Genomic DNA, 144,179 nt, shown 5'->3' on the forward strand with positions numbered 1-144,179 from the left:
GCAACAGGGGAGAAACCGAGAATAAGGAGCATATTACAAGAGGGAAAAAATGTAAGGACCACATACAGCTCCTCACATGATTCATTCTACATAATGTTAAACCCCAAAAATAAGCATGATCATATTTTGCAGAGAGATTTAGAAGATGAAATGAAATTGCCTTATCACAATATATTTTATTATATACAGTATAAAAGGGCTTTGAGATTGGACTCAAGATGGGAATACTACTGTACACAGCTGCACAAATATGGGTTACTGAACAAGTTCCTGCACACTCACATCACTATGAATCACATTACAACAGATCGAAAGAGTGCCTTGCCACATGCTCACACTCATGTAACCAATCCAATCAGTAGGTGACCTATTTGTTACAATCCAATTTGTCAAATCACAGATTGCTGTGGACATCCAGAGAAATAGCAGGCAATGTAGCGACCTCCAAATACAACAGAAAAATGTTCAAAAACTAAATTGACCATTCTTGCCTTTGCATTAATGCAACACATTTTAAACTTTTAAATTTCACTGGTTAAGAAGCATAATCGAGGATATTATACTGCCAAGTGCAAATACTGACACCAGCATATAGGGCATAGGATATGCAAGTTTCTTGAGCATTTTTTTACAACACAACTTGAGCGCCATCATGTGGTCATAAGACAGATCATCCATCTCAAAATGCTGAGATGCAACATGAAGAAAACACTTTCTGAAACCACATATGAAAGAACTTGCAGAAAAGTTACAATGAATCATCAGTGAAAAAATGTCTTGTGAATTTGTGGCACACATTTGACAATTATACAAATTAATAATCTGCAAATTGACCATTTAAAAAACATGTGAATTTGAACACATTTAATTGTATGATTGAAAGGAAAATGGCGCTGAATACACATTCCATGAATACATCAAAGGCCGGCAGCAAAAATAATACATTTCAAACTTGATCTTTGAATTTACTTCAAGGAAAAGAAAGAAAGAAAAAAAACATCTAAAGTATATAATTTTCTAATGGGGCAATTGCTCATTATCTTACAGCTGGCTAAGCCGGCGATAAAGCTGTATGGTCATTAACTGAATTTCAGGATCTCCACTTCTGATATCAATAGCCTTGAGAAATAAATCCAAAGCCTCTTCGAGTTTCCCTGCAGAATAGAATTCTTTCCCGGTTCTCAAAAGACTTTCGTACTCATCCTCTGGAAGATGTGCGGATTTGCTAACAATGCTGGAGGCTGCATTGTTGTTCTGTGTTTGTCCCTGGGTGCACTGTTCCATTGATTCACCTGAGGCTAGTTCACAATCACCGGTTGATTCTTCCAAAAGGCTTCCTCCATCTGTTGGTTCAGCTTCACCGGTTTGATTAAACATACTCTGGCTTCCCGTTTCCTCACTCTCTGTGTTCAAAGTTTCACCACTGGGCTCTTCTTCCTCCATGACAGACTCACTGTAAGAACCTGTGCTTTCCGGAACAGTACCAGACTGCTCGGCTTCTTCGGCATCCATATCCTCAAGGAGGTCTTCTACATCTTCAATCATGGATTCCACTAAAGACCTCCTGGATGCCACAGATACATTTAGGCCAATGCTCTTTCTGTGTGGCGTGGAAGACAACAGGAAACTTGCCGTCTTGACAGGCTTTGGAGTGGAGCACTCCACCCCCTTTAAGGGTTCATTGAAAGACCTTTTTAAATGGAAATCCCCATTATCATGATTGGAGTTTTCTTCCTCTTCTTCACTGTCATAAATTACTTGTGTGGGCTTTTTTTTCAATGAAAACAATAAGGAAGGGTCTTCTGTGGGGTCTTCTTCACTAATGCAATTGGCACTTCTACTCTCTGTTGCAGACACATTGACGCTGGCCTCCATCTGCAACTGGAGACCTGGGTTCTCCTCCACAAGGGCACCATTTTCCTTATCGGGAAACATTTCCTCACCACTATCTTCCAACTGCAAATTGAAATTACCTTGGAAGGACTCAGAATTTGACTTCCAGGATTGCTCTGGATCACCTTCATTGTCAATGTCTGACTCTTGAAGGACAGACCATTTAGAATTAATTTGACAATGAACTGCAGGGTCACATTCAACAACATTGGTATCAAAATTAACTGATGGAGAATGTTGGATTGTAGGAAGCACTTCAGCCTTTTCAAGATTGTCAGATCTGCAGGACTGCTCTCCATGGTCAGAATGCGCAAGTCCTTCCACATTTATACTATCGTGCACTGACAAAACACTGTCATTATCCCCATGGATTGAAGTCATCCTTTCATCATCTCCATGAACTGAAGGGTCTGCTACTTCATTCTCTGAATATGAGTGCACTTCTATGAGGGAATGGATTACAGAAGGTGAATTTCTTGAATACATTTCATCCTCTATTTTGACTTGTTCAGGTGACTTCTTGTATTCAGTGCTACAATCAAGAACAAATTCACCTAGTTTGTTACTTAGATTGTGCACATGCTCGTCTGAGTCCAGCGAAGATTGAGTGAGGTCCACCACTGCAGGGGAAACTTCATTGGAGACATGGATCCTCACAGGACTGATGGCTGGTTGTACTTTGACTGGCTTGCTTTCAGTAGACCTCTTTCCCGGACCTGGATTTCGAAGGTATGCAGGTTCTGTGCGGGAGGCAATGTTTTCCACGAATTGCTTCTGCATTTCTGACTCTGCTTTCATCAGCTCATGTGCTTTCAGCACACGGTTCTCAATGTAGCATTGAGATTCTTGATCCTCCGGGTAGTCTTCATGTGCTGCTGCATCATGGGAGAACAAAAGGTCATGGTCCGAAATACCAAACATGTCCATAGAGTGCAGGTAAGCGATATGTTCGTCGAGCTCAGCATCAGTACGTCGCTGATTGGAATGCATCGACTGCAGCTGCTGTTGAGTCGAGGATGACCGGGTTTCTTCAAGTTTGAAGAGTTCCCGCAACTGCTGTTGACTGAAATACCGGAATGGATTCTTTTTATCTCCTGTGGTCTGTCTGATCAAGGAATCCTTGAAGACCTGACGTCTGTAAATCTTCTCCTCCACAGTCCCACAGGTGATTAGCCGGTAAATCACAACATTTTCTGTTTGACCAATCCGGTATGCCCTGTCTACGGCCTGAGCATCTGTTGCTGGATTCCAGCTTGGGTCAAAGATGACCACTCTGTTGGCTGCGGTCAGTGTTATGCCCACACCTCCTACTTGGGTAGTTAGAAGAAACACAGTGTACTGTTTGTTTTTCTGGAAAACTGCAATACGTCGCTCTCTCTCATGCAGATGAATTACAGTGCCATCAACTCTCATGAGCTTGAATCCTTTGTTGGTCAAGACTCGCTCGATTATGTCCAACATCTTCCTTGAATGAGAGAACACAAGTGTGCGATGGCCTTCCTCCCGCAACCTTTCCAGGAGCGCTACAAGAAAAGTCAACTTGCCAGATTCAGACACCAGGGTCTCATCGGGTATGTGATCAATTTGGCAGGCAGCAGACTCATTTTCATCATGAGGCTCCCTGGGGTTGATACCCTCTTCAAGACCCAACTGAGCAACCGCCCTGGCTGACAACAGCCTTGGGTGGTCACAGAGCTTTTTCAGGACGGTTAATTCTGCCAGTGGTGAGCGACAGGTCGTGAGCAGTTCTTTAATGTGGTCTAATGAAATGAACTGTCTGTAGATGTCTTCCTGGATTGTACTCAAGTAAGTCCATACAATCAGGTCATTCTTTCTTGTGAGAGTTGGCATATCTGCTCCTCCAGCCCTGGGATTTTCGTTCTCCTTGTTATCAACATCCATTGTGCTTTGCCTGCCATCAGTGTCATTTTTCTTTTTCATCTGAACTTCCTGCTTTGTTCTCCTCATGAAGTAAGGGTTTATAATTGCCATCAAATTTTCAGAAATCTTCAGCCCAAGAGCCTTCTCCCCTGGGGTTGCATCCCTCTCCCTGGCACGGGTGATTGGGTTTTCATACTCAGTCTTGAATGTTCTCGCTGTACCAAGAAGAGCACCTTGAAATGCAAAGTTGAACAGTGCCCACAGTTCGCTTAGGTTGTTTTGCACAGGTGTACCAGTGAGAAGGATGCGATGTTTAGCTGGTATGGCATGAGCACTTTTGGCAGTTTTGGTCGAGGATGATTTAATCTTGTGCGCTTCATCCAAGATGACATAATCCCACCGAAACTCACGGCCATTACAGGAGGACAGGAGCTCCCAGTTGGTAAGCAACATGTTGTATGTGGTAATGACGACGCCACCTTTTCTTTGGATTCTCACCAAATTTCGGTTACGTTCCGCTTTGCTTCCATGAAACTCTTTGACGCGCATGCCTGGTGCCCACTTGGCAAACTCCTTTGTCCAGTTGGCGAGTAGTGAGGTTGGCATAACAAGAAGAGTATAATTAACCAATTCATGATCATACATTCCAGAAAGGAATGCAATGATTTGAATGGTCTTCCCCAATCCCATGTCATCAGCCAAAATGCCCCCCTTTTTACCATCTCTATGCAAACCATAGAGAAAGGCAACACCTTCTTTCTGATAATCATACAGTTTGTTATACAGTTCTTTAAAGAGCATAAAGCCAGAGTCGTTCACATTAACAAAGTCATCGTCCTCATCAAATCCTTGACTTGCAATTTCCTGCAAAGTCTCCTCAATCTTCTTCATTCTGCTTTTAAGTTTCTCAGAGGAATGTATCTTGTAGGCTGACTTGAACATCTCTAGGGCTTGTGACAAATTTCCTTCCCTGGCTGCATCCTTGCCATCGTTAATGTACCTGTACAAAAAATAAATAGTTCAGTCACAATTACAGTAACTCTGAAATGTGAATGCATAGAGGGTGCTTGGGATTTTTAAACATGTGAAACATTTGCAACTGAACATAATGTCACCTTCGAACATAAGTTGCAGGACCTTTATTGTTGGGAATTTTGTACGTGGGTCAGTGACATGACATGCATATTTTTGTGTCCGAGTTCATTATTTCCTTTTAAAATAATTTATTCAATTCATGACATGCATCACTTTATTCTACAAGCCTATTTAGTTTGAATATATTTTCAGTACATTCAAATAATATATATTCTTTTATATATTCTCAAACCCCCAAAATGTCAGGCGGCACAACTGTCCGTGTAAATAAACAGACCAAAAAAAAAAAAAAAAAACTATTAAACAATGGTCTATTAATGATAATAAATTTAAAATGTGTTCAATGACAATCCATTACAGTGTATCTAATCAATCTATTGCACTGTAGCCTATTCCAGTTGCTATGTACCGAATGTGATCTCATGTGATGCATCCTGTTTATCAATTTACTACTTTTACTTCAATAGAGACTGTTGACTAAAACACCTTTTTGTATTTGAAATAAAAATGCAGTTATTCAGCATATTTCCTGTCATTATCAATGTTGTCAGTTAAAACATTGTTACAAAACCACTGTAAATCCCTTCCCATCGTTGAAAAAAACTCACTGACATGGTGACTCACCTTCTATGTGGGTATATAGTCCTTAAATTCTGGTTTCAAAATATACAGTTAACAGGCCGTCACTCTGTACCAAAACATTGTACAGCTATACAATAATTCAAGCTCATTGGTTATGACTAATAGCGAGCTCATTTGCTTGTTGTGAAATTACCTATTGTACAGCTAAGTAAAATGTTAAACCCCAGAAACCCTTAAAAGAATGGACTAATAGTTTGGTACTTTCCAAATTATTGGTTTCATATTCATGATTCCCGGTCCACCTTAAATTTGTTACACTGGTGTCAGAACTGCAATTTCACAGGAAAGTTTTTAAATGCCTAAAACATCTTGGGTCACACATGACAAGCATTAGACACCTAAATCATAGCATATAAATTTATAGCAATGAATTAGGTAGACCTGTACACCAGCTTGTTAAGGCAAATATTTAATCAGCCAATCATCAGCAACTAAATGCATAAAAGCATGCTAATGTGGTCAAGAAGTTCAGCCGTTTCAAAATTCTGCTGAGTGCCACAAAATATTTTGGAATCTACCTGACCAGATAAACAATTCATTTAAATCACTAGTATGTGTGCGTGAGTGAGTCTGACCTTTGTCGTCACAGAGATGATACCCTGTGGAGCCAAGTTTTGTGCTGGGGCCAATAATAGCAAAAAATAAATAAAAATAAATAAATAAATAAAAAACGACACTAAAGGCACCAAACTAAAAACTTTGTCTCGAGCCCTGCATCATAACTGCAACTTTATTATAATTGGAAATGGTAGCAGTTGTTTCTAAAGTTCAATTAAACTATTAGAAGCAATCACTGAGACAAATACATACATGCGATAGGTCTCCATGTCCTCCTCATCAATGGAAAATGACCTGAAAAGCCAAAGGGAAAGAGAAAGATATTAGCACTTCTACTATCTCATGTCACAGCTTTCATAAAAGACCAGCCAGCATCAATGTAGTCTCCATATCCAGCTGGCCAATCTAGCGGAGCATCTGGAAAGCACATTTAACATTTATGGCATCAGCTTGCTGTAATCAGATAGGTGGAGGCAGATATCAGTGGTTGATTTACTCGGCTGAGAAATTTTACTATTTCAACACCACCACAGACCCTGAGACTTTGGTTGTGTCCAAAATCAAACACTACACACTATACATGTATACCGTCATTTGGAGTGCATAAAGCGGCCTTAGCTATACAATTATATGCAAGTAAAAAATAAGATGGATTTTCAGACATACTACGTCATCATAGAATGCCGCCACTTTAAACACAGTGAGCGTTGATGACGGCAGCTAACCGTTTACATTGTTCAACCGTTTCGTAGCTTTGGTTTCAACACTGCCCTCCTGTTTGCTTGGGTCGTGATTTATGTGATACTCGTGCCAGCATAGCGTCCAGTGTTCACGCACACTATGATATTTCAACAAATGTAGTGTTGCATATGGGTAGCACCCCCACCCCCCATAGTCCTACTTGAAATAGACTTCTTGATCCAGACTTCCACATTACATTTAAAATAATAATAATTAGGGCTGGTTCAAGTCAGCACTTCGTTGCTAACACAATCATACTTCAGAAGAACCAATTGTGTTTATTTTATAGTGTACAATAAAGTGTAAAAGTAAAAGAATATTTCAAGATCTGTATGATTTAGCCTTTGACTATAATCAATGTCTAATATAATGTTGCTTCTGTTTTATGTGTCATTCTTAGTTTTACTTTAATGTACTCTCACCAATATTCAAAACACAGATGTCAACCTTTGTTAGGAAATCAAAGCCAAAACATACGTACGCCAAAATGTATGCGACTTCTACTATTTATAGATGTATTACTTGATAACAATGTATTAAATGTATTAACTACTTGACATTTATTTTAACTCCATTTTGATTTAAATGACAATCAATTAGACCAGAGGTGGACGACCAGAGCTGGATACATTGGATACATTTCTAGCTTTCATGCCAACTTCTGGCCTTATTTACATTACACCTTACATCTTACATTCTAGCTACATTTCGTGATATGAGCACGGACGACAGCCGTGGAAGACTGTTCTTGCGTCCCCAATATAGCTTATTATACTAGGGCCTTGGTTTTACAATTTCACCGGGTTAAACTAATTTGAATGCACAGTAAATACACTTACTCCCGAAATGCAATGTGTCTCTTGTCGCTTTTAACTTGCTACAGATGGTACCAGGGGAGCCAAAGGAAGGCTCGTTTGTTGAGATGAATCGGGTCAATTCGGAAACATAAAAAAGAGCCCAGAACGATCTCTAGGCTTTTCCATTATAATACTGAGCCTAACATGTCTGAACTTGAATTGATAGGGCCTAACGTTAGCAAATTTACTTCTAATTTCGCTCGCCTGTAATCCAAATATCGTCAGTTGAGCCAACTTCTGGCACACAATGAAACGAATCGTATAGCTAACATTATCTTGTCAACTATGTTAGTTCGCTAAGCAACAACGTTAACGTTACTAAATTATCTACATACTATACAACTAGCCAGAAGAACAACTGCCTTCCTAGTTAGCTAGTGACAAGCAGATGACAAGCGAGTTTATACGTTAGCTTGATAAACACGAGAAATTCAACTTACTTCTGCATCTTCTCAGTAATCTCCTCAACAGGAGCCTCACATTTTTCTATATTTGGGAAATCCATCATGAACTGTCGATAGCACAATTATCAGCAACACGTTCGCTGAAAAGAAAACTAGAAACAAAATCCCGCCACAGTTTCATCCACTGAAAACAAAGTTAATGCACATGCGCATAGTGCATTATTCTGCCACAACCAATCATAACTCACTATTTTAATCAAAGATGGTGGAGGATTTAGCAAGATACACGCATGATTGTAATGGACGTCAACGGAGAAAGATAATAGCTGAATCAGCTAATAGCTGACCGTGAAAATACCTCTCACAGGTGAATATTTAAGAGCTGATCGAAATGTTTCTGTATTGTTTCATATTAATCTACTCTCCAGAAATCTGAATGGTAAAGTGAGCCACCATTTAAGATGAACATGAGAATCTTAGTGCTTTTAAAGAAAGCCTCTCATGTTTCAGAAATTGAGCACCCCTCCTGAGTTCTGGTTCTGTACATCCCAGAGTGTCTACTAAATTTGGAACTTTTTATCCACCACATTTTTATTTTCCCCTAATTAGAAATACGTCAACAGCAGCGGATACAAGCAGAGAACCAGGGATTGACATTCAATCGAACGGTTACCGGAGGTATTAAGCAAGGTGAAGTCTCTGGTGGCAAAAAGCAAATTTCCCCTTTTAAGTCCATTCAAAACTATGAATTTACCCTGGCGAAATTATACTATTTTAGACACACGGAGAGAACCGCTGGACAGAGAATGCGGAATCCATTCACGTATTTAAAACGAGGTTTGATATGTTGCCGAATATCCAGTGGCAAGAGAACATTGTTGGTTATCTTCTTTCTCCAAATTCGCTACCGCAAATATGAAACATTAAGTGTATTGAAAACGAAGCCTATGTGAGTACCGTGTAAAGCTATTTAAACAGTTGCTTTAAAAATACATTTTATGGTTTATGAACACTGACCTCTCTAGCCTGTTAATCCAAGAATCCAAACAAAATTAATATGATCTGCAGTGTTGCAGAGATTTTTAGTCCAAGGCTTATGGGTAACGGGGGTGATCAGAGGAAATGTATTAAATCAATTATTTTTCCCCTGAGGCAAACTGATTGCAATATGACCCATCGTTGAGAAATATACAGTCGCTCTACCTAATCAAATGCACCTCAATGTCCACAGGGATTGCTCAAGTTCCCCAAGCCTTGTCAAGCAATGACTGAGGATACTGTTTCAAAACTAACCATGATTACGCAATCACTAGTTTAAACCTTAATTAATTTCAGTTGATCTTTTAAAATATCACGTGTGCTGTTCAAATAGTCAGATGAAAAGTCTCTCTCTCTCTCTCTCTCTCTCTCTCTCTCTCTCTCTCTCTCTCTCTCTCTCTCTCTCTCTCTCTCTCTCTCTCTCTCTCTCTCTCTCTCTCTCTCCCTTCATCTCTCTCTCTCTTTCCCTTCATTTTTGTCTAGGAGTTTAAACTGAGCTCTCTTCTCTCTTGCATTCCTTTCAACGATCACATATGTATAGGCAAATGTGTGATGTTTGCATAGAAACACAATTCCAGGTGATGTTTTACATTTGGTTTTCTTCAGAACAGTGCTGGAACATACGCCCCCTCTAGTGGGAAATGAAGTGGTGTTACTCACTGTGATCATTAGAGCACAGTAGCCTTTTAGTTTCTATATTTAGTTTAGGCATTCACTGGCTCACCAGGGTAGGTTGGGATGCGTTTGGGGGGCATGATTGTTTACACATGGTGCCAAAGTCATATAAGCAATATTCAATTTGATGAAATGTAACTCCGTACTGTGGTTCTGTGGCAGGGAGCGATGTGCTAATATCCATATAATCGTCACACGATTCACGCAGCTGCTGAAGGTCACCTGTAAAGGAAGTGGTGGGAGGGGGATGTGGAATTGAAATACAGAAGAAGAGAGAGCTCTCTTCTCACACAATTCACATTCAGCACCACTGCACTAGAATGCACGTCCTCTGGTATCTAGCAGTGGCCCCAGGCTATGTCTATGCCCCAGCAGCACTGCCTCTTACCTCCTCTTCAGCATATTAACACTCGGCCGAGCATAAGAACACAGTGTGATCAGCCCATCCCAAGACAATGCATGAAGCCAGAACATCATGGACGCGTGTAAAAAGGGTACATGCTGTTGATGGTTTTCCCCAATGTGCTCCCAGTAGGGGAATGACTCAAAAAGCATGTGCAATATTTGGTAAATGGTAAATGGCAGGCATTTATATAGCGCCTTTATCCAAAGCGCTGTACAATTGATGCTTCTCCATTCACCCATTCATACACACACTCACACACCAACACACCGACAGCGATTGGCTGCCATGCAAGGCCCTGACCAGCTCGTCAGGAGCATTTGGGGGTTAGGTGTCTTGCTCAGGGACACTTCGACACAGCCTCGGCGGGGGATCAAACCGGCAACCCTCCGACTGCCAGACGACTGCTCTTACTGCCTGAGCCATGTCGCCACCGTATGCACCACCATATTTTTTCCCATTAGCAGGATTGTTCACAAGCTAGGTGGTTTGCTAGCCCATTGACAACTGGAGTGGAAAGTAATTATTGAATGTATACAGTAGCTCCCTTCAAACTGCAGTTATCACTTAGCATTTTTGCAGCAAGCAGCAATATGAATCTATTGCCTGAAATGGTAATTGTGCAATACCTGAAATGGTAATTGTGAAAAAAGTAATATACCATTTCCAAATTAAAGACAGTAGTTTAAATGTAATTATATTCAGAATTTTTTCAAATGTATACTTCAGTTGCTTGTTTCTTAGACTGCACCATCCTGTACCTTCTTGTTGCATAGCAGAAATGATGTTTCAGCTGACCTGCTTAGTAAATTAAGTCCTTATCTTGTTTATAGCTCATAATCTTAACTTCATTTATCAGCCTCAAAGAAAACATGGTGATTTATAGCACCAGTGAAGCAGGCCGGGAACCAGGCTACCTCCAGGGTACACGAACATTCATCAGCAGAAAAAGGTCCAATGGTGGCCTGGCTTTTTACAGACAGATGAGGACCACTGCCCACTTTATGTTATTTGACAGCGGTTCTTAAATTGACACTGGGGATTCCAAAAAAATATTGAAATGAATATTTATTTATATTTATGGTATACATGACATATTTTAGATTGCTGTGACATCATGATTTATATATGGTTCCATATTAAAGCTGTGTGACAGCCTGTATTTATTAACGATGGGCATACGTTATGTGATTTCCTCACAGGTTATGACATCTAGAGCTCGGATGCCTTCTCACACTTTGTGACTGTGACAACCAATCAGATGACAGCATGAATGGGCTACCAACCAGATCAGAGAAAATGCCAGAAACGGAACCACCTCCTGATCACCAGGAATCGAAACTCAGAATCCGCTCCCAAGACCACTCACCCTCGACGAATTCAAACTGATTGTGCCAAATTTGTTTTAAAATGTCAAAAAACAATCCTGGCCCTTAAACCAGTCAAATTGGGTCAGAAAGGGTTCTTATTTCTTAGAGTCTCACCACCCTTTGGGGCCAAGACAGTGATGGGTGATCCTGAATACTTCTCACTGTAGTCCCAAGACTGGTAGATGTATTCTACAGCTGAGTACACATTATGTAACCTTCAAAGGCACCGCTTGCATAAGCCATTATCCTATGTGTCCCAATCCCTCGAGCATGCAGTGAAAGTGGTATCATTTTAGCACTTGTGTCCTCCATTGATGGTCAATCTATGGCTTGGCAGCTTATATCCTGATGTGAACAGTATAAAATATTAGTTTGTTTAGAATGGGAATAACATGGCAGAAAAGATGTACAATATCATCAAATGTGTCATATACGTAACTACATGCCGTCCTAGGAATGAAATGTCTTCCATTGTTTTGTTCAAAACCTATTGTTTATTAAAGGTATCATTGCAGTTATTGTACAATTTTCTTTATGAATATTCAGTGAAACTGGTTTGCATAATGATCTTGCAAGTGGAAGAGTTCTTCAATGGGCACATTGATCTGGACACAGAGAACAAATGATTTTTTGTATTTCTTTTCATGTGTGTGCCATTCCTTTGAAGATGACTGATGGCACTATGTCCAGTGTTGTTACCTGGCCACAAGTGGACAAAAGTCCAACACTGCAGCCATCACTGTTAGGGAATATCCAGTAAGGGAATATCCAGGATACAAACTGTGCCCTCATTTTTTATGAGTATTCTATACCTGTATTCCTTGGGAAGTACACACTCTTAACCATAGTACCCTGCAGTAAGCATCGACAGCTCCCACAGAAAACACTCTGGTGAAGAGGGGAAGACTAGGGGTGGCCTTCTCATTTCAAACCTTGTTCTTGTCATTTCAAATATTCAAATAGATTTTTGCCTTGGTTACTAGAGACTTGTAGCGAGTAGCAACCTCCTGTATCCCCCTGTTGCCATGCATGTGTCAGTTGATCAGCTGCCATGGAAACAGCCTCTTCTGCCTTCTCAGAATGTGTCAATGCATCATGGCTGGAGGGCTCACTAAAAGTTTATCTTGAGCAAAAGCTAGGTGGCAATAGTCAAGCTCGCTAGCTACTGATCCAGCTATCTACTGCTGCAGCTGTTTTACTGTCCTTGTCCAAAGGAAAACAAAATTCAAAGACATTGTAATATGCATTTCTGCTTCATATATTTGGAAATGTATTTTCAATGTATGTGAAATGTATGTATTTCCAATGCTTTTATCAAACACATATCTAAATATTATTCCAAATGTATATCAAAATGCAAATTCATGAATGAAGTACATTGAAAAAGCATTTCATCTGGAGTTCTATTAAGTCTGGAGTACTATTACATTAATCAAACACACACATGAAATTAAATGTATTTAATTAATTAATATTGCATTGCATTCAAAAAGAAAATTGGACTTTTAGTGTAACGAATTTCTGCACCTCCCGCAGTACAGTAGCTGTGCTGAGAAGAGCCAAGGCTCGAATTGGGCACACTGCCAACTGTATTTATTGACGGTGATTATTGCTCAGGGGCCCAACAGTTGCACTGAACTTACTGTGGCTACACTGCAAAATGTAATTTGCAAAATGTGTGTCCTCGGAATAATTGGGGAATGGTTTTTCCAAATGTGAAAAAAATATATAACACATTGTATCTGAATGATGGTGAACAAAGTAATATGAAGTGATATCCTAGAATTAGTTTGCTTGTCCACACTCTTCAGGGTGCATGCTGCATGGTTCAAATTTGCCAGGAGTGCTGCTGCCAAATGCTTTTGCTGAGTTGCATTAAAATACATGCTTACACTACACAAGATTTGACTCAATTTTGAGCGCTGCAACATATTTAATTTTTACCCCGAGGGAAAGGAATGATCTAAGCAAATACATTGGGAATCTTGTCAAAAGTACAGTATACAGTACTGTAACTGAACACTCATATAAAATGTTTCCTTGAGGCAGAACAACCCCTAATTATACCTCTTGCTCTCTACCACTCATTTTGTGGTGACTTTGGAAGGAAAGTTAGACTAATGCTGAGAAAGGCTGTGATTTTATTTTTGCATTGTTATTGTTTTAGCTGATGTATCGCAGACCCTTACATAAGCTAATTGCCCAGTTTTGGACCTTGTGAAAAATAGCTCACTCTAAATATACCTGGGAAGATTTCTGTGACCCATTAAGACATCTTTGGTAATATGTTCGCTAACAATTTGACTTGAGGAAAATGTAGTGGTTCTGTAAAGAATAACAAGTTCTCCAATGACGTTTTAAACTGGCTGCACCACAAATGCTTTTTCGGACTCTGCTCTTGTTGTGTCTGTGTCACATTAACCAACACGATAGGCACATCCAAGTTCCAGCATGCCAAACTTTGATTAGTTTACAATCTCAGTTTGCCTCCTGTGGTCAAAGTTGGGTCTTGGCACAGGAGCTGGGCTTGCTGTCCTCAGTCTTGGACCTTGACAGCTGCAGTGTTCCATCAAACAAGAACTCGCTGTTCTTGATGGAGAAAAACAAACCGGTGCACACCAGAAAATTGAACACATTTCCAAGTGTGCCTTTTCTCCAAAAATGACAATATTACCAGTTTCAACCAGTAGGCGGCAGTGTTAATTTAATTTTATATTGATATGCACGATTATGTATATGATATACATTTTTCAATGCTAGAAAGCACAGGAAGTACAAACCTGAGCACCTTTGAAAAGATATCTGGTGTTTGGTGTTCTCTTGCTCTGGAATGTGGGTACTGTTCTCTGTCCTACTCTTTGTGAATCATTATAAACTCTGGTGTAAAATCCAGCTATGACCATCTTGAAATGACCAGCTACCATTTCAACCATGATGTGTACAGAGCCGGTCTGAAGCTATTTCAAAACCTAACTTGAGCTGTTTTTTTCCACAGGGAAAACTACTAGTTGTACAATTACACAGAAACAAAAGCTAATGCATCCAGAATTATCTCACGGGGACAGGTGTTTGTGTTCAAGACTTTGGTAACAGAACAGGTCTTCAGTTACATACTTTCCTTTAAACACTGACAGTCCTGCAATCAAGGCATTATTGCACATCAGAGAAGAATATATTGTCTCACAGGCAATTAGCGAAGTGCAATGCAGTGCAGATACACCAAGCATTTTCCTCCCCTGTTATTTTGACTGAAAGTAGTTATTTGGCTGTGGCAACTGGGTCATGTTGCTGTCGGTGACCATACATTTCTAAATCTTTCCACTGCTTTAGCAATGGGTTTTATCTTGTAGCGTACCTCACAAAACCCTTCAGTATTTTTCCAGCATCTAAAATGGGGGGGGGGGGAAAGCAAAGCTCCTTGGACCATGTTCTTACATAATCACCACAAGGGAGTTCAATATAAAAGCATAGTTAGCACAATATAGAGGTCAGCCTGATGTGATCAGATTAAAATATTTACTCAAGCTATCTTTAGCTGAGGGATAAGTAATGGACTTTTATCTGACTGTGTAAACAACAGTCCTTTAAGGACACATGCAACTGCAATGCATGGCTGTAGAGCTGGTGTACATACAGTGACCTCCGTAATGTTTGGGACAAAGACCCATCATTTGTTCCTTTTCCTCTGTACTCTGCAATTTGAGATTTGTTACAAACAAAATAGCAAGTGGTTAAAGTGTGCATTTTCAGATTTTAAAAAAGGTCATTTTTATACATTTTGATTTCACCATGTACTATGTATAAACACCGCTGTCATTTCCACATGGTGAATACAAAGTGTACACAAATATCTTTAATAAAATCTGAGAATGTGCACCACATAATTGTGTGATTCCAAATCTAAAATTGTGGTAAAGCAAGACACAATGGGCCTTTGTCCCAAACATTATGGAGGGCACTGTAGATTTACAAAATGTTCTTCTTAGGAATGCCCTCGACATAATTTATTTTGCTATTGTAATACTTTAATTTCATCAGCAAGACCGAAAGAAATAGGAGTGGTGTCCATAAAAGAGAGCTAAGGCTGCAGCAAATCGCCCGCGGAGAGAAACACTTTCTGAGCACGCAGCGGATTTGCTGGGAGAGAGATGCTGGCCGTGAGCGTGCGTTTGCATGTGTGTTTGTGGGCGTGTGAGTTTGATTCTCTCACTGTTGTTCCCATTGGCTGGCCCTGACAGGAGTGGCAGCCACACTGCGCGGCACATGTCGGCTGCATGCTCCGAGTTGTTTCTCCCTCTCTCTTTGTATCTCTCGTCCCTCCCCTCGGCGTGAGGTAGAGCCACGGAGAACAGGGATAGAGGACAGAAAAGGAGGGACCGCCCTGTCCACTGGGCTGAACCGCTTACCAATCACAGGGGTTTCCCCACCTCCTCTCTCTCTCCCTCCCTCCCTCTCTCTCTCCCTCCCTCCCTCTCTCTCCCTCCCTCTCTCTCTCTCTCTCTGCATACACACACGGACTGTGGAAAAAAAGGGCTGGGCTAAAAAAAATTGATAAGCTGCTTCCGACTTCCCCGTCAAACGGCTTCCCGCTGTACAGGAGTCCGCACGCTGCTGCTGCTCCCGCACACTAGACAGGGTGGCAGAGACAAAGACGCTCACACAATCTCACGAGAGAGAGAGAGAAAGAGAGAGAGAGAGAAAGGGACAGTGAGGGAGAGGGAGAGAGAAAGAGAGGGAGAGAGAGGGAGTCAGAGAGAGAGAGAGAAAGGGAGAGAGAGAGAGAGAGAGAGAGTGGATGGCCTGAAGGTGAGCTTCACTGAGTGTGCAGGACGCTGGTGTTTCCTCCCAAGCACGGAGAACCACCTGGACAGAGGCCACACGCAGACACGCGCGTGCTCTCACACACTCACACACTCGCACATTCACACACAGGCAAGCGCAAGAGGACGGGCCAGGAGCGAGCGCTGGAACGTACTTAGAGGACTCAGAGGCTTAGAGGAGCCAGAATCTCGCCGTTCCATAAAGCCCACCGCCCCACGCCACCTGTTTCTCCAGACCGCGGGCTCGGAGCGGACCCCCCATGTCGGACGAGGAGTGCCGCTCGCCCATCGGCCTGGACTGCTGCAGCTGCTGCTTGGACCTGGCTAACGGTTGCGACGCCGTAGCCGGTCGGCCGGGCCTCACGGCCATGGGCAGCCCCACCGTCACGCACTTCCGCCAGCTCCGTGACCAGCTCATGTTCCAGAACCTCAACACGGACAAGCTCAACAACATCATGCGCCAGGACTCCCTGGAGTCGGTGGTGAGGGACCCCTGCTTCCTCCTGAACGAGGGCATCTGCAACAGCAACATCGACCAGACCATGCTGTCCATCCTGCTCTTCTTCCACAGGTAAATGCTCACCTGCAACAAGGGCAGAGCCTCCAGTTCCTTGCTTATATTAGAAGAATCCCCTGTGCAGCCTTTGTCTTTAGCACTGAGGTATTCCTTTCCTGTTCTTTTCTGTAGGGTTAGGTCAGGTATCTATGTCTTAAATACAATGGCAACTCTCTCTTGTATGATGAAAGGAACGACCTACTATACTTTACTGAATATGACAGAATCCCTCATAAAATGCTCAAAAGCAAAAATGTTGTGTGTCACCTCAAGTCAGTGAATTTCAAATCCATTTCCGACTAGTGTAAACTATTTTACAGCGTGTAAAGTTTCTGTTTACTGTTCTCCCTTGTTTTTCATGAATCTTTCAAAAGACTTGAATTGTCAGGATATTTCTGTTCCAATTTAAAGTTGAACCAAATACAGTATGACTAAAACTACTTAAAAAGTGTATTGTTTTGATAATGTGAATCAATGCTTCATTTCATGTTTAATGCTACACATGTTTACAATGAGACCAGTTAAAAAACTTGTGAACAAAAAGGTGTGTTATAGGGATTAAAAGAACTCCAACATAGCAAATTATAAGCACTCTCCATTTTCATCATAGCATTGCTCCATCCTGATTTGAAATCTGATTTGATTCTAGATAATCTTAGGTGGACTCAAGTAACAGTTACTTTCAGACTTTGAAATATAAGGTGTGAAATAGATATTGATTATGTAATATCAATCAATAGTCTCATTGTGAAAAGGTCAAGTAATATGACGAGCTGAGAATGTCTCTTATGAAACTGGTGTAATCACTATAGCAACACTACAGCAGCCTGTGGTATAGTGATGACCACTTTTTCTAGAATCTCAGCAGCTTGGAACTAGCCATACCTGAAAATGGATTGTTGCTCTGTTACCCTTGCATAGATGTAGATTATGACACAATGACATGTGGTGACACACAACACGTAACAGTTTACATCAAAGGTCCTTTTTAGCCTCATTCCCACAGCTGTGACTGATCACTGGTTACTTATAACCAACCCCCCACCCCCCCAACCCCCACCCACCACCGCACACCACCACGTCATCTCACATTCAACATATATAATAGAGTTAAACTTTGAGACCAAGCCCTGGAGTACAGATACATTTGTTTAGTCTATAAACAATATTTGTATTATTTTTATATTCTATTACTGTTGCTGTTCTTCTCCCTCTAACTTCATTGTATTTAGATTTTGTTTGTACTGGATTCTCTTTTGACTTTGCAATTATGGAACTTACAATTACAGTACACTGTAGTTTCACTTTTCATGTCCCAAAAATAAAAAAATGACAAAAGGTAGATTATAGGCCCAGTGAAAATGTTTACCCCAAACAGCATCCTAGACAAAAGTAATTTGACCCGTCAATTCAGCTTATTCTCTGGTGAGCTGTTTTTATGACTGAATGTTCTGTTTATATCGATAAGGTGAAAAGGAAAAACTTTCGATTGTGTTGCAGTTATCAGTAGCTGCAGTTTTTTTTTCTTTATGGCTGCGTAGGATGCTCCATCTTGTCCTACAGGGAGAAAATCTCCAGCTACTTGAGTTCAAATGTAATCCTGCGTATGGCATTGTGCGCACTTCTACACACGGTCTTATTATACGTGTCATAATTCGGATCCCTTGTTTCTTGTAAAAGACGTCTCTGACAGAAAGAGAAAATTAGTGACCTTGCCTACAATGTGTATATGCCATATATAAATTAAGTTCAGTTATCATATGACAGCTTTTTTTCATCTAGGAATCAACTGAGTTTATACATCTTGTTATCGCGTAATATTATTTTTCTATAATTGAGGTGAAAAGAGATAAATATTATCTAAGTGGTTTGATCATATTAGATACCGTTTACAGAGGGGAATCTGTTCGAAATTTTTAAATCGATGATGAGCAGATGTTAAACTCTTTATGACGTTGTCAGCTTAGTGCAACAAGGGAACAGTTTGTAATAGCTATCAAAATCAATGGCGCAGTTTAAGGATGCCTACCCTGAGAATAAAAGAGAAAACAATCACCAATGTATTCTCTCACCACAGTTACTCAATAAAGAATATCTGGTGTAAATATTATTTACTGGGAAAAAACAGTGCTCACTAGAGAATATCAGATGTGGGTATTCTTTACTGAGCAGAACAGTGCTGTGGAATGTATTCTGGCTGTGGAGTGGATCTCCATGGTAAAGTGCTGAATCATGCCTGTGGCAGTGCAGATTGTGGCAGCTCCGCAGGGTGACGTCACAGGGAGGGAGGGTGGTAGTCGGTAGGACTGTCTTCATTTCAACACAAATCTGAGTGCACCTGCAGCCGTCAATGCAAGTATACTCTAATGCAGCGTCTGCGGAATTGGCAGCAGGTGCTTCAGAGGAACTTGTTTTGCTTGTCTGTGCTCTTCTTCATTGAAAGATGTCACAGTGCTTGGACGGTGCTTTCCAAATTGGGGGGAAAACAGGAATTAAACTACTTCCACAAAAAAACCACCCAGGATCTGGTAAAGCATAAAGAAGTTTATATTTCTTTGGAAATATGAAGCATAGAAAAGTATATATTTTTTAGTTCATATTTCCCTTTGGGTTCCCTCAGACACTAGCAAAATGTCAATATCCACTCATTCAATTCAGTGTTTGATATATTCAGTATAAGAGAACAAGGAAGTGTAGCAAATGGTGGTTTGTGTTAACCAGTGTTAACACAGGAGTGACACTGACCTCAGGCATTTGGCTGTGAGATGGCATTTCGTGACTGTGCCCACATTATGTAACATATCACATTTTGTTTAGCATTCCCCCGCTGTGGCCGCCAGACCCCTCCCCCGTGCCTTCTCCGTGCTTCGTGTCACAGACGACACTCTGTCCGCTCCAGGTTCGCCACCTCTGTTCTTGCAATGGGAACACTGCATATTTGTTTTTCTTTGTGACAAAGTGGGTGTGCCACGCTGGCGGTATTAAATGTGGAGCAGGGAGTTATAGAGCTGCTGGCTCCATTTCGCCTCTGTTGTCGTCTCAGCTCTTTAACACCCCATAAGAACTCAGTGACTTCTGGCACAAATCAGGCCTGCGCTTCAGTGTGATGAAATATATTGCAGCTGTTCTGTTTTGAGGGGCTAATCGTGGCGCTAATGACCTCAACACCTTATTCTATCCTTTTGTTTGTTGCCGGACAGATAACCAGGCAGTATCTTGAGAGTGTTGACTGTTTGGCAGTTGCCCGGCCAAATTTCCTCCCTTCATCTCTGGCCGACGATTTGTGTACACTGCCAGTCCACAATATTTTTTTTTAGGTCTGTCTGAGAAGGCAATAAAGCACAACCTATTTACGTTCGCTCAGGCGAGGATGTTAAGCTCCAGTGTGAGGATCTATTTTGATGTGATAACCTCCCCCCACCCAATAAAAGCAGTAGTAGATTAAATTAGCGAATTTATCAGAAAAATAACAGATTGAAGATTTTTTTAATACAGTGCTGAACTTTTCCTTACTTTTAAAAGCACATTTCTTTTCAGTTCAGTGTGGAACAATGCAATAATTGCCTCAGGTGGTGAGGCTAACAGCCGCACAGATGGAATGCTAATAGCATTCGCACAAAAACCTACAGGGGAGAACCCAACCTCGGTACTAGTAACCTAGGGTACTTACTACATACAGTATGTGTACTGCAACAACATGAATGGTTTTGCTTAAGGACACACTCAATCACATATGAAATGTGAGCTACTTGATTTTGCAAAGCAAAGCAGAAGCGGAGAATTTTGTTCAAACCTTACAACAGATGGTTGTACAGTATATCAGGCACAGTAACAGTATTGTAGTACTGACATGGCAGGTCGTTTATCTTTTTGCCATATATCACATGCTAATTACTAATTGCGTTGTTAGTTTTTATTCCCTTCTGGTTATACATACCTTTGTGTAGTTATTTACTCACTGTTGTGTCATGCACTGCAGTGATTGATGGCTTGTGGGATGTATACTCGTGGCTGCACTGTAGAATGTAACATAGGCATATCTTAAACATCAGATTCTTCTTGACTTTGAAATGAACAAATTGATTTTTCAAAGGTGTTTTAACTGTCGATGGATTTGTATTGTTTCTCCATATGAACTGATACATGGGCAGTGAATCTCCATTGTGAGGGGGAACGGTCACGTAGGCATTCTGAAGGACCGTTTCCTTCATCTGCACTAATCTCGTGTTATGAAATCAAATTTCCTCCACGTCACCACATCAAAAGACACATGTTTTCATTAGAAATTTGCTTTTCCTCCATGCTGATCAAAACACTGACCCTTTTAAAATCGTAATGGGAAACGTATGCAAGTCATCCTCAAGACTTTGAGCACTGAACAGCAGAGGATCTTTCTGAATTATGCTAATCTGTATACCACATGTTATTTTTTTCCAACAGTGATATTCACTGTCATATTGTCGCAAATTAAACCCTAATAATATATCTGTAAGGGGGAGTGTGACCCGTGTCTTGTTAAAGCTATTGTGTGAAGTTATGGGAAGCTAAGGATAAAAAACATGAGCAGATTTTAATACAGTGCACATTCTCACCTGCAGATCTGATATCTGATCAGTTCTCTGCACTTGCAGGCTTTCTGCTTGTTTCATAGACAAATGCCAAAACTGAAACTATATGTCCTCACCTCTGTCTTGTGAATTGTGCATCACTATTCTGTTAAATATTGGTTTCGAGTCCAGACATGGCATGGGTGTGTGACCCCATGCAAACACACCCTAAACGCAGGTACCCAGTATGTGTGACAAGAAGGCCCCCCCGGCAACCCTCTGTGCAAAGGGTTGCAGATAAGCAAGTGCGACTAAGGGAACTGATTCTTCCAGTAAGGAGGGTTTTTTGGTGCTGGGACACACCTATTTTCAGCCATTTTGAAACTGCACTGCCTGTCTAGGTGAAGAATGCAGGCAGAGGGTTTCCCCTTTTGGGTGCCAGAGACCGTCTGTTTACAAAAATCCAACAGCAGCCTGTGTGCTCACTCATTATCCTTCCAAAACACCCCGGAGTTCATGCCTTTGGGCTGTTTTTCAGAAGTCTCGAATATGTTGGGTTTTTTTTGCAATGAAATCCACTCGATTGGTTGCACAATTCCTCTGAGGTCAACGAAGGCAGCTGGGAGTTTGGCTGCAGCCGCTTCTCTTTGAAATCCGCCCTTGAATAGAGGTCACTGGTCGACTGGATGAATGTAAGGATATGGCCAGCATTTAGGAGATCAGGATCTGAATCCCGACTCTGGCAGCCACGAGAATCCCTTTTTTCCACATGATGTCCGGCAGTTCCAGCAGTTAATTTGCAGCCACTTTATCCCTGCCTCCACTTGGAGGGGTATCCACTGGTGCTCAGCTTAACCCTGCGTGTGGTCTCACACCAGTCCGCTATGTCCTTAACGTTTCTGGGATTTGGGCAACATCTCCCAGGCCTTGAGAGTTACAGTGCAAGATCATTGGGCGAGGTGAACAGCTGCCGAAGCAAGACTTTTCTTGTTAAAATAGAGCACTGAACTACGGTGTACAGACTTGCTCAAGCCCAACATGGAAGGGACACAAGTCCAGCAGGTTTACAAGCTCCATTATAAACAGAAAAGAATTCAATAAAATTGAAATGCGAGATGACCTGAAGATTACCTTTTTGGCTGTCTGTTTTTATACAATTTACAAAACATTTGAATGTTATTTAAGATAGAAAGATGTGTTTTGACAAAGACTCCAGTCAAAACATGTCTATACTGACACTGTTTTCATTAAAATACAATCTTGATTCAAAGATTGTTCTTGTTTTGTGGTCTGTATGGATTCTGATGCCCAATACCTTCTTCATTTATTGGAAATGACTTTCTTGGTTGTGGCAGCACATGTGCTAATAAAAAATGTGTTTTAAATTTAGTACTTTTGTGAAGCCAGTTATGTAATAGTAGTTTATGTGTGTACATAAAATATATTTACAGTCAGGTCCATAAATATTGGGACATCGACACAATTCTCATCTTTTTGGCTCTATACACCGCTACAATGGATTTGAAATGAAAGGAACAAGATATGCTTTAACTGCAGACTTTCAGCTTTAATTTGAGGGTATCCAAATCCGGTGAATGGTGTTGGAATTACAACAGTTTCTATATGTGCCTCCCACTTTTTAAGGGACCAAAAGTAATGGGACAATTGGCTGCTCAGCTGTTCCATGGCCAGGTGTGTGTTGTTCCCTCATTATCTCATTTACAAGGAGCAAATAAAAGGTCTAGAGTTCATTTCAAGTGTGCTATTTGCATTTGGAATCTGTTGCTGTCAACTCTCAATATGAGATCCAAAGAGCTGTCACTATCAGTGAAGCAAGCCATCATTAGGCTGAAAAATCAAAACAAACCCATCAGAGAGATAGCACAAACATTAGGTGTGGCCAAATCAACTGTTTGGAACATTCTTAAAAAGAAAGAACGCCCCGGTGAGCTCAGCAACACCAAAAGACCCGGAAGACCACAGAAAACAACTGTAGTGGATGACAGAAGAATTCTTTCCCTGGTGAAGAAAACCCCCTTCACAACAGTTGGCCAGATCAAGAACACTCTCCAGGAGGTAGGTGTATGTGTGTCAAAGTCAACAATCAAGAGAAGACTTCACCAGAGTGAATACAGAGGGTTCACCACAAGATGTAAACCATTGGTGAGCCTCAAAAACAGGAAGACCAGACTAGAGTTTGGCAAACAACATCTAAAAAAGCCTTTACAGTTCTGGAACAACATCCTATGGACAGATGACACAAAGATCAACTTGTACCAGAATGATGGGAAGAGAAGAGTATGGAGAAGGAAAAGAACTGCTCATGATCCAAAACATACCACCTCATCCGTGAAGCATGGTGGTGGTAGTGTCATGGCGTGGGCATGTATGGCTGCCAATGGAACTGGTTCCCTTGTATTTATTGATGATGTGACTGCTGACAAAAGCAGCAGGATGACCAAATGCTTTAGAACTCATTGGACGGCGCTTCACATTGCAGATGGACAATGACCCGAAGCATACTGCGAAAGCAACCAAAGAGTTTTTTAAGGCAAAGAAATGGAATGTTATGCAATGGCAAAGTCAATCACCTGACCTGAATCCGATTGAACATGCATTTCACTTGCTGAAGACAAAACTGAAGGGAAAATGCCCCAAGAACTGAAGGAACTGAAGACAGTTGCAGTAGAGGTCTGGCAGAGCATCACCAGGGATGAAACCCAGCGTCTGGTGATGTCTATGCGTTCCAGACTTCAGGCTGTAATTGACTGCAAAGGATTTGCAACCAAGTATTAAAAAGTGAAAGTTTGATTTATGATTGTGTGTCCCATTAATTTGGTCCCTTAAAAAGTGGGAGGCACATACACAAACTGTTGGAAGTTGACCGCAACAGATTTCAAATGCAAAGAGCACACTTGAAATGAACTCTAGACCTTTTATCTTCTCCTTGTAAATGAGATAATGAGGGAATAACACACACCTGGCCATGGAACAGCTGAGCAGCCAATTGTCCCATTACTTTTGGTCCCTTAAAAAGTGGGAGGCACATATAGAAATTGTTGTAATTCCAACACCGTTCACCTGATTTGGATGTAAATACCCTCAAATTAAAGCTGAAAGTCTGCAGTTAAAGCACATTTTGTTTGTTTCATTTCAAATCCATTGAAAGCCAAAAAAATGAGAATTGTGTCGATGTCCCAATATTTATGGACCTGACTGTATATTCCTTTTCTGATATTTGAGCTCAGCAATAAGAAGCTACATATGGCCACATTGCAATATGGGGGCTTGTCATTTGGTTCCTCTGCCATTTTAAAATGGTGTTATAAAATAGGCTTCCTATGATGCAGGGCAAATATCAAGGGTTTAGTCCATTATGCCAATTCAAATAAACTCCCCAGCACACTAGAGAAAAAATTAATGTGTTCTGCCAAAAAATAATCTAGGACTCTTACAGTAGCTTTTTAATATAACATGCCTAAATAATCATTCAGGTCAAGATTAAACTTGAAAGATTCTTTAGTGACTTTTTGGCATCATGACTCCTCCACCATTGATATCCAGAATATGCCCCTTCTACCCAGTGCTGCAGCGATTATGCATATCTTGATGGTTATGCATATATTAAAATAGATGGAAACATCAACCTTTAGTGGCTAGAATTATCTTACAAAGTTCCACCTTTGAACTACAGAATCATATTTTTCACCAATCAAGCCAGCACTATTTTTATTACTTTACAATTGTGTACAGAGGATCAGATTTAATCTAACGGCAGTATTTATACCACATTAAGTCATTAAAAGATGCTCTTATACTGAGTAATTAACTTCAGTATACTGCCTATAAAACATTTAGGCAACACAAAACTGATGTCAATGCATTATGTTCACCAGCTTCGCCCAGTAACGGATCTCAGTAAGAATTCTGAGAAAGTTATGCATATTTGAGTAACCTTGAGGGGATATCACATGTGTATTTATATATCATTGGTTAATGTTTATTTTCATTGTCAACACAATAAAAAAAAACTCTTTCACTCTGTACTTTTATGGTTGGCACTGACTGTGTTACATAACTGCCTGCTGTGGGCAAGAGGTGAAGGCAGGATATCTTGTTGCCCGCAGTATTATCTGATCTAACTCAGGCAATAACTTATATTAAGATGACTCTGGGAGACCAAATAGTTCCTATATATGTTATTACATTCCACTCTATGCTTAAGTATTAACTTTGTTGCTGGACCGACCAATTAGAGGTAGGATAATCTATGTATTAGCACCACACTTGTTGATTATAAAATAGCAGCGACTGCCTCTGTCTCTTCAGTTCATGCTTGTCCACCATGTGTGAGTGTAAGTAAAATAAATCATTTCCTTCTCGGATATGCCTGCTCATGCCTGGTCATTATAAGGAGAGAAATTCCTCAGTTCAACAATAGTAAAGCCTGCACTTGTTTGGTTTTTTCTTTTTGGAATGGAGCTATTGTTGAAGCAATACACGTTCTTTACTTTATTATCAATGTAATTTATCATGGTACAGCGATTATCTGAATACAAAATGTGATCAGGTACACTTCTTTCCAATTGAAATCTTGATCAAGCTGATCTGCTGAACCTTCTTTCGGTGATGTAGTCTACATTAACTAGCAGGTCCTGAAACAAATGGGAGCACGGTGGCCCCAAGCCTTCTCCCAGCTCCTGTCGCAGCCCCTCTAGGGCCGACCTCTCTAAGGGGAGACCGTAGTTCAGCATCTCCTGCCATGATTCTGCTCCTTCGAGGCTGGGCAGGACCTCTCCTCTCTGTCAGAGCTGAGCTCCAGCATAGTCTGGGGTGAATTTGCCCTTCCGTCTTGGTTGCGCTTAGTGCTGTACATGCCATTGACAGGCCCACAGGAAGGACAGGCTTGTGTGGGCTTATCTCTGTCTTGCTGAGAGCCTTGCAGGAACATGGTGACCTCAGCACACCCTTGCTGGGAGTCCTTTTATTCACTTGCCGAACGCTGTTAGCTGCAACTTGCATTAATCCCGCTATTGTGTTTCACAGCAGGGCGGGGATCTTACCTGCTGGCTTCTGTGTCTTCCAAGACTTAATTGCCATAGCACCCTTGAATGTACATTAAAAGAAATAAAAAAAACCCAGAAGTGGCTTTTTGAGTTAATTACAGGGTATTATTTGTATAGTTTAGTATAGTTTTGCTCTGTTCTCAGGTGCTTCACACCCATTTTAGAAAGTCTCACCCATTTTAGGTTGAGCAATGTAATCCACAGTAATCCAGTGTAATGCAATGTCCTCTTTATCGGTCATAGCGCATCATACCACTTTGCTGTTTAAAATCTTTTTTTGCTTGTATGTGTGTGGAAGAGGTTCCAGCAGAAGATATTTAGATTAATTTACAGATCACGCACAAGGAATTTTCCCTTAAAGTGAACATTTACATATTGATCGAGAGAAGAGCTATATGCAGTTGGATTCTATATGCAGCTGCAGCTGCATTCACAAGCAGGGTGGACATACTGTACCATCACATCGTATATGGTGGTTCAACTGTCCTTCAGTTGTTCCGTAAAGTCATGAATGCAGCAGGGGTTTTCAGTAATGTAAAGAGTGAGAAGAATTTGATCATGGCTGTGTGGAAAAACAATAATATAAACTGCCTCACTCCTCTTTGTTTTCTGCATATTCTATGCAATTTTCATTGCCATAAAATCTTTCTTGAGAAATAAAATTACATATGACTTTGATGCTACTCATTTAATTTTTTTTAAACCAGGGCATGTATATGGGATATGCTCCTTTGTATGTTTGTACCTTGGCTATACAGCGTACTGTAAAAGCCTAGATAGAAGGCTTTCCCATTGAAAAACCTTTAATGCACAAACACTCTAAAACGTTTTTATATAACACAACTTTTAAAAATAAGAGAAATTTCTAGAGTACACAACCACCAACGCATTTGAAAACATTAGGAAACATCCAGCTCAAATAGGCCTTTGGCGTCCAGGATGTTTAATTTATGTACCGCAGTCTTCAAAATGCCATTTTCTTTCCACCACTTGAAAGCAACAAGCTGAGATTTAAAAAAAGGCTTTAACTCCTTCAAAGATTTATTCGCATTAAGGCCAGGGGTTGCCTCCAGATGTGCAGGCACATGTCCGTTCTGGAGTTCCAGGCACTCAAAGCTTTCATGAGTGAAAGCTCTCTGTACTCTTTCTGTATTCTTTACCCACATGAGACTACTGAAAGCTATAACGATAATCATAATAAACCATGGCAAAATGTATATTTAATGACATATGTTTAAATAATACTTTTTAAATGTATTCGGGCTAATATACTATAATGTATAAGTGTATGCACTGTCGCAGACACACACACACACACAGAAACACACACACACGCAAACACATATATATACTGTGCATATACAGTCTGTAGATATACACACACATACATGTTAACATACATAGCTTTGAACAATGTGTGTAAAATGAAGAATTTAAAATGGTGTTGGCATCACAATACACAATAAAATGTTCAGGGTCAGCTCTAGCAGAGTACATATGGTCTCAATTGGACGTATTTAGTCTGTTAGAGTTGAATTAACACTGGAGATTTTACTGTCTCAGGAGGCAATGAGAAGTCAGTTTAACTCAGAGGACAGATGACAGACTGAGAGGGTCCATGTGGGACACTTCAGCAGCCTGAAGCCGAGTTGAAGAGGCTGAGCTTGGGCAACATGCATTCACAATCAGGCGTTGCTTAAGAGCTGTCAACACCCTCCTAAGCCGTACCACTATCTGCCACTGTCCACACCTCGCTGTAAAACGGCAACACAGGGAGAGAAAACTTTCACTTTCGCCCCTCGTCTGTGAACAGATTTTCTACAGCATTCTGCTTCTGTGCGGTTTGGACTAAAAATTTGCTGGAAGGAAATGTGTATGAGAAATGCCCAGAAAATCTTTTCCTGTTACATAAACAACAGCTGAAACCTAAAAAAGCAATATCACTTGCAGTTTTAGATGTATTAAATTTACCCTGATGAGACCTAAAAGCTCTGCAAGTCAAGCTCTGCTCACTGGGAGTCCACTATTCTCATCTGTCACCACACCCTTCAGAAGTATAAGCCAGAGTGCATTGCCAAGCCTGTGAACTTATGGGAGGGACACTGTAGGCGTGCCTTTCTCGGGGCAGCAGGGAACTTCAGGCGATATCCTAAGGAAAGCCTCCCAGAGCTTTTCATGACCTCCACCATAATGGAGGTCCATGTTGTCTCCCTATAGTGAGCCAATATTACGTGCCACAGCATTAGAAGTTAGAGGCAGCATTCTGATTTGGCCTCTGAAAACGCAACTCTGAGAGACAAAATGTTAATTTTTTCTGCTTGCTGTAGCCATTTTGTGCTTTTGGGCGAGGTTCTCCCGTTCATTTGCGATTTTTCTGGCCTGTGTCCAGCCTAAAACTGGCAGAGCGGACAAGTGAAAATAGCTAACAAGATGCATCCTGTCTGAGTCTCCACTGCCCATTGTATAACAGGGGTGTGGCAATAAGGGTTAACTGAGGAAACACAGGAACCAGGGCCAGTGCTGACGTTGGCTGAGTGTTTTTTTTGTGTGTGTGATACTGGTGAACGGTAATGGTGTTTCAGCTAGAAATCATGGAGACTGACATCTTGCATTTAAACTCGCCACTGCTCTCAATCTTTTGTTGTTTCACTTCATTAAAAATCAGGCTATTAATTAGCTGGATGGCTCTGTATCAGCTTTTATTTTGTGGAAGCTTGTTTTCTTTAGTAATGCTGTGAAGATTTGCCAGCATTGTATATATCAATAGATGCTGTTACCTTCTGGATAGACCTACAACCTACCAACAACCTGTGTACATTGTGTAAATATCAGTTAGTCAGTACATTATAAACATCCATGAAAATATTCTTCTTCGCGGCACGCAAGATTTAAGGCGTGCCGTGTGGTTGTGTGGCACACTCACTCGGTTCCTCAGTTCGATACTGTGGCACTTACCGCGGCGCTACATACTTTCCACACAGACGTCAGGGAATGACTCATCACAGAGACGGCCATTTGCTTATGTGCAATGGAATGTAAATAGCAGGAGACAACCAGTGGAACACTGAGGCTTACCCAGCTCAAAATGCACTCGGACTGGGCAGAGGAACAGCTCTGAGAAATCAACAAAAGCAGGGCTGGGATTGTGAAAAGCGTCCATTCTCCCTTTGCACATAGTGCCAGGCTTGTCCTGCACCCTGCCTCTCCAGGGTGGCATCCCCCCTGTTCCGAGTGGCTTCCTGCCAGGCGCGATGTGCCACGGCCCTGCCCTTTGCGTGCCGACTCTTGAGTCACGCCTCGTTGACCACCCAGGGGCCCTCTGAGAGGAGACTATCTAGCCAGGGATCCAGCAGCAGGATGGGGCGGGACATTTTTTAGGGTTGGCTGAGGTTGCGCTCTGGACTGTAATTCTGATTGTAAGACGGTTTCCACACAGTACATCAACAACACTGCCCTTAGCGTTGCAGGTGAGGTTTTCCTTCATGACTGCTTAGTGTAAGCACACACCTCATTTAGTTGCATTGCTCATGCGGGCCTTCCCGATACTGGGTCAGTGTATAAAACACCATAGTTACGTCCCAGATGTAGTACTTTGCAGTACTTTGCATTTCCCATCATTGACGAGCACTTTGCATTTCTGCAAATCAGCATTTTAAAACAGGTCCTTAAGCTCCTCTGACCCAGCAAACATTTGGAGACGCCCTCAGGCTCAGGCGGCACCACCAGTCCTACGGTAACTGGCACAAGATCTGTGAATCTCCGTGAGATATTATTCTCCAGGAAAACAATGTTGTGGGACGCATACAAAAACATGCGTGTGTCGTGGCAGACAGGAGGCACGCCACCACGCTACTGGAGCACAGCCCGTGCCCTGCGTGTGAACCCGTCTCGTTGTCTAGACCCAAACACATCTGGGCTCTGCATCTGCGTTCTGACCCACGGTCCTCATGCCTCTGGGATTGTTTTCCATGTCGCACTGTATGTTTTATCAAGACTCCATTTCTGCTTTCCCAGGCTAAAATGAAATAGTAATTTCGCTGCGATTCACAGCTAGCAAGCATTATACACAAGCGTGTACCCTAATGCCAGTGTCGAACATGAGCAATTCTTATGTAACTATCTGGTTACTGCAATGAAAGCTATCATTATGTGCGGCACTCTACTTGAAGATATCAGTGACAAAGCATTGCATTTCTGACCTGTGGCAGGTGTAATATCAGTTTGATACAAATGGTGGTCTCCTGCGAACATTCATGGCAGTTACAAGTTGCCTCTATCCAGTTCCCCAAACTGAACATTTTAAGGGCATAGAGTTTCTCCTTAAGCTTTGTAGATACATAGATGTCTGCTAGACTTTGTGTACTTAGCAGTGATGTTTTTATTTGGTCCCTATTATTTGTTATCAACTTTCAGCCACCAATATATTGGAAATGTCGGAAACATGGAGCCTACTTCAAGAGGTACATGACAACATTAATCCTAGTAAACCAAGCAGTGAGAAGGAGTGTTGGTACCAAGAGCCAAACTGCAGATGATAGCGATCTGTGGCTTGATTTATACTTGAACATTGTTTTTCTTCTCTTGAACTTCCATCTTGTGCAGTTACTCCTTCGAGTTAACCTTGGGTGAAATTAAATTGGATGAAGAGTGCTTTCACTCGTCATAGAAAAAGAACAAATTAGTTTTGCTTTGCGAAAAAGCGGTGCTTATCCACTGAAAGAAAATGTAGCAAAAAAGGTTCAGGCAGCAGGACTGAAATTAGTCTTTTAATTCTTTAGCATTGCTCAACATTCAAATCCTATTATAATTCACTCAAGGCCTTGCAACCCCTTCCCCAATGTGGCCCTTCTCACGGTGGTTATTTCACCCCACTTGCACACTCCTGCCATTGATCTATCGTGGATCTAATCCCATGTGGGAAGTGTCAATTCATATGTCATAGCCAAACCAGAGGGGCAATTTCCCCAGAGCGGCAACATATGCGTTCTGTGTATTACCCAACGAAGGAATAATTCTATTTGTTTATTTTAATCTCTCCTGCTTTCCGTACCTGTGCTGCTTCATTTCACTCCCAAGCTAGATAAATAATGGCCATGCAAATGAGTCCTGGAGAGCATGCAAGGACGCTGCATTCTGCCCTCCGTGCCCTCTGTGTTTGCACTCTCAGGTACAGTACACAGGGCTTGGATCGCATTTCTATTGACTGGGTGACGGGCAGTGAGCAGTAATTACTGCCAATCTTCGATCAGGTGTCACTCACACACAGTCCTATTTACATACATCCTTCCAGGTCCTTTATCGTTATTGGCTGAGGGTTTGAGAGTGACCCTCACCCTACCTAGCTTTTAATGCAACGTCTGCGGCAACTGGCCTGCCTCTATCCTGACAAATACATTAAAGTTTATGGACAGATGGCTGAAATGAGGTTTCTTATACCTGTTATCCTATCTCTAGTTTGAAGAGAACATGGATGAAGTGGTAACAATACAGTAAAAATGTATGAAATCTTTATTCAAACATTTACCCACATTTATATATTTGCTGGATGAAATCTATTGGTACAGTTGTTGTGTCTATTTGGAAGTGTGTAGGAGTTCAGTAGATTGATTCAACTGGAGGAAATAAGAAGTGTTTACTTGTTCCCTCTGCAACGTTTAATGCACTTGCACTTGTTGTGTTGTGTTGTGTTCCATGGAGACGGATTAATTTAATGTTGTTTCCTACCTTCCTCCAGGAGCAGTAATGAAACTCATCATTCATTGTCTTTCAGTCCGCATGCAATTATCCATTACCCACAAGGAATTGCATGCGTTTAATTTATTTGATGCATATGCATGAGTCCGGTAAAGGAACAACGCTGGGTCATGAAAGGCTCAGGGCCTATACCTACGGCTTAAGACACATTCTCAGAACATCACAGAGGGCTCATTTTAATTCAGCCGGACAATACCTTTCAAGTTTACCACCGTTTCCATGGTGACCTTGCCAAGAGGTGGCAGAGTCCCCACGCAGGCTCTTTGTGTTCTCAGATTAGTATTCAGCAGATGAAACCTTACTGTCTCAATGACGCTGAGGGAAATGTTACAGTTCCTACATACCTGCGATATTGCTGGGCCAAGCTCGCAAAGTTAAAGCCAGCACAATAAGCTGATCCCATGATAAGAGGCTAAAGAGTTCTCTAGACGTCAGCATATTTCTCTCATACCAGAGCTTGTGATACATAAGTGGGGGGGGGTTATATTTTCCCCTTGGCTTCCACATTGGCTTAGTATCCTGTCCTGTGTGATTACTGACGCCTAATGCTCATATTTCCTCAGTTATGACTCCAAAAAACCTTTTGAAGATGGTTTTGTAAAGGGCATCTGCTCATTAATGCTTTCTGCATAATGCCTGAAAAGGCATGTTAGCATTGTGAATAGGAAGATAAGGAAGAAGACTACAACCTCTTGCATTAAGCATTTTGCATTTACACTTGATGTACTTTCTCCTTTCAACTGAGTGAACGTTGGCATCCGTTTTGTCAAGATGCTTTAAACCCATAATACGTAACAAATTACAAATCAGAAACTAAGAAGCAAAACTAAAATTCTATTCCATGTCATCGCATGTGTGGTCATTAGCCCCATTTTCATGCACTGGAAAAAATAAAACGGATATCCCAGAGGAATTGTTTTCTGCCGTTTACCTAAAGAACTGGGAGTACAGCCAAGTCCACTATCAGGGGAAGTGCAGCAGAATAACAGCTGTGAGAGCACTCCCCCCTCGCCGCCTCCCTCCATTTTCTTCTGTTTCTCTTCCTCCTTTCCCTGCGATTCTGTCGCTTCAGCTGCTTCACCGTCGGTTCCACACTGCCGGGCGGTTTCATAACGCATCAGTCCATAGCAGCCGCAACTATGGGACTTCTTAAGCGCTGTTCAAAAAACACTATTTGTTCTGAAGGTATCCACAGGCTACACCATCCTGTTTAAACATAGGACTTTAAACCTGTTAATGATGTGGCTTGTTGTGGCTGAGTGCCCTCTCAAGCAGTCCATGCCGTGGTTAGTTATTTAGCCCGCTGAAAATGCCAGCACCCCTTTTTTGCATTTCCCATGACTGAAGACTAGGTTTTAGTAATTTCTGCAGGCGGGTGTCTTATAGTTTAAAACAACTGAAAAAACAGGCTGGGTTCCCAATATCTGAGCCTCATGATGTGGGCACAGGATATCGACATCCTTGTCAGATTTTTAATCATAGAAAAGATTGTGAAAGCACAATTTGAAGATGGAGTGCCATTTGTGTTTTACTTAGTGACATAACCACTAAGCACCCCCCCCCTTATGTAGGCTAATATAGATTAATACTAGAGAGTTCAGCTATGTGAACTGCGCACATGCCTCTAGGATCGTCTTACCGTGTTTTGAGCAGAGCAAGGCTTTTACGGAAGGGGTCAGCAATATCTTGAAAAGAGGGGAATCTGTGCCAATCAGGATGGACCTAATAATAGAACCTTCCTGTGTCAGCTTCCGTCTTGTTCTTAGGGTGGGTGGAGGGCAGGGTAGATGTGCAAAGGGTCAGACAGAGTTTCATCCTGCTCTGTATCCATTCCAGATCGATGGTTTCTAGGTAGTTCTCTGTCCCCGGTTTTATTTTACACATGACTTTTTCAACTCTGTTTGGCAGAACACTGCATATTTGTCTGACTCCACATTGGCTGGTTGCGTCTGTGGCACTGGCTGTTGTTCAAATGTGACAGAGGGTGTAGTCCCTGCTGTTCTAGCTGTGTATGAGCTGGTCAACCAGCATGGCTAAGCTGGTCATGAAGCTGGGCCAAGCTGTGTATGAGCTGGTCAACCAACATGGCTAAGCTGGTCAAGAAGCTGGGCCTAGCTGTGTATGAACTGGTCAACCAGCTACCAGCTGTTTCAAAACCTAGCTTGAGCTGTTTCTATATTGCGACAAATCAGTATTATCTTAACCGGCAGGTTGACAACTGTTCATTTTATTAGGAAATTAACTGTCGAAAAGTAAGCTAGTAGCCAAAATTGTACTATTTTCATGTTTCCTTTAAAGTGTCTTTGTCACCCATTTGGGATTGTAGGGCATAGCATGACAGTCACAGAGTAAACAGTTGTGATACAGACAATGGTTCCAGAAGCAAGCTCACCTTGGCTTACCTCCACAGATAATTTCTCATGGTGACGCCTGGCTCCGTCAATCCTCACCTCAGACACGATTAGAGCCAGACAGACAGGCACAAAAGGCATGCAGACGGCCACCGCCATTTAGACTGACTTATTAGACAGGTGTGTTACAGAACAACTGGCCTGTCTGGCTGCAAGGATCTGGTAACTGCATTCACAGGTGTCAGGCACTGGATGCGGGAGGGGCCGGCGTATGAGTTTTGGCACGCCGCCTTGTTATATAACTTTTCCTCAAGTCCTTCCTAGCTGCTAGCGACTGCGCGAGAGGATCTGTTTTCTGGCTCACACTGCCAGGCTTTCTAATCTCTTGGGGGTGGGGGGGGGATGGGGGGGGTGGGGGTTCTGATTGCTTGGTGCTCCATGTCGTCTCATGCTATCTGCCTGCCACTTCTGCCAGACTCTGTTTTTTAGCCTCGTAAGTGAGCTGTAATTAAAGTGTTGACATGAAGATTATCTACCCCGCACAGCTTATTTACTGGTTTAATAGGATCTGAGCTGAAATGGAGACCCAAAAAAGATATCTTGCTATTCCTGCTGTATACTGCTGGAATAGCTTCTATGCTGGCCCAAGTATGACACAGGGTATGTAAATTGTTAAACTTTGCAAATGTTTGCCTTTTCAAACGATAGCACCTGTGCAGCCTTCTGGTTGGGAATGTGGTTATTTCGGTGACTTTCCTCATTCTGCGTTCGGTTCTGAGAATGTCTTACTGTGCAAAAAAGTTAAGGACTGCGCTGGATGCAAATGCTCAGCCGAGCAGGTCTGGCTCCCGGTTATGTAAACGTCTCTGCATTTCATTTGAATTATTGAGCCAGTATCTCTCCAGTCATGCTGGGGAAGAGCATCGTCGTGGCAGTTCCACTGGCAGGCTCTCTCCCCACCTCACTGCACTCAAAACACAGCTTTTTAAATGTATTTATGTAACCACGCGCTTAGCGCCCGCTATTTTAAGCGCTGGCTTCACGACCGATGTCAAAAGGCGATTTACCGTGTATCCTCTGAGAGTATTGCCGATCCGCGATTGGCTGAGGAAACGGCACCCTCCGGACGGATCCGTGCAGCCTGTGGGTTTGGGCCCCTGCACCGTGGCCATCGTGTTCATTTCTACCGACGCAGAGCAGAGAAAACAAACACGGGGCAGGGGCTCGCAGTTCAGCCGGCCTCAGAAGTGGTCACACGGGGGCCATCTGTCACCGATGAAACGCTGGGTCGCCATTGACTTCTCGCCGGGGCGAAGGTGGGATTCATGGGGCTTCAGGATTTATCGGATAACAGCAGGTTTTGATAATGAGATTTAGTTTAAGCTGCTAACATCTGCCCCATGCTCTTAATCTCACTTAATTGACAGTAAAAATGCAGATATTGGGAAAAGTAGCCAAAACCGATGATAGAGAGGCTTCAGTCAGATCTGCTGGAGCCAGAACCTTTCTCTTCATTGGATACACCAAACATACATAAATGCTCAGGTCCAATTATGACGGCACTTAATTTACTTTATAAAACAAGCTCTATAGCCTTTTATGACTTGCCCTAGATGTATGCAAAGCAATGTAAGGAAAGACGTGCATTTAGATTTACATGTCATTTTTAAGTATTTGTGAGCTTTTCGACTGAATTGTGGTTTTTAGTCTGTGTCTAATTTAGTGTGGGGCGCATGTATAAGATACGCATTCCGATCTGTTAAAAAAAGGAAGAAATTCCAGTGGTGTTATTCTTTGCCAAAAAAATCATTTGTTACACAATCTTCAAATGGTGCAAATTCCTTAGAAGGGAAAAATGCTTCAGTTATGATTTGTGTTCAGCATCAGGTCAGCTAACTGTGAAAGCAGCAATTTACTGATGGATAATTAGGAGATGAAAAGTCCATTCATTTATGAGTGTTGAGCAATCAGTGTTTTGCCACCAACCAACAATATCTACTGTAGGCTAACCTTTTTCTACAGGATATTTGCAATATAGTGCAGATGGGGAAACATATTTCTCAACCAAACCACATATCAGCGGATAATAACAAGCCACTTGCTTGATAACGCTAAACGATTTCAATGCTCTTGCCAGTTCTCTTTTTACTTGCAGTTACTGTATTCAAAACATCATTATATCTGAATTTGTTTGACAAAAGGTAATGGTTTCAAATGTTGATTATTCAAGAGCTACTTTCTGTCAACTGCTCAAGTTTTTTGTTAATAATATGATCTATAATATCCAATAATCCCCCCATATTCAACAAACTATTTGTTTTCATGAATGTCTCAATTAGAAACTCGATTGTACAATTAGTCGCATGACTGTGCTGTTGTAGTGCCTATGGGGACCCCTCGAGGATCACCAGGTTTGAATCCCTGCAGGTCACATGACGGAAACAAACTGCAAAAACACAGACAGCTAGCTCCCAATGCCAAACAGTCCTAAAACACAAGCACAAACAGTCCTTGAGCGAAAAGGGTGTTCTGGGGAACTCCTTAAATCCTTGATGCCTTTTAATCTGCATCCCAAACAGCAGGATGGCTGAATCCCCACCCCGCTTAGTCAGAAACAATGACTTTGTTTATGTCTACTTTCAGATTTTACCAGGATTTCCTCCAGGAATTAAACAAATAAGCCAAGGTTGGTTACATAATTATTGAGAGGTATTTCCTTGCACAGAAAATAATAAATAATGTAACAGACACCCCCGCCTAATATAAATACACTGTTTTGTATGGTTTCCCTGCTGAAAAACACTTAGATTTTGAAACAGCAGGTAGCTGGTTGACCAGTTAGACCCGCTCTATACTCAACATGGTTTGACCAGCTCAAGCTATGATTTTAAACAGCTGGTAGCTGGTATTTCAGGCTGGTCATAGCTGGATTTTATACCACTGTTCACCAAAGTCTCAGCACTGCAGCCTCTCTGTGCTGCCTTGGTTGTCAGGCCCTGAACTTTTGGTTACCTTGCCTTGTTACTCCATCAACATCCTGTTGTTGATGTTGATACTATAATGAGATGTTGATACTGTGACGAGATCGCAATTAGAGCAGTGTGCACACGTGGTAGTAAAATTGGCTGTGCCCTAAAGGTATTTGCCACTCACTGCATATAGTATGCAAGCTCAAAGAAATGTCATATCAACATGCTTTTATGCACGTGTGTATGTGCGTTTGCATGTATGTGTGTCAGTGTGTATGTAGCCATGTGCATTTTGCAGTGTATGTGTGTGTGTGTAAATTTTTTGCATATATTCTGCTCTGTCATGTACTGACTCTAACCCAGCCTTGACCTGAGAGCAATACTGAGTACTCACTAACTTTGATTGATTTTTTGATTAAACACCTCTTCTCGGTATCTGAGGCTTTGGGGAAAAAATTGTTTATAAAAGAACACATTTGTCTGACCTACACACCATACACACGACCTGCACAAACATGCAGATAGCATCAATTAAATATTAGTAGAATGCTGGCACATCCAAAATACATAGCAGAGGACAGGGTGGAATGCAGGTTCCTTACCTTAGCCAACCCCTTCAAAGTCATGTGTCCTCTCTATTGTGCCACCTGGAATTTGGCCAACCTCTTTAGAGCTGTTTGAATGTACGGGTGAAGCCACTGTGTCTGATGGTACATCTGATATTGTGATGAGGCTGATCTCAGCCCTACCTCGGTGGATAAGGAGCATGTCTTCAATGTGAACTGTAATGATGAAAATGGGTCACACTTTACAATAAGGGCATTGTAGGAATTGGCATTAACTAATGTAGTTTCTTTAGAAATTAACTTTTCATTTGTTAATGTATTTGTTAATAAGCTGGTGTGCAGGTCTACCTAATAAAGTGATTACTAATGTATTAGTTGCATGAGTATTCATATATTAGCAAACCACAGGATAGGCTAATAATTATTATAACCATTAAAAAAAATACATGAACTGTTTTTTCATTCCAATATGAATTGGCATGAACTAATATAGTTGTTAACATGAATTAATGATGTATTTATACAAATGCTTGAATAAAGCTGTACAGATTAACTTCTGAGTAGTTAGTTAACAACTACATTAGTTCATGCCAATTCCTGTAAAAATTTAGTTCAAGCATTACCTGAACTTATTGTATTTGGTTAGTCCTTAGCCTTTGCAAGTTGTTGAAAGTTGGAATTTGAGTGGGCAATGATACCAACATTCACGTCCCCAGTGGGGCTCATCTGTACACTTAAACAATGTATGAAGCCTGGAGCTTATACTGCATAATGATTGCAGAAAAATTGTATTAGATAAAAGTGTCTGGTAAGCAAGTAGTAATATTCAGTATTAATTTTTAGATTTACAGTTAACCTGCTTTGAAACCACAATAATATGTCTGACTCAACCCTAGCATGACTTCATGATACCTTCATGAATTTGTCTTTGCTGAAATACATTTACCATAACATAGTCAGGAGTGACACGAAATGAGTTGGCAGTCTTTTAGAGCAATTATCTTTTTATTGCGATGAACATCTTTCTTCATTGGCTATACGCACACAATTAAAAGGCATTAAAAAAACCAGTGGATTGAAATACAATCTGGTCACATTGCAGCTGAGCCATGGGTGTGGTTCGCTCTGCCAAATTAGGGTCGAAACGAAAACCTAAAAGCTGGAAAATCTCCAGGAACAGGGTTGGGCAGCGGTGCACTAGGTCCAACACTGTCACATTCAGATACGCTGCAGTCAGAACATATCCCCTGCTGAGCTCATACATAATGATGCCCACTTATCACATCTCTCTCTTAGGAACGTTGTGTGCTTTTCAGTGAAACGCTGCTGGGATTTCACGGTATTATTTGGTCCGTCTTGCATTCACACGCACACACACACACACGCACACTCGCGAGTGGCTTCGCTCAACCAGATTCCGTAGATTTTTGGTGACCGGATTGTCACTCAATCATTTTACTGCTTCCAGACTCAGTTTCAATAAGCAGCTTGACTCGAGCAACAGGAAGCACATCTCTGCTGTGTTATTATCTGTGTTCACTGCACAGCTGTAGGAGCAGGTGCAGTAAATCAAGGGGAAGTGACTTCCATTGGGGTCCGTATGCTGCAAAGTGCCCCTTGACTTTTTTATTGCCTAGTTCATCTTGGGTTTAAATTAAAGTGATACCGTGAGCCTGACAAGGCCTCTGTATATCAGGGCAGACTCTTTGAAAGAAATATGAGTGATAATGGTCTGGGACTTGAGACACTACGGACTTTAGTCCTGTCATTGTTTACCTATTGTTTTATGCTGCAACCCTCAGTGGCAATGGTCAGTTTGCTGTCTCCATATTTTCCATCTGATCTTGTGATGCCCTCGTTTTTACACAGAGCTGGACATTTATCCTATATCTAATACTAATAGTGTAGTACCTTTACATACTCACATTGAATAACATGCTCAAAAGTACATTCATTTTCATAATTTTGTTCTCATGGTGGATTCAATCCCTCAAATGTTCTGGTCCCTTATAGGCTTAGGGCCAGATGTATTAGTCGTTGATACATTGTTGTGTCCATTGTAATCTATTAATCATTTGTATGACTCAGATGCTTGGTATCATATTGGAAACTGTGCTAATATCATACTCATGTGAATGTTAGCTGCCCTGAATTAGTGTCAGCTCATTTCAGTACATAATGAAATATGCATACGCCCTTTGGGAACATTACATAAATTTGAGTGGTGCAAGTAAATCAGGAGCCTCAGAAAAGGCATATCCAACAATAAATGACGGTCAATTCTGTTAATGTTTGTCAATCAATATTGAATTTAACTTGAAGGTTGAACTTAAAACTTCCTTGAACTCAAATGGTTCATGGAAATTGGCTTGCTCTGACCATTTATGTAACACTTGGTTTTAAAGTGTACTGGAAGTATTTACAGCGTACTGAGGGTTGTGCCTCAGGGGTTTTTAAATATACAGGTAATTACACAGGTAATATATTACAGTATGTTACTGCACTGTGCCAAGGTGTGGGCGCTAATTATTTTTGCTTTGGAGACATTTTTAATGGGTGACAGGCTGATTTTACCATGAAGATTTATACTTTTGGAGGACATTTCTGTGGATAAAATTATTGATGCTATTGATGTGATGTAAGTGATATAGACTACTATCCAAAAAGAGAATTACTGCAGTTGCATGCATAGTTTTGTTAAGGATTGTTCATTTGTTCAGATGCATGTGCTACCAGAAGTGAAAGCAGCTATTTTGTGTTAAATATATATTTACATTTTCCAGTAAAATGCTCAGTTTTATCACATTTTTGTGATTATAAACATTTGATAAATGACGCCTGGACTCATTTACCATATAGCTCATTTACGACTTAGCACAAAGTCCACAGTACATTGGTACAATTCTGTGGTGCACTGGAACGTCTTCAAAGAAAATTTTATTTTCATCGTGAAATTGATTGATTGCAGTGGACCAGTAGGGAGCCAGCATTTTTAGAATGGGCGTGACTTTCATATGCTGGACTGTTTTCAGGTACAGTAAACAAGGCTATGACGCAAATCGTCAAGGAACACTACCACTGAATGTTCAGTTGGACAATCAAAGAAAACAGGCATGCTGATCTGTACCACCGATAAATGTATTTTGCAGATCACAATTTCTTTATATGGATGCTGTTTACCTCTGGTGCGAGATGAAGTGTGTTGCGCAAGGAGGAATACGTTTCTGAACTGCACCGACTTGCAAAGCTGTGATAATTTCTCACAGGTTATGAATAATCTGTTCATTAAAAGAGACTTTCATCAAAGGGAAACAGGTTTAATCCAACTCGGCATTCTTTTACGAAAAACATTGATCCGGGGCCTGTAATTCAGCAGTCATTGTTTGAAAGGAATTAAGGAAGAGACGAAAGTACAGTTATCACTCACTGACATGCGTTTAGGAAACAATGGCTGGCATTGGGCCTGGGTGGCGATGAAGGTGCCTCCATGGCAACAGAAGAAGAACACGGCACAAACTGTGGGTGGAGCATTCGGCAGTTCTGCTGCTCCTCCGTCTGGTCTTTCAGACAGACTTTCGCTTCCCCCTAGACCTCCGTCAGCACTATTCCTGGGGCATCTACACACAGCGAGAAGGGCCACTGTTCCCCAAACAAGTTGAACAAAACCAGTCATGTGGTTAACTAATCATGGGCCACAATTAGTCATGAGAGAAATGACTACTGGTGCCTTCCGCCAGAAACTGGCACCTTCCACCAGAAACTGGCAACTTCTTGAGCACCAACATCTGAGTACATGCCTGATGGTGACCTTGAACCCAGATTTCCCCCAGAACATGGCACTGTTGGAAAGATTCAAGGAAAGAGAAAGGTGATGTGCATCATTTTTTTTTAAATGATCTCCCTCTCTGTGTGGTGTAATTGTGTGCATTAGTCCCCTGAAATTCATGTTAGTTTGACAGGAACAATACAAATTATTAACATTCCTGGCACCTGGAGGAAACATGGGGAGAACATGGGAAGAGCATGCTAATTGGCGTGCCATTCTTAGCGCTTCACAGTGACATGAACCCGCAGATGCCTTTGGACTGAGCTTCACCATGTGATCTGCTCAGGCTGGGACTGATCAGAACCCTGTGGCTCGGAGACCCAGCTCTGGTTCTCAGAAGTAAGGAAGGAGGGCAGGATAATCTCCAAACAAGCCTCCCTGCTGTTCTCCTCAAACAGCCTTATTAAATGAAATCTCTGTTCTCCTTCCAGATTGCTTCGTTTGCAACATTTTGTCGAGGGCAACAATAAAAGTGTAAACCGCAGAACAAATCTAATGTTAATTGGTTGTTTGTGGGGCACTGTTCTCTCTCTGCACACCCTGTTTGGTGTGTACTTGGCTATGAGGCTAACAGAAGGTCTCCTCTCCGTGGTGTCTGGTGAGGATTAGAGTCAGTACCGTAACATGAAGCACAGATACACTCTGTCCTTATATAAAGGCAATATATCATTCATAATCCTGGAACGGAAGAAGGTGAAAGAGCAATGTGAACCCCAGAAGAGCGCCCCTCCCACACCCCAAACCCCAGACCGACCACCAACCCCCCGCCGCATACCCCACTGCAGATGGAGTCCGTTACATAACCCTGTCGTGACAGCGGGGAGTCCGTTTCTTCAGGAAGGCTGTGCTCCCCCACGCTCGCACCCACAGGAGGCCATTGTGTAATGGGACGCATCGATTAAAGCGGCCCCGGACTGGCCGCTTGTGGGTAATCTGCCTCGACACTTCCTGGTGGCCGGGAGGCAAAGACAATGCATTATTAACTAGCCCTGTGTGCGGAAACCGCAGGCTGGCCCGCTGCTATAGAGATACGGCCACATCTGGACCTACCCGTCGACACGCCGGCCATCAGATAGCGTGCCGCCGCTATAGGTACACGCTGTACCGTAGGTACTCCAGCTGGGTCCTGAAAAGTCCGCTACATATGCAGTTTTTCCTGTACGTGCAGCTCCGGTTGTGTTTGTGTTCCTTAGAGGGGAGCCACTGCAAAATACATTTAGAAAGACAGGGAGGCAGGGCTTACCTTATAGGTGCTTGCTGAAGGCTATAGACATCGGTGACTGCACTCACTTTGTGGAAAGCAGTTCATGCCTTTGTGGCATGTTGTGGGCTACGATGATTTCAGTGTTGCCCATGTCCTGGACGTAACACGAACGTGATGGGGTCTTGTGTGGATGATTCCGACATGGACAGACTGACAAACAAAGCACAGGGGAATGAAAGGCGGAACTTACATTGAAATGCCATTGCAAATTCCTTCCACTGCTGCTCAGATACAATAAATAGGATGCTGGGAAAGGATAAAAAATAAATAGATAGTCTGTAAATTGGGCTAAACTACACACAGCAAGCTATGTGGGCCATCATCACTGACCATAAGCAATTCCTAATTAGTCAGAACACAACCACGTTGAATTGTGCCCATAATTGAATTGTGGGTCAGTGCAATAACTGCATTTCTGCAGCCAGAGAGGGTAATGAGATTTCAACAATTGGTTGTGGTGATTTCAAACTGGACTCCTTTACTGGCTTCTGAATTGACGGGGAAACCGTGCTGGGTGGCTGCCTTTGAGAAAAGTACATTTCACTTAAGCAATGGTCAAACGGCCTTCTGCTGTTATTGTTTTTCCAACAGAAGCCGGGCTGAGTGTTACATCACTTGTACCTTCCCCGCTGAGCTGTCGTTTCTGAACAGCAGCTCAACATGGGTGCTCGCATGCGGGAGCTGTGTGCATGCCTGTCATTCTTGCGCGTCGTTGGAGAGTTCTAAGACCGATGATCGATGTCAGCTTGATCCAGCTGACACCGGAGCTGTCACCGGTCTCTATCCTGTTACCCCGCAGGCCATGGTTTAAGGCCGCGTGCCCCGCCCAGTGAACGCTAGGGAATGCCCGTCCCCTGAGGTAGACCTCGACTTTCCACGAGAGCCTCTCCTCTCGCAAGGGCAGGAACAGCAGCATGTCAGTATTCCCTGGCGATAAGCACGTGGGAGAACGGCTTATGTAAGACCGCGAACAACGCGGTTTTTGGGACTTTGTAAAAGGGGGAGAAATGGTCCACTGTGTGCAGTTCCCGTCGCTAAACAAGTTCAGATCCTGGCATGTGACTTGTCAGCGAGCTTTGTTCCCACAGCCCACCTCATGAACATGGCTATTGAGCCAGGCGGCCGCACAGAGGTGAACCGAATGAGCTCAGAGAGGCGCGAATGTATGGCTCTGACCCCCGCGACCTTTTGTTCTCGCGCCCTGCCGCTTTCCACAAGCGGTCTTGTTTAGTGCCCCGCGAAGCTGCCTCCTCAGGAGAGAGCCGGCCTCGCGTAAGGCCCTTTCAGACCGAACGTTTGCGGAACGGAAACCCCGCGAAAAAAAAGTGGCGGCTCAATCCGCCTTCATTTCGGTCTCGGAAGAAAAGGTAACCAGAGGATGCGCTGCAATTTTTTCACTCTCGCCTGACTGTCTGTGTCCATGGGAACGGGCAAGCAACAGGGACGAATGACTGGCAGGTTCTGAGTCTCGTTCATGCTGCAAATGGAGGGCCCTTCTGCTGGAGGACTCCAAGTAGCGTTTTGTTGCCTACTCAGCCGCCTGTCTCCGCTGCAGCTTAACTGCTGCGTGAAGGAGGACTCTTTCCCAGTGATGCACTTGCTGCACACACCCCCCCACCTTACCATTGGCTCGGCACTCCCTGTGTGCGCCTGGTCAGCTTATGTAAGTGCATGGAATCGGCGCTCTACTTGTGCGGTGGAGCGTGAAACACGGTACTTGAACATGCCAGTCTGGAACATGGATTATGCATGTGCACAATGGCCAGTGGTGGAGAAGAGCTGTGCTATGCTGTGCTCCTCTAGCCTATAATAATCCCACTACAATGTGACCATGAGGACCTACCTCGCCAATCACAGTTACATTTACAGTACCTACATTTAATTACTGTATTTGGACTCAAGCTTTAGGATAATTTGAAATAACTTGAATCATTTACTATAAAGATATAAACAGTTGGTAAGCAGACAGGCAGACTAGCACCAGCAGCAGGAAAAAAAACTGCATCCTCGGATCATTTCAGTGTGTTGTGTAAATTGTGTCAGGCTAACAGATTGACTCAGATAAATGCTTTAAATAATATATTATATCTTCTGAAATAATATATAATATTTCAGATATATTTTAAATAAGTATATTTTGAGGGATATATTATTGCCAAAATTACTAATTTGCCGATGATTTTTGTTAAACAACGATTAATTCATGAAATATTTGGCATGTGCTAATGGCATGTGTTATATGTGGATTTACCAACTAGCAATCCTCTTACTTTGCAATGCTCAATGTACAGCTGGCTGAGTTTGCATTAAGGCACTGCTGTGCTGTCAACCATGACAAATACAATGAAACCACTGATTTTTGTTCAAGGACACAAAATAGCATAGGACACATATTTACATTTAACCCCAGGTAATTTCCATCTCTGAGAAGAAAGCAGGTCAGTCACAGAAAAGTTCTTTCACTCAGCTGTACTTATCTGTACCATAATAAAATGACACTTTATTAGGAGGACCTGTACACTAGCTTGTTGATGCAAATATTTAATTCACCGATAATGTGGCAGCAATTAAATGCATAAAAGCATGCAGGCGTGGTCAAGAGGTTCACCTGTTTTCAGATCAAAGGTCAGAATGGGGAAGAAAATTTACTTTGACCGTGGGATGATTGTTGGTGCCAGAAAGGATCGATTGAGTATCTCAGAAACTGCTGATCTCCTGGGATTTTCACTTAGAACAGTCTCTAGAGTTTAGAGAGAATGGTTAAAAAAACAAAAAAACATTCATTAAGCAGCAGTTCTGCAGGCAAAAAACTTTGAGAGAGGTCAGTGTAGAAGGGCCAGACAGGTCGAAGCTGACAGGAAGGTGACGCAAATAAGCACACATTACAACAGTGGTATGCAGAAGAGCATCTCTGAACACACAAACCCACCAAAGTGGATAGGCTACAGCAGCAGAAGACCAATAAGTCTAAAATATAAGTGTAATAATCTAGTATAAGGTGTAGGGGAAAAACCTATGGCCCCGAATAAGGCTTCCTAATACTAGTGAGTGAAATAGCCATACATTACGATACACATTACAGCCTGTAGCTTGCATTGGATAAATGTGTAAAACATTGACCGTTTTTACCAGGGTGCGGTCTCGAGGTAGGGCACAAGGGCAGACATGTGGACACTTGAATCCCTGGATTTTGAGCGTCTCTGAATTAGGCCCAACCCTGCCTCACATCCCCACATCCTGAACTGTCTGGCACCCTGTCCTAAGCTGTCTGTGAGGAGACTGGCAGACAAAAAGGTTGGGCAATGTTGGGACGCATCTTTACCCAAGGGCGGGGCTCTCGCTGTGGAAATCCGTCAGGGAACACACAACACCTGGCAACACGATTAAGCACTGCTTTAGCCTGGTAAGTATTTGTATAGTGCATTATATAACAGTCTCTTTGCCCTTGTGTTGTAACATAGCAGGAACGTTGACTTGGCTGAGTGCATAGAATTGCTCTGGCAACCTGCAATTGTATGGGCACCTTTGCATAAAAATAGATAGTCATGCGCTTTGTTTCACCTCACAGAGCCAGTAATATATAGATGTAATTAATAACACAAATAGAATGGGCCCTCTCGCACATTAGCGAACACGCCCTTGATTGTGCAGGCTTAATGGAGCTCTTGGGTTTCAGCCACCCTGCATTATAATCTCTGATTATTCCCTGGTTATCAACAGATATTAGTTCAGAATAGGTGTGCTTCGCAGAATGTCAGCAAACAACTAACCTTGTTGCCACGACAAACCAGGGCTGAACAGATATTCTAGCCGGTTTTAGTGTATTGATGTTTTATGTTGAATTACAATAGCTGTAGTAATGCATTGGAACCTTTAATTGTTCTCCGTGTGCTTCAGAGTTGTGGGGGGTTGGGGTGGGGTTGCTCACCACAAGTTACCACCAATGTGTTGTTCTGAGCTGGGTGAGTCATGGCAGACATTTTGTTTTGAATGCTCACTAGACATCACCTGAGGTAGAATGGGGGGAGGATTTGAGGAATTAAGCTTGGGGCTTGGGGGTGATTAGATAAGTGTCAAGAAACATTTGGAATTTGACAAGGTCACTCTTCCACTACGACAAGCTGTTCATAGGATTCCCTTGAGTATGTTGTGAATGTAATGGAACAGTCTGTGCTTTCACAGTGATTTCACTCCAAATCAAGCAGCATGCATAATAGCTCAGGATCACTCACAGGGGATGAGTGGTGACTGCATTGCATTTTCTGCAAGCACCAGGAGAAGACAGGGAATCATCATTTCCTTTCTAGATCTGCCATCGATCTGTCTACACACCCACCATTACAGCCATCAATAAGACATCCACAAATCGGTTTGTAAAAAGGCGGCTAATTTAAGATGACAGCCTTATCAACCAAGAACAGACTAATGGTTTGTGGAGCTCCATTATGCTCTCCAATCTTAAATGTCATTAAGAGAATAATTATATTATTGAGATATACATAGCGAAACTAAGCTGAGCTACCACAGGCTCAAATTAGCTCAACAAGGCAAAATACCATCTCAAAGAATATATTTTTATCTTTTCAGGTTGAGAGTGTACAGAACACATCTTTCTCTGAATAACATGCTCTATATTGCCTCCACTACCTAAAAGTTAAATGTCTCTTGCTCTGTGTTAAATGTTTCTTGCTCTTCTTGCTTTTCTTGGCAGCTGGCAATTCTAGAACAGGACGCTCTGTCACAATGATCTCCAACTAATATGTAGGCCTCCTTCATAACTCGGTGTCTCTCTGCATATACACTCAGTGAGCACTTTATAAGGTATATTCAATATATTTTTTACACTTATTGGCCTTCTGCTGCTGTAGACTATCCACTTTTACCGGTCTATAAGTTTGGCGCGTTGTGTGGTCAGAGATGCTCTACTGCCAACCACTGTTGTAATGTGTGGTTATTTGCGTTACTGTCACCTTCCTGTCAGCTTTGACCAGTCTGGCCATTCTCCACTGACCTCTCTCATTAACAAGGTGTTTGTGCCTACAGAACTGCTGCTCACTTTAAATTTTTCGCACCATTCTCTACAAACTCTAGAGACAGTTGTCTCTATCCCTGGAGATCAGCAGTTTCTGAGATATTCCACCTTGTCTGGTGCCAACAATCATTCCAAGGTCAAAGTCACTTAGATCACATTTCTTCCCCATTTTGATCTGAAAAACAGCTGAACCTAATAAAGCGCTCACAGAGCGTACCTGTGCTCCAAGAGTGAACCCCCCTGACTGATTTGATCATTACACTTTTAAGCGAAAACACTTGATTTCTTCAAGTTTCACAGCTGAATGTGTTTTCAAAACTGTCTTTAGTCTGAGAGACAAGTGCAATTGAGAAAGTGGCCTATCTTGGATTGGCATTACAACTGGTGCAAATTTACTTTTTACTTACTCTAAAGAGCAACAGTAATTCAGGGAATAAGCAGGAAATGGTTCCAATGCTTCTTATAGATTAAATGGCAAATGTTTTCAGATGAGTTTAAGAGGACATATTATTATTATTATTATTATTATTATTATTATTATTATTATCATTAAGACAATATGAAGAAAGCTCAATGAAAATATGTACAAAACGCATTGTTTGACTGTGCAGAATTTAGAAAATATTGTATTTCACATAAACATTTTTGCCATGATCTAAAGAGAAACGTCAAGCCTCAGTTATGTAATAGATTGCTTACTGAAATGTGACCTTCCTTGTATTTACATTCATGGGAAAGCCAGACAACCTGATGTTGTGGAAACTAATTACATACTTTCAACCTCAGATGGAATGCAGGACAAAGATTTTAGACTTTCACACCTACTGAAGGGATTAAGTTGAACAGATTTCTGTTCATGTATGTTATGCGACTTTTTTTTCAAGCACAGTTTTATTCTGCCCACAAAAATGCATTCACAGAAAAGAAAGTATTGGTAATGAAATAAAACAATTCCTTAAAAGAATAGTTGCACAGCATCATATAAACAACTTGCTTCATGTTTAATTTGTTAAAGTCAGACCACTGTTTTCGTGTGACTGGTCCTTTTCTGGTAAAATACCATTCTATCATTAGTTTTCTTGCACAACACCACAGGGATTGTGGTCCTCTGGCACTTCTCAGAAAATTTTAATGATTGTCATTCCTGACTGCGTTCATTCCAGCCCTCTTCAACATGATTTATAGGTAAGTTGATTAAAACTGTAACTATAAACTCCAAAAAGACCTGCAGATTTGTATTGTTGATTCCCAAAGGGGAATGGGGTTTTGTTTTCCTAAAATGTCACACATTATTGCGGTAGCTTCTAACATCAAAAACATTCTTTTGCATAGGTCATGTAAGTCAGTGCATAACTGTGTAGTGTCATGAGGGGAAATGTGAAAGGAAATAGGTAAACAGTGCATTAAGGTCATGAAAAGTGACCTCTGTGCACTTCTCAGAAAATTTTAACGACTGTCATTCCTGACTGCGTTCGTCCAGCCCACCTCAACATGATTTAGAGGTAGGTTGATTAAAACAGTAACTTTAAACTGCAAAAAGACCTACAGGGATATCCCATTGAACTGTTGGAATGAATGTTATTTCACTGAACAAAAAAAAGGTTTAGACACCAGACCAAATTGGAATTCAGAGAGAATTTTGAGGTCATAATCATAAAGTTTTTTGTTAACTTTAAAAGAACACGACAGGTCGAAGGACGATGATGACTGTATAAATAGAACACACTGCCTGGTAGCATGGTTTACATTTACACTTACATTTTAGCTACTAGCTATGGCTCTTAGTCAGAGTGACTTGGCACCACAATTAGTCTGGTGCAGTGTGAGCTACTGTGCCAGGCATGTAACCAAAAGATCATTCCCAGGTGGGGTTCCTCAGCTTCAAAACAAATGTGCATGGTTACCTATAATACACAATGCTAGTAAAAACAGGGGCAACCTGTAGTGGTTAAGAAACCTGACTTGGACCCGCAAGGTCGGTGGTTCGATCCCCGGTGTAGCCACAATAAGATCCGCACAGCCATTGCTCCAGGGGAGGATTGTCTCCTGCTTAGTCTAATCAACTGTACATCAGCCAAAAATGCCATTCATTAATGTAGTGTAAAACACCAAAGAAATCATTACACAGGGACTGCACCACACTCTTCTAACCGTCTGCAGGATTCACTTGTCACTTCCCTTTACTTGGATCTGTGTTCCTATCCAAACCTTGCAGACCCAATATAAAGGCAAGTTTGAAAGGTTTTGATTCTGTAAACACAGAGGCTTGTTGGAAATTTCAGAAAAATGATTCATCTTGCATTCATAAACACAAGATATTGCAGCTTTTTCTCGTTTGGTTGCAGGCAGGAACATAAGTTATATATAACAGAAGATCTGTATTAGAAGATCTTCTTCTAACAGCGGAAAGTTGCTAAATAACAGTCCAGACGTAATGCCGTGTATCTACAAAACTCCCCTCAACATTGAACTTTTATTACTTAATACATACTGTATAGTTGAATAGTGCTATTACTTAATACATACTGTATAGTTGAATAGAGTTTGACATTTCTGAACTGAATTCCCACAGCTCCTCTCAAAAAAGGAGAAAATATGATGTAGAAACACTGGTATAAATCATAAGTGATGACATGAAGCACAATAACTATTTTTCTGTATTGCAACATTACAGTTTCTTGAACTTGGTCCCATATGTGCCTCTCATGCTCACACACAGGAAATGTCTATTAAAGTAATACTTAGTAGTAATATACAGACCATATATATTGCCATAGTAATATACAGCCCCAACTCCAGGGCCCAAGACACTGTAGCTGGTTAGCCCTCCTGACAGCGGCTCTGGACAGGGATGGTGTCGGGGCTGTGGTTAAAATGACCACTCACAGCCAGAAGCCCTCGTTCACACAGGCTGCTGCTGTGTCTGGGAGCCAGGCCCGTTTCCACAGAGATTTTGCTCATCTATCTTCCTGCTCTTTATGAGGGAGAGGGAGAGAGGGAGGGAGAGAAAGGGGGGTGCCGGGGGAGTACTGGACGGTGAAAGCATCCCGGTTTCTCGAACCTCCTCCCTCTGGCACGGACGGGACGGGATGGGACTGACACCACTGTTTGACCTCACCACACTGCCAGCCTGGCCAGACCGCTCTCACCCACTGCACTGCACTCCGGCAAGCAGCTGCCCCAACGCCGCCGTCGCACAGCCTGAAAACCGAGCGCGCTATGAACTACTACCAGCCTCCGTACTCCCCCAGTATATTCAGGAGGAGGGACCGGTAAGTGCCACACAGCCCAGGTCAGACAGTCGGGTTTCGCAATCGCACCGGTGAGCGGCTGTGGTGATGGTTTTGCATAGACAAGGGCAAAGTCAAGTGTAGCACAAGGAAGGCAAGCGTGAATTCATATGCATTAGGTGACAGCTTGCTCATTTTCAACTGCAATTTCCTTACTTTGGACATCAGTTCCCTTTTTAATGAACATATTTTGGGCTGGAACCCGCAAAACTTCAATTATAATTCTGAGTAATAAAGCTCTGTACTTTCCTCAAACTGCAAAGTAGAAGAGTCTCTCAGTGCCATTGACAGCGCGTGAATGCATCAAACATCTGGTCGTTTTTGAACTAGTTCAATGTATTATTGTATATTTTCTGTTTTCTTGTTGTTGGGAAGTTTGGATCTGTCTAAACTAATATTATCGTGTTTTTGTAAGGATTGGGTGTGCCTTAGTACATTCTTTCATCACATTCTTCCTGGCACAAGCTTTTGTTTCATTGTGAACTCTAAGAGGGTGATTTAGAAACATGTAATGATCTGTAATTTTTTGTAATGAAATTGTCAGATAAAAGCCTCTTAAAGCACAGATAAATATCCGAGAGATATAATACGTCAAACGGATTACCACCGCAGCTTTGAATGTAGCCTGTCTATTATGATGTGGGCAGGGCAAGGCAGACGGTATTATATTTCAATAAAAACATACATGATACCCGTGGTGCAACAGAGCAGTCAGACTTATGCAGAAAACGCCTATCCGTGGTGAAAGGTGCTTTTATACAGACGGCAGATAAATATTTACTGTAACTGTAACTGTCATAAATCTGTAGAAATTACAGGAAGTAGTGTATTTTCTGTCATATGCCTCCCATACATTTTGTAATTTGTGACAAGACAAAAGAAAATACTGCAACAGAAAAAAAAAAAACCCTACGCAATGTATCCTATTATATCCTATTCTTTTGAACACATATCACATATGTTAATTGTTTCTGGCCCGAAATGGCGTGATAGTGTTTGCGTTGTACAGGTCATAAAATGAAACTCAGTCATAATGTTTGTCTTTTGTGGACTGCCGTTGAATTGCATGCGATTGTGTGAGAGCAGAGAGAGTCAGAGATATCTCCTGCAGCCTCTGTGGGACCCATCTATGCGTACATTCAGTCTCTACTGTCTGCGTCTTTGTAACATTCACTAAAGAGCAGCTGTTGACAAAGCCGAATGCACACACGCACACGCACGTAGGCATTCTCACAAGTCCCACTAAAAGACAAAACGCAACCCCGTTCTCATTTAAAGTACACGGTAATTGTTTTCTCAGTCTGTGTTTTTTACTGGATGCATTTTTTTAAGGAAGCGGTCTATCGTTAACATGGGTGGCTAGCGTCTGCCAAGGTCTGGAGAGTTTGAGTTTCCTTCAACCTGAGGAGAAGTGTTTACAATGCCCGGCGTTTTTTTTCCCTGGCTCTTAAGCATGGAAAGATGAGAATGCTGAAGAAGGGGAGAGGCTGGCTGTAAACACTGCGGTGCCTGGGAGCCTGCCATGTCTCCTGGGAGTTTGAGGACACCTGATGATAGCTGCACCGAGCCGGCCCAGAGAGCAGGGCCCAGCCCTGGGACCCACAAAGCCAGTCTTTATCATAAATCACAATCCAACAAGACCCTTTTGTGCGGGCGATGCCCTGCCAGCTCCTGTGACAGGCCGTTCTCTATGGTGCCGAGTGCGCTGGAGCCGGGTGCTGATGCCCGGAGGACTGAGAACTGGACTCCGTGCAGCTCACGCTGGTCCTCTGTCTTCTCACACAGTCCTGCATTGAAAGTGTAGAGCAGAAATAAACGCTCAACTTTAGAAAATGCTCAGGGTTCTCTCCCCCAGTGACAGACAGTAGACGTATGGTGCTCTCAATGGTGTGAGCAGCGCTAACTAGAGGCTTCCACACATAAGTCCTCCACAGACCTCATCTCTCATCTCATTATTATCACCCATTGTCAATTCACATGACTGAGTATATTACCAAAGGTCTCGAGGGAGCAACAACAGGGCACAAACTGGACCACAAAGTATGTTATACCCCACACTCTATTATCATCTCTGGGCCACACCGTACTGAGATTGCATATAAGAAGAAGAAGAAGAAGAAGAAGAAGAAGAACAACAACAACAACAACAACAACAACAACAACAACAACAACAATATAATAAGAAAATTATATAATACCATATTTACGTGGGCAACAAAGCAGCACTATGCTTCATTCTGTTGCCTGCATGGGTTCTTACAGGAGGGAATTAACCTTTGCCCATTAAACTGACTGTCCTGCTGGCTATTACATCAGCAGAATGGTGACATGGGAGCTCCCGTCTCTTCCACTGCCTTGAGACCGAATCGAATTGAGCAGCTGTACAGCATGGCATGAAATCGAGGTGGACAAGTACTGCAGATGTTAATAAGAGTGCAGTGCCTTCCCCTTGAATCTCATTAGTGCAGAGCTGCATGCAGTCTGCTCCCCTGCATTGTTTCCTGGAAACATTTACATAACACGCTAAATCCGCACTTTCGGAAAACTGAACCGAGCGCCCAACTCGCCAAACTAAATTTGACACATCAAAGGTATGAACTGATAACTTAGGCTATTGTGAGGAGGCGAACCTTCACTGATGAGGTCCAGTTCTGCTCTGATTCTGGGTATTCTGTACAAAGCACAGACATGACTGCCTTTTAACTATAGGAGCACTAATTCAGTATTTTACCCACCTTCAGCAAGAATCACCCTGTTTGTTAACAGACATTGTTTCGGAGCGGGCAAGAGTTATCGTTATGATAATTACTGTATCATACTTTGACAAATGTGACAGAAAAGGGAATGTACAGGATTTGAAAGTAATTCTGCAATTCTAGTAGTGATTGTAGATTCTGTGTAGATTCTAAGCACTATGTTTCCTTGTGTTTGCTTCCTCTGGTGTAAGATCATTGTTCTTCATAAGACCCTTTCAAACCCCATTTGAATTGATCATACAAATCAGCTCAAAGCCTTACTTTGACTCTAGGACAGAGACAGGCACAGGTTTTTGTTTACAATGTCAACCAAAGTGTTTAGGACATAGACTATAACCTTAGTGTTTAGGACATATTTATTTTTGGAATAAAACAACAAAATGAATGGTGCTGGAAGGCGATAGAAGAATCTGAGCCAGCTGGATCTGAAAAATGGCCATTGTCTCTAGTCTAGAAACAATTTAACTTATGGCACAAGACACTGGTCTTTATCAGAGTCATTTCAGAGTCATTCATTGAAACTCAGTTCATTGCTTGAAAATATCTTCATAGAATGTTATAGGTACATTTTCAGTTCATGAATTCAATTTCCAGTGGAGGCAGATGATTTCAGTATTTCAGTAAGAAAAGGGAAGTGTACAGTAGCAGAACACTGCAGCATTGTTATGTAATGACTTCGCAAAGTATTTGGATTGGTGCTCTAAGAAATAACATTTTACATAATATAACTTTTGCACAGACATTGGAAATCTTCCTTCAAACAGCAAATGCCTCAAGGGTACTGATTTAAATTCAAGCTACATTTTAGTTTTTTTAGTTTTTTTCATGATTATTTATGAGAATTGCAACACAAAATGCTAATTCACTGTTTCCTGCTGTTCTTTAGTATTCAGATGCAGTAAGACCACCTGTTGGATACAAAATGTCTGGCTTGAACAGAATTAAAATGATATTTTTTCTAATTTCTAATTTACTGGGGTCATAACTAAACACAGAGAGACAGTGAGAACAAGTCACGACACGTAGCTGTCTATGGTTGCCAGGCATGACTACATGAAAGCAATGCATGGTCTAATGCTTTTATCACCTGTCTGCCAGGTCATACAGGTGGTAAAGAGAGACAATAGGGATGGTCAAGGGCTTACTATTTTCACAGAAACACCTTGGTATTATGTTGTAAAAGCCAGCTGAGTCCTTTCATAGGTGTGACCCAAGATGCATTTTTCATGTTAACCCAATGAGCTACAAAGAATGGCAAAAAAAAATGTATTATCACATTTTAACTAGTACCGAATACTAGTACACTTTATGATTGCTACAGTATTATATCACTTGGACCTGCCTGTCAGTGTACTGTACTATTATCTAAGTCAATCTCAGTTTATGCTAAATGCCAAGTGGCAAAACAGAACTACATTCAATGTCCTGTATTTTGCTCAGCTTGGTATAGAATTATATACATACATTTATTTCATTGTAATGTCATTATTCCCCTCCTTCAATGGCACTTGGCACCGAACTCTTTCAAGTGCACAGGGACAAGCCATTGTGACTGCATTGCAGGGGTCTGACATGGAATAAGCCACTCATAACTCAATAACTCGCGTGTAATAAATATTTCAGAAACTACAGCTACAAATAGTCCTTGCATTTACATGGCTCTTAGCAAGGGCTAACCTCTGAACATCAGCAGTGCAAGACTAGAAATTCTCTTGAAGATCATCGTATTAACCCAATGGTTGTAACTCAGATACTCCATCACATAAGCAGGGCTGGTATCTTATATGACCAGACACAATAATTGTGTTCACAATACATGATGTGGGAACTGAAAGGTGTAAGGCAGCTTGTAGCCTAGTGGCTGAGGTACATGACTGGGACCCAGAAGGTTGGTAGTTCAAGCCCTGGTGTAGCCATCTGAACTGTTAGGACCTTGAACAAGGCACTTAACCCCACATTGCTCCAGGGAGATTGTCTCCTGCTTCATCTAATCAATCAAAGTTGCTAAAATGCATCAGCTAATAATAACTATAATGTAACAATAATATCATTTCAGGAAAATAACTGTAATGGGTGTATACAGCAGTCTGACAAAGCAAATCATCTCCTGCAATACTGTTGCCTGCCTACTTTTCTGAAATTCACAAAGCTTCACCAAATACTTTTCCAAAGCATTGGGACTGGTAACCCAGGAAAGCCAAGCCTTAGGCAGGATACATTAAAAAAATAAACTCTGGACTTGTATTATATTAAAAACAGAAATGCTAGCCTTGCATTACATTCTGATAAAGAAAAACACCATGGCATTCATAATGTCACCTGCACAACAGGAGCACGGAAAAAAATAACATGGAATAAGAACAAAAAATAAAATAGTTATTTTGTTAATAATTGTATATGAACTGCCAGCACCTAACTGTTTTTGAAAAATAATCAATGCCATATTTAATATGTCATTCAAAGACTCTCTCTGTCTGCTGTTGTAAGAACTAAAAGGAATGTTGTCAGGGCTACTGAACCAGTTTCTTTGGATGCAGGCTAACTCAATGAGTATTATAAGCACAAACTGATAACCTAGTTAATAATTTCCTGCAACAATTATTGAGGTTAACACACTTATGCAATATAATAATTTATCAGATGGATTGTATCAAAGCGACTTACAAAAGTGGATTTTCCGTAATCAAACAACAGAAGAGCTAGCAATAGTCATATAAGAGCCACCTTTAATGTGCTATCCTAAACACATGCAAGAGTTGCCTACCGCTGGTTATAAGTCTATCTGCGCTGGTTCTTATGACAATATGACTTCCATTTTTGTCAATAAATCACCTGTAGGCCTACTTGCTTTGAATGTGGGACAACCTTTTTTATATGTTATTTATGTCATTGTATTACATTAACAGTACAACAAAGTCATTTTTTGTATCCTGCGATGCAATATATTTTATATTTTCTGTAAGAATTGTGTGTTTAGCCATATTAGTCCAAATTCCACGCATGAACCCATTTCTCCCTGATCAGCAGTTAAAGCATGGATAGTAACAATATTATATTTCACCGCTAGATGTCAGTATACGTTGATGAGAGGGGTGAAGGAAAACTACTGGGACTGGTAAACATTTTACAGGAAGCAGTTACTCTGAACAAATTAAGGGTTTGTTGTTGTTGTAGATTTTATTTTTTGTTAGAAAAGAAAATGCATGTAAAACATTTGATAAATATGACCATACAACACGGATAGCAACAGCAACAGCAATAACACATAATAATAATGATGATGACAAAAAATAATAATAAACTAAAATTAATAATAATAATAATAATAATAATAATAATAATAATAATAATAATGATAATAATAATAATACTAATAATAATAATAATAATAATAATAATAATAATAATAATAATAACAGTTTAATCAATTCAATTAAATCAATATTGCATTATTAATGTATGGATTAATCTTTCTATTGCGATATATTTGAATGAAAACAGACTAAAGCACTACTGAAATTAAACAATATCAAGCACTGAATAGTCCACTGCATGTCGAACAGGCTAGATAATCATTGAGTTAAAACAATGCACATAAAGAGTACTACAACATCTCTGGTTAAACTCTGAATGTTGCAAGGATCATTCAGAACAATTTGTAGAATCAGCAGGAAAATATTAATCGATAAACTGCATTGGCGATTGAGCCATTGCCAACACCTGTACTCTGAGCGTTGATGGAAATTACAGCGGCACTGCGGAAACTGATTATTGGTCTTGTAAAATGCCACTGGCATCGAACACAATGTACAACGAATGTTAATTATATATGTGGAGTAACAGTTGAGTACAAATAAAGTATACCCTGCGTACCATACCAAAGTACTGATGTAGATGTCAACAACACACTTTTAGAAGCTTTTGAGAATAACTGACTTTTTTGTATTGCTTATTTATTATTCAAAAGGTATATGCAACACGATGCTTGCGGTTGCTATTGGAAATTCTGGTGGAATGGTTAGAAATTTAAGTAAAAAGTAATAGGCTAATTATTGAAATAATTTTCGGTGTAATTGAGCATATATGGTGATTAAATTTGTGATTTATGGAATATACATATCTTCGGCTGACGAACCTATTGTTGAAATGTCTATTTATAATATATATATATATATATATATATATATATATATATATATATTATAAATCGGTGTGGAGCTCACTGCAGCTCAACATTACCTTTACTGCTCATAAGGTTCAGAGAGGGGGCAGGGAAATAGTACACTAGAGCCTCATTTGAATAATATATTCCAACGTCATTCGTAGACGTGTTTGACGTAAGCAGTAGTTCATATATATTTCCCGTTCTCCGAAATAGAATCATTCGTCTGTAGAGCAACTGAAGTTGTGAATACGCACACTACGCAGCTCTCATCAGTAAAACGAAAGCAATCTGGGATTATATCTTGTTACACAACACATCGCAAAAGTGGCGAGAAGCATTCTTCAGACGGGTCTCATACTTAATATGAGCACGGAAATGTTCAAATCTCCAATGGAAGTCGCAGTCTATCAACTGCACAACTATTCCATCTCATTCTTTTCCTCGTTGCTAGGAGGAGATGTTGTTTCGGTTAAACTCGACAACAGGTAAATATGCGGATTGTTTAGCTTTTCGCGACTAAAATGTTTCATATATCTGCAAAACTGGTGATTTGGTTTTAAGAAATGGGAGTGTAGACTTTATTTGTGAATGTTCTGTAAAAAAATTTTTTTTTACATTTTGAACGTTATAGTGCACGCATATAGCCTATAATATTTTTACGTATTGAATTGTTCAGATGCTGAATGTAACATACATGAGCTAAAATCCAGTTGGCACTGGAAGAGTATTCACTCGATTCCCCATTGCTTTAGAAAAGCTATTGTTTTATGTACCGTTAGACAATGCGCTTTCGGATGCATTACATTAGCTAACATTAGTTAAATATTCTTCATGCCTCTGAATACGCGTGTAAGTCCTTAGGCTGAGCAAGAACAAAATGTTTTTAGCCGTCTGGTACAGCCAGCTTGCTCATTGATTCAGGGAGACCGGTCTGAACGAGTTCTTACCCGTCTGAGAAAAACATACCGTTTTCATTTAATGTACAGCCTACTGTAGACTGCTTCCAAGATGTATGTTACGTAACACTTGCATTTGCATTCGCGTAGCCTACTCTGCTACCAGATCTCGCTGGTTCTGACAAATATCCCAGCCAGCATTTGGATTATTCTTCCTGTTCATCTTGTTTGGGTTTTTGGGCAAACACCTGATGTATCGTCTTTTCTTTTTACCCCATAGTGCCTCTGGTGCTAGCGTTGTGGCCATTGACAACAAGATCGAGCAGGCAATGGTAAGTGAGAACCGCTGTATACCAACGATTCTGTTTGTGACAATAGCAACCACTGCTTTGTGGAATGAAAAGGGGACAACCCCATTGTATATCCACAATCCACATGCCAATTAAGGCTACCTCCCACCCTGCTGCTTGCAATATGGCTTATCTGTGTCAATCGTTAGTTCTTGCCAGGCCTGGAGAACATCTGGTTCCATTATCTTGTTGGGTTGAGGGTGCTCCATTATGCCTGCATTGACAAAAGTTCACATGGATGGTGCACGAGTGTGCTGACCTCAACAGTAATTACTGCACTGTAGTGAGCTAGTGACAGTGGTGATAAAGTGGAAGCACACCATTGTTAGTCAGATGGTCTAAAATTAGCAGAAAGTGGCACTGGCCATTTTTGTCACAGAAGAAATAGATATAAGGAAAATGGAAAAATTAATAATTGCCCAAGAAAATTTATGCGCTGTTTGGTTGGGGTTTGGGTAAACCTATAAGGCCTCTGTACCCTGCTATAATTATTAGACAAAACAAATCCAAACACGTATAGTACATATAGCTACTGTAGCCCTTTTGTCTAAATAAAAATAAAAATATACACCCATACATGGGTATGTCACCCTGTCTGGGTCTGCACATACTTTCAAATCCAAGCATGCCTGCAATGCGGTATAGTGTTTCCCGCGGCGTGTGGATATTCGTGTTTATGTAACTCAGTCCTAACGGCCTCTCGCTCTTGTTTTTCTCTTATAGGATCTTGTGAAGAACCACCTGATGTACGCCGTCCGGGAGGAGGTGGAAATTCTGAAAGAGCAGATTAAGGAGCTGGCGGAAAAGAACAACCAGCTGGAGCGGGAGAACAGCCTGCTGAAGAACCTGGCCAGCCCGGAGCAGCTGGAGAAGTTCCAGTCCCGTCTGCCCTCGGACGAGGCCCAGCTCCCAGAGAGCCAGCCGTCCGGCACGCCTGACCTGGGCACACTGCTCTGCTCCGGCTCTGCCGTGTGAGTGGCTCTGTCTTGGGGCGGGCAGAGCCACAGGCCTTACCTGATAGGCCCAAAACCATGTCGCTGCACATCTTCTACGAAGCTGGCTGTACAGGACGAGAGAAAAACGAAACGAAAGCCCAGACTTTCATAGCGGCCCAGCCTGTTTTCTGTGTAATCTTAAAGATGAATGTGTAAAGAGGGCACTTAACGCGCCAGAGAATGGTAGTGTTTGGACAGGAGAGAACCCCTCCGGTTCTAGGGGGCTAGCTCTCTTCTCCACCTCCCCCCCCCTGCTCCCCCGGCGACGAGGGGGAGAGGGTCATGTGACAGGGCTGGTCCGGTGTCCTGACTCAGGGGGGTGCCTGAACGGCACCGTCCATCGCTTGGCAGATCCACGCCAAGTAAAAAAAGAATCGCTCCAGAGATGTGGAGAAAGACAGAGAAAGGGGGAGAGAGGGAGGGAAGAACGTCCGCCCTGTCTCTCACAACAGCCCTGTGGATTTCTCACTTCTGAAGCACGGCGGTTTGGAAATCCAAAAACAAGAAAAACAAAACTTTGCGTCCATACAGAACAGTTCCCTCCTCAGCCTTCATCTTTTAGTTTTATTTTTTATTTGTTTTAGTTTTTGCTTTTGATTAGCAAAAACAAGAGAGGCAGAAACTCCTGGACTGGTGGATCCAGGGGTGGGACTCTTGAACAGGGCTGATCTGCTCTGCGTCACTGATTACTGTGCGGTTCATTATAGATCACGTTGCTTGTATACTCTGCAGTCAGGGTCATGCTGCTTAAGGGGGAATCGATTAAAGTCCTGCTTTTTTTTACCTTTGTTTTGTGAAACAGAGCAAAGTTTTATATATTTTTGTTTTGATTTGTCAGTAGGAGCATTGTAACTGCCATGAGACGAATAATGCCGAAGAAATCCATACAAATTTGCATAGCTCTGTAAATTTGTACATAGCATAAAGTGAAGTATGTGGAATTGCGTCAATGGATAAATGCAGCTGATGTTTTTTTTTTTTTTTTTTTTTGCGGCAAGTGCACTCCCAGTATAAGACTGATCTGCTGTTTTTATGCCATAGAACTGATGACACCAACCCGGGACTCCTAAAAAAAAAAAAAAAAAAAAAAAAAATGCAAGAGACGGGTGTCAGACTGTTATCCGAAAATAGAAACACAATTTCAACCTGAAAGATGTGTTTTTCTAGCTACCAAAGACTTGCATCATATACTCAGAAATCAACCTGGACCATGTGTTAAACTCACAGGGAGAAGTCTTGTTAGCAGTTGTAATTACAAAACAAGGGGTATTGTTGCTGTATTGTGTCCATGAAGACAGACTGCGGGTATTCACAATGATGTATGGATACAAAATGCACATTGCAATAAACCTTATGTTTACACAAATGCCACTCTTCTCTCTTACTTATGTGCTTGCTTTCTGAAGCATACAGTCATTTCAGTGTATTTTAGTGATTTATCTGTATCTGTAGGTATTACAATCACAAAAAGTTACAATATATAAATGCCAGCTTTATCCTACAGACTTAATTTATCGTTCATGTTGCTATGAAACACTTTGCCTCCATAAAATGTTATTAGTTCAGTTATGAAACACTGTACAGTATGTAGAGCTATATGAGACCCATGGCACCAACAACTATTATTAGTATTTATATTTACATCCACCATTAAGGGCATCTGGAATTCACACAGTAACCACTAACCACTATATCACAGATGTTAATGTATTAACATCCAGTGGGATATTTTGCATGGAAAAAATGTAGAGGAACTAGTTATTTTCAAACACCACATACCCAGATTTAATGTTTCTCTTGTGTCACATGGTGTTACGACCATGTTGGAAATTCTACATGGTTTTTTCTGCCTGGATGAAGAAACTATTTCATTTAATTTGCATTTTCACCAAGGATGCTTTCACACATTCCAGTCTGTTCAGACATTTGCCCTGGATCTACACAACATGTAGTGTGTGTGTGGGCGTGTGTTTGTGTTTCTGCCTGTGTGTGCCTGGGTTTGCTTTGGAAATAATTTTTCTGGTCTAGAACCATGTCATATTATACTTTTTATACAAAAAAGTATAGATTTCCAATGGAAATCAAAATGATACTAAAAGTCAGAGTGCTTTGCCAGACAACTGTATTATAATAATATATATATAGTAGTAGTAGCAGTAGTAGTCATGAAATTAGTAGTGTGATAGTCCCATGTTTGTGTTTTGTATGGGGCTTGTTCCGCAAAGCAGGATTACTGTGTATCAGCCAGATAACTGCACAAAGTAAAACCCAGACCAGCTCTTCTTACTACAGTCTATGTTCCAGATTTGAGAGCGGTCTGGGTTTTACTCAGTGTAGGCTATCCACCCTGTTCTGTAGATTGTTCTAGTGACCTCGATATCCACTTTCTTTGTATGACGCTTTGGATAAAAGTGTCTGCTAAATAAAATGTCAGGTAACTCAGTAATCCTGCTTTGTGGTACAGGCCCCAGGTCATATATGCTGGCAATTCAACTTTCTGACCCAGTTATGGGGAGGCTAGAATGGGTGATTACTCCATGAACAATGTAGATGTTTCTTCCAGACAAGATTTAAACCATATCTGGTCCCCTGCCACTTACCTACATTCCCAACAGGTTTTATCTCAACAAGGAAGATATCAAGTGTGGTGACATTCAACCGGCTGCCAAATGTGTTTTTTGTTTTTTGCCAATTGCACAACTCACTGAAATGTGTTTGTGAAGAAGAGGAAGATTTGCATTGTGAAAGAAAAGCTTGTTTAAATCCAGGCCTACAGCTAACTATCTATTATACTTGTGTCAAATGTCAAAATACCACATTTCATTTGATTCAATGTGCATTTTTAGCTTTCAAGCTTTTCAGTTATTGAATTGGTTCGCTATGCACTCAACTGGCCATGGGGAATTGCAAACTGCAAAATGTTAACTACATAAGAAAAAATCTAACAGACAAATGTGAGCTGCCAGAAATAGTCCCTATATTTTGAATGGTCAAGTGCTTATGTTCAGGTGCCAATGAATAACAGATTTTTTTCTGACCAGATATTATCCAATGATGTAGGGTTGGAGCTCTGTTTGAAAAGTCTTAGTCTTTTATTTTGTTTGTCAACTCTATGGATTTACAGTAGGAAGTTATTCATGGATGTAGACCAGTTGCAGACTTGATGTCACCGTTTAACTCGAACTGCTATGACAAATAAGTAATAGAGACAATGAGGCAGTTTAGGCAATGTTCAGACTGCAGATGCTAATGCTTAGTTTTTTATTCAGAGCTGATTTTTTTATATTAATTGTTCATATTGATTTCTGTGATTGACCCAAGCATACTGCCAAAGCTCCAAAAAACTCTTTCCTGGTGTACCTTCGATCAGAAGTGGAATGGCCTTTTGTACCTTTGACTGAGGGAATATCCAGCCAAACTGGTGTACACCAGTGTACCAAACGCATGCGTGCATTGAACATTTCCGATCTGAGCATCCACACACGAGTCACCTGCATGTCACATGGCTGCGTATCTGATTCACGCATACAGGTGTGGCACAAACCAGAACTGAAGTGATGCAACCCCATGTGGTTTTGTGCTGATCCCACTTCTGAAAACATACAGTACAAATAGTATCAGAAAGAGGGAAAAATCTGAATCAGGCCACTTTGACCTGCAGGCTGAACATAGCCTTAGCTGTGGTATAGCAGAAGGATGTAAATGGAATCCCTCTCAATTGATAAGTCAAGTCAAGTATTTATGTTCCAATTTTGGGCAAATAAAACACACACTTTTGTCACTGACAACATAAAATGCAACACAATACAAAACATTAAAATAGAGACATTAATAAGGACAAAACACAATCGCATGTTCGCATAATTCCAAGTAAAGATTTTGCCATGACTAGCAAGACAGACTGGGCTCTGACACTCCTTCATCAAGAGTCTGTATCTCTTCTCCCTGAAGAGAATCAGTGTACGGCAGAAACCGAGGGAAGGGAGGAAAACAAAGCGAGACCCAAGCCTCTTTTCCCCTTCAGACAGGAAGTCTCTGGAAGTCTCTTTGGCAGACTGTGTGAAAGTGGAGCAGTGGCAGCGGGCTGATCCCTGGAGCGTGGGTCCCGCCCAGCCAGGAGAGAAACGGCAGCTTGCCACAGGCCTAACAGGAGACCTTATTTGGTATTGGAGGTAAACAAAGCCTGCCTGCTGCCCTGCTTTCCACTCGCCTGTGTTTGTCTGGCCCCGTCGTTAACTCTTAACGGCACTTTTCCCCTCCATCCCGTTGGGATTTGTCCCCCCCCCCCCTCTCTCTTTCTCTCTCTCTCTCTCTCTCTCTCTCTCCAGGTCTTTCCCCTAGGTCTGCTTTTTACAAGGGAAAAAAGAAAAAAAGTGATGTGTGAATCAAAGTCTGTGAACTAACTATTCTGCTCTACTGCAGCTGTATAATTTCAGTAGTAGTAGTAGCTTATCGCTACTATCGTACAGAAAGAAGCAGCAGCTCCAAGTAGTTTTTGCATCCTGAAATGCATAAATCTGCACCGCATACAGTACGGTCCAGGGAACATGATGTAATGTTCTTTGCACAAAGTCTGAAGGTCAAAGGTATGCTTTAGCACCCTGCAGCTGATCTATAAATCTATGTTCCATTGCAGTTTGAGCTCAATTAGTTTCTGTTATGCCAGTGAAATGATGTTACCATGTGTTCTGATATATCATTGTGCCAATTAAATCTATAAAACGGTCCTTATGTAAGGTCCTTCTGGCAATGGTGATGTCATTTCCATTTTTAACTACAGACAAAAACAAAAAAAAGCAGAAACGGGAAGTGTCTGGACAAACCATACAGATTTTGAGTTTGGGACTTTGGGCTCAGACCTTCGCGTGTCAAAGTGTGATGAAACATTTAGTGGCTCCTTGGGGTTAATTATATCACCTGCTCCTGTTTATTCCGCATCGAAATATGATGTTTCTGTGTGCTATTGTATTCTGTGTCTCTGATTGTGAAGGTCATTCTCTTATGGGAAGAAAGTATTAATTGCTTACACACCCCTAGTGCTAATCAAAAAATGGGGTTACTTTGAGACCCCACAGATGACACGCCAATGATTCTCTCACTATTACATGGGCATTGTTGGAATTCTCCGATGGTACATAAACATACACTCCACTTTAATGGACTATTTAAAAAACATTCCAGGGGCGCTTTCCAAAAGTGGCAGCTCGGCAGGGCATTGTGCTTTTATTTTTATTATGTGATATGGCTGTCAGAATGCCAGTCAGACAGGCTTTAAAATCCATTTGTACAAGTGGAGTTGAATGTCGCTCTCTCAAAAAGAGAAAAATCATAGCAGTGCTAAATCAAACAAGAGGCACACTCCTTCGACTTTGTTTGTAATAAAATGACTTATAAGTTGGTTTGAACTTGCACTGTGAGAACCGCTGGGAAATGTTGATGTGTCTAAAAAGCATTGATATCCTTTCCCCACCTTCCAAGTTACCATTATTTCGACCAGTGCAGTATAATTATTCTGATACTAATAATTCCTACTCTGAATTATTACATACAACATACCAGCTGAAGCAAAAGCCTATCCAGGCAACTGCATTTGAATAACCTCTCCAGTTGCTTGGCACCAGTTGTGTTCTTTATTCTGCGCATTAGCCTGTCTGCGTCTAATCACATGACCTCTCTTCATGCGATGGGTTTGGTAACAGCCTTTGGAAAGCGTAATTGAACTGTTCAGTACATTTACATTTGTGAGGTAAAAGTGGTGGACAAAGCTAAAACGTGTCCACTGTGCATTTAGAATGCAAACAGTGGCCACGCGGAGCATTTTTACAGCTTCGGTTAAGCACCTCAAATGCGGGGATAATGCTGACTTGCGGAATAAATGAGAAGCCGACACTTAATGCTTCACCGATCCTGTCGGTGTAAAAGAGGGGGAAATGGAGTAGAATAGTGAATATTGCCCTTGGTTTTTGCCGCCGAGCCATTTCCCCCTCGGCCGCTCTTCTCCACAAGTCTCTCAGAGGCTGCCAGGAAACGCAGCTGTTCGACCTCTCGCTGTTATGTAATCAGCCAACATCTGCTCCAATCACAAATGGCGTGGGCGGGTTTGTGTATGCGGCCCTTCCCTCGGTATGGTTTTCTAGAGCGATGTTGGCGTGCAAAGAGATCGTTTCTCCTTTCTGCGGTGTCTGTGTGTGTGAGAGCAAGAAAGGGACAGAGTGTACTTTCTGATTCATGTCCATCCCCCAACTCGTTCATGTGATTCAACAGTTGTGCGCTTGCACTTACGAACTGCCGCTGTTGAATTGAATTGCAATTCCGATCTCATATTGAAACAATTCTTTGGATTTGATCACACCTTATTACATTCAACTTTTCAGTCACTCAACTAAAAATTTGTTATATTCTTGAAATTAAAAAAATATGCATTTCAAAAACTAAGCTAGAAAGAATTAACTTGATGAGCTTGATGAATGAGTTTATTGCCATTAATTAACCTAGAGTTTAAAGCCATGTTTACTGCGAAATAGCACGTAAGCCTATACCCTATACTGTGCCATACTGTCTCCTCACGACCAGCCAAGCTGGGATATTTTTAGTGCCCTTCCGTGCTAAAGGGTAAAATTAGGGCCGCGTGCCATGCCTGAACCACCACTGCAAACAGCCTTGTTGTGTTGCTTTTTCAGGTAACTAACTTAACGTGCACATTGCTGAATAAATTACTTAATTGTAATAAGTATATAATCTATGGGCTGACTCAGACATTTTTCATTGAGATACCGGCATTGAATGCCACATCGATGCCATTACATAACCAATTAATCATGTTTTATTGGTATGCCGCATGCTCTGCTATTAATACTTACACCCGCTTGCACAGTGTAATATCAGTGGGGAACTCTGCCTGCTCTAGCTTCTCTCACAGGTACATACATACATACATACATCTTTATATGAGACATACATTGTCCTCTTAGTTTACCTCCTATACGAATTTCCTTATTGGGGCTGCTGAATGGCTCATCCTATTCAGGCACTGTTTTAGTGCATAGACAGGCTCCATGGTCTGTGATTTCTTCCTGAATGTGGCATTACAGACTGTGGTCAGTAGCACTGCTGGCCAATGCTTAACTGGTTGTAGCGTCGCCCAGGTTACGGGAGGGGTCAGTCAGCCATTATCAATCATCAAGCTCTCTAGTGACCCCTGTTGGTCGACCATGGTCCCACTCTGCTTGCTAAAGCTGCATATGAACTATTCTCCTTTGACTCATGTCTGTGTAAGCTTGGCTTGTGGGCTGCAGTGATAAAGGAAGCAGCTGGTGACATCACATGTTTTGGAGGGTGTGTACTTGTCTACATGAGTGTGGCTGTATAAATTTGGAAGTTCCAAAATGGGAAAAAATCACTTTATTAGATAGATCATAATGGCCCACGCCATTTGTGCTTGTTAATGCAAATATTTAATCGACCAATCATGTGGCAGAAAATGCATAAAAACATGCATACATGGTCAAGAGGTTCAGCTGTTTTTCAGACCAAATGTCAGAATGGGGAAGAAATGTGATCTAAGTGACCATGGAATGATTGTTGGTGCCAGACAGGGTGGTTTGAGTATGTCAGTAACTGCTGATCTCCTGGGATTGACTGGTCAAAGCTGACAGGAAGGTGAAAGTAACGCAAATAACCACACATTACAACAGTGATATGCAGAAGCATCTCTGAACATGTTTCAAACCTCTAAGTGGATAGGCTACAGCAGCAGGAGACCACACGTCTAAAAAATAAGATTATACTGCATTCAGTTCCCTGCCATCAGGCAGAGGGGGGCAGATATTCCCGCTTGTGGAATTAAAACCTCTTTAGTGCATGCTGTCCTTCCCATCAGTGCACACCTGGGCAGGCCTGTCTGAGGATATGCTAATAAACACAAATTAATCCTGTCGCTGTCGGAATTCAAAGCCAAAAAAACCAGCAGCTCTTGTTTGGGATTTGCTGTAAAGGCATGCTCACCAAACCGACTTTGAGCAAAGCACTGTTATAGTGCCTTCAATCAGAAAGGGAATAAGAGTTATGGATTCAAGATGAAAATATACAAACATTTGTGAACTGAATTTCTAGTTTAGCAGTATACTGATAAGCCTTATAGTCTGAGGAAAGTGGCGGTATATCCGTAACTGCCTGAACTCTGGCCGCATGAGAACATGGTTATATAGCAACAGCTGAACAGAGATTTTATGAAATAGATAAACATGTGCCCCTGACTGCACGCGATGAAACGTGGCCAATTATCTAACAGCGAGTATGACTGACAGGTGGATGTGGATGAACCGTCTTCTGAAGCCTTCAGTAACTATTGGGTAAAAAACGTCAAGGGAAGCAATGTCCTTCCACTTCTCAGTACAAATACCTGATCCCTGACTTAGCTCAAATCACAGTTCAAAGGTCAAACCCTAGCATGAAACCAAAGGTCGAGCATTTTCATATCATTTCCTACAGCATAGTGTGGGTGTGTGTGTGTGTTTGTGTGTTCACACGTGTGTAGAAATCTTGAGTATTATGTATTACCATTATGGAAAGTGAATTACAAAAGAACACTTGTCTTTAGCTACTCTACCCTCAAAGGTTTTAGATTACAATTCTAGGAACTCATGTCATCACGTGAGTAAAAATAGTTCAAAGCTTGCATGTACTGTAAGAAGCTCTTCTCAGTTCTTCGTACCGCTCTTGTTGGAGAAAGGCGGTGGACAGAATTCACGAGGCAACACGTTTACAGTAGTGACCACAGGGAATCAGAACAGTCTTCCTTCTATCTCCGGAATATTAACTCCGTCCCATGAGCGCCATTAAACTCCTGAAGCCAAGCCAGTCACTTTTAAGAATGCATTCTTCTCTATGCTCTTATCTCATGTGAATAGAGCACTCAGGGTGGGCCAAAAAGTGTCTTTTTCAGAGTGAATGTATGCCACATTGCTACAAAAAGAAGATAAATTAATAAAATATATTTACATTTACATTTTACATTTACATTACATTAATGTAAATTTACTTGTTTGTTGCAAAACGTGATACAAGTACGAAGTGTGCACATTTTATCACCTGGGCTCAATGCTTGTCCCTGGAGCTCTATTGTATATGCATGAGGTGTGTTTTTGTAATTTGGACACCCCTGTTGGCAAGCTATTCATGTCTAGGTGTGCGTGTCAATGTGTACTTATGAGTATGCATAACACATACCATACGTGTTTTGAGTGTGCCTTGTATGTTTGTGAGCAAAGGTGTGTTCATTGTCATCTGGGAAACCTCAAAGTCCATAGTGTTCCACAACATCTCCTAAGGGAAGGAAGCACCTGTACAGTATGAACTAATTTTACAAACGGTGGCCTGCACGATAGTGTCTGTACTGGGGGAAAAAATAGTTACGAATGGCAAATTAGACATGGTGGTAAGTGAAAATGAATTGTGTTGATGCTGATGTAACAGCCACCAGGTCTGTCCAAGCGACGGCATCACCCTCAGGAACGTGTTCATCAGTTTCCCGTCCGTGCTTGCAGTGTGTTTTGAACCAGGCTGCTCTGGGAAAGTCCTTTTGTGTGTGTATGCGTCCGCGAAACCAGCCAAGTCCAGACTGTGCTAGTACATCTCCTCTTCAAAACAAGTCTCGGAGAATCAAAGGGAACCCAGCGTGTGGCTGGGTATCCGAGGTAAGAACTAAAGGTCCCGGTACCACCACGGGACAGCCTCAGCAAGGGCTCGTGTAAATCAAGGCCCATAATCTCTCTGCAGTGACATGTGTCAAACTGGTCTTTAGAAAGGGGCCCCGTGGTTACATAACCAGGGCCCCGCAGTGAAAGGCCAGTGTCTCCCCCTCCAATCAGTGCTGAGCCGCCTTTGCAAAAGTGGCAGCCTAATTGCGGACACAAAGAGAGGTAAAAACAACATGCAAATCACAAGGTTATTATGAGATCAAATATCTGTCATGAAGAGATAACATTGGAAATGTCAATTTAAATGTCTACATTCAGGATGCATTTACTTATACTTTACTTTGTGTAAATTATTCATTCGTGTTCATTAACATTGCTCTATTCATCCTACCCATGATGGATGTACCCTTGAGGAACAGTTTTGAACAAGTCTGGTGGTTCTTTTGCAGATGTAAGTTTGATCAAATTAAGACAAATGTGTAAAAAATGATAGACATACTGTATAATCAAAGATATCATTTTATACTATAATTCTCTCAGGCATTGAATGCCAACCTGCTAAATATATGAGAGAAGGTTTACTTTGAATGCTGTTGTAGATGAATGATAATACTACATGAAATATGTTGGATACAGTGTATGAAGATTTATGACAATTCCAGGGAGAGCCCTTAAATACTGGTTTGGCTGAGTGGAAATTTGCATTGTGCAGACGTGAGAGGGAGAATGTTGATGTTACATTACATTACATTACTGCCATTTAGCAGATGCTCTTTTCCAGAGCAACATACAATGAAGTGATGTCGAAGAGTATCTGATGTACAGACTGTAAGGTGGGACATTACCCATCTGAGGGTACTTGGGTCAGGGGTCACTGCTGATCAAGCGGGGAGGGGGGTCTTACTAGATTTGATTATATTTGAATTATCAGTTGGCGGCACGGATGGTGCAGTGGGTAGCACTGCCGCCTCACAGCAAGGAGGTCCTGGGTTTGAATCCCCGTCGGCCGGGGCCTCTCTGTGCGGAGTTTGCATGTTCTCCCCGTGTCTGCGTGGGTTTCCTCCGGGTACTCCGGTTTCCTCCCACAGTCCAAAGACATGCAGGTTAGGCTGATTGGAGAGTCTAAATTGCCCGTAGGTATGAGTGTGTGAGTGAATGGTGCGTGTGCCCTGCGATGGACTGGCGACCTGTCCGGGGTGTATTCCTGCCTTTCGCCCAATGTATGCTGGGTTAGGCTCCAGCCCCCCAGCGACCCTGTTCAGGATAAGCGGGTTAGGATCAGTTAATTATCAGTATTAAGGAACAAGATGGGTAAAATGCAATATTCCAACACATTATGAACCTATGTATGTCTCTGTCTCTCACTAAATGAGAAGAGGCTATGATATGTCTGGGAAATCATAAAAACTCCATCTCTCAAACAGTCCCATCATTTAAACAGAGCCAGAGGCCCTTGTAAATGTTATGTGCTATAAAATGTCAAAAAGACATAAACACTTCTTGGCCTTCCCTTCCCACTTCTTGTGAGTACAATCCCATTGTTCCTGGAGGCTGGACTCGGGTGGGCATGTTGGACTGGTGCTCGTTCCAGCTGTTTTTCAGCAGGCAGATCCAAGCCTTCTGCGAAACAGAAAAAAAATCATCCTGAAAACAAGTGGACTGTGTTTTCAACAAACACACCCACATGCACACACACATACACACACACAAACACACACACATGCACATTCATAGTTCATAGTTCATACAGATTGAAACTGGAAATACAGATGAGAACCCTCACAGAACCTCATTCATACAGGGATTCTGCATTAATGTTATATTATTCAATGATGTATTGAACAATAGCAGCATGTTACACCCTCACACTGGGTACACAAATGCCTGAGACAGTCTAGTCTATGTCTGTCTATCTAGTTTATGCAGGTACAAACTGCCCAAGTGGTTGCATTTGAAATATTAATTATTAGACTATGACATGATTCTGATGTAAATGCTAAACAAATTGCAGACCCGCAGCACTTAAGCCTACAGCTTTCTTGTTTTAAAGGAGAATAAATCCTGCTCCAAGGAATACACATCAGGAATGTTTGTCATTTTATATTGCAGTATAAGGATAGCAGTAGTAATAGTAATTTGTCAAATTGTTTGTATAAAAGTTTTTGAGTACATTTAAGTGTCACAAGTAAGGAAGCTCATTCCAGCCATGCTATAAGTCAGGCTGACTCCTTCAGATGAACCATAGTTTCCATGTGCTTGTCTTGGCAACAAAGGAAAAGAAAGAACAACACTAGGGCTCAAATATAACAAAGTGTTACCTGCCTCATTTTTTTGCAGCATTTTTTTCTGCTGACGGTCTGCTGTCAAAGCAATGAGTTGGGAAATAGGAGAGTCCCTGTATTGGTGACTAATCTGTTTGAGCTACCCTGTGAAAGGAATCGTCAAACACAGCCTTTCTCTAACCGCAAAACATGCTGGGAAGCTTGAATGCAAGGGGGTCCACATGGGTCCAGGGCACGAGGATACCCATGGTGCTTTCTGCAGACCTACCATAACCAGCCCATGATTCATCTGGTCTTTATCTATGTGGGGAAATAGAACTCTGGTGGAAACACATTGTGCAAAGCATGGCAATTTCATAAACCCCAGGTTTCATTGTGAGCTACCAAGCCAATGCAGATGATAGCAATAGGTTTCTGCTATCTGGCATGCACAAATGTGCTGTGTCAAAACTAGCATTTGGGTAAAGCAGTGGTGCTGAAGCAAGTGTCTTATAGTGACCTTCGGAACGACCTTCATATTAGCAGAGAACACAGGCCCATCATGTACTGTCTCATCTCCAAAGGGTAATAACAAGCACAACAACTTTGAAGCAAAGTGGGGCTGGAGTTCAAGTTTTGTGTTGTTAACCTAATTGTGAACTTAGTAACACAGATAAGAACACGGAAGTGCAGCATTTTAAAGGCTATTGGAGCTTCCAGTGTGATGTCCACGTATTAGGTAAACACAGGAACCCACAATGAGGGCCTAAATACTCAAAGGTTTCATAACATTTCCGACAATAACAGTGGCACTCACGTTCCCAGGATCATTCATTGGGGATCTATTTTTGCTATACTCTGACGCCAGCAAGGTACTTGTGGTCAGAGGAAAAAATAATAACAATCTTAGGAAGTAGGTTCTGTTGACGGCAGTTGGGCTAAGATTGGGATTTCGCGGAAAGGAAAATTAATAGTCAATCTCTTCATATTACAAACAATATCATGTTAAAAATTTTCAGGATGCAGCAGTAGAGTAAAAAATACATTGCAATGTCTTTTCTTTGTCAAAGACAACCATTACTGTGTTTATACAGTGCTGTATATTACGGTAGGAAACAAAATGATGTTTATTTCCATGGCAATAATATTTTCTGCCCTCCACCCATGTCCTCCTATATCGACTATAAATAGAATTAGAAACGCCTTCTTAAAATGACTGCCTGAGTCAATCACGGTTCTTATCCTGTTCCTATGTTTCTTTCAGAGGAAGTGCATTTATATTACATACAGATATACAGTGCAGGATGGAAACTCTGGGAAGTCTGCTGTTATTAACCAGAGCCAAAATGGAGAACAGACCCTGTTAGATGACATTCTGTTTGGCTCACCATATTAGACCACAGAATGATGAATGTGACTTAATTATTTGCCATAAACATCACTTATTACAGCAAGTTATGTCTAATCTTACCAAATTGCTGCTTGTTATTTATCATTTGCCACGATGCTTGATCCTGTTTCCCATTGCATTTTCACCTTCAGGAAAAGTGTATAAAATTTAGGGTCAATAAAGAGGTGCCACTCCAGGTGCCACAAAGTTTCTTATTTGGGGCAGTGACTACAGTGGATACACGCACAACACAATACAAAGATTCAAAGTGGAAAGGACCTTCTGGGAGTGACTCGTCCTTCCCCAAGCCTGGGGAAAAAGTTTTAGAGGAGGCACCCAGGCACTGGCTTGTTTACGTATCTCGTTGCTAGGCGCTGATTTCTGGGAGTGTCGTCAGATGGTTTCCCCAGTCACCATTTCACAGTCAGCAGTTAGGATGCACTCTCTCTGTGCAGCGCGGAGCTATTCTTAGACCAGGCATCCCCGCTGGGTACCCTTGTCCATCTGGAATTAGTAAACAGGGATTTCCAGACCATCTGACCAACCTAATGTTGTTACAATGGAGCCTAATAAAATGGCAATCCCACTGTACAGCCTATCAGTCTGTATCACTGTGAGAGAGTTATCCTATGGCCTATGAGTTAGCTGAAGGGTTAGGTCTAGAAATACTAGCCCTTCCACACCTCAGGACAAGGTGCTGGTGATAAACCAGTATGTCATGTCTGTCTAAGAGTGATTTTTGGTGATTGCATTACCTCACCCCAACCTAATCCCTTATTCACCTAATGAGTAGCAGCTCTCTCAACATCCACTCAAAGGCCATTTTAATTAAAGTCCCTCTTGCCAGCTCAACTAGTAATAGCAGTTTGCTTTTCAACAAGTGTGCCAAAGTCGAAGCGACAGATTGACAGACTGCCGTGACTGAAATAATAAAGTAGCAGTCATGCGAGGCTTGTGTTTTCTGTTAGAATTTGTTGAAAATGTTTCTCGAAACATCTACAAAATGTTTCTGTAAAACTGTGATGAGGTAAATGTTACTATGAGAGCTAAATGTTGCCAGAATGTTCAAGACACATTTAATACATTGGGTTGGCATTTTCCCTATCGTTGTTTCAGTGTTGGTTTATTTCGTATGATTAAAGAACACGCTACATTAAACGGAAAAACATGGGAGTTCCTCCTTTTGAATAAGTGTTTTTCAGGAAAATGAATGGTCTGTGATACTTTAAATATATAAAAGTGAACAACACCCCCGCTGCCACTGTAAGTTTCACATTAGTTTTACATTTTCCCACAGCCCAGCTGTCTTTGTGAAATATCCTGTTATTAAGAGCACCGGCCTTGTGAAATATGTTGCAATTATCAGAGAAAAAAGACTTAGTTAAGAGTTCCCTGCTTTTGAGTTACAGTAGTTGCATTAAGGTTTCTGGTAACTGTTAAGTAAGTAAATTAGACAATTGTGTAAATGCAGTGTTAGCTGCAGTGCAGAAAAAAAGCCACATTCTGAAATGGACAGTTTTTTGTTGTTTACTGAATGAATTATATCTTGTATAGACAAATGATTTGAATGAGCACATACAGTAAACTCAGAACTTTACTGAGCAGAATATTGTATCGTATATTCTCACTATTACCTTATGCAATTGAAGAAAATAGTTATTTCCAAGGTAGGCCTATTGTTCTTACAGCTGAGTCACTTTCCCTCAGATTAACATCGTTTTCACATTTTCAACCAACCAGTTTTATATCTTGGTAATGTTAGAAGGTTTTTTCTGTAACTATTCGATTCGCTGTTTATATGACGGAGTGTCAAGTTTCAATGTAATTAATGCTATGAAATTGCACTTTTCATGGTGTATCAACTGTAGTAGAAAAACTGTTTTAGTAACACTAAACCCTCCCCAGGTTGACATTGATTTTGAGAGATAAGAAGAAGATTACTCCCTGCCTCCTGCTCACTATCTGTGTATGACTGTGTGGGAGACTTGAAGCGAGATGTGTCAAGAGCAGGCGTGTGCTTCTTCCTCCAGGAGACACAACCATAATGGCATAACCGCAAAAATGCTCCATAAGCACCTGTGACAAAGCATTCCTTGCATTCTCGGGACTAATGTTTATTAGACTGCATGTCAGTATCTGTCATTCTTGCATGCCTACTTGGAAATAAATGCACTGCAAAGGGCAATCAATTATGGGACAGTCCTGGAGATCACTTCAATAGATATAAAAATTTTTACCTACCATTTATACAACACCCGTTACAAGACTGCATGCAAGTACTTGGTACAGTGCGTAAAATATGTCTTATAGATGTAGCCAAACTATTTCCCAAGGGCATTTTGCCTGTTCGCAAAGTGCTTTGAAAGTTCATTACAAACCAGCAAGGCCAACGGAACATAACACATTCCATTATGAATGTAATTATAGCTATGATTGTAATAATTACATGGCAGGATGAGAGCGGTGTTTATCTATCATCATAGCTGTGCATAATAATGCATTTCATGGAGCGGTAATTATTCCACACCTTTGCTCTGGTCTCGGCCTGCAGATGACGAGGCCTTTTTGAACTTGGTGTCCGTAGGAAGGCAAGAAGGGTGATGCTCGTAGCCACAGACGGACTGCACAGGGGCTTTATCTGAGACGTTTGGCAGGCCCCGGCTCTGGTGTGTTAGATAATGCTGCTGACAGAGTAGTGTTTAGCTTTGGCTGGAAGGCAGCACTGATGAGAGGGAGGCGGCCGGATCTGAGGTTCCCTTGTTGTCGCACCTCCAGGGGGTTGTGTATAAGGATTTGCGATGTTTTGTTGAGCGCGACCCTTTTAATTGGCCATCATTTACCCCTGTTAACCCTGCGTTATGCAACTCAATGTCAGCCGTCGCAGCACTGATGAAAGTAAAACATGCCGTTCACCTGATCAGCCGTTGGAAAGGTATATGACTTGTACAGCTGTACTTATGTCCTCATTTCTCAAATTTAATTAATATAAATGACATGACAATCCATGTACACTCAGGGAGCACTTTATTAGGTATTTATTAGACTTATTTTTTTGACTTATTGGTCTGCTTCAGCTTTCATGGAGACCTTAATACCATGTAACAAGTGATGGTATTAATTATTGTTTCATTTATTTATTTTTATCCAGGATGACTTGCAGACCTCTCTGGCTGGATGCAGTGCTTACAGGGCAAAGGGGCCCACTGTACTCCGTCAGTTCAGAGCTGAAATCTGTTTGGAATTACAGCTGGAAAAGAGTTTCTTGTTTCATGCTGCGCATCTTGAGAGCAGAATCGCTTGAATGTCAAATGTCACGGCAATACCGATTTAGGATGAAATAGGGTTCGTTGGTTTTACTGTGTCAAAAATAAATAAAGCTTGTGGTGATAAATAAATAAAGAGTTGGTGTACAATCTCGGTTTTTACCAACACTACACATACAAGGAAAGAACATCCACGAACGAACCCTCATTTTGTCTTCATATTATACATGCCCCTCGTATCCACATGGTCAAAAAAGACGCACTCTCTTCAGGCCCCCTGTGCTGAAGCCTGTTTTTAAACCCTAAATCAACATTTTTCATGTAGAAACAACCAGTCACTCATCTGGTCAATTCCTACTTCACTGTCCAGAGAGACTATATTTTTTGCTGTAATAGATTTGCTGCACTTTTGATTATGACTCCTGATTTAATAACTGCAGGGTTTTAAAAAATGTTCATAAAAACTACAAAAGAATAATATGTTACTTGTTCTAATGGTAGTAATTCCTGGAAATTCATCATAAGCCAGTTGAAAAAAATAATACATTTTGGGGGTTTTCACTTCTGTTAAACTCAGGATAGGGTCAACAGATGAACCATGATAACCTGTAACAGCATATATTTGTACATGTTTAATGTTGACATAGCATCACCAGCCAATGCTGTCAATCAGTGACTTGATACTTCAAATTGCAGCACTGAAGAATGTCAGTGCAGGAACATGCCTCATTCAGAAATTTGCCCAAAACATAAACACACTGGCTTACTCTGTCCCAGCTCTGGAGCACATTTTAAACCCTTCTAACGTCTCTTGCACCACTGGATAAGACTTTGATATTTTGACACTTGGACAGCTGAAATTACTGAAGTCGTGTTAAGTTGCCAAACTGTGGCTGTTTTGAATAAGCATAAGGAATGTAATTTTTCATGGAATTAATTTGTGCTGGCTGCAGTTTATTGCAAAACACCTCGTCAAGCCAAATATGACACATCATGAACCGAGCCAGAAAATGCTGAATTCAGTCCTTTGAGCATGGGTCACTGTCCCTGCAGGAAAACAAGGCAATATATAGGCTCTAATAAACGATGTTCAGGCTGGCTACCATCTGGCTACCATCTTAGGATACTAATATGGCTGAGATACAGACACTATCTGTTGAGATTGAGGTAACTGGCCTGTATGGACAGGTGGAAGTATGTCCAGGTCCCTTGTTTGTAATATTGGTGAGAAAGGGGCCTTCTCTTATCTTCACATGGCAGAGTGGTTAAAGAAGGAGCTTGAAATCAAGGATCCAGGTTTAATGCTTGCATTTCTCCTCTGCCCTCGAACAAGGTACAAAACCTGAACCGCTTCTGTAAGCATCCCACTGTGTCAATAGCTGTGTCAAATATAAACTGTATAATCCACCAGGGATAAGGGCATTTTCATGTCAATAAATAACAATGGAAAAAGATTGTTTTGACCGTGTAGCATCTATAAATGGCATGTTTTCATGGGCCCGGTGAGGAATAAAGGCTTCAGCCTATCACTAGTGGCCATCGCAATCATGGGGTATGGCTAAGACACCTGCTGTGTTTGGTACTGACCTACTTTCCCTGTTAGCTGTTCCAGCTAGTGCTTCTAGCTCACACTTTTAGGTCTGAGCCTGAATTTTAGCTAATCGCCCCAGCTAATTCCTCAGACTGGTCATAAAGAGGTGTGGCTTGCTCACTCACTGCTTTATACAGAGGCTGTGATGCTTTGCAGTCACACAGCTGATAGGTGTGGATAACCCAGGTCAGATAGTGAAGAAGAACAGTTTAAGCTGTGAGTCAGTGTGAGAATGGCAACCACAGTCATTAAGTCAGGCTAGCCCTGACCTCACATTGAAACGCTGTACAGTATGTCTCCTGAGAGAGCCAGTATATTAGCCTCATATGGAGCAGTGCTTCTCCCATTCAAGCACTTATATCTGGCATGCCCAAAAACTCCATGTATTGACTGTCCACCATGACAGAACAGTCTCCCCTCTCATTAATGAACAGTGAATATCCTTACGAGATATGTTTGGCCTAATGGTGGCCCTAGATGAAAGGTCATGGGATGATCAAAATCTAAATATTTCTTACTTCTGGGAACTTGTAAGTAAATTTCATGGCCTTTTCCAGATACAGTATGTACGTCACAGACAGACAGACAGACAGACAAATGGACATCATAACATAGCCTCATTGGCAGAGGCAATGATTCAGCTCCTCCCTCTGTCCAGGAGTCCATCCCACATATGCATATACATTCATTGTGGCATGAACAGCAGCAGCAGTAAGTCTCATGTCAATCAATGGACACAGACTTCCTTTGGCCTCGCACTGCTCATGTTCAGATTCATACACTGCTGATTTCACCATCTGTCCCTTTTTTGCATGCTACTTTTGTTGCGTTGAGGATTGTAATGGAATTAGACGCTAAGTGCTTGCATTTGGGTAATTGATGGCAGAAGGTAGCAAAATGGATTACAGAGGCTGTACTCTGCATGGAGCACACTTTGTTAACTGCTCTGTTATTTAATCACATTCCACGGTCCACTACTAGGGGTTTCATTGTAAGGAGGGCTTTGGGGGCAGGAGGACTTGTGTTACATAATGAAAATACACACTTTCTTGAAAGAGAAAATATGCACGCTGCCAATGCTTATTACTTTTTACTTCCCATTCTTTCTGCCAGGCATGACAATAAGCAATCAAACCAACTGTCACCAGTTTTGTTGGCATTACTGTGAGCCATCACATGGTATGGGTATAAGGATTCAATTAAATTCAATTTGTATAGTGCTTTTCACAGTAGACTGTTACAAAGACGCTTTATATAGTAAACAGAAGGGAAGAAAAATAGGAAATATCAGCCCTAAGCCCCCAAATATGAGGGTGTCCTCCGCTGGCCTATAGGTTAAGATGGTGACAGTTCAGGTATTGAGCAAGCAGGTAATCTAGAAAGTCCACATGGATGGATGGAGAGTACGCAGGATGACCCCATAGCCACAGAAGATGGGGTTCAATGTACATGGACCAGTAGGTAAATAACGCATTTGCTCTCTTGCTGTCATCAATTGTCTGCTTGTATCCCTGGATCACGGCATGCCTCAGCTAACCTACCAAATGACCAATCAATGTCAATGTGTTCTGTGAAATAATTTTACTGTGTAGATATAGAATTGGTTTATTGTGTATTCATGTATTTATCCACATAATGCTGTAATCAGGCACCCGCTCATTGAAGGAATATGGTTCAACTAAATAATACCAGTCTATCCATAGAAGATCAGCAGGACAGGCAATTCAAGCATAAACCAGAATGCTTAGATCCCAATTGCAAACAACATCTCCATGCCATGATTACCTAGCTGGAGTAATGATGAACTGAACACTATGGAGCCATGTCCATGAGCATCACTTACTTTTACAGCTTCTGGCTTGGAACTAGTTTCCTCTCTTCTCCATCCAGAACAACACGTCCCATCTGGAAAGGCATCTGGCCTGACTGTCTGCACTCATATGCAAACAGATTGGCATATGAAAATATTGTGTTGTGAAAGCCTGAATTCAACCACTTATGCAACCGCATAAAAGCATGCTGGAGCAAACCAGTGAAGGGTGATTAAAAGATATGCTGTTCAGCCACAGCCCAAGGTCAGGATTATGAACCAGGATTAAACTTGGGTTGGTTGTCTTCTTCAGGAATAACAGGAAAATATATGACTAGAACATCCTTTTTAGAAGTCCAAGTCAAGTGAGAAGAAATGCTGGCAAAGTGACACAGGAATGCATCCATTAGCACGAAGATGGAAGGGAGAAGTGGCTGTGCTAAGCCATAGGACCTTACATCATTGTTGTTTGGCTTAGGCGCAAAAGAAGAGCTGGCTTAGGTAAAGCAAACTGGACTCTTGCAATGCCAGCAGACGATGGATGGGTGGAAAAAAAGGACGGGGGTTTGTTTGGATTTGTAAGCATCCGGTTAAATACATGGCACTGTTACTACAATCTCTCCAACCAAACAGCAAACCAGTACTTTCTTAATATCTCTGTGACAGTAACATACTATCTGTGGAGTGTGGGAATGAGGGAAACTATGGGAAAAACATTCCTGAGCCTGACACAAGAGGATTAATAGCTGAATGGTAAAAAACCCTATTAGTGCTGCAGCCATAATGAAAACAGTGTTGTTATCACCCTATGTGGCAACATACTGTATTTGAAAACATTTTTCTAAGTATTGTAAATGTAATTGCAGCTATAAAACGTATTGAGGTTTGTCATTTAAATGTAAACTGGATTTTATTGTGCACCATTTATTACAAACTTGAAAATGTGCGTGAGTGAAAATCCTAGGAGATCAGCAGTTTCTGAGATACTCAAACCACCCTGTCTGTCACAAACAATCATTCCATGGTCAAAGTCCCTTAGATCAAATTCTTTCCCCATTTTGATAGTTGATGTGAACATTAACTGAAGCTCCTGACCTGTATCTACATGATTGTATGCATTGCACTGCTGCCACACAAGTGCTGATTATTTGCATGAATAAGTAGGTGTAATAAAGTTAAAATGTTCCAAATAAAGTGCTCAGTGAATGTATATGCATATACTGTAGAATACATTTTGCAATATGTAGGGCTAATCTTGGACTTAACATTACATGATATTAATTTTGCGTAACTTTTAAACATAGATTCTTGAATAAGTTTGTTAAATGCCGTGAATGTGTAATCCCTGTAATTCTCCTAACTGTTCCACTCTTCCCCAACCATGCTTTCTTTTGCCTGGATTTAATTATGGTCCACACCAGGGAGAAATAGGTCACTGAACGCACATGACACACATGAGCACAAGCACGCATTCATAAGCACATGACACACGCATGTACTCGAATGCACATAATGCACATACAGACACACCCCCACACACACACAGATGACAATGTGGCTCCTCTGTGCTTCAGCTTTCTATATTCAGATTTGCCATCTGCTCTAAGCGTGCAAAGGCTGTCTGTACATTCTGTCCTTGTTGGACAGATGTCGGTGTGTCCAGATTCCTTCCACTTCCCTTTCCTCCGGATTGTTCAGCTTTTTGTAACGACTTCTGCGTACTTTCAGATCCCTAGAATGGCCACGCATGGCTTCTATTTGGGCCTAGCTGTGCTGACCATGAAGCTAGTAACAGTTCTGTGCGTTTATTTTGCTTTACCCTACATTTTGCCTCCTCACGACAGGTTATGAAACAGGGTTCACCCAAACATCTTTTCCGTTTTCAGTTGCCCTTTTTTACTGCAACCTGTACGTGAGTGTAAACATGCGTGAGAATATGTAGAACTGAAATTACTTTCCCTCCGGCAACACGATGATCACAGACGGCGATACTTGTGGGAGGCATCGGGTCTCACCTGAAACAGCTCTTAAAACTCGGAGATTCGCTCTCCTGCGCTCGCTGGCCCACGCACCTCTGCTGTCATGTAAATAACTGACCTTGGCGAGAGCTGGATATTGGGGATGACAGCGAATCTCGCGTGGGAAGAGTGCAAGCAGCTGCTGATGAGGGCGACTGGAGGCAGGGCATGACGTGGGGCTCGTGTGGAATTCACACTCCGTGCCACCGCAGAGGGCAAACCGCCACGCTGAGGCTGGACTGCATTAGCTTCCCCAGAAAAAGATTAGGGCGCTGTTCATTTATTTACTTACGTAAGGTCTTGGATCTGTGGATTTTGACCCCTCGCACTGGTAACTGCAGGCCCATCTAATGAGGGGGTCCTTGTGACATTATTTGACGGCAAAGGCATTTGTTATGGATAATACTGAAATATTAAAGTTAAAATGAATGTGGGCCGCTCGCGCACCAGCAGATATGCTTTAACCCGGGCTGACACAGCTGGTATTTACTCATTCCAACTACGCACAGAAGGTCGGTGTGACTCACTCATGCTCTGTGCTGAAGTGAGATAAATAGGCCCATTCCCTGTTGTCTTTGGTTATGCAAGCATTAGCTGAGAAAAACGTAATCTTCTCTGTATCGTCGCCCGTAATGATGACGATCGAAGGCCAGGCAAACAGAAATGTTACGAAAAACAGGCTCTCTTGTGGTGTTTTTTGTAAACATTGGCTTGTGTTTCTAAAAAATTGTTTTCATCCATGTTGTTCCCTGACAAGCGTTTGGATGAGCCTTCATGCAAGGGAGCCAGCAAAGGGAAGGGGTATGTGCTTGCTACATTCAGGCCTGTGCATGCTTTTTGGGACTGCTCACTGCGGAGGGCAGGACGAAAGACATGAGAAACTGCATTGTAACTCTAGTTTTGTTTTGAGGGTGACGCCCAGCCCTAGAGTTTTTCAGCCATCTTGTCCTCCAGATTTGGCCACATTGGATTCAGGTCAGCAGAACAGTGGAATTACTATGAAACAAGAAAAGGTGCATAATTCCAGGTCAGGAAGGCCCACAGTTGATCCAGCACAATGCCGAGATGAACGAATGTGATACAAAGAGCTTGCGTAATTGTCGGACTTGGAGTAATGGAGCGGAAAGGAACTCAGGAGAGAATGAGGGTGCGGAGCGATAAGAAGGGAAAACATTGTGCACAAACGGAAACACAAACACAACAGGAGAGGAAAAGGAGCAAGGGCTACGGAACACACAGGGGTAAACGGAATGGCTTCACAAGAGCGAGCCCATATCATCGACTGGAAAACAGAATTAAGAATACAAAAATTAAAACACACACGGTATATAAATACATATTACGATACACTTGGTCTCAGATTGGCAGTGACAAAGAGGTGGATGACCTCCTGTTCCTCTCAGAAGGTCTCAGGAGCACTGGGGTGAGCTGCACAGAGACCTCTCCATAACAAACTTGACTGTGCCATTTCCCCATTTTTTTTCAAGTACTGCATTAATATTTACTTGCATACAAGTAGTCTGTACACATATAACCCCAACCAAGGCGCATAGTGAGCACTCTTCCAAAATTCCATAAACTATTTATGCAGACAACTGATCATTTCGTTAAACCTGAACAGTATTCTCAAAAGGATTTCCATGTATTTGCAGATATTGGTATTTCAGGATATTATTTGAAAAGCCTATCCTCAGATGGATATCAAATGTGAGTCAAGGACCTAGGCAAATCTTGAACTCATAAGTAGAAACTTAAAGGCTATGTGTGCTTTTCGGTCCCCTAACCATGTTGTGAACATGCTATTTCTGTCCTGCATTACTGACTGAGAACACAACAAATGACTGGTTGAATGGAATGACTAGAAACAATATGAAGAAGTTCAGAACTAGCTCTTACATGGCACACACGATAGATTCACTAACTGAAAATACTGCAGAGTGTAGTACATTGCAGGCAGATGCTGCAAGTTTATGTTGTGCTGGATAGTGCGCACATCAATGGATTCCTATGTCGCTATGCAAATTGAATTCCCAGACTGTTGTAAGTGATTACACAATGTGTACAGTACATCGTGTTAAAGGATCTTAGATGCATTACACACATTGCATGAATGAACCCATTTTAATTTCCTTGTGAAAGAGAAATTGTTTATAGTTTCCTGTATTTAACACTGTGATATATTCCACTGGATTACAGTCTATTAATCTGCATCCTGCATTGACTTGCAGGATCATATGGAAGCTAGACCCCTGCATTATAGTCTGGCCAAATATTTCCTTTGTCATAGAAATAAAGGATTAAGAGTATGACTAGATACAGTATGTGATAGCATCTCAGTGTGTACGGTTTCAGAGTGGACCATGGTCTGGAACAGACTGCGATTATAAAATAAAAAATATTATGTCATGTTTAATTCATTTCCTCCCTCATTACAAGGCTGATTGATAGATATCTAGCTGTCCATTTAACTTGCAAACCTCGGCTTGTTCCTGTGAAGCCTTGTGCAACAGCTTGACAATTGCTAAATAAAATCATTGAAAATGCCCTGCTGACAGTTATGCCCGTCTGATAGATTTGACATAAGGAGAGTCTGGTGTTGCCTGAGCATAGTGAACCTTCAGGCTCTGCTTACCTTAACTGTATTCTAGAAACTCTATATACACATTAAAACACATGCAAACATTCTTTGATAAAGAATTATAGCACGAGGCATATAAAGTATTCGAAAAAAATGTCTCTGACAAGACGTCGATGTACATTTGGTATTTAAAGGGGGTTCCTTTTAGTTTTCTTTTGAACAATGCTTTGAAAACCTTTGATCTACAGTAGGAAATAGGGTAAATGGGCTTCTAAAGATTTTCTAAAGCTCTGAACACTTGCTCCGATTCATGACATCAAACATAGATTTGAATGGGATTCGGAAATATGGGTTCTGCTATGGGTGTGGTACCTTCTGCCCAGAATAGCAGTTACAGATCTCCTCTACACGTTAACGGAGGTCGACTTTGTTGTTAAAACACAAGATTGTGTTTTGGAATCAGGGCAGATTTTAGGCTTTACAAAAGCCACTGTGCCCTAGGCCAGGGACATATTGAATGCTCTATATTTGGACTTTTCAGCGGGAAGCTATATCCAGCACCCTGGTTTCCATTGGACACATCTGGAATTCAGATCCTTATGTAAGACATTAGCTTTACCCTAGAAAAATGTGACGGATGCGCCAAGCCGAAATGTAACCCAGTTTTAACTGAAAGAAAAAGAAAAATCTGAATGACTTTTCTCTTTACCAACAAATAATGTTTTCTGCCTTTTTGTACACCTCTTCAAGTAAAATAGATCAAATTATTTTCTAGTGACTTCATAGTTGGCATTAGTTTGCTTTTAGTCTGTGAATTGTTTCAACCCAGACTGTTTTGTGTTACGCATTAGTCTGATACCTCTGTCACATTAGAAGCGATTAATATGGAGCATAGATTTTAAACCGTTCCCCCAAGGGAGGCATGCAGCGGGACGTGGTCCAACCTTGCGGCTTGAAAGAAGGCTTCATCGGAAACAAAGAGAAGAAAAAAATGCTTCCTTCGGTGTTTTGAAAGCACTCTGCCATGCACCAAGCTAACCTCTTTTCATGGTATGTAAATTTGTTCCTGCTTCTAACCAATCGGCTCCGAGGAGGCGGGAAAAGTAGTTTCATAACAGTTGAAATGGTCATGGCAACGGATGAAGTCTGAGGTTGCAGACAGCGCGCTCTTTCTGCTGTCGGTGTGGCCTGTTTTGGCGCTTGGACTTCCCCCGTTTTCAGGGGAGGGACTGAAGAAGGAGACATAACTCAAGGGTGTGTAATAACAAGAGGGATGGGATTTTGTAGAAAGAGACAGAAGAACGAGGCTGCCATGCTGCTGCTGCCGCCCTTATGTTTACCTCACTGGCTTCGTGACTGCATACTTTCCAGGAATTAACTGCTGCGGCCTTCCATGACAAATGCCTTTCACAAAAACTATGCCATTGTTTGCCGCTTCTTTAAAAATAAATTATACATTCTTAGCCCACACTAAAGAAAGTGAAGAGTAAATGTATGATATGCATGTGAAATGCTAGACACAATGCTCATTCCGTGTCATGGTTAACCAAGCTGTACATTGCATAGTCTTTACTACTCCATGTATTGAAGACATACAGAAATGGAAGCAGTCAGTGAATGTCAAATCTTCCAGCACCTTTTCAAACTACAGGAAGTCATTAGATTGCTGTTTATCTAAACAATGGCCTGGGTACTTCTCCACATTCTGCGTACTGTTTACCGTGACAAGCATCAAGCCATTGTGAATTTGTTTCCATCTGCTAAAGAAACCGACATTCATGTATGCCAATGGTTATTGTTGTCTTCTGTTGACTTCAAAGAGATTCCTTTTTACTCCTTAGCAAGTCTGGAACATTGTCAGGATAATTGAGCAATTGTAATTCATTTTTGACATGACTAGATGTTTAGGCCACTAAATGTAGCCACCAGATACAGTAAATACAACAAACAAAAACACCTTAAATAACAGTGTCTATTTAATGAGGGTTTCTAAAGACACAATACCGACTTGCAGGAATTCTATTTATGCTCACAAGGGCCTCTATTTACTCTGGGCTGTGTTTTTCATCAAACTGGTAAATACACATTATCATGTAGACTGCAAAAGTATGGGAGGTAATGTCCTGCTCTTCTGTGCTTTTTCTTTGATGTGAGAACTCTGCACCCCCCACACACATGCCAGGACTGCCACTCGGTGCATTGCCACCCTGTTGCTGTATACATCCTGCGGAACACAAATGGGAATTAAAAGATGACTACTTAATCCTTTTCATGAGGATGACTGGCTGCCTGTCCAGTGCTGATACCAGCTTGTGCACTAAAAGCTTCCATTTTCAAGTTTTTGTTGTTGTTTTGCGCCTTTTGTTCTTGCTGCTTGGTTTCCCAGTGAAGTACATCTTTGAGCCAATTCCTGAAAAGCAGGCGGTTGGGGCAGCCTGTAGCCTAGGTGGTCCAAGCCACGCTATAGCCATGATAAGATCTGCAGAGCTGTTGGGCCCTTGACCTTAACCCCACATTGCTCCAGGGGGGGATTGTCCCTTTCTTCATCTAATCAACTCTAAGTCACTTTGGATTAAAGCATCAGCTAAATAACTATAATGTAAGAAGCAGTGACTTCACTGTGGTGAAAGGTCAGGCCTCTGTTCAGCACTGCAGTGACTTGTTTTTTCTTTATTTTGAGTAGCAAATTACTATTTTTCTATGTTTACATGACAATGTGAGGTCACTTAACTGAAATAAACCATGAAATGCTGTTTACATATGTTAAGAAGCAAAAACCACAATAGACTTTGGTAAAGACAAAGCGCATTGAAGTTTGATCAAATGGAAACCTTGGCTTGTGTTTCGGAATGAAAACATATTAATATATAATTTCATCCACTTTTTCTCTGAGCGTTACTGAGAGAATGCGATAAATATAAATTGAAAAACTTCTTTTTAGGGCGGCATAGGTTACTTTAGCACGTGTCGTCTGTGTCAGGAATGGTGGACTGGGCAGGAAAGACTCCCCCAGAACACTTCTGCATCATTTCCTCCCATCTGTCAGTCCTCCACTTCGTCTTCAGAGACTTTCAACCCCGGGATCCACAGGGAGTCCCAGCAGAACCAGCACGCACATGTGTTCATTGGGAAGACTGAGGGGAAGCAATAGTCAAGGGCAAGCTGTGGAGGACTCCTGGTGTGTTGAGCCGTAAATCAGGTTTACGTAAAAACTCGGCCAGTTAGAGAAAACACAGTGTCCTAACTGGATTTATGGTGTGCATGAACCTGTTGTATGAGTCTGTCTTATTATAATATAATAAAATCCTTCGTAATAATAATTTAGGTGTTAATATTGTGAGAAAATAAAGGCAGACTAGATAGATAATAGTTATAACAGGGTGATAGATTGATAACTGCATTTCTTCAGTTCTCCTGTGCACTGCAGTTCCATCTGTTTTATCCATAAACATTGAGGACATCTGACAGATGTACAAATCCCAGCTTTGTGCTTATGCATACAGTTTTTAGAAACTTATTTTCCAAACTTTGAATTAAATCGTCATTCAGAAAAACTCTTTCTTAAAATAATCTGGAGCGTGCACTCGGTGCTCGGTGTGGGTGTTTGTATGTGTGTGGTATGTGTGTACATCTGCAAGAAACCTCTAATGTTATGGGTCCAATCTATTAGGGCTTCATGAGGTGAGGCCATGATGAAAGTGTGTGGCAAAATCCAGCTGTTAAACAGTGAAGCACTTCAGGGAACAGTAAATCTTCAGACTGACTTTAGCTAATCTGCAGACTTGCACCACAATCTCTGGAACTTCTTACCACAGTAAAACAGCTTACTAGTCATTTTCCCACAAAGCAGTGCCAGGGTAGTTTAATTGAGGTCAATGGATAACTACCCTGACCACCCTGGTACAAATGGGGGAAAAATAAGATCTGATTAACCTGATTATTGTTGGGGACCTGTGCTACTGGGCACTATGGGTACTTTGGCTCCACTCCACACAACCCTAAATAACTGCTGTATCATGGAGACCACTGCACTGGGAGGACCACTACCCTATAGAACTGCTGTACCATGGAGACCACTGCACTGGGAGGACCACTACCCTATAGAACTGCTGTACCATGGAGACCACTGCACTGGGAGAACCACTACCCTGAAAAACTGTGGAACTGTGGATACCTCTGCCCTAATAAAGCACTGTGGTGTGCAAGCCATTGCCCTAAAGACCTGCTGCACTGTGAGGACTGCTGCATTGTGAGGACCACTGTGGTGTGGGAACCAATGCTTTAAAGACCTTCTGCACTGTGAGGACCAATGCTCTTAAAACCTGCTGCGCTGTCAGGACCAATGCCCTAAAGACCTGCTGCACTGTGAGGACCAATGCTCTTAAAACCTGCTGCGCTGTCAGGACCAATGCCCTAAAGACCTGCTGCACTGTGAGGACCAATGCCCTTAGGATCTGTTGAGCTGTGAGGACTGTTGTGTTCTGAGGACCACTGGGGTGTGGGAACCAATGTGCTAAAGACCTGTTGCACTGTGAGGACTATTGCATTACGAAGACCACTACGGTGTGGGAACCACTACAAGTTGAAGTTGTTTGGACTGACGCACTGCATGCCCGCTGGTTCACAAACACAGCTGTGTATGTAAAGGGAGGACCTGGCAGGTGGGGGATAGTGTCACACACGTGGGGCTTATCTTCGGGTAGAAGTCCAATAAGGAAGGAATCTTCACCCTTCACACATATATTCTGAGGAGTCTTGCCAACTGTTCACTACCCTATGAATGGCTGCTTATGGGCCTAACACAGGCCACACCCGCACCCACAATTGGTTGGATCACTGGTCAAACAAGACAAAACTTGGACTGACTCCATGGCACAATAATTTAATACACAAATTAGTATTTTAGCCATCCTGACTGTAAGTGACTGTATAAGTATTTTTTGAGTGAAAACTGTGTTCCAAGGACATTAAGACACACCATGGTGAGTAAGTAAAGCATATACTTACTGGGGTAGAACAGATTCTCCCCGACAAAAACAGAATGGAGTGATTGGAGGAAAAATGGAGTCAGTGTGGAAAATGCAGCTCTCTCCTTGGTATTTTCACAGTGCAATCAGTCACTTGTTTGAAGCCATTGTAGCATGACCTTCCCAGTGCATACCAGGATTTTGGAAACAGGGACCATTTGAGTCTCTGTTCCAGACCCCTTTTGCTTTTTCTACATCGGCGAATTGATGAGCATTGACGTGCATTCTGTACTGCTGTATAGAAAGATTCACTGTGTGGGTGAAGTGCACACAAACAAGCATCAGATTCATTTTAAACCCCCCTTTTTCTAATGAGCAACTGGAAAAGAAAGGAAAACAATCGTAAAGGATAATGAATATGCAGTCTTTCTAAGCATTGGTCATTTTATAGATACGCTCTAGGCTGCAGACAAAAATACAATAGCCTCAAATGCAATATCGCCATTGCATTTTCGTACATGTCGTATGGAGTGGCTATTGTGAAAAGAGAAGACAACATGCTGAAATGCTGCTTCCTGGGTCTTCTAATGTGTAGATGTGGAAAAAGATCAGGCCAGAAAAAAACATCAAGTCAGCTTATATTTCAGCTGCATGGTGTTTTGAAAGTTATAAAAGTTACATTTATCTATAGCCATTCGTTTACTCAGCAAAGCTCCTGGGAATGGCCGTAGACAACAGTGTCTATGCAGCATAGACCTGCAGTAGCTCACACTTGCTGCACACTGTAACTGCTTGTAGCGCCCAGGCCTTCAAACACCTTATGAAATGATCATGTTAGCGCTTAAGCAGGGATCAACACAGAACATACTCATGATAAGGGGCTGTGAACCGCAGAGCACACTCCTGTCTGAACGTAAGGAGATTTGTGAATTTCTGAAATTCTTTGTCAGGGATTTTCTTTAATCTACGTCACCCACAATGTTTTGAGGAACAAAAAGTCATCTGAGTTCTAGGTCAAGGACTAATCCCAAGGGCCTCGTTCTTTGAAAGGGGTAAAAATAAACACTGCAGAATGTTCATGCTCAGAGCAAAAGCACTGTTTTCTGAGAGCTGCCACCTAAAACTTGTGTGATGTTATATAACAATCAGGTTTCACCATCTCTTCCTGCTTAAGCCACCAATTGCTGTCTCTCTTCTATATCTGCCACTGTTTCACATTTCACCTTCTCAACTCACCAGAATTGAACAAAAACATCTTAATTGTGAAAATTCTCTGAAAATGTTTAGCGGAGTACAGAATGCAAAATGGTTGAATTACAATATCTCTGGTTTGGTTCATATTGAAGAAAATAGTCTTGATCTGGACCTCCAACAATTCTTAACAACACACACTCGGCCAGTTAGAGAAAACACAGTGTCCTAACTGGATTTATGGTGTGCATGAACCTGTTGTATGAGTCTGTCTTATTATAATATAATAAAATCCTTCGTAATAATAATTTAGGTGTTAATATTGTGAGAAAATAAAGGCAGACTAGATAGATAATAGTTATAACAGGGTGATAGATTGATAACTGCATTTCTTCAGTTCTCCTGTGCACTGCAGTTCCATCTGTTTTATCCATAAACATTGAGGACATCTGACAGATGTACAAATCCCAGCTTTGTGCTTATGCATACAGTTTTTAGAAACTTATTTTCCAAACTTTGAATTAAATCGTCATTCAGAAAAACTCTTTCTTAAAATAATCTGGAGCGTGCACTCGGTGCTCGGTGTGGGTGTTTGTATGTGTGTGGTATGTGTGTACATCTGCAAGAAACCTCTAATGTTATGTGTCCAATCTATTAGGGCTTCATGAGGTGAGGCCATGATGAAAGTGTGTGGCAAAATCCAGCTGTTAAACAGTGAAGCACTTCAGGGAACAGTAAATCTTCAGACTGACTTTAGCTAATCTAAATATTGAAGAAAATAGTCTTGATCTGGACCTCCAACAATTCTTAACAACACACACAACACTCATGTTTGAATACATTGATAACAACCAGCTTCCAACACAGTCGCCAGAGGACTCATAACGTGGGGTTCCATGGTGTAATGGTTAGCACTCTGGTCTCTGAATCCAGCGATCGAAGTTCAAATCCCGGTGGAACCTCAACCTTTAGATCTACTCAGAGCTAAAATCAGTTCTTTGCATCCTTGTCATGATGTCTGAACACCCCATGTGTAGTCAAGCGTGCAAATGGCAGAATATCCCACGTGATGCTCACCAACCCCTATCTACTATTCCAAGCCATAGTTTATGCATTGCTAAAGCCTTGGTTTGAGGGTTCATCACCATAAATGTTGTTCATCCTATCCACCAATCCTCTTAAGTTACTTCCTTGTGTTTTCCCTGGTTATACTGTGTATAGTACCATTCCAAAAATCTTTAATGTACCTCTTTCAAATATACTCAGTGAGCACTTTATTAGGTTGACCTTTACACAAGCTTATTAAAGCAAATATTTAATCAGCCAAGCATTTGGCACCAACTAAATGCATAAAAGCATGCTGATGTGGCCAACACGTTCAACTGCTTTTCAGGCCAAATGTCAGAATGGGGAAGAAATGTGCCTTTGACTGTGGAATGATTGTTAGTGCCAGACAGGGTGGTTTGAGTATCTCAGAAATGGCTGATCTCCTTGGATTTATTTTTACATCCAGTGAGCAGCAGTTCAGTGGGCAGAAACACATTGTTAATGAGAGAGGTCAGAGGAGAAGTGCCAGATTGCTAACAGGAAGACGATAATAGCACAAATAACCACACACTACAACAGTGGTATGCAGAAGTGGTATGCATCTCTGAACACACAATGCATCAATCCTCTAAGTGGATAGGCTACAGCAGCGGAAGACTTAATAAGGGTAAGAAATACAGTAAGTCTAATAAATACCTAATAAAATGGTCACTGAGTGTATATTTTTTAATTATACATTTAAAGCCGTGTTTTCACACACACGGACACACGCACACACAGATACACACAAAGATGCACAGCTCTAAACTGAAGACAGTGGATTGATTCGATTGCATGGGTTTTAGTTGAGCTTTAGTCCAATGGAGCATTTAAGGTTGTGGGAAATATTCCTTAAAGGCATTGAATTTGTTTTGACATGCAGTGTGCCAGTACTCCAGTATTTAGACAGAAAATCTTATTTTCCATTTTATGTAATTAAACCCTTTTCCTCTGGGAGATTTTTCCAAAGACGTTGTGTGGTTCCAAAATAAATTGTTAAGCTATGAGTCAATCTGTGCTCTCACATGAAACTTCCATAATGGCAAGTGTGCTACATTGGTTATTTGAGCCATTTTCTTTGCTAGTGTGTTCTGCAAATGCTTCACATTGTTTATTATTTTGGATCCCCATTAGCTGATGCAACAGCAGTCAGCTAGTCTTCCTGGTCACATGAGAATCAATAGCCACAATGTGAAAAACATACTGCATACTTGTAGCAAGGGGGTGATTTTTAAACTTTAACTGTACTTCAGTGTAGTATATTTTCACATGTTCATACCACCCCTTGTATGAATAAATAAATAAATAAATAAGTTAAAAATAAGTCTATATTTCCATCCATTTATTTCTATACTTTTTTTGCACATGAGATAAGAGCGTACTGCTGCTCTTATCTCATGTGCAAGGATATACTTAATAATTAGCTTGTGTATTTAATTAGTTAATTGATGAAAACAAGGACAATAGTTCTGTTGTTGTTTTAAAAAAGCCAAGGGGCTCTGGAGATTATTACAGTAAACAAAATGTTAAATGATCTCTAGCTATCCACAAGATGGCAAACATTGTTATGTAACTTTTCAAAGACACTTATTTAAAAACCAACACTTTTCCATGGCCTGTCACGGAAATCTGAAAATATTTTTTTCCGCCCTGAAATTGTGCCAGGATATTATATTTCATGTGAAAGTGACACAGCACATAGTGTTCAGAAAGAGTCTCAGTTGGTGGTGTATGGATCCATGAAGAAAGTTTTGAGAAATTAAATGTCATGGACGGGCGGCTCATAAACGGTTCAAGAGGAATATCTCAGTCATCAAATATTGTTTTCCACTTCATTATTATAGGCACTCAAACTTGGCTTGAGAAAGACAGCTGCAGGCCACCAAACAGACACCATGGACACTATTACGATGTCACTGAATGGGAGGCTTGTCGAGATTTGGCCTGCTGCGTAGTTAACCAATTGAATCACATAATGTACTATTTTAATATTAGCTACCGCATCATTGCTCTTGGCTTTCATGGTGTCCTCCTAAGCCCAGGCGGGTTTCCCACAGGAAGGAGAGTCGAGGAGCACTGAGCTGCACCAGAGTGGAGATGTAGATGATGAGTCATGGGGATGCTGCATATTCCCCTCTCATCGCCCTTCGCTTCACGGCTTAGCTGATCCCCCGTGTGTCTAGCTGCCGTGCTCTAAGTGCTCCTGCCCTTTACTCAGAGGTTTGTGCACCAGGCTGTCCCTGCCCTTGTTGGCATGCTACCGCTAGCCGTGTAGATGCTGATGACAGCCCCATGATAAGGTCACACATTAATATCTCATTAGCCAACCTAGGCCACGTATTTGCTGGAACTGTGACGTGGTTCGTCTGCATGTTGCTCAACTGATCCTTCTATTTTATCCTTCAGTATTATTTTAGATAATATATGTCCCTTTGATTGTCCTTTATTCCACAATTTGTAATGCTTAATCTTAAATGCCAGCCTGCCCTATTGTTCAGAATCACTGGTCAGTCCAGGAGAGCATAACAAAGCAAATGTGCTTTCTAACAATGTGTTTAGACCTGTATTGATTGGCTGGTTGTCTGGACATAATAGCTTAATATACAGATGAGCCTGTTCAATCAGAATGCATATTGCTTGGTATATTTGGTACATTGGCCACATTACCAGGCAGCAAATTACTGTTATTTTGCACATTTATAAATGATCCAATTTCAAATGCTGAGATTGTATATCCATTTATTGCTACCACATCCTTGGTCAAGAAAGACAGCACATTTTACTTAGCCGATGCAGGCAGGCTATAGGCAAAGATCAATCAGATGAGTGTTCATTGTAACAGCAACTGTATTCCTAGAACTTCTGCACGGGAAGCCAAATCAGGTGGTCTTGGGTATAGCTGTTGTCAGCCGAGGGGGAAAAAACAAAAACACAGCTGTTATCCTTCCCAGAACTTTTGTAATATTGGAGGGAGTCCACTGTATGTGGTTTTACTTGTTTAGTGTTTGCCTCGGGTTCACAGATGTGACTCATTGACACTTATTTTAGAGCAGACGGAGCACAGTGGTGACTTAAGAGACACAGTTATCAATTCCACGTTTGGGAGAAATTTAATTAAAATGTGAAAAACTGTTTTCCAACATATTTACGATAAGCGACTTGGATGGCTCATCCTGTTTAGGCTCTGTTCTTGAGAATGGAAGGGCCTTGTGGCCTAGTATGGAATCCTGATTGAGCCAGTGCTGACTGGCGGCCCTGTAGAGAGGGTGCACAGTTGGCTCTTGGATGGTCGCTCTTGGCTGGTACTAAGGGTCTTGTCACTTACTAGCCACCCCTACAGGTTTGACAGCTGCCCATGTGAATTGTGTTCCTCCGCCTCGTGTCTGTGTGAACCCGACGCAGTTAAAGTTGGGCTTGCACGGTGAACTGAGTGAACTGCCGTGTAGTGCGATGTGGTGGTGACATCACATGCTTCAAAAAAGAGCATACATGTGTCCGTACTCTCCCAAGTCGTTGCAGCAGCTGTGCCATAAAACATAAAGAAAAAGTGGGGGAAAATATAAAAACACTACCTACTTACACTACCTACAAGATAGTCGTGGCAAGCTGAGGTTTAGCATGTGCAGATCCTTTCCTATTCCCTTGAGGGTCACACCACTTTGGCTCCAGGTTGCCTGACTATACCAAGAAATCTTAAACTGCTGACGTAACAGCCTGGTCCACCCTGGGCGCCTGGTACCTCAATCTCCCTAATGCATTTCAGTAGGAGGCCTCAAAGCTCGTTTGGGGGTTTGACCCAGTGGGACTAGTCTACGGCTTTGTTACATCTGGAGTCCAGCAACACTGGGTCTAGCCGAATTTACCCTTAAGCAACACACTGAAGGAGGCTTTAGTCCCCGACTGCTTCAAGGCTCACTGTTTATTTTCGCAGCTGCTGGGCACCTGCGGGTGATCTGCTCGGAAAGACTGTGGAGCGTTGGGATCTTTATCGGATCTTAATTCATCTGGGTTGCATAAGTCACGTCAGGGGAGATGCTCTCCGATTACGGGCTAAAAGGCTAATCCTGGACATTACCGTGGTGAGTACTGTAAGAAAAAGCGACATGTTGCCTATTGGCCACTACAGATCATGAGTTTGAGGCAATGTACAAAAGAAGGATCAATGTGTTAATCTCCCGGTCTAATTCCCCCGTGTGACACACATCTGTGACCACAGGCTGACCTAGTTACTCCTGGGTGGAGGATGGAAAAAGGGCTGTGCCCAGAGCATTGCCCTGCAAGCCTCCATAATCTGGCATCACATACTCTGGAAATGCTTCAGGAGGAGAAGCCCTGGACTCCCGCTCAGTCCTCTACAGGAGTCAGAGTGAAAAGTAAAGTTTGCGGTAATTCTTGCAGTAGTCATTCAGTTGCCTGTAAAACTGCTCTCTTCAGTTTCGGTTTCTGCGGAGCCAAAGGCTTTCTACGGCACTCCTCCCTGTTTGTTTTGCCTTTGCCCACAGTCTCCATGGAGACCGTGATGTGGTAAGAAATTATGCGTAGAAATGCCTAGTGAGGCAGCACGATGAAAAGCAAAAGGACACAAAAACACGAAAAGGACAACCCCTTTTTATTAGAAATCATTTTTAATTGCTTCTTTTCCTTCCACCAGTAAGGGCATTAGAAGCACACACACACACACACACACACACACAGGCATGCTCACATTCAGAACTGACAGGAAAAAGCGCAATGAAACGCATTCGAGACAAACAAAATGTTTATTGGCAGTCATAGTGTAGAGTATAAATAAATATGCTCTGCTAATTTGATGTGCTTTACTAATTAAGCTTTTATTTTATAAATATTAAATTCATTCATCCTCGTAAAGTTTTTAATCTGTCTGCAGTCTGAGTTTCAGGAAGGAATATGGACCGATGCAGTGAAAAATAATCTTTCATTCTAGTTTAGTTATTAGACCTCTTATCGGCAACTGGGTTATTTACTTTGGTCTCTTTCCAAAGGTCAACCCATAACACTTCTTAACACCTACAATTCTCACTGATAATGTGGATTTTATCACCTGTCAGCAATGATACTGTAATCCCATCATAAAGGCTGCATGCTGTCTTTTTAGCACCGTAAACATTAATAATAATGAAAATATAGACTTTTTTATGATTCAAAGTGCACTATGAGTGTACGGGATCCCCTGGGGAGATGTTTTAGAAACCCATGTCATCCACAAACTTTATACAATCAAGGGCAAGAAAGGCTTGGTTTCTGAAACCATTGCAAGTTTATACCCGTTATTCACATTTCAATCAGCGTAATCAACTGGAAAACAGCGTGGGCGAACATCTCCCTGTCATCCAGAAACCTGAATCACCAAATGAATTAATAGGAAAGATAAAAATAAAGATTAAAAAAATGATTTAAAAAAATAGATACAAGTAAGTAACTAAGTTTGAGCTTGGCCTTGGTGGTGCAAACCCACGGACAATTATTGGAACGAAAGTGGCGAGAAGTTTGTGCCGTGAGCAATGCTTTGAGATGTAGCGACCTGTACCGTAGTGGTTAAGGTACATGACTGGGACATGCAAGCTTGGTGGTCCGATCCGGTGTAGCCACAATAACATCTGCACAGCCGATGGGCCCTTGAGCAACCCTGCATTGCTCCAGAAGATGATTGTCTCCTGTTTAGTCTAAACAACTGTACGTTGCTCTGGATAAGAGCGTCTGCCAAATGCCATTAATGTAATGTAATGTAGTGTAATATCTTGGTGCCCTGTCATGGAGGCACTTCCGGTAGGAGATGGGGAGCCAGTGGAGCGAAACAAGTATAAAGGCGATGCATTGATGTTTCCACACTCTTAACAGGAACTGAGCAGCACTATTCTGATTCCTCTGGAAATCTATTTGGTTTTTGATTCAAAGAGAATATTTGATTGAATCCTCAGCAGCCTGCCCAGTGGAACATGTTTGAAGTAGACCACCACAGTTACAGTACCCATAGCAGGTATTAATGCATTGTGTGTTGGAAACCTTGTCAGTACATAGGTCAAGATACTGTTCTTGGTGCTTCTGTGAATTTCCTGTATTTTTCTGCTTTTGCCAATCATTATCTCTCCTTTAAAACATAGTTTTTGTGTTGAATTTGAATAAAAACAGGCTGGGAGTCTTCTCCTTTGTGTTTGTAATCAGCTAAGTGTTAGTAGTAGTTTTTACAGAATTGAAACCTCAAATCATTTCACTAGAACTCGTAATCGAAGATTATATGGACCAGTTCCTAATAATTTGCAGTTCAAGGGTAAGCTTTTGTGTTAATAATTAATCATTGAAGGTCAAATGCAGTCATAATGGTGCTGTGTGCTAGTCTTGACATGCCATGCCAAGGATCACTTTAATTCCCAACCCCTTGCTTTGTTTGTTTGCCATGAAACTGTTCCAATGAAACCTTTCTACATTTTGTGTCATTTTTCTGGTCATATCTTGTTTCATATGTTGTTTTCACAGCCTGTTGGTGTGCTCTCTTTGTTTGATCAGTGTGAGTGCACCATGCAGGTTCTTGCCATGACTTTATTGTGAGAAACGTTTTTTTTGTTTTTGATCTGGGTTATTTATCTTCCAGGGTTAAATATATAGCACTCTCTGTCTTTGCTCTTTGCTCTCATCCCCTCTCACTGTCTTACTCCCATTTCCAGCAAAATAAAACATTTTGTGCACACAAATATCCGACAAAGAAAAAAAAAGAGGGATACACCTAGAATTAATCATTGTCCTCTGGTTATCTTATAAAAGATTCAACTGCCAAAAACTTAGCACTGCAAACAAGCAAGGGGAATATAACTGCAGTCTTACAGTAAGACATACAGTAAGGTCATGGTGGGTGAGGCCTGTTTTAAATTTCACTTCACTTCAAGATTGACCAGAGTCAAGTTTTAGTTTAAATGACTGATAATAATATAAAGTCTTATATAAGCGGAATGGTGGACCATGGAACAGAGACATCACATTTGGATACGACTCTTTGTCTTGGACTTTTTCATATTGTTCTGCAGTGTGGAGGAGAGAGGACATGTTTTTATGTTCTTGCCGTAGTGATGAATTCAGACCAGAAATGTACTGCATCTGACTGCCAAAGAAAGGAAGGGGTCTGCATCTCTGCACTTAGCTAAAAAAACACTCTGCTCTTTCTGCACTGGCGACCCCAGAACTGGGGTGACAGTTCAATGAAACAGGCTGTTACTTCTCAAACTTATTCCAGGCAGTCAGGGGAAATTATTAAAAGCTGCAAGTCCTGATATTCCACTCAAAAACTAGGCCAAAGAATGGAAGCCTGTTTTATTTCCGTGTTGCCTTTATGTACAAATCCTCAGTACAACCAAACCCGTATTCTATACTCTATAGAATGCTAAGGGTTGCATTAACAATTTTAAAGTTTTTGTCAATGTTAACTAAACAGGCATATTTATGCCACATGCTTTTTCCATCAGAGTATCCTGCATAATGGCCATATGTGGCCTAGATTATCTGTCTCATGCATTAGCCAGTAATTTATGAGGGACGGTTCCTTCAGTCTATGGTACAAACTGTTCTACTTTCAAGCCAAGTAAAATGTGTAATTTTTCTCTGGCTTGATTCAATCTCTGTAGGGTGGAGACCATCTCTCTCTGATTGACACCAGAAGCCTGGCTTCCCTGGCAAGCCTGATATTCTTTTCCCTTTGGACCAGGAGAACTACTGAACCCACGCTCTTTCATTTGGGGATGTTCTAGCTGACTCAGTGTCTAAATGTAGTCTGACGATGGGATGGATGATTTGGGCCGTGCAGTGGGTTTTTTGGCAGGTAGAGTGCTGAAAATTGGAGGAATGTGTGCGTGGGGGACAGGGATGCAAAAAACCTTGAAGAAACCTGAAGCTCTTTTAAAACTGGAATTAAACTGGAATAAAATACACGGATAACCAGCTCAGGGAAGACTGTTCAGGCATCTAAATGGATATTTGGATCAGGACCAGTGAAAATTCTACAGTAGTTTGTTATTTCTGCTATATTTGCATATGTTCTTTGGTTTTACAGTAACAGCTGTTTTTGTGTTGCGTCCCCTTATGCAAAATGAAGTTCACACATGACCTCACAAGTAAATCAAAGCAATAAAGTCTAATAAAGTCAAATGGCCTGTTCCTCCAAATAGTGAATAATGCGGCTGCAACTCAATAGATAAAACATGGTGAACCAAGACAGATTTCAGATAGAATGGCCCGAGACGTGGTGATAAATGCTCAGAAGAACCCACACTTAAGTGCAAAACAGTAGCAAACCCAGGTCTAGCTGTTTATAGGACAACAATACAAAGTACTTTAAACAACAAAGACCTACATGATAGAGTTGCCAGAAAGAAAAACCTCAACACAAAATTAAGAATCTGAAGCTCAAGAAAAAATTGGAAGGCCTGAAGCCTATACAGACAAAGGCAAGAAATTCTAGAGACTAATGTTTAAAGGTCAGTCCAGACATTTAAGTTCAAGAGAGATTGGGTACTCCAGCAATACAATGATCCAAAGCATACCTCAAAATCAACCATGAAGTACCTCCAGGAAAGATAGGTGAATGTTTTGGAATGGCCACCACAGTCCCCAGACTTGAAAATTATTGAAAATCTGTGGAGAGATCTGAAACAGGCCGAAGAATATATCTGAGTGTTCTGCCAGTAAGAATAGGGACAAATTCCAAAAGCGAGAATTGAAAGACTCTTAGCTGGCTACAGGAAGCGTTTACGAGCTGTTATAGTTATAGTTGCCCGAGGAGGTGTTACAAAATATTGACAGGGTTTCCCAAACTTTTGCACTCCTATTTTTATCATTTTGAAACTGTTAAAAGTTTTTGAGTTTTTGCTTTCAAATTTGAAGAAGTGTGCCATGTTTCACATTATACCATTTAAAGGTCAGGTTCGCTTCTGTTCTGTTTAGATGTTAATTGTAAAAGGCTTTTTGACCAGGGGTGCCCAATCAGAGGCTTGTCCCGAAGCCACTCCAGTGTTGTCTTGGCTGTATGCTTTGGGTAATTGTTGTGCTGAAAGGTGAACCGTCTTCAGGGACCTCTCTGTATTTGGCTGCATTCATCCATCCCTCAATTCTGACCAGTCTCCCTCTCTCTGCTGCTTAGAAACACCAACATAACACGATTCTGCCACCACCATACTTCTCCATAGGGATGGTATTAGCCAGGTGATGAGCAGTGCCTGGTGTTCACCGGCCATAGTTATTGGAGTTCTGCCCAAAGAGATTCATTTTTGTCTGATCAGACTAGATCATTTTTTTCTTTTGAATGCCATTTGGCAAACTCCAAGTAGGCTGTCATAAGCGTTTTACTCATGAGTGGCTAGCTATCTATTGATTGAGTGCTGCCGATGGAGTCAGTCCAAAGATGGTGTCCTTGGACTTCATGGCTTAATTTTTGTCCTGACATGCAGTGTAAATTGTGAGGCCTATACACAGGTGTGTGCCTTTCTGAACTATGTCCAATCAATTCAGTTCTCAACAGGTGGACTCAACTCAAGTTCTACAGACATCCCAAGGATAATTAAAGCAAGCCTGACCACAATTTGAAGTGGCACAGCAAAGAGATTTCAGTTTTTGCAGATTGACGGGCAAAAATAGCAATTTTATGCATTTCAAGTGAAATCTACAAGTGTGCAAAACGTGAAGGGGTCTGAATACTTTCTGAAGCCACTGTATATTATTTGGTGACATCAGTGCACCCTGACCCACTGAGTTGATCCAATTATCATAACAGGATAATTATCATAATATCCTGTTTTATTAATCACACAAATGGAAGGCATGGACATTCTTCAGGTAAAACATGAACCATATTCCAATACGAACCTTATTCCAATGCGAGCACTGCAATTTTATTTGCAAAATTGTTTGTAAATAATCTTGACATTATCTGAAATAAAGAATTGAATATCAGTGTTGCAAAATACACATATATATTGCTACGTGTACAAGTGAAGATACAGTAAGTGACTTCAAACCCTGCAAGGTATTCCAACCACAATCCAGTCACAGATGTAATTGTTGAAGGACCACTGCAGTGTTTTTTACACATAGATGACAGTACATGCCATGTAAATATATCAAATATTTGTCAATGAAAAAGTCAACATAATGCCAGGTCAAAGAGAACAGTAAGACCTACTTGGGCCTGGGGGCTGTATGTTCTTGGCAGAGAACAGGAAAAATGATATCTGTGCTAAATTCCTTCTTTTCTTTTGCAGTTATGAGACTTACACTCAGTGAGCACTTTATAAGGAATTTATTCAACTCATTTTTTGTAGCAAAAAAATGTAGATACTAAACCACTCAATGCACTGCATTGTATGCTCAAAAAACAATTATAAGAAATATGAGATTGGTGCTGGGGGATGGGTATTCTTGGACCATTCCTTCACTCACTCTCTTTCAAGATCATTCATATCCTTTGATGTGTTCTCGTTGACTGCCCAGAAATGGAAGTACCGTGTATGGCAACATTAAATTAAGTTAAAAATGGCTCATACCACATAACATACAGTAAATTAATCAGCTCCTAAGATGGAAGTGGTGATATTATTCTAAAATTCCAGGTAAAATACTATAAATGAATCTCCACCATAAGTCTGCACAGGCTGTGCATATGTGCATATTCAACATTCTCTGCATATTGCTGAAGTTACATGTTTCCCAGTTATAAGACCTGCTCCATTCATTTTCAGACCATTTACAATCAATTAACTGCAGATATCTAGTTATTTCTTGTTGATGGCACATTGCGTATCAGAAGTTATTTCATTGAATGGTCAAAGAATGATCGGGATTTTGCAGAAATTCAGTTCTTTACAATAACAACTGGTAAACATACACGTGTGATATCGACAGTGCTGAGAGAAAAGAATACTCCAGAGTCTGTGACAGAACAGACAGAGCAGAGTTGAGCAGTGAGCACATTACATTAACTCGTTTAAAAGCAATCAGGAATATAAGGTTAGAGAAATTTCATTCAGGGAGAACATGCATAAATGTTCTTTTTTAGACAGTCTGAAGCAACACGGTTTCATTGGATTCACATGGTTCTGTTGGAGTCTTACTCGACACGGTAGCATAAACAGCCATGACACGGCCCCTGCACCTAACAGTAAGAAACACACCGATCAGGATTCTAACCCGGATTCTCAGAGAACATCATTCTGTTCTCAAAGGTGTAAATTAAACCATTAGTGAAGGGAAATTCTGTGAAAAAAAGACTAAAATCCCTGCAAGCGGTTTAGCTAGATCCATGAAGGCACATTCCTGAAGTTACATAACATATGCTGTGCGTTCAAGTGACCGGTCTCTGCCAGATCAGGCTTGTGCAGCCTCAGAGAAACATGCATATTTCATGCAGTCAGCAAGGGGGAATGGCAATTTAAGGCTTTTTTGAATCCCACAATGAGCGGACCTGTTTTACTGCATCAGTCCAATCGCTTTGCTGCACTCTCATCATCAGGAATAAAGAAAAACAAAACGTTTATCTCATTTCTTAACATCATTGCCCATAAAAATGTCTCGGTGTCTGAAACTCAGGATAATTACAGGTTCAACCTCTCAAAGTGTCTATCAGAGACTGACCTTGTCATCTTGTAAGTAACTAAGTCCTCTTGACATTTAGATATGCGTATTTTGCATGGAGCCGTTTCTTGTGAGAAAAGCTGTCGCAGTCCAATTCCGATTTCTCCTGCAGGCGTTAGTCTTTATTGTATTGCTTATTAGTTGTGGTATTTGCCCAATGTCTATGTTCACAAAAATGCACTTGGAAGCAAATAATAGTGTGGCAAGTAGGCAAACTGGCTGAAGACTCGAGTTTCATGCAAGCCTACATTTGACGTAGAACAAATTGCTCTGGTGTGTGTTTTGCAGAAACCTCCAGGGGCGATAAGAAAATATTATGTTCCGACACATTGAAATGCAAAAGTGTCTGTCATGCGGTGTAAATGGAGTGTAACATGTTAAAGTACCTGATAATGGGACGGCTGAAAAGCTCCACCCAGCTGTTCACAGTAGCCACTCTCAATCGCCCGCCGGGCTCTGCAAATACAACAGCCTGCCTCAGGGAAAGTAGGCCACATCTGGTCCCGCTTGCGCAAACAGTCCGCCTGCCCGTCACACGACAGAGGCTTCGGTCTATGAAACCTTTATGGGCACGGCTTGCTTTTAGCTGGGTAGGCCAAGACAAATGTCTCGAAAGAAAATACACATTTTTGTGATTGACTGGACCAATGTGTGGGGAAACTGCTTTTGAAATTAATCATTGAAGAATAAGGCTTTTTGTGACATGATCAACCTCCAAAATATCAAGAGGGGGATTGTAAATTCCTCCTGAAAGTGTTTTCCACTCTACCAATGATATTTCAGCCAAATCTCTCATCTGTCTTTAACCTAAAATTGGATGCTTCAGTCATCCACTCATGAAAGAATGTATACAGTTCAGCTTTTGAATGGTCAGAGAATAATCTATTATGTGCTGTGTTATGTAACCAAATTCAGGGTAATTGACTCACTCGTGAGTCTTAGAGCTCCCTAAATTGAGTTATGTGCTTTCATTTGCTTATATTCTCAGTCTAGATGCAGGAAATATCATTTCTGAAGTAGAAACTTCAGCATAATGCAGGAATTGTGGGAAAGAAATGTTCTATTGCAGTGACAGTGGCTAAGGAGACAAGTGTAAATAGAGTCTTGGTTGTTCAATCAATGAGCATTAGAGTCAAAGAGTACTTAGCACATGGATCACTTGTAAGGAAATCCAGCTCTGTAACATATAAAGTCAATTAAGCACTCCCGGATAAGGACAATTTTAAAGCAAATACATTATCTGGATAATTGTGCATTATTTGAATTTAACAAAAGTTCTGATTGAAAATGTTGTAAATGTTTCACACTAATAAAGCAACCAATGAAAGCATATCGCTTCTGTACTGGCACTCAAATTATAAAATCCAAATTAGAGTTTTCTTGACAGCAGTCAGCCTTCACATCGTTCTGCCTTGAAGTAACAACAGCTTACAGATAGGCAAATGCTAACAATTTATAATAAGAGTTAATGAATTGGCACAAACTGTTAATCCTTACAACTCTGTACAAGATTTTAATGTATTTGTACATCATTAATCCATGTTAGCAACTACATTAGTAATTGCCAATTCATATTGGAATGAAAAAGTTAGTTAATGTATTTGTTAATGGTTACTGTAAGTAATTATACCTTCATCCTATGGTTTGTATAAATATCATATCAAAGTTTGTTAGTTGCATTAACTAATTACAATTCCATGCTTAATTAATGTATTTGCCCATCATTAATTCATATTAACAACTTAATGAGTTAATGCCAATTCATGAACCTTATTATAAAGTGTGACCAAGGAAACTGGCACAGTAGTCCAGCAAATTATACTGTGGGGTCCAAAAGTCTGAGACCACTATTGAAAATGCTTCTAATTCTTTTCTAATTTAGTACAAAGTTTTTCATTATTAATTATAATATCAGCATAACATTTTTAGTGAAAAGTTGAATCTTTGAAAAAATTACATTTATTTAAGAATTTCTTTGTATTTGGTATGTCCACCTTTTGCCTTAATGGCAATGTGCACTCAAGCTGGCAGGAACTCCACAAATTTGTACAAAACCTAATGTTGATATGATATGATATGATATCTTTATTTTGAACATGTAAAATAGTAACAAAACAGAAACAGTAGTTAAAAACAGATGAACGACAAAATATAAAAAGACATAAATTCCCTCCAACAGCACTTAAACTTAAACTTAAAAGTAGAAAGAAGTAACACTTATGTACTCCTACCCCTTTAAACACATCAAACAATAATAGACAAAAAGAACACATTTAAAAAAGAAACATTCATTTACAAAAATTATGAATATACTTACACACCCCTATACATTAATACAAACACGTCTATATGTTTACCCATATCTACATTCTAATGCTGTTATCCCAGCATTATTTGACAATGTTCCAAAGAGCATGTTGTGATGTTACTGAATGCTTGGCTTTTGTCAGTCTTCAAGCGCCTCCATAAATGTTCAATGGGGTTGTGGTCAGGAGATTGTTGATTGCCCAGCACTCCTTGCTCTTCTTTGGTCTTCGAGTAGTTCCTGCGAAGCTTTGAAGTAACTTTAATTTCTTTAAATGTTTAAAAAATGAATAAAACATTTTTTTGTTTATTTCCAGGATTATGTGAAAAAAACCCCACCAGATTTTCAATGTGGTCTCACACCTTTGGACCCCACAGTATATTGCGCACTGCGTGACCAGACTTTGCTATGTGCTGTTGTTCAGGGATTCCCCTGCTCACTTCCTGGTTTTTGTAAACGGGTAGATTAAAGGAAAAAGAAACTATCAGACAGTCATGTTCCACCTTGGCTGCACGCAGTAGACTTCCTCTTTTGGTAAAATCACTGGGAAATGTGCTGTTGTGGTGTACATAACTGCATTGTCATGTTATTCTTTTAATCACGATTTAAGTCTGTGACTTGCAACTGCAACTCTTTGAAAATAAGTAAATATTCAAACAGTAAGACATTAACTATCCTGTACATTTTTATGTGTGTGTTTTCTTTATTCTCTATATCTCATTTCACAGTAGCTGTCTACTGTAGCCTGCAGTGCATGGAATTTAAATATACAGTGCATGGATAGCATACTACAGGAACACAAATAAACAATATACATTTGGCAGATATTTTGGCATACAACCTTGACCAGACTTCATTAAAGTGCAAAGCATTCTTTCAGCAGATGGAATAAATTGGCACGCATTCAAGACAACCTTCCTTGAGTGTCTAAGAAATTAAATATGATATTCACTCATTTGGAGATGAAAATGAACAGTCTCATGGAAAACTTATGCCACCCCCCACCCCAGACAAAAAGCTGCCAAAAAGTTGCAACAACGGCAACAATGAAAGTGCAGTGCAGTTGTATGACTCGGCCTATCACTTACAGAGAACAGCGTGGCTGTCTCGCTCTTTGTTGAGCTTCCTGTTGACATTTTCTCATTTAAGTTATATCAATGCAGCTCCTGGCAGCTTCCCATGGCTGTGACAGTTCTTTGTGTGCACTGGACAGACATCTGGACAGATACAGCAGCAGTCCTTTGGGCAGTTTGTTTTCGTTTTTCAAGGTGTAAAAGTGTCATTGCTCTTACACATTGCCTCATACAGTGTCTTTATTCTGTTTAACCTTCAGAATGTTACTGTTCAAGTATTGAAAATCAAATGTATTGAACTCTGATATTGAATATTGAATATTGAACTGAGATATGACAGATTGTGACCATATTGGCATAAATCAATAAACATATTACCTAAATGATTATCATGCAAAACTAAAATAACCCAAAGCGACACAGCTCCAATTAGGGGGAGAGGGAAAAAATGCTTATTGGCCATTGTGCCAACTCTAGTAATGGCTTATAGAGTGTTCCCAAATCACCCTCATGAGTCATTATCTGGTTGTATGATTACTATGCCCTAATAAGGCCAATGTGCCACTGTTGTTTTGAGCAGGAAATTTACTACATTCTGCATTCTCCTAAATCTTCCTGTTTATGAATACACCAATTGTTGGAAAGATATACAGAGAACAAAAGGCATTTTTCCCCTGAATTCATTTTATTTATTTAAAACTAGTATAATAATTTTCCAGCAGCTCCAATGTTAACAACTTCTTCTTACTCAAAAAGATAAACACTGACAAATGCTGATGACACAGACAGATATATACAGTATATTAACAGTTTGAAATGATGTAAGGGTACATAATTAGCTTTCTAAAATGGTGATCATTCTGCGGAAACACGTAAAAAGGAGGTGACATCAAGTCTATTTAAAGGGCCGGCGCGTTTTGTTGACACTAGCGGGGAAGGGGGTGAATTAGGCCTTTCATATTCCCACAACATCTGACCCTGAATCTTTCTGGCAGCTACCCTTTTCCTGCCTGATGGGGAGGGGATAGGAGGGGGCCTGCAAGGAGGGATAATACAAGCCTTGTTCCTCCCAGGTATCCCAGGTACTGTTTTTAGATCACGCCACATTTCTGGTGTGTGTTTGTTTGAGTTATTTGAGCTGCTTATAATTCTACTCGGGGACAGAGGTGTTTCTCTGTTTCCCACTAAAAATAGCCCCTCTGCTTTAATCTCCTCAATCGGACGATGAGGTCATGTAGAGACAGGCGACGCCCACAGGACAGGATGAGGTGATGTGGTAATTTAAAATGACCAAAAAGCACCTTACGACATAATAATGAGTAATTTGTTCAAGTCCCCCTCTTCCTACGGCAAATATGCCAAATGTATTTGTTTGCACGTGGGAGGCACACAGCCCAATCCCGAGTGCGTGAACAAAATAGTCCCTTGAGTATGGGAAAGCCCTATAGTCCATCACATATGGACTTGCATTCTCACAAATTGAATTTTGCGTGGCAGAAAATCCAGACCAATGGCCGTTGCAGTACCTGAGTTTGGGGGCATTGCAGTTGGCAGGATGATAAATCTGTGCCCCCACAATCTGCCTGCACAAGCCACACATGAATACCACTTTTCCATTGCATAAAACAGTTCTGGAAACATCCATACCCAGAACTATTGGGAACATTGGTAGTTCCTGGAATGTGTTCTGGTTTCTGTTCCCATTGAGCTGTGATAAAGAGAATTTGGGAGGAAGTGACAAAAATGAATACTAACATTTGCTTAATAAACAGTGTTCTGAGAAATTATTTCTCAACACTTCGTACCATTTACCAGTTACCATTTCCTAATATGAGGGTGACACTGTAGATGCAGTAAGCTTCACAGCTTGGCAGACTTGGCAGGCATACATGGAGAATGGAGGAAGTGTGAAATCTGGCAACGATGACTTCAGACTAACTCCCCAGTAGCATCAATTTGCAGGCACTAATATCACATATTTTACATCAGTTATAGCTTTGAGTTCACATTTTATTGCCTGCAATTCTACAGCGGTGTGTTACTGACCTATTTAATACATCACTTATACCAATGTGTCGAATGTGTTAACATTGTAAATCTACAAAATATCTAGTAAACTCAAGGAGTTGAAAGAAGGTTGTTTGTGTTCTACATGTGCCATCCCTGCTCCCCATCTGAAGTGTAGCTGGTATATTACCAAGGCCAGTTTGATCAGCTGTTGCTGTATTCACAAGGTTCCTATTATATGTAGGTCATTTCACAACATCTGAGAAGGTCAGTGCTTCCTTTTGGATGTTTGTTGATTGCTTAGCTTATGTGTGTCCAAAAACACATTTCTCATTTTTGGCCAGACAGAATCGACAAGCATTTAAGCCCCACTCCGTCTGCATGACCTACATTTCTGGACAGATTCATTACAAGGTGTGGTCCATCCAAGATTGGGCCCTTCGAAAATTAACTCTTGAAGACGACATCCTGTTTGTATAAGGTGAGACTTTACTGACCACTGAAGAGGGTCTTTATGGAGCCTGACTACAGAGAACCAGCTCACTGAAATTTTGCACATAAGCAAGGAAGCCAATATTATGCAGTGCTTTTGGCCTCAGAGGGAAGTATCAAAAAAATGTATGCACAGTTAACTTTGTGCATAATGTTCCTACTTAATTTTAAAAGACGCGGGTTAATTCATCATAATCACTCAAAGGCTTGTCATATCGACCTGTTCAATTGTTTCTCATATATTTTATTCAACAGCAATGCGCTACATTTCAGAGAAACCGAGTCTGAAAAAGAAAAACTTGGTGACATACCGTATGTGATATATTGCATGTCAAATATGAGCTTCAAAGTGCTGTGTCATTTGAACGGCCGCTGTGTAATGTAATGATTTTCCTGTGATTGATATTTCAAACAAAGGCCAGGGCTGGTTACTGCACATGCAAAATAGCAACTGTACAGTCTTTTAGAGCACTCCCCATCTCACATATTTGGCTGCGGCCCAAATTGTTTAAGCAGCCGTTAGACACCGTCTTGTGTAGTCTAGCGGAGTCCATTCTTCCACCTTTTGTAATTACCCTCCCCTGAGTCGCCTTTCTCCTTCTGCACCTGGGTCTGTTTGTGAGTTTACATTCCAGCTCAGTTCCTGACTTATGCAAACTCTTTGTGTCCCATTGTGACTGTGATTTCACACAATACACCTGTGAAACATGAAAATATTCTACCCTATGCTGTATATCCATAAAAGACCCTGCTGATGTTTAGTCTTCTTTAAATAGCTTTGATAAAATTCCTTGTTTATCTATGAAGCAAGGCGTAAATGCAGTGTAAATCATACTCTGTGTAATAAAGTCATAACTACAGACTGTGACCAATAAAAGAATATGACTGCAATGTTATTGCGGTTTTCTGTTCTGGTGCATACTGAACGCATCAAGATATATTACAATACGTCAAAAAATATATATTCTTACACATATGTTACAACGTGTTATACATTTTGGCTTTCCATAATGGTAAACCATCTGTTGAAAAATTTGTGAACATGTGAATGATACTTTTCAATAATTTAATAGAGCCTAATATATCACAAAATTCCAGACATTTTGTAAATAATGGAGAAGATGTCAATCAAGAGTGAAATGCATAAAATCATGCAGATACGGGTCAGGAGATTCAGTTAATGTCCACATCAACCATCAGAATGGGGGACAAATGTGATCTAAGTGGCTTTGACCATGATTGTTGGTGTCAGACAGGGTGGCTTGAGTATCTCAGAAACTGCTGATCTCCAGGGATTTCCATGCGCAACAGTCTCTAGTGCGAAAAACAAAAAAACATCCAGTGAGCAGCAGTTCTGCAGGCAGAAACATCTTGTTATTGAGAGAAGTTAGACTGGTCAAAGCTGATAGGAAGGTGACATAACCCAAATAACTACGCATTACCACAGTAGTATGTAGAAGAGCATCTCTGAACACATAACGTTCCAAACCCCTCAGTGGATAGGCTACAGCAGCAGAAGACTTAATAAGTCGAATAAATACCTAATGAAGTGCTTACTGAGTGTACTTATGTCCTTATTTTTATATTTTACATAGATGGCTACTTCTACTAATCTTAGCATACCAGAGTATCTGCTGTATGCATTATCAGCCAATAATGAGAAAAAAATATTTGGTGCACCTGTTCCACAGGTTTATTCACAATAGGATACATGCAGAATATCAAATTGGATTGCATTGCTACTTCTTTGATGTTCTATATTTTTTAAAACATGCTTTTAAGCTGCACTTTTCAGTATGTCATAAAGTGGAGTCATATAACAACAACAGCTGCAACCTGAACTGATGCACACTTATGGAGGTGTACTGCTTTTTGAATGAAACCTAACAGCCACTCTAAAAATGGGTTCCCCTATATTCTCTTTAGTTTTCACAGTCTTGACATCCGAGTACACATTCCAAGATTTCTTCTTTTCAAAGGTCTTCCAAGTGGAACATCTCGCTTATGTCAGCTAAACAAAGTGAAAGGAAAATAGTCACCTCTCACCGCTTGGTTCCCAACCCCCAGGGGAGTCACTGCAGTGAGCTGACTTCCTATATCCTGGATTTGGCACGCCCAGCTCCTGTGACAGCTTACCTTTCACAGTCCACCCCCTTCTGTCCCAGCTGACAGCCCTGGATGACTGTGTGTGTGTGTGTGCCTGTGTGTGCAAGAGTGAGTATGTGTGTGGGCCGAGGTGGATACTATATCTAGGACTACAGTCACCGTTGTCTGAAATGTCGAGGAAACACCAGGAAAGCAGTCGAAAGGCATCCACGCTGCAACTCCTCAGCGCAACTCCATAAAAAGCTCATTTTGTGCTGTGTTTCAGCATGTGCAGCCACACCTCTGCCGTGTCATAGCTGTCTGGGCTGGCACAGAGTACAAAGAGTACTATCAGAGTCGAGAAACGTGGTCTGAATCGTGTCCTGGTGGGACAGTGAGGTCGTACAACTGTCTAGGTACATACTGATTTGTTTACATAAAGAACCGGCTTTGTAGATTGATATGTAAAACGTCACATTTGCCTGACAGAATAGTGTCTACCGAGTTGTCCTCTCAGTAACTTACACGTAAATATATTAATACAAGTTATTTGTTTTTTGTAAGAGTTTGAATTCCCACCCCCCCCCCCCCCCCCGTGAAGCGATTGTTTGCAGCTTAATAATTTTTTTCCTCAACCGGGACAGCGTCTCCATGGCGACAGAGCCGTGTGATTATATCAACAGTGAGTGCCTTCCTACAGAAGGAAGTGAAACCCACGGCAGAGCCAATGATGCGTCCAAGGGAGCGCCTGTCTCACACAAAAAGCTTTAAAGGGCGGGGCTATCACCATGTCACCCCATCACCCACAATGCCTCCACAACACCTAGCTTTTTTCCGCCGCTAAAAATACATATGACATTTTGCATTACGCGGTACAGTGTCAATCAGCTTCTCTTGATATGACTGTAGGCAGATGTATCTTGCACTGCAACTGATTTCTAATTTTGTAATACTAACTAATACTAATTTTAGTAATAAACTAATTTATTTCTTAACCTTTATTTATACAGGGTAAGTTGACTGAGCATGCATGCTCTTTTGCAGCAACGCCCTGTTAATGCCCTCCCCCCAGTAGCCTAACCTGCATGTCTTTGGATTGCATGATAATTATAATTATATTGCTGGAGTTTCTTTTAGGAATTCATTTAACTGCGGCATCAAAGAAAACCGCGCTGTGAACATTGAAATCGTCAGTGTTTTGAGGGCGGTGCGGTAAAATGAAAACACACCATGCAGGCTTCAGAAACGCGTGGAGTACAACGTGTTCTCCTTTTCCTCTGCGGCAGCTCCGCCCTCCACGATGTCTCGCCTGTTCTCACATGTGCTCCAGCCTACTGCAGTGGAGTCATGCTACGCTCCGCCCCTCCCCCACGCAGCGGCTGCCAGACTCCGGCAGACTAGGCGTCAGTATGCAAATAGATTGGCTGTCTAAACTCTCACGCCACCCACCCACGCATCGCATTTACATTTAGCCTTGTTCGATAAGTAAATGCAGGGAAACCTTCCAAACTTCCAGTTGTTGTATGTAGTGTTGTTTTTACAAGGGAGCTCTAGCAACGGAGGACTCCGCAAAAACAGACGGACACAGAACAAAAAAAGGGAGGGGGGGGGGATGGGGTGTTGTCTGTATTTGTTCCTGTACTGTTTCACTGGATGAGTCACCAAAAGCTGCATGCCCCTTATTCAGGGTTTCTACACAACCAACAACATCCATTCTCCAACTACACTGAATGTCTGTTCGAATAAACCCAATATATAGGAAAAACAACAAACAAATAAATGAATAATTATGAAATAAATACATAAAAGGCTATTGATTGGCCAACATCTCTCCTGCATATTTATATATTATACTACTGTATATACAGCATATAACTGTGGTTAAAGTGCAGATTCACGTATTTTACTTTTATACATTTTGGTATCGCCATGTAGAAATTACAGCACTTTTTATCCATATCCAATCCATTTCAGTACACAGTGATGGATTATACTGGGCTAAGCTTACAGATAGGGCCCCCAAACATATCATCGTGTAACCTTGCTGGATTCTACATAAATGGATATGTTCACACATTAACCTGGCTGTTTATTTTCCCGGAAAATATCACACCCAAAATAGCTGACTGTAGATACCTACACATTTTCTCCTTGTGCGTTATTTTTAGCTTCTGACAAAATTCTGCCAAAAAGGGAAAAAACGTTTATGTAGCTTATGTATTAGCTAACATTGTAACGGTTTTTCCAACTTACTCTTATAGGCTCGCCTTATTTGAAAACAGTGACCATGGTAACACTGGGCTCAGCTTCCCAGCTGATGATTAGTCACAGGTCAGCCTGTGAGGCCCACTTTGTTCCTCAGCATACTGGCACTGATTGGCTGCTCCTGTTTCTTCTCAAAGCGCCTCCCATAAAACAGGCCTTTCTTCGTCACTTCTGGAAAGACCGTGTCACTCGTTTACTTTTCGGCAGGGGTGACGACTCTCTCGGGATCACTGGGCCCCTGTAAACCATTGTTTCCCAGGATGCCTTGGGACTACACCCAAGCCACTCACGTAGAATTTGCACTGCATGACATCACTTGTGACGGAGCATGCAACGTCAGTTCTCTGACACTGGAAGATAAAGATGAACTTGTATAGCTGTCAACAGGCTCTTCTGAAACCTACACTCAGCGAGCACTTTATAAGGTTTTTTTTTTTACTTATTTTTTTTACTGTCAGCTTTGACCAGTCTAGACATTCTCTGTTGACCTCTCTCATTAACAACACTCATTTGCAACATTCTAAGTAAAGTCCAGAGTCTGTTTTACGTGAAAATCGCAGGTGATCAGCAGTTACAGAAACACTCAAACCAGCCTGTCTAGTACCAACAATCATGTCACGGTCAAAATCACTGAGATAACATTTTTCCCCTTTCTAATCGGTATAGGTGTTCCTAATAAAGTGCTCAGTGAATGAACACTATAGTGGACATTCAATACAAATAAAATTAAAAATATTTATGAAAATGTTTTCACTGCAACATGTCACCCAAGACACTTGTATTATGAAAAAAACAAATCAAAAACAAAAAACAAAAAAAAAATTCAACTTCCTTTCTGCCAGGTCTCATGAGGATACAGAAAACAGGGAGTAAAAATGACTGGGTCATGAGACTGGGGAAAAAAAAATGTTTATATACATTTGTTTGTCAAAGAAGAAGAAGAAGAAAAAAATCCCTTGCGGTCGGGCTAAATGGGGACCTGGCCATTGTGATCCTGAGAGAGTGAAGGAGCCGAGAGGAAGGAGCTCTTCTGCTGGGTCACTTCCCCTCGCACCCTCTAATCATTGCTTTATCAGGATCCGTCTGAGCGGTGACCTGCTCTTGTGTCCTCAGTGCTTAGCAAAGGGCCGAGACAGTACAAAAGCAACGTAATCCAATTTCCTCTCCCCATGGAAATATACTGTGGTTTACTGCAGCACTGATCACCGCAGCATTTTAAATCCCCCGTGGGTTTTCTAGTCACTTAAATCTGCTTCGCATTCACAGCAGAAAATTAAATGGGCATACTCTTCACATAATCACCAAATAAATACACACTAGAACAGGGCCGTCAAATCATATCCAAGAAGGGCCGGAGTGGGTGAGGATTTTTGTTTTAACCCAGCATGACAACACCTGATTCTACTTATCACAGTCTTGATTGAAGATTGGTTACTTAGATGGACCTTGCTTAGGGCGGCCTGTAGCTTAGTGGTTAAGGTATTTGACTGGGACCCGCAAGGTTGGTGGTTTGATCCCTTAGTGTAGCCACAATAAGACCCACTCAGCTGTTGGGCCCTTGAGCAAGAATAATCACCTGTAAGCTGCTTTGGATAAAAGTGTCAGCCAAATGACATGTATTGTAACGTAAGGAATCATGTGTCCTTGCCCTGCGCTAAAACAAAAACTTGCACTCACACCGGCCCTGTTTCGGATAAGATCGGACACATATTTACCTGTCACACATTTTCATCACGTACTGCATATTACATTATGCTGAATTATATCAAATCTATGTCTTGAGCATTTGTAACAATGATGTCATAATTCATGCCTTTTTTAACGATTTGTCTTGATCACAATGAACAAAAATGGATATATTTATATTCGTGTTCAAGGCATTTGGGCCTGTTGACTGGTAGCACAGTTACCAAAAAGTCAAAACAAGAAGACATTAAACAGGCCATTGCTGTTTGTGACTTCATTCCTTGAGTTTCCTGTAAACACAAGTTTGCAACAGCCCCAGACTCCCTGACCCGTAGTCATTTTAAGTTCAGCCAAACCACTGAGCATTGTTGCTCTGTTTGTGTTTAGCCATTGTTTGCCGTCCTCGGCATTTGTTTAAATGCACACAACCACCACAGATGCTGTTGCGTAATCTGCTAAATTCGTCAATCTCTCATCAGACAGGGAACTTGAGAGTTACCAAATTTTCACATGGATGTAGGCGATATAAAGATTGTGTTATATTTATCTACTTCTTCTTTATTTGTCCAGATAAGTCCCAGTGAGATAGCAAAGGATGGCCTTGTTTCTCCTTTAAGTTCAAGCTCTCATGAGTTCCTTCAGGCGTATCCGTGGTGACCCACGTCGAACCCTTGTCCCAAACAGCACCGTGCAGTGAAGGTCAAGTGAGTAATGTCATTAGACTGGGAGGTTTGTGGTTGTAAACAGATAACCAATTTAGTTAATTACTGCAGGAACCCAATTGAAACAACAGCTTAACAAGTCACATGTCTTTAAGAACTGAAGCACCTCATTAAAGGTATGCCAAGGAAAGGTTTGCACTGAACTTGCAGACGGCATTTGGCCCATTAAGGGATCACCTTAAAAAGGACAAAAGAGGGAAAGAGGAAACTTGTGAGCCCCTATTTAATTTTGACCCTGATTTGTGAATATCTAACTGTTTCTCCTGCAATAGTTTCACACATAATATCTTAATATCTGTATTCATGTTTACAACCATTTATTATTTTGCACTTATTTCCATATCAACAGTGATTTCAGTTGTTTAAGTATATCACAGCACTGGGATGTTCAGACATATATTTCTTTAAAGCTGTTTATCTTTGGGCGCCGCGGTACGATCAGGGGTCTGATAAATGATGTAAATGTTTAAGAATGTTTATATTGCACAGTTGTACACTAAGGACCGGGGTTCGGCAGGGAGGATTGCCGAATACAAGTGCCCCTGATTGCCCCAGAATCACTGTCTTGAGAAGAAGGTGTGTCGATCTCCTTCTCTCCGGGGGCAGGGTTGTAGCAGTGTTTCCTCAGTAGTACAAGGGCGATTGAAAATAAACAGGGCACAATTGGCCAACAAATTGGGAGCAAATTGGAAAAAAGGCCCTGAAGGACAGCAGTTCTACCAGAAACTTTAAACATACAGCCTACTCAGTTTTCCTTCAAATCCACAAATTGAACAAGCACATCACAGTTGTTTAGATATAATCGATGCTTAGTCTAATCAACTGCAAGTGTCTTTGGATAAAAGCATCAGCAATTAACTGTAATAGGCAATAGATATAATCAACGGCATATGTGCTTCCCCTTCTATCAGCATTACTGCTTTTGGAACTGGCAACCTGTGTTCTAAGGTGCCCAGATATCATGCTGTGACCAGACACCCACATACACTCTGTCAGGGCTACTTGTTTGCTCCCACTGGCATTATGCTGGAATATGTGTGTGTCACCCTGCAGACGCAACACTCACCAGCGATTACTGGCTGCCAGGCAAGCAGGCTGACCTCAGCTGACTCAGATGTCCTGCTAAAGCTCAGGCTTTTTTCATTGGTGCTCTCAGAGCCACACTGTCTGCCCATCCCCAGGTAACAGAAGGCCTTCAGTTGACGGCTTCCATTCTCGTTTCAAAACCTACCCAGTTGTAGGACCCTGAGGAAAAAAACAGATCAAGCTATGTTGATAGCTTAACCAGTTGGTAGCTGGTTAACCAGTTCAGACCAGCTCCATACTTAGCATGGGTTGACCAGCTCCAGCTATGTTTTGAAACAGCTGGTAGCTGGTAAATTCAAGCAGGTCATCGCTGGTTCTTACACCAGGGGAAGTCTCCCCCCTCGATGCATTTTTTTTTTTTTCACTTTCCCAGCCCTGGATGATCCATTTAGCAAAAATGCCGCTTTGCAATTTTTAAAAATAGCCCTAATGAAAACAGTGACTTCCAGTAGACGTGGATCACCCTCAACCTGCCAAGCAGTTTTCCCCTGGTGCTTAATCTCCAATGTTCCACACTAACCAACTGTTAGTGGCCGCAGAGGCCAGGGCTTCATTACACATCTTAGGAAAATGTAAGACCTCCCCTTTCTTTCCAAGAGCACTTTAGTTTTCCACCTTTGTGAATGTTTACATCTGGAATAAATATGGTGTAATCAAGTACGAAGCGCATTAGCAAAATCAAAGATGGCTTACAGTAGGCTAATCATATCCATTATTCCAGCTCGATGTGACTGCAAATGAGGATAAATTATTCAAATAAGTTTAGGATGTGCTTGGGCATCGAATAAACTAAATGAAATGTCACACTCTTCATTGATGTTATTTTAAGTTTTCATGACTAGAAGTTCAGTCTGTTGTTCTACACTGTACACAGTAGACCCAGGTCCCTGACAAAGGAGTTCCTTTTGAGACTCACGGGGTGATGTCATCGCTTTAATTGGACACAGATGCGTGTTCCTCGACATTAGATTTTCCGCTAGATGTTTTTCTTCTAATTTTACGGTAATTAGATACATGACAGACAGTGGCTAGAAATGTTAGTTGCCTTGTTTTAGCCCCATCTCCCCTTCTCAACTCAAATCTTTTAATTTTTAAGTTATGGTTACGGTATAATGTCATAATCCCGTGGGATTGTTGGAAATGAAGTTTTTTTGGCATTAATTCAGGTTTTGGTTTGTAGGAAGATTTTTTCCCCCAGACTACTTTTGTTACATATTTGTTGGATGTGGTGGTGTGGGAGAAGTCAGAATAAGGTAAGAGTGTGGGAGGGTTTAGGTGTGGTTTAGGTGTGAAATTCAATCGTCAGGATGCAAGTTGGAGACACTACTATTTTCACTATAAAATGAAAATCAAATGAAAAGAAACAACAACAAAAACATACTCTTTGGATACATTGTTGTTATTTCCAGTGAGGGGTTGTGAATGAACATTGGAATTTTCTGGATAGAGCTTTGCCAGAGTGCATCTTGCTGCGGAAATCTGGCACTTCAGGCAGATACTTCTCAACTTTTATCATATGAAAAACACATTAAAGACATTCAAAGCACTCAAGGCTCTTAAGGGGTTTGCTGCCCCTGTTTATAAATAAACCATTCCAAAAATATAACCTAGGAGTCTATTCTGTGCTTTTCCACAGACGTTGGATACATCTGTGTTTAATTTTATGTTAGGCAATCCCAAAATTGATACAAAACAATCAGCATGGCCTAGGACATAAAACCCTTATGAGAATACTCACTGAATATTTTAGTTGTGTACTGTAAGTATGCCTTTACATATAGTCTATGAGCATATTACACCCATTTCCCCTCTAGTTTGGGAATTGGACAGGTTACAGGTTACCGATTTGATGTACTGCCAGTGAGCACTTTATTATGTATTTATTAGACTTATCTTTTTGACTCATTAAGTCTTCTGCTGCTGTAGCTTATCCACTTAAGAGGTTTGATGTGATATGTGTCCAGAAATGCTCTTCTGCATACCACTGTTGTAATGTGTGGTTATTTGTGTTACTGTCACCTTCCTGTCAGCTTTGACCAGTTTGGCCCTTCTCCACTGAGCTATCTTATTAACGAGGCGTTTTTGCCCACAGAACTGCTGCTCACTGGATTTTTTGCACAATTCTCTGCAAACTCTAGAGACTGTTGTGCGTGAAAATCCTAGTTTCTGAGATATTTAAACCACCCTGTCTGGCACCAACAATTATTCCACGGTCAGTTACTTAGATCACATTTCTTCCTAATTCCGACATTTGGTCTGAAAAACAGCTGAACCTCTTGATCATGTCTGCATGCTTTTATGTAGTTAATTGTTGCCACATGATTGGTTGATTAAATATTTGCATTAACAAGCTGGTGTACAGGTCGACTTAATAAAGTTATCTCTGAGAGTACCTTAACTTGGTAGTCTGCAATTTCTTTCTGAGATTCAGAATGTAGTAGCATTATTACATTACATTATTGGCATTTGGCAGACGCTCTTATCCAGAGTGACGTACAACAAAGTGCATACCCATAACCAGGGATAAGTTCGCTGAAAGACCCTAGAGGGAAGTACAATTTCAACTGCAATTTCAATTATTGTGGTCAAACAATGTGCAAAAAGCCAACATTTTTAATATCTTGTTGTTGAACAGGATGCAGAAATTAAATCAGAAATAAAAGTCCCCAACATAGTCAAGATCTCTAAACTGTTACGTTAGATATTAGATAATTACTGGCTGCACACACAAGAAAAAATATGAATCTGGTTCCTATTATTTGTACTTTTCTAATGGGAAACAGAAGGCTATTTCAATGCTATACAGAGCAGTAAATTTCACTGAGTTCACAACAAAGCCAAAGAAATTCCCAAGGATCAGACTTGCCTTTAAAGAAGAAAACGGTTCTGCTCAAGATCCTAGATTGTATTTTTTCTTTTTGGAAAAGGTGTGAATATTTTTTGTTGTTGTTTGGTTGTGGATTTTTTGGGTAGATGCTTTCACACAAATTTATAATTTATATTTATAACTACTTGCCTCAAACAACAACAACAACCAAAAAACAACAACAACAACAACAACAACGAAACAAAAAAACAAACAAACAAGGCTGTTACATATGAGGCACCACAAATTTGTTGTGCTCGGCCAGTTAAGGCTGGGGAACTCATTTTTAAAACAAACACACCCTGTTTCCCCACAAAAAGGTCTTATAGCTTTGGTCTGTGATATACTTTGTGTATTTCTGTTACTTTTTATAAATACTTGCTAATATGCACAGAAAGCAACCGAGGAGGACATAAAATTGTTTCCTTCGTCCATCAGTTGTTCATTACACTGGTACTCACTCCTGGTTCTAGAAACACATTTTCACCAGCAGGTTTTCGACATCCGGATAAACAGTTGATTCAAGTTCAATTGATGTCAATGGCAGCAACAATGGACACGCCAAGTTTACAACTGTGCATTAACACAGAATGACCCACATTATCACTGCACTTGGCAAGCAGCCTAAGCTAACATACATGATTAATACCAGTCTCGGAGATCATATCTCTTATCATTACTGAAAGAATGCTACTAGGCGCTGCAGGATATTTGTTTGGGAAGGGTCATCCCTCTTTCTCATATATTTTTAACTACAGTTAATTATCCCACCTCCTCTCTCCTGTGGACCATCCTGTGGGTATGCCTATTCCAGACTCATTAATTTATATCATTGACCATTAAACACAGTAGTGTTCACCACCTTTCAGTATATCTGGAGGTGTTTCATGACTTACCAGGCACAATGGAAACAGGGGCCCCTTTTGTGTGTTCTTCCAACTAACACAATATACACACCACTGCTAGTAGTTCTGGAATGGATTTTCCCATAACCATGGATTGTATACCGACCTGAATAGAAAACTGTTGTACAAGTAGAAAATCTGTGACAATCAAAATGAAAAAAGATTAAATGTGTCATGTATGTATTTCCAAATTCACAAGTGATAAGCACAAGCAGAATGGGTATTATATGATTGATATATGTTAACTTACAAATATTATGCAAAAATCGCTGATCATTGCTAGCAATATTAAGCAGTACTATGTCAAACATTGGTAACACATTCTTTGAATGGTCTTTTATAAGAGCTATAAAACCCCATCATAAGCACTACATAATCATTCATAATAATCTCTGGTGTTGCAAGTGATACTTTGACATAGCAGGGACACACATCATATGCCTGTTGCCATTTATTTACATAAGCATTTGTGGATGCCTGGGTATGGCTTGCGCAAAAGTCATGCCATGCTTACAAAAGTGCTATATGACGTTAATGAATGTATGACCAAAACCTTATATAATTACACAATTCAAATGTACAAAAATACAAACAAATCATAAAAATATGTATATAGGGTGCCGCGGTAGTCCTTAAACATACTTTCGCGATCTGGCCCTGCCAGATCTGGGCATGGCCGGCATGTAAGGGATCAATAATCTGTGCTTAATAATTAGGCGTTGTTCTCATTCCGGCTGCTGGAAACCCAGGGTTGCAACAGTGTTTCCTCAATAGCACACAGGAATTAACGATAAACGGTACAATTGGCGACCAAATTTGGAGAAAAATTGAAGAAAATTGGAGGCAAATAAAATAAAATATGTATTTATATTTAGACTAACGTACAAAAGTTTTAGCTCACCTTGTCTTTTTCAGCTTTAATATTTTATTTTCTCTGTTTTTAATCAAACAATTAATTTGTAGTCAAAGTGCAGACTCAGAGCTTTTATTAAAGTTATTTTTATACATTTTGATTTCACCATGTAGTAATTACAGCCTTTTTTTGATGTAGACCCCCATTTCAATGTTTGAGAGAAATTAACGTAATGTCAAATAAAAGAGTCATATGAATTGTTTGTTTCATATCAATAAAATATGAAATCAGAAAAAGCAGAAAAAGACAAGGTGAACAGTTGTGTATATTATGGCCTCATTGATTCATTTCATGTACAGCCCTGTCTCAATTCCACGGAATAAGCCTTCCTCTTAATAACTTCAAATGACTGGAACACAACATTCAATGACGATCTTTCCCAGTAATACACATGTTGTAACAGCTCCCCTAATGAGCATACAGTCAAAAGGCTTGCATAAAGACATTGGTAAAATGAATGCCCATGGCCAAGGAATGTTCATTCATGTAACCAAAAACGTGAAAAGTATAGGTGCAACAAATTGTAGTAAAACGTGTAGGTTTAAACAAACTAAAAGAGAGAATTCAAATGCAAAGACTTTATTCAAGGGCTTTATCCAACTAAAAATATTTTTTGTAGACCATGTAATTCATGTGACAGACTTGGAAAACCTCTTAAAAGAAAGTTCACCTTCTGACATTGTAAAACATTTGTCATTGAACCGTCCCTTCCAATTTGGCCCTGTGTTGTTTGCGTTGCAGCAGTTATGCAAAGTGAAAGTTTAGTTACACACTGAAGTCAATCACACTGATGGATGGGCCTGCTTGCACACACTGGGTGTCAGGTAATGCCGAACCTGCTCACATTCTTTCAGAGTGTTCTGAGGTAACCGGGGGTGGAGTTGCCTGGGGACTTGTGTTGACGGAAAAAACACCTACCACAAGGATTGACTGAATAAATTCACATGCCCATTGGTACATTCTGCAGTTAGAGCTGAGAGGTTGGTGGAGGACAAGAGAGGAGAGGCAGGGTGAAGTCTGTCCATTCAACAACAGGTGGCCCAAACATGAGAGCATTCTGTGGGGTGATGGTGGGGTGGGGTTTGACAGGCACGTAAGGTTAGTAGAGGGTACAGAATGGTTTGTGCTTCATTAGGAGCCTGAAAAAATGCAGGCCAGGCTTGTTGTGGCCAGTGAAGGGCACCTAATCTTACCTCAGTCCTTAAAAATAACAGAGATTCGAGGCCCGGAGGGGGGGTGCTGTGGTTGGCGGAGAACGTGAAATGGCCGGTTCCGTCTCTCTCAAAGTGGGCCAGAGTCTGGGAGTGGGACAGAACCCGCTCCAGCTATCTTTGGCCAGGCTCACACTCCAGATGCCAGGTCAAAGTACGGTCACTGGCGCGTACCCAGTCACAGGGCTGTGAAAAACACAGAGAGGCCCATTGGAGCGCTGGTCCAAAAAGGAAAAAACATATCGCTGGCTATTGGTTAATTGGTTGTTTCTCAGTGTTTTAAACTAGCTTGTGGCACGGACAGTTTCCTGCTTTATATGCTGTTTATAGGTTATGCTGCAAACAGAGCAATATGGCATGACCTCGAAAGAGGTTCATAAACTCACTTAAACTTGCTCATTACTGATTACAGTCATTTTGAATTCCTTTTATAGGTTCAGTCTTCACAAACAAAACTTTTCTTTCTTTATTTTTGTGTCACAGTTCGACAGAGAAGCCTTAATAAATTATATAATTTGTAAAAATACATCTAAAGAAATTAACAACTACACTACTTTCTGTATAATGGTTTTAAACCTAACCGGCAGTAGACAGTGCCTGGTGTGCCAAGTACAGCCTGCAGGTCTATAGCAACTGAAACCAGGGCAACTGGGTTTCAGCTGGCAACATTTGGAGACCAGTGCTGCCAGTGCAAGAGCTTTTATTTTTTACTTTTTTCACCTTCTGTAATCGCATGTTTTACATTTTGCTGTAAATTGAAAACAAACAAACAAACAAACAAATAAATACAGAAATACATGAAACTACATAAAGGCAATTCATACTGTGAGAAAATACTTTTTTTCCTGGCTGGGATGAGGGAACATTATGTTCTTCACAGGCTGGGCGGGAATTACTGCTGGTGAATTGTGGAACAGCTGGCACTCGAGAAGGTGGAGTTAGGATACAAAGCAACACATCTCTCTCTCTCTCTCTCTCTCTCTCTCTCTCTCTCTCTCTCATTCTCTCTCTCTCTCTCTCCCTGCTCTGGTCTCTGGTTTCCCTCTCACAGCATAATATTAGCAATGAGGTCAAATCAGGACATGAAAACTTGTCACTGCAAATTTCAGTGCTTGACATCTGAAAAAGGTAATATTAGCTCAGAATAATGATGGCGGCTAGAAAAACCTTTTTTATTTTTAACCCCTTAAGTCTCACCCAGGGCAATTTTCAATCACTATGTGATCTATCTATTTATACCACGGTCTTGGTGAACACTCAATTCTGATTTGATGCTAGGTGCTGATTATTTTTATATATTCGTTTAACGTTTGCAGGTAGTCCCAGTCAAGCCTAATCACCGTTCTAAATGAATATGCTGCCTGCAGTTTGCCAAGGGGTTTAAAAGGGGATTTGTCCAGTGTTTTGGCTGCAGCTCCATTGTGTTTCAAAGCATGCCAGGCACCACCACAATAATCTGTATCCACTCAAAAACAGAAAATCTTTTCAGTGAGAAAAAAATATTGCCACTTGTTTGAGCTTCTGCAACTTTGATTTAGCAATACTTAAAATTCTGACTCTCGGAAAACAAACCCCAAAGGGTTACCTTTCAGAAGACTCCGGGATTATGCCTGTAGTCAAAAGGGTTCAAGAATAGTAAGCATTTTACTTTGGTTATGTCATTTTCAAGCTTGCATTAAGAAAAGGGGTGATACTTAAGGGGTTAAGCCGCATTCAATCAAACTTTCGGTTAGAATTTAAGGAATGACATTTTCAAATTCTTCGCAATAATTCAATTCCACTGAGTACAAAGTTGCACTTGCTCAAATTAATCATTGAAAGCTAAGGTCATTTAAGGTAGATTGAATCTGGCCCCCAGTTGATGTTTATTTTGAACTCAGGGCATGTTTACACTAGTCTAGTCCACCTATCAACTAAAATGAAGTTGTACATATAATGACACAGTGACGACCACTGATCCATATTCATCTAGACCATACGTCTAGTACAGTAAGATGATGAGAGAGGAGAAAAGAAGGGATTAGCATCTCAAATGGACAGCCTATCACACATGTTGCACAAGGCATTTGCATGCTCAAAGGTCTGACCTCTGGATTACGGCCCCAGCACCCTAACCTGTGTAAAATGCTCCCAACACAGATCAGAGGCTCGCCAAATACAATTTGGAAATAAAGGAGTCCATGCCAGAGGTTTGTTTCTGTCCTGTCTCTCTGCCTCTCTCACAGAATACCGCCCACCCCAAACAGCTCATGTTGATGAGCCAGCATTCACAACATGACCAGTTTATTTTCCAATTTGCACCAGGCTGGTGGATGTATGACATCCATTTTGAATCAGAATGCTCTGCATGCATCAGCTGAGATGTGGAGGGAGGGATTCCTTTACTGATTCAGGGGGTGATTACACTGGCAAGGGAGTCTGATTTGCAATTTGGCCAGACTGTTGGGAAACCAATTTTCTCTTGTGAGCTTCAGTGGTTAGATATATTTTTGCACTCAACAGCACCCTGGGGGCAGAGAGGCGTGTCAAATGGTAATCTTGCATTGTAATCTCACGCATTAAAAGATTAAGAGAGCAGCCTTGTATACAGGCGGCACTGGCTCCAATATTTGTTGTTGTGGTTCGTGTGATTGTCCCTCATACAGGAGACCAGGTTTTAAGGCTCACCTGTTCCTTTATTTCGCTCACTTTATAAAAAGATTATACAATAACAAGTTATTTTTTCTAACCAGTCCAAGGGGTTTAGGGAAAAGCAATCTTAACTCAAATAGGTCCATTGGAGCAACTCTCAGTTTAGAGGGTAGAACGGAATTCATTTCGGAAGTAACATCAAACAAAGCACAACCGTCTGCCTTCAGGGTGCCGTTGAAGGCAAAAAATCATATCAAGTAATTTCAGTGCCTTTTGAATTGCTATGTACTGGAATTGCTATGTTGTGGAAACAAGAAACACTTAAATACATATATTACTAATGCGAGTGTCAGAAAATGAAGAAAGAATCACTAAATCCTTTGCAGCAGATATGAATTTCCCAACCCATAATTCTAGAGTAAAAGAATAAGGGAAAGTTATATTATTGTCAGTTGTGGCTTTTATTAAATTTTATACTACCTTTTAGCACGGATCTTTAACATCCAATTCCAACTGATAATGTAGTTTAGTTCATATATTGACTTTCCTGAGAAACAACACCAAGCTGTACTGTGCATAAATCTCCATTATTCAATCTACAATGCTCTTCATGGCTAATCACATCCAGGGCTGCCTTGTGATTGCACTATTGCTGCCTGTCAGTCAATACCCTTACCACCCAGTTCTGTGGAGCAGAAGTCACAGGACTACTACCCCAACCATCCAGATGAGATGTCAAGCAGAGGCCCTATTTTGTAGAGACCCTTCTTTTATAAAATGAATGAACAAACTATTGCCTAAGTCCACAGCATAAAGCACAGAACTTGTTTTGGCGCTTGATTGATATATTGTGAGAGTGTGAGGGGTGAGTTATATCAACAAGAAATACATATGCAACAGCACAATACAAAGTTTTGATAGGGATACATTTTATTTTATCTTGCACAGCTAGCAGAGCGTGCAGGTAATTGTGCAGTTATTCATAATCAGCTTCAGAAGTCCCTTTTCTTATTTCCCTTATTAACTTTATCTGTCACACTGCAGCTGTTTGTAAAGTCATGTGATTTCAATGGGGATTATGTTTATACTGCAATGGAAAAAGCTGAAATACAGTAAATAAGCTGTCAACATAAAAGAGGGCGGGGGAGGACTAACAAGTTCATTATTTTACAATGGATAGTACCTTCATTTTCTTTGGATGAAATCTTTTGAATAATAAATTATTTGCCATATTCTTTAATTTCATCTAATGGCAAGTAATCAAAGGTCCAATGTAATCTATTTTTCTACTTATCACACTTCTTAGGAAACAGACACCAAGCTATGGGAATAGTATCTGGGGAAAGGGTTCTGTTCTGTTCTGATTAGACAATGTTATTGGAAGTCTTGCTGCTACATGATATGCATATTTATTCTGAAATTTCCATGAATACTCGGTAGTTGTGCGGCAGGGCCAATATGATAAACACAGGAGTCTTCCAATTCATCAGGACCGCAATTTCCTAAGTCACAGAAAAGTGATCCTTACTTAGATACCTACTTTTGTCAGACAGAAAATGCTAAGAGAGGCTTCTCTAAGCTCATCCAATGTCAATGGACCTTTTCTTTGAATTAATTGTTCTAAGGAACCACTAGGAAGGCATCCCTATTAAGCAGCAGATATGCTGCACTTACATGTACACATAAACAAGAGCAACAAAGTACACTCGTCAACGGCCTGCCCCTGTCCTTGTCCTTTGTACTGGCAAATTGTTGAGTGCCATGCCATTATGCCATTTGGTCACATGACATTTTGTTGCCGATGGTCCTGATGTCGCATGCCTCCCAGTGCCGCATTTCCAAGCAAACTTTCATTGTGGCAAAGACTCATCCCTGTTTTGTGACATAATATGTCCAAGCTGAACTTGGAGAAACAGTCAGCTTGTTTGCAGCATTTCGAGCTGCAAAATGCCGCCGGAATGTCTTGTTTCCAGCTTCCAGTTCCATGTGTTTAACTTAAGAGGAGTCATTGATTCCATGATTATTTCAAACTCATTTTTTCCTGGGCATTAGTTTGTCAGATGCTGCTTTTAAGCAGTTTTCCAGACACAGCTCACATCTGCATATCTAAACAATAAGCCTTTTGAAGCATGTTGGAAGGTGAGCATGTTGGTATTATGAGTATAAAAATACAGGTTTATTACTCAGCTTTTTTTCATGGGAAACTACCACTGAGCATCAAAAACATTTGTGGTGACATGTTTTCCTCTTAATGCGCCATCACATATTCAGTAGAATTGATACAATCCTTGTGGTTACGGCTTAAAAAAACGTAGCAAACATGGCTTTTTTGATATTGTATTTGGCCAGTCAAGAGCAATACTGCAGTGATACCCTTGGTGTATGGGTATTTGAACCGATTTCACTGAGGTTGTGTGAATGTCATCACTGATATCCTTTAGAGTGTGCTCTCATCACAATTCAAGGACAGGATTGCTGGGCAACACTTCCTGAATAAACACATACATTACTTCACAAGATTTCAAAAGAACTGTGAGAAAAAAAACAGTACTTATGCTCATAAGAGAAGTTACACCACTGCTACTTGATAAATTCAGCAAGTATGGGAAACAAGGTACCAATCATGAGGTAATGTGTCACAGAGAGGAGGGGTTGGCGCACATATTAATGTATATACATATATATATAGGTACCTGGCACACATATTAATGTATATATATATATATATACACACATTAATATGTGTGCCAGGTACCATATGAACCATATATATATATATATATTCCCATGGTATCTTACGTGTTTAGTGAATAAATTCTTTAAACAGTTATATGATCCACTTCTGTAAATTCACTTTTATATTGCACCTCTGCCTTTGCACTGAAGGTAATCCCACAGAATAGAATTGTGCTTCATGCAAAAGTCTTAGCAGTTGCAAATAGACATACAGTGTTATGCGACACAATACAAAAATGTTCAATGAACCTTATTTGAATGTGCTTCAATGAAGGCCGCTAGACGGGTTCTTCTGCAGACCCAGGAATGGCTTCCTCCCTTGTCTGCTGAAACCGGCTCAAACAGACTTTCTGCCATTGGCTTGTGAAGTCCTGACTGCAGAAGTGTGACTCTGTTTAGCATGACTTGCCAGCTGTTGTGCTTTCCTGGGAGCAGTTTTAGTTCTGCTTGGAGAACACCTGTAGCTAGAGAAGCTCAAGACATTGCAACAGCACCACCCATGGTAGGTCATGGGGATTGCAGACATTTCAAACACCTTATGAAAATAATGTGTTTTGAGAATGTAAATTGTATGTGTACGTTTTGCTAACAGATTTGAATCAGATGCAACTTTGATAAGAATGCATTTAATGATTACATTTTGGATAAACACATTTTGGAGAAAGTTGAAAATAGTGGAATAAAGGAAAATATATAGACCCTGTTGCACATGTGTGGCCTTTATACAAAACATTACAGAGTAAACTTAAAATAAAACCTTAAAATTAAGTCTGAGTTCTATAAGCAAGACCTAGAAACACTATACTGTGCTCTGTACCCATGGTCTGGTTAAGCAGTGCTAGTATTACAGTATATACATTTTTGGAGTTAAGGAGTGTTAAGTAGTAACCAGCAATTCATATATTGGAATAAATGGTAAAGTATATATTCCGAAAACTTGATTCCCTGTGGAGATACATTCATTCTGATATATTTTATATATTTTATCTGATGATACTTTATATAAAATACAAGACCAAGCGAGAATTCACAAAAAATAATACAGAAGGTGAAAAGGATAGAATGGAAGAGCTGGGTGAGTCAAATAAATATTTATGTTCTTGCTATCATATCAACTGCTGGTGAAAGCACTCATTCATCAAACCCATTCATAGAATTTACTTCACTAAATATACAGTGTCCTGCCTATCGGTTTCACCATGTAGAAATTACTGCACCCACACTACAGGTGTGGCTTTGTTCCCATGTCTTAATTTTGTTGTGATAACTCATTTCACAAGGTTATTTAAGTAACATATGATAGAAGGCAAAAAAGAGAATCTCATGAAATAGAAATCTACTCCCGTGTTCTTTTTTGCAGGAAGTGCAATCTAACACCCAACCCTTCCACTTCCTGGAAGGGTTGTACTCACAGATGGTCAGATAGGGCAGCGATTCAGCCCGTGAAAAAGCACTGTCAACTCCCATCCCGAGTCAGCTGAATTCATTGCACGTCACAACAGTACCAATGCACGAAAGCCTCATTAATCCCAATGGAAACTGGACAAGTAGTATCCTAAAAACAAATACATATTTCTTATTATGCAACATGAGATCAGATTAATGAGTGATAAACTTTAAACAGCCATTATGGGTTCATTAGGTTTACAACACATGTTTATTATGTCCTTCTGGCTTTACAGGTGATAGTATAGAGCATTCAGGCACAGTTTCTTACAGTATATCAACATTACTACATGGGTCTGTGGGAGAGCACAGCTTGCTTCAGAATTCAGAAAGAAAGAAGCAACATTACAACATAAGAAAAAAAAAAGAATACTAAATGAATGAATTATGAAATGAAAATGAACCTGTTCAAGTGAAAAACTCTTGAAACAATGTCGCATCGCTGGGTGCTTTCTTGAATCTGAAATGTATTTTCTTGCTTCAAACAGCAATGCCCAAGTGCACTCATACCAGCCATTGTAAGGCAGGTGGGTCATCAGAAACTTTTCAAAAAGATAATTCGTCAAACTTAAAAAACTGGACCATTTGAACTTTAATAGCATAAAGAAATCACAGCAAACACCTGTCACTTTATGTAGCTGAACAAGCAACTGGGTAAATGACAGTACTGAAAGATGTGAAAGGTTTCCGAGCTGGTCACTCGGCAGAAGGGTTTGTTCCCTATAGAGAATAGCCTTTTCCCTGGCATGGAGCTGCGAGGGGATGGGGAAACGGTAGGAGCGCGCTTTAATCTCAGTGCAAGGGCAGAGTGCTGACACAATTAATGGCCGCCCCCCAGTCGAGTGGGCAGAGGGACAGGAAGGAGCCCATCCAAGTCTGTATCCGCTGACGACAGTCGCTCCGCGGGGAGAAGGTGACCCTCTCCACCTTCTCGCTGTGAGCAGCACCTGGAACGCTTGGTGGGAAAGAACATGTCGTCACAGCCACCCCACAGGTGCTCTTGGGAGTTTTGACCAGTTCTGAGACACGATTCTGGACCTGGTTGTGAAGGTGGCATGTGTGCGTGAGTGACTGCGATTGTGCGCCGTCCTACCGGCACCAGGTTTGTACAGAGCGTTTGTACAGACGTCTTTTGAAAGCCAAAGAGACTTGGGCCCCAAGGATTATGTCTGTTGGCCCGACGGCGTTACCTGTGTGTCTGGAACGAACCGCTCATCCGCTCACAATGGTCTCTGACCCCGTCCGAATCGGGGGGCCCATTCTTACCCAATGCTGACATGCACAAAACAGGGGCTTAACTGGGGGGATAAATGGTTAATGGGGCAGGAGAGGTCAGCTTTTCATCTGCTTCATGTGCAAGTCTACAGTATGTAGGTCAATAGGAGGGGGATCTCTCTGGATTGTATAGATGACCTGATTGTGCATTTAGAGGTTATGTAAGGGGGGGGGGGGGGGGGGGCGCTATGAGAACCCTCTTGTCTTTCAAAGGTTTTTATCTTGCAATTGCAAGTTTTGAACGTGAATACATCTTTATAGCTGTCTATATGCACAGTGTGTTAGCCAATTGACTGCCTCTTAGTCTGCAACTAAAATAAATAAATAAATAATAAAAGCATTTGACATCACTTAAAAACCAGTTGACCCTTTTTTACATTGAGTGTGATTTGGTGGGATTAAATAGTAAAAATGCAATAAACATAATGATATGTGAAGTCCTGCACCAACTTTGCATACAAATGTGTAGCTGTATTAAATGTAAGAAAATATACAACCATCAAAAAAATGTTTTATTTGTGAATGATTCTGATGGCACTTTCCCATATAGGTGCCAAACTTTCTCTAACTGTACCTTAGGCTTTAAAATGAGATGTTTCTCACAGATTCCATATTTATGGATAAAAGGCTAGTAATTTGGGAGACAATAATAAGGCCACATCCTATTACAATATGTTTGTGTTTCTTTCAACTGTTTTCATGACCCCACATTTAAAACCGGTCATGAAACCTGAACATAATAGGAGGGTTGTGACTACAGAAATGTCAGTGTGCTGGTGTGGCTGATGGGAGCTCTTTTGTCAACAGCGGGTTGCATAATGTAACAGCGAAAGCAAAGGGCCAATTAATTGCCACCACAGTAACAATCGCAGAAGAACACAATAAAAGAGAAACTCATCCGAAGGCAGTGACGCCCAAGAGAAGCGGAGGTAAAACCGCAATTGGTTTACGCGGTGTTCGTCTGGGCACTTCGTCTCAACACGTCGCGATTCAGGCGCGAGGGAATACTCACCGCAGACACCTGCCATTGAAAGAAGCCATTAATCATCCATTCTCTTGCTTTCAGCAGTGACACCCCAAGGCTAGAACACACCAAACGCTGTAGGTAATCGTTTTCTTTCCTTGGAAAACTGTAATTACCGGTGTCTTCCGTTCTGAAGTCACTGAACGATCAATGCCAGGCACAATTTAATGAGAGCGTGGGCCGTTTAAATCTGTTAGTCATACCCCCCACGTAATACATCTCTATTTACATTGACCTTTCTATGTCATGCAGCAATACAGCAAACACAAAACAGGCTGAATTTTATTTTTGGTTTACAGTAAATGTTCACTTAAAGACATGTTGAGCTGGAGCATAATTTCTTTTTTATTTCTTTTCATGGAATCACACTTAATCACAGAAAAAGTTACTGCTAACTACATTGATTGACCTAATGCATCAACTTATTGCATACATGTTCATGATTGGGTTCACAAGCTTTATATAGTATTACTATTCTTTCCACAAAACTGGTTTTATTAGCAATTGGGTTGAGAACTATCTTAACACCTTAATTGGCCTCAATTACACCATGGGTAAACTTGATTTTGTTCTTCAAGACCACAGTATGGGAAAAAATAGTGATCAGAAAATATTCCATTGAAAATTGTTTTCTTTTTAAAAGATTTTCTCAGATTTTAATCTCGCAGAACAGGTTTTAAACATAATTACTGTACTTATATAATACTGAGCATTGTGGTAGTCATTTAGGACATGTATGACTCTTGCATATGATCAGGGCTGGTTCGACAAGATTTGAGGCGACAAGGGCGGTCATCTTGGGCGCCATCCGTCTGGGGGGCGTGAAATGAACGAGCGAACAAATGTACATGAGCATCCAAGATAGTCAATGAGCACCCCCACATACGTGATTACTACATCACCCCCTTCCCCCGGGTCCACAATCTTACCATGCGTGGCAGAGAAGCTGGAGCCATGTTTGCACATACATTACATTACATTATTGGCATTTGGCAGACGCTCTTATCCAGAGCGACGTACAACAAAGTGCATACCCATAACCAGGGATAAGTTCGCTGAAAGACCCTAGAGGTAAGTAGAATTTCAACTGCTACCTGTACAACAAAGATAAGGACAAGGGCCATTTTTTTTTTTTTTTTTTTTTTTTTTTTTTTTTTTGAACAAACAAACAAACAGAGCAAAAGTCACCAAAGTTAACTATCCAAACACTGCTTACCTAGCCAACTAAAATACTGATACACAAGTCACAGAGACAACAATTAAGGTTCACAGGGAGGTAGGGAGGGATGGGGAGAGGTGCTGTTTGAAGAGGTGTGTCTTCAGCTTGCGCTTGAAGGTGGGGAGGGATTCTATAGTTCTGACCTCAACGGGGAGTTCGTTCCACCACCGTGGAGCCAGAACAGACAGTAGTCGTGAGCGTGAGGTGGAGGTTCTGAGAGGGGGAGGTGCCAAGCGGCCTGTGGAGGCTGAACGAAGAGGTCTGGCAGGGGTGTAGGGTCTGATGATTTTTTGCAGATAAGCTGGGGAAGACCCTTTAACTGCTTGGAAGGCTAGCACCAATGTTTTGAATTTGATGCGAGCCATGACAGGCAGCCAGTGGAGGGAAGTAAGCAGGGGGGTGACGTGTGAGTATTTGGGAAGGTTGAAGACCAGACGAGCTGCTGCATTCTGGATGAGTTGGAGGGGTCTGATGGCAGACGCTGGGAGGCCAGCCAAGAGGGAATTGCAGTAGTCCAGGCGGGACAGAACCATCGCTTGGACCAGGAGCTGGGTCGAGTAGGGGGTGAGAAAGGGGCGGATTCTCCGTATGTTGTATAGGAAGAACCTGCAAGACCGGGTCACCGCCGCAATGTTCTCGGAAAGGGACAGTCTGCTGTCCATCACCACGCCGAGGTTCCTTGCACTGGGTGACGGCGTGAGTGTGGTATCCCCGAGGGAAATGGAGAGATCCAGATGGGGAGAGGTATTAGCAGGGATGAATATCATTTCAGTTTTACCTGGGTTGAGCTTTAGATGGTGGTTGTCCATCCAGCTCTGGATGTCCCTCAGGCAAGCAGAGATACGGGCTGAAACCTGCGTATCAGACGGCGGGAACGAGACGAAGAGTTGGGTATCGTCCGCATAGCAGTGGTAGGATAGCCCATGTGCAGTGATCACAGGGCCAAGGGAGCGAGTGTAGAGAGAAAAAAGAAGCGGGCCAAGGACTGAGCCCTGGGGAACTCCTGTGGCGAGGGGCCGAGGTGTCGATACCGAACCAGCCCAGGCAACCTGGAAGGAGCGACCAGAGAGGTAGGACTCAATCCAGTCCAGGGCTGTGCCACAGATGCCCGTTGCTGACAGGGCAGACAGGAGGATGGAGTGATCCACAGTGTCGAAGGCAGCAGAGAGATCTAGAAGAATGAGGACAGAGGAGAGGGAGGCTGCTCGTGCGGCATGAAGTGACTCACTGACGGAGAGGAGCGCAGTCTCTGTCGAGTGGCCCGATCTGAAGCCAGACTGATGGGGGTCTAGCAGGTTGTTGTTAGAAAAGAAGGAAGAAAGTTGAGTAGAAGCGGCTCGTTCTATAGTTTTAGAAAGGAAAGGAAGAAGAGATACCGGGCGGTAGTTCTGGATGATGGAGGGATCCAGGGTAGGCTTTTTTAGCAGCGGAGTGATGTGGGCCCTCTTGGAGGATGCCGGAAAACAGCCGGAAGACAGGGAGGAGTTGACAAGGGAGGTGACAAATGGGAGAATGTCAGGTGTGATAGTTTGGAGAAGAGAAGAGGGGATAGGGTCAAGGGCACAGGTTGTAGGGCGGTGGCAGAGCAGGAGTTGAGAAACATCAGAGTCTGTAAGGGGGGAGAAAGTGGAAAAGGAAGGGATGGGCCTAGAGGGGGGGAAGGGCACAGTGAGGGGGGCGGCGGTTGTAAAGGATCTGCGGATGACTGCGACCTTCTCATCGAAGAAATCAGCAAAGTCATCAGCAGCGAAGGAGGACTGAGGAGGAGGAGGCGGTGCGTTGAGGAGAGAGGAGAAAATGGAGAACAGTTTCCGGGGGTTAGAAGCAGAGTTCTGAATTTGCGTTTGATAGTATTTTGCTTTGGCGGCAGTGACATCGGAAGAGAATGCCGCCAGGAGAGACCGGTAAGTCATGAGGTCGGAAGCGTTTCTGGATTTCCCCCACTTCCTCTCCGCTGCGCGGAGGCTGGCCCTGGAGGTACGGAGGGTGTCAGATATCCAAGGACTGGGAGGGGATGTGCGAGGTGGCTTTGAGACAGGGGGACAGAGAGAGTCAAAGGCGGAGGAGAGAGATGAAAGGAGGGTGGCAGATGCAGAGTCAGCGGGGAGTTTGGAGAAGGATTCGAGAGGGGGGAGTGAGGCGGTGACGGTGCTGGCAAAGGAAGAGGGTGAGAGGGAGCGGAGGTTACGGCGGGCTGAGGAAGTGTGGGAGGGAGGAGGGAGAGGAGGATGGGGAGGAAGAGGGAGGGAGAATGAGATGAAGTGGTGATCAGATGTATGCAGAGGGGTAACCGTGAAATTGGAGCATGAGCAGTTCCTTACAAAGACAAGGTCTAGGACATTGCCCGCCTTGTGGGTCGGAGGAGAGTGTTGCAGGGAGAGGCCGAAGGAGTGGATTAGCGGTAGGAAGGCAGCAGACTGGGAGGCTTCTAGGTGGATGTTGAAGTCTCCAAGGAGAATCAGTGGGGTGCCATCCTCAGGGAAGGAGCTGAGAAGTGTGTCTAGCTCATCAAGGAAGTTTCCCAGGGGCCCTGGAGGACGGTAGATAACTGCAATGAAAAGGTTAGTAGGGTAGGATACTGCAACAGAATGGAATTCAAAAGTGGATATGGACAGGTCAGAGAGGGGGAGAACAGAGAATTTCCACGAGGGGGAAATTAAAAGACCAGTACCACCGCCACGGCCGGAAGGCCGGGGAGTGTGCGAGAAGGAGAAGGAGGATGAGAGGGCAGCGGGAGTGGCGGTGTTGTCAGGTGTGATCCAGGTCTCAGTTAGGGCAAGGAATTGTAGGGACTGGAGGGAGGCATACGCAGGGATGAAGTCAGCCTTCCGAGTGGCAGACTGGCAGTTCCATAGTCCCCCTGTGACAGCAAAGTCCTCACAGGGGGTCAGCGGGGGATAGCTGAGGTTTGAGGGGTTCCGACGCCGTGGAGGCCCACGTCGCAGGGGGGGTCTTCGAGGGAGAGAGCAGACTGGGATGGGGAGAAACATAACATCACAAACGGGGACGGAACGACGCTAGCGTCGCTCTGACACGCCTATTTAAATGGCCTACAATTGCTCACAAGCAATACCAAATCAAAGCTAATCTACTGAAATTCCACAGCTATTTAAGTTACCTAAGACAAATGTTCAATCACTCTACAGGTATGCAACCAGTAGAAGTGATTAACAGGTAATAGACAAACAACCTGGCTCAAGCCCTAACCCTTGCTGTTCAAATGAGCAATTTAAAAAAATCTACGTTACCGTGTCAAGAGGAAAACCCGCAGCGATACTAAACACCTGGTCAGAATGATGCACTTACTGACTAAGGACAACTTTCGCCAGTCTAATATACGCTAGCGTCGCTCTGACACGCCTATTTAAATGGCCTACAATTGCTCACAAGCAATACCAAATCAAAGCTAATCTACTGATAAATTCCACAGCTATTTAAGTTACCTAAGACAAATGTTCAATCACTCTACAGGTATGCAACCAGTAGAAGTGATTAACAGGTAATAGACAAACAACCTGGCTCAAGCCCTAACCCTTGCTGTTCAAATGAGCAATTTAAAAAAATCTACGTTACCGTGTCAAGAGGAAAACCCGCAGCGATACTAAACACCTGGTCAGAATGATGCACTTACTGACTAAGGACAACTTTCGCCAGTCTAATATACGCTAGCGTCGCTCTGACACGCCTATTTAAATGGCCTACAATTGCTCACAAGCAATACCAAATCAAAGCTAATCTACTGATAAATTCCACAGCTATTTAAGTTACCTAAGACAAATGTTCAATCACTCTACAGGTATGCAACCAGTAGAAGTGATTAACAGGTAATAGACAAACAACCTGGCTCAAGCCCTAACCCTTGCTGTTCAAATGAGCAATTTAAAAAAAAATCTACGTTACCGTGTCAAGAGGAAAACCCGCAGCGATACTAAACACCTGGTCAGAATGATGCACTTACTTACATAATAAGATTAATCCCAGAAAGAATAGTTAGCCAGAAGCAATACCAATAAAAAGTGGTAAAACCTGCTACATATTAAGGTACACCCTAACTGCTTTCATGGCACAAATAAGATCATTCAAACTAATGTTAGAATCTGGGATTTGCCATTGAGTTATGGTCACATTGATAGCATAGCTTGCTAGATAATAATAACTTGTCAACCATCTTGATTTATAACATGCTATGTATGTTACATAAGGATAATAAATAGCACAGATGGACTAGCACAGATGAAACATCACAGAGCACATTCATTTTCGCGGCCATTGTCCATACACCCACAGACGTTTTCATAAACTAACAGACGTTTTGCATAGGTGGACGGACATTTTCCATAGACTGATAGACATTTTCCATAGATGAAGGATGTTTCCCATATCTGCTGCCCGTTTTCCATGAACGGACAGACAATTTACTGAGATGTCGGCTCCACCATACTCTAGACTGTAAAACAGTAAGTGGGAAAACAGTAATTCACCGATTTATTAATGAGTGACAGGTTGTTTCTCCATGAAAGAATATTAATTTGGGGTTTAAATTAAATGAAGGAGCTTTGTCACAGCGGGTCCAGTAAGAGTCATAGGTAATTTTGTCCCTATGAGCATGATGTGCAGTGCGTACATAATATGAAGACAACACAAGGGTTAAGTATGGTATCAGCTTGTAAGTTGTGCAAAGAGCAGATACAAAAATCTAAAAATCACCCATCAACCCTTGCCAATAAGAGCTACCCATTATTTTGTCTTAGCTGTCGAGCCTGGAGCTGCCCACAGAAATAATCAATCATATCTGCAAGTTCAACAAACCCCAAAAAAACCATGGAATTCTGGGAAATAAATGTGCCTCTGCTTTGTCATGACCAGCGCTTGTGTACTCTTCACATAACTTTTGGGTCAAGTGAGGGCTTCACAAAAATAGAAAGGCCTTTTCCTTGAACAGTCATGCAGGCTTTTGAAACATCTCCTCTTATCAATATTCCATGAAAAATATCAGTTTCATGGTTTCATTATTTTTGACACTTGATCACGCTTCCCTTCATACACAGGCACGAAGGACATTTTGTTCAAAATTCACATATAAATAACATACAGCATATTGATTTCATTTCCTGTTTCCATACAGAATCACTGCACAACTTAACTGAAGGGTTAAAATACCTTGTAACTGCTTTAGGAGCCCTAAAGTTATTTTTAAAAAATGCTTCACTCTAAATGCCTGCTTGTGCAAGAAGATTATTGAAAATATGTTGCTTATACATTGAAGCCAAATTACATTTTACTCCTCCCCCTAACTGCATTAATGTAGCCACCAAAACCCCCGCCCCCCCCAAAAAAAAAAAACAACACATACATATAGAGAGAGTCTGCAATGGCATATACCACAATACTGAAATATTGTGGGGTAAAATGTAATTTTATTGCGGCTCCTCACAATATATGGGAGTTTATGCTACTTGCAGAAATTATAGGGCAGTAACACTAAGTGAGCACCTGCATAAATATAATTTGCACCAAAACATGAGCACTGTAACATCTGTTGGCTCTCATTTTCCTTCCTTTAAAAACAGCTCCTGCTGGGCCAGAGCATGCCCAGTTTGTTAACCGCATGCCTGTTATGTCAGATCCGAGTCCAAACATTACAAATGACAAAATGTCACCCCTGGCTCAAGGTGTATAAGTTTAATTTTTTGGAAGGGCTGTTTGGAATATGCTTTAAGTTCTCCAGGTGGAATATGTCATAAACACATTGCGACATGTGTTTTCCAGAAGGGAATACAGCATAGACTGGTTTCAAACCATATCATCTTTCTTTCAAAGGGATAGTTCACTTTTTGCGGTTTTACAAAATATTTATTTTCTGTGTATTTGATTGGCCTATAAAATGTATACAGTATATTTATACATTTTGGGTTTCCAATGCAGAAGTTTGCATTTTAAGGGATGCATATTCAAAATGGAAAAGTTTTAACTGGATCTGTCTAAATAACAAGACCACTGTAAGACAACATAGCAGGACAATAAGAGTTACATTTGCCATATTGCCAGATAAATGGCAGACTTACTTATCCAGGGTGACTATATTGAACATAATTATATAATTGTACAGTTTTATCTTTCTGTGGTCATTTAGGTTACCCTGTCCACAGATACCGCAGATTACCTCACCGAGGTGAATCACCTGGCATTATGAGCTCAGTTCATAGTCACTACACCACAGTGCCTCCTGTGGATTTTTAAGGGTGGCAGTTTGCTAGTTTCCTCTGAGCGGATACCCCTCCTGTATTTGGGTTGTCCTGCTTTCTTTTCCCGTAACCTGCCAGCTGCCAAAATCAACTTCCTCCCCTTGCTGAGCTTAAACGATCACCTGAAACTGAAGTGAGGACCTGTAGGCTTCTAGGAAAACTTTATGACTCAACGTTATTTATTTTCTGTTTGCTAACTAAATGCTTTCACTCATGATTACTGCTCATTATAAGTGCCCAGCTGGAATTTTATGGTGCTAATAACAAACCTGGGTCAAATATGTAAGTGTTTAGATTTGAATACTTTTCTGCGGCCAGTTGAGCTTTCCTGGTGAAGTTGAGCCAGCGAACAGGACCAGAAGGTGGGGTTTGCACTTTTTGAGAGTATTTCATCATTTTCCAATACACCAGACGAGCTCACCCAGCTGAAAAACAACAGCTCAAGCTGGAAACACCTGGTACCTGGTTGACCAGTTCAGACCAGCTCCCAGCTTGACACGGTTTGACCAGCTCAAGCCATGATTTGAAACGGCTGGTAGCTGGTTGATTAGCCCATACAGTACCCAGCTAGACCAGCTTTATGACCTGCGTGGCCATGCTGCTTGACCAGCTCATATCCAGCTAGGTCAGCTAAATTTTCAAGCTGGTCAAGCTGGCATAGATGGACTTTACAGCAGGACAGTAAAGCACAGAGACGTTTCTGAATCCCAAACAATTACCTATTTGATCCCTCTCTGGCTAATAATCAATATTTGATAGCGTAGCCCTTAAATGAAATAACTGAATCAAGTCTATGATATCCCATTGACATCACCAATCATTTGGTATCAAATTGCCATTCCAGGCCTTCACTGCAACTTCAGTTGATCTTTTTGGATGTTTCTGTTTACATTCTCCCCTTCAGCAAGTGCATTTTATGCTTGATTGAGTTAAAATCAGGTGATATAAAATGTCTGTGTTTAGGCAGCGTGTTTGTGGTCTGGCCATCCTACTACTTCCATCCTCCATTACATCATCGATAAAGACAAGTGAGCCTGTTCCAGAAGCAGCCATACATGCCCAAGCCATGACACACACCACCTCCTCCATACTTCACAGATGATGAAGGGGGTGCTTTGGACCATAGGCTGTTCCTTCCTTTTCCCACACATGGCTCTCTTCCGTTTTGGTAAAGGTTTACTTTGGTCTCATCTGTCCATAAAACTTTGTTCCAGACCTTCTGGCATGTTTGACTTTTTTGGCAAATTCTAATATGGGCTTCCGTTTCTTGCTCAAGATGAAAGGTTTGCACCTTGCAGTGTAGCCTCTGCTCTGCTGTTGAAGACGTTTGTGTATGGTGGCTTATGATATTTCCACCCCCGCACTCTAGAGACTGCTGGTGATGTCACTGACTGCTGTTTTAGGGCTTTTCTTCACAGCTCTTAGGCTCTGTCATGAATTGCAGTTGTCTTCCTTGGCTGACCTGTACAGTGTTTCATTTCTAGTGGATTCCACTAGTGGTTCCTTTCATCATGGTGTATGTCTGCTGACTCCAAATGCAATCTCCACAGATTAAATCCAGATTAAATTGCTTTTGCAGAGCTGTTGGTGTAGAATGGTATACACATATACACATGTAAATACATGCAATTAAAGCTGATTGTCTATTGTTAGCCAAATGCAAATGCAATAAATATATAGAAAAAATAACAAATTATTAATTTTACTGTAACCATACCACTTTTGGCAGGCACTGTATAAGGACTGGAGGCCTTTGGTCCATTGATCTAATGCTCACCGGGAAACGTATTTTGTTGTATTTTCAAAATATTGTATTTTACTTAACATTTTTGGTTGCAGTATTTTGTAGTTTATTTTGATATATTTACATTTGGAGTATTTTGTACTGCCTACAGTCAACTATATCACCTCCAGAGAACAAAATGTTGTAAAAAGGTCCCATTTTGCATGGACATTTTCAGAAAGTTGGAAAACAGTCTAAGGGTGAAAGCCATTGCAGGATTTTGCATACACAAAGTTACTTACACCATAATTATGGCATAGAAATCATAAAAAGGTCAACATGAGCCTAGGGGTGGCATTGGCTCAGGCGTTAAGAGCTGGTTCAATCCTGCCCTGGGTGTGTCGAAGTGTCCCTGAGCAAGACACCTAACCCCAAAATGGTCCTGACAAGCTTGTTGGTGCCTTGCATGGTGCCTCTCAGTGCTCTTTGGTTGTGAGGCAAGTACTTTCTGTTTAATTTTAGCTCTGCTGCCTTTATACCCCTGCAAATGAAGAAGTACATCATGTGACTGCTTCTGTAACATGGCTTTCCCACCCCACCCACAACACGGCTGAAGGCCTCGAGCCTTTGAGGTAACCTTTGCTAACCACAACTTCCCGTATCTAAGATGGCGAAGGAGAAATTTTGAAATGTTCTCACACCTCACATGGGTAATGCCCAGTTTCTATGTAGTGTTTCTGTCTCTCTCTCTCTTTTTTCACTCTCTACAAAAACTCAGGTGCAAACATACTTATTTGGGCTTTTTTATGTGACTGCATCAATGAAAGATATTCAGCCATTAAACACTATTTGGCCTAGGCTGAATGCATTAAGATGCTGAGTTCATGTCCCGATACGACCTCAAGCAGAGAAAAGAGTAGTCACTTCCTTTTGATGTGAGCTGCTTGCATTCTGCCTTTCCCTTGCACACTGTTGGGTAAGCCAGTTTCGAGCCCCTGTCTCCACCACACCCACTATCCCCACCAAAATAGACATAAACAGCCCTGTGGGTGGTATGTTTTCCATCTCTGTTTGCATCCACCTCACCAATTTCTTGAATTATCATTAGACCTCTGTGAATAGTGGAAATCAGTTTTACAATCTTTCAGCAGAGGCATTACAAGTCCATATTTAAGTCTAGATTCATCATATAGTGGTATATTATTCTAGTATTGAAGGTACAATAGGTAAGATGTTTGTGTTAAAACATTGTTAAAAGATCATTGTAAATCCATTCCTATCAATGAAAAGGGCTCACTGACATGTTGACTCACTTTCTGCCTGTGTTTATAATCCTTAAATTCAGGTTTCGAAAAATATACAGTTGAGGAACCAATACTCTGTGCCAAAACTGTACAATAATTCAAGCTCATTGGTTGAAAATACGAATAAACTCCTGAATAACCCAACCAAAATAAATACTATACGTTCAGCAGTATCTTCCTTGATCATACAGTAAATTATCTTTATTGTTTGATAGAATGTCAAGAGGCAAAATGGAATTGACACCTGCCATGAAAGAGTCGCTGTTCACAAACTGAAAACAATTAAAGGGTGGAGATGTGAAGGTTTTCCAGAGTGCAAAAAAAGCAGTGAACCAGTGAGGTAATCACCTGGTTGCTCCACGCAGTCATGTGTTATGGGAGTTTGCTGCCTACCAATGGTGGATTTTTTCAAAATGCTACACTGACAGTACATGTGCCACAAGCCCATAATCCCCCATTACCCACACTTTTCTGTGGAGAAAAACCAGATTCCGGTTCAAACCCAGAGTTGTAGATGTCATGAAGAAGCCAAAAGTGTGTGTGATCCACTGTTGGTCAGTGGCAGAGATAAGCTTGCAGATCATTGATCCTTGCTTCCTGTGTTTCTGTTTGTTGAAGCGTAAGCGTGAAGCATGGTTAGCGAAGGCTAACACTCCAGGGTGGCCCTCCATCTAGGTTCCCTGCTAATGCTGTGGCTGTGACTAATTTAATATAAA

General features: G+C 41.3%; 2 protein-coding genes and 1 long non-coding RNA gene across 3 annotated transcripts; 2 read left to right on the forward strand and 1 right to left on the reverse strand.

Annotated features, from left to right (window-relative positions):
* Window positions 1–204: 204 nt before the first annotated feature.
* ercc6l (excision repair cross-complementation group 6-like) lies at window positions 205–8,214 on the reverse strand. The gene is made up of 3 exons (XM_061235428.1): window positions 8,108–8,214; window positions 6,322–6,363; window positions 205–4,774 (listed from the first exon to the last, which is right to left on the reverse strand). Exons 1-3 carry the CDS (start codon window positions 8,173–8,175, stop codon window positions 1,042–1,044), a joined length of 3,843 nt encoding a protein of 1,280 aa, XP_061091412.1. The 5' UTR covers window positions 8,176–8,214; the 3' UTR covers window positions 205–1,041.
* Window positions 8,215–8,338: 124 nt separating this feature from the next.
* Window positions 8,339–12,071, forward strand: LOC133123269 (uncharacterized). The gene is made up of 2 exons (XR_009708217.1): window positions 8,339–8,438; window positions 11,390–12,071. It is a non-coding gene; the product is annotated as an uncharacterized LOC133123269 (long non-coding RNA).
* Window positions 12,072–16,144: 4,073 nt separating this feature from the next.
* On the forward strand, window positions 16,145–62,126 carry tsc22d3 (TSC22 domain family, member 3). Its single transcript, XM_061236103.1, has 3 exons — window positions 16,145–16,948; window positions 59,696–59,747; window positions 60,489–62,126. The coding sequence occupies exons 1-3, from the start codon at window positions 16,638–16,640 to the stop codon at window positions 60,738–60,740; spliced, it is 615 nt and encodes a 204-aa protein (XP_061092087.1). The 5' UTR covers window positions 16,145–16,637; the 3' UTR covers window positions 60,741–62,126.
* The last annotated feature ends 82,053 nt before the right edge of the window (window positions 62,127–144,179 follow it).

Source organism: Conger conger, chromosome 3 (assembly GCF_963514075.1).
Source record: "Conger conger chromosome 3, fConCon1.1, whole genome shotgun sequence".
Taxonomy (NCBI): domain Eukaryota; kingdom Metazoa; phylum Chordata; class Actinopteri; order Anguilliformes; family Congridae; genus Conger; species Conger conger.

Excerpts from the sequence above, each read along its gene's own strand:
- ercc6l (XM_061235428.1), bottom strand. The coding sequence starts at position 8,175 with ATGATGGATTTCCCAAATATAGAAAAATGTGAGGCTCCTGTTGAGGAG. Across the intron at positions 6,364-8,107 it reads ATTACTGAGAAGATGCAGAA|GTCATTTTCCATTGATGAGG; the intron begins GTAAGTTGAATT and ends TTGGCTTTTCAG. Across the intron at positions 4,775-6,321 it reads GACATGGAGACCTATCGCAT|GTACATTAACGATGGCAAGG; the intron begins GTATGTATTTGT and ends TTTTTTGTACAG.
- tsc22d3 (XM_061236103.1), top strand. The coding sequence starts at position 16,638 with ATGTCGGACGAGGAGTGCCGCTCGCCCATCGGCCTGGACTGCTGCAGC. Across the intron at positions 16,949-59,695 it reads ATCCTGCTCTTCTTCCACAG|TGCCTCTGGTGCTAGCGTTG; the intron begins GTAAATGCTCAC and ends TTTACCCCATAG. Across the intron at positions 59,748-60,488 it reads ACAAGATCGAGCAGGCAATG|GATCTTGTGAAGAACCACCT; the intron begins GTAAGTGAGAAC and ends TTTCTCTTATAG.